The 142,384-nt window shown below is 56.2% G+C and overlaps 3 protein-coding genes and 1 long non-coding RNA gene across 7 annotated transcripts; all 4 read right to left on the bottom strand.

Annotated features, from left to right (window-relative positions):
- Positions 1-22,660: 22,660 nt before the first annotated feature.
- KBTBD11 (kelch repeat and BTB domain containing 11) lies at positions 22,661-26,583 on the bottom strand. Its single transcript, XM_040967078.1, has one exon. The coding sequence runs from the start codon at positions 26,581-26,583 to the stop codon at positions 24,709-24,711; it is 1,875 nt and encodes a 624-aa protein (XP_040823012.1). The 3' UTR covers positions 22,661-24,708.
- An 11,991-nt stretch (positions 26,584-38,574) lies between these two features.
- ARHGEF10 (Rho guanine nucleotide exchange factor 10) lies at positions 38,575-99,366 on the bottom strand. The gene is made up of 29 exons (XM_040966891.1): positions 99,165-99,366; positions 98,417-98,541; positions 95,069-95,200; positions 91,176-91,331; positions 89,985-90,272; positions 85,973-86,033; positions 84,453-84,529; positions 83,878-83,934; positions 81,984-82,147; positions 75,475-75,589; positions 73,705-73,811; positions 65,750-65,827; positions 65,435-65,614; positions 63,927-64,043; positions 63,103-63,195; positions 58,951-59,121; positions 57,457-57,602; positions 56,380-56,555; positions 51,490-51,605; positions 51,055-51,182; positions 50,812-50,912; positions 49,446-49,567; positions 48,786-48,872; positions 47,957-48,180; positions 47,691-47,848; positions 45,557-45,699; positions 41,379-41,553; positions 40,677-40,799; positions 38,575-39,480 (listed from the first exon to the last, which is right to left on the bottom strand). The coding sequence occupies exons 3-29, from the start codon at positions 95,103-95,105 to the stop codon at positions 38,960-38,962; spliced, it is 3,921 nt and encodes a 1,306-aa protein (XP_040822825.1). The 5' UTR covers positions 95,106-95,200; positions 98,417-98,541; positions 99,165-99,366; the 3' UTR covers positions 38,575-38,959.
- Positions 62,726-63,084, bottom strand: LOC121147136. The gene is made up of 3 exons (XR_005882341.1): positions 63,072-63,084; positions 62,974-63,004; positions 62,726-62,845 (listed from the first exon to the last, which is right to left on the bottom strand). It is a non-coding gene; the product is annotated as an uncharacterized LOC121147136 (long non-coding RNA).
- Positions 99,367-112,564: 13,198 nt separating the features above from the next.
- Positions 112,565-130,638, bottom strand: CLN8 (CLN8 transmembrane ER and ERGIC protein). 4 transcript variants are annotated; one of them, XM_040966836.1, is made up of 3 exons: positions 130,478-130,638; positions 124,034-124,671; positions 112,565-114,161 (listed from the first exon to the last, which is right to left on the bottom strand). In XM_040966836.1, the coding sequence occupies exons 2-3, from the start codon at positions 124,574-124,576 to the stop codon at positions 113,838-113,840; spliced, it is 867 nt and encodes a 288-aa protein (XP_040822770.1). In that variant the 5' UTR covers positions 124,577-124,671; positions 130,478-130,638; the 3' UTR covers positions 112,565-113,837. The 4 variants fall into 4 exon arrangements, with proteins under 4 accessions (XP_040822770.1, XP_040822767.1, XP_040822768.1 ...); XM_040966833.1 differs by lacking the exon at positions 130,478-130,638 and adding an exon at positions 130,315-130,388; XM_040966834.1 differs by lacking the exon at positions 130,478-130,638 and adding an exon at positions 125,648-125,728.
- Positions 130,639-142,384: the final 11,746 nt, after the last annotated feature.

The following is a 142,384-nucleotide window of genomic DNA, read 5'->3' as shown; positions in this document are numbered from 1 at the left end:
AGCACTCACAGTGCTTCCAGAGGGAGGTGGAAAGGCTGAGTCGGCCCCTGGGCTGGCCTGCATCTCAAGGACCAGGCCCCTGGTGCCCAGAACAGGCTCCACCCTGCACACAGCTTGAGTCCCCCAAAGTGGTCACTGCTGCATGTTGGCCCCAGTTCCAGGTCCACTCCCACTTGGTAGGAAATGGATTTGGCACGGAAGAAGACTCAGACAGGGCACCTTCCCTGCCACCCCTGGTGCCCCTTCTCCCTCCCCTGACTTGCACAAGCCTCTGAGAGCAGTGACCCTGCCCCTGGGGTCTCTGGCCACTACGCTTTCCAGAATGAGTGCAGTGGGCACCGAGTTGGTCCCTGCAAGGAGCTGAAAAGGTCACAGAACAACTGAGAGGCCCCGCATCCTGCGGCCAACCCTTGAGCGCAATGCCCCAGGAGCCGGTCTCATTCTCCCACCCCAGCTGCACACCCCTCCTCTCCTCTGCTGAGGGGTGACCTAGCAAACTGCTGCATGCCTGTTCCAGGCCATCCCATCCCTGACAACACAATGGGCCTGGTAGCCAGGGCACAGAGAGGGGGTTGGGTAGTCCTACATGGAGCTCTCTAAGCACGTGGGTGTAGACCCCTGGTGGCCCCCAGGTCTGCACTCGTGGCCTGGAAGCCTGTCCATAAGGGAGTTCAGGGACAGCTTATCCTAGCCCCGAGGCACGACCACTAACAGGTGCACTTGTCATCATCCTGACCCCAAAGCCACGAACGAATGCAGGACAAGATGCTCACCCACACGGGAAAGTAGAGGCCAGGAGGAGCAGGCGGAGGTCTGTCCACAGCAGGCGGGCAGTGGCTGAGGCTGAAGACGGCAGGACTGGCAACTCCTCCCTTTTAAGCCCCAAGAAGAAGCTATAAATAGACCCCGGGACGGCCTCTCCCCATCTGACACCTGCATCGTAAATCACCGCCTAGGGTGAGGAGGGAAGTGCTGTCATGTTCAACTGGGGGACCAAAGAGGAAAATGGGTGCATCTCTCCCAAGGAGCACCCTTTCCTGGGAGACAGGAAAGGGGAGCACCTAGGGGAGCAAGCAATGCCCCGTCTTCCTGCCCACTGCCACCTCTGCTCCTCTCAGCTTTCTTAGCCGCAGCTTCTCAGCACTTCCAGCCCTTCCGGCCATCCTGGCCTGGGCCCAGAGCCACACTGGAGGCCGGAAGGGCCTCTGTGCTGTTTGCATAGCAAGATGTCTCCCAGGACACTTGGGGCCAAGCCTACCAATACAGGGTGCCCCCCCCAGGACAGGCACAAGTGGGCTTTCCCACATTACACATGGCACAGCCAATGTCCCTGGACTTGTCCCAAGCAATGTGGACACAGCACGCAGGCGCCTGCCCTGCACTCTATAAATAAGACCCAACTTGCCGACAAGGCAGGCGGCCACCACCAGCCTCACAGATGGTCGCGGGGTGCCCAGCTCTGCACAGCGTGGAGCCAATTATAAATAACGCACACCCGGCATTGGCTGCAGCTGCCGAGAGCTGGCACCCAGCACTGGGCGGGGGTCTGGTGGGGATGCCCAGAACTTTGAATCCACTGAGGTCACCTCCCCAGCCCACCACCAAGGTGCTCATAGCCTTAGGACAGCTGGCCAAGCTCCCAGCCCTGTATTCTCTTATGTAGGATGTGTGCACACAGCAATAGAGATCTCACACACGTGCTGGGAAAATTAGAGACAAAGACAGGAGGGAAGTGCCTAGGAGCTGGGGAACTCCACACCTCAATGGCTGGCACCCAGGCTTAGCATGCGAATCCTCCACCTGCAGTGCCAGCATCTCATATGGGCCCCAGTTCAATTTCAGCCACTTCTACTTCCCATCCAGCCCCCTACTTATGGCCAGGAAAGTACTGGAGGATGGTCCAAGTACTTGGGCCCCTGCAACCCACATGGGAGACCTGAAGGAAGCTCCTGGATCCTGGCTTTGGATCAGTTCAGCTCAGCTCTTCTTGTTGGAGCATTTTGGGGAATAAACCAGCAGACAGAAGATCTCTCTGTCTCTTCTCTCTTTGAAACTCTGCCTTTCAAATAAAAATACACCTAAAAAAAAAAAAAACCCTTCACATCCGGCCAGGAGAACATTACAGAGGCCACATGCGAAGAGCTGTGAGCAGGCCATGCAGCACAAAAGACACAAGGCAAACACCACGCATCACCCCTGCCTGCTTCCCCTCCGTGCACCTGTGTCACCTCAGCACACAGACACAGGGCAAACACCACGCATCACCCCTGCCTGCTTCCCCTCCGTGCACCTGTGTCACCTCAGCACACAGACACAGGGCAAACACCATGCGTCACACGTCACCCTTGCCTGCTTCCCTCCATGCACCTGTGCCACCCCAACATGCACAGACACAGGGCAAACACCACGCATCACCCCTGCCTGCTTCCCCTCCGTGCACCTGTGTCACCTCAGCAGCAGCTGAGTGCTGAGGCATGACCTCACCTACTGCCTGCCCCACTGCACACAGCATGTTAGTTGGCTGCAGGAACCAATCCACAGCAGGCAGTTGTTCACACGGTCTTAGGGCCAGTGGGCCACATGTGGGATCGCCATGCTTGCTGCACTTGGGCTCACGTGCATGGTGCTCCACACAACCCCGTGACCCTAGCTCACCACATGTGCCAAACCACATCACATGAGGGCCAAGGTTTTCCTGGACCTTCCCAAGAGTCACACTCCCCAGACCCCACTCGCTCTCTCACTCCCTCTCCCATTCCTACTCTTATTCCCCAGGCCTCACTTCCAATCCCTCTCCCATTCCCACTCTCAATCTGGTGTGGGCTAAGGAGTTGATTAGCGCTCATTGGAATGGGCAGGAACAGGAACTGGGCTTGCAGCTAAAAACACCTAGACTAATTGGACTCATCTGTATCCAATATCCTGCTAAATGAGGATGGGGGCGTGGGAAGAGAATATAAGGAGAGGTGAAGGAGGGATAAACGGAGACTTTGCAGAGACTTCCACCATCACTGGCCTTTTGTTGGTGCTTCATCCCCAGACCCTCTCCCTGTTCATGTTACTGGCTCTGCTAGTCAGAGCAAACGGCACCTAACATGGGGCACGGCACGAGGGACAATCTGAGGGACCCCTGGACCTACGAAGGTAAGTTTAGAATTAAAAATTTTCCAGGGGCATAAGTGATTTCATCCCCAGATCCTCTCCCTGTCCTGGGGCACAAGGGACAATCTGAGGGACCCCAGATCCAGAGGTAAGCTTAGAATTCAATATTTTGCAGGGGCATAGGTAAAAAGTTATCATGGGGCAAGAACTTGCTGAAGTGCAGGTGACTAAGGGAATCAGAGATCTGCTCCGGTCACAAGGCACCGACACTAAGCTTAAGACCTGGCAGAAGTTTGTTGAAACTGTCTGCAAAATAGTCCCATTGTTTGCTCTCCTTGTAGCCACCTTTTTTCTCTGGCACTTAGTAAAAAGTGCTTTGTCATCCCCTCAAGCAGTGGTGCAACCCTTCCTTGAAAAATCATCTGTTAGAAGGTGGAGAGCCGCAAAGGAGGGTGAAAAAGGAACAGCAACCCCAAACCAAAGTCTGGAGAAACTGTGGTACTCTTCTGAGGAGGAGAAAAGGGAAGAGGATGGAAGCGAGTTTGTCGAGGATCTTCTACCTGGAGAGCATATGCCCACAGAGCATGTGCCGAGCAAAAATCTATTTTGAACAGGCACAGAGCCCTCTATGCTGCCTGTGCCATTGGTGCCATCAAATCTGGGCACAGCTGTGAACGATTTACAGGAGCAACTTTAGCGTCTCTCCCTTCAGCTGAGGCAGGAAAAGGGAAGATGCACTGCCGAGTTGCATTGGACCCCTGCTTTCAATTTCCCTTTCAGCTGTGGAACGTGTGGCATAGCAAGTGCAGGAGCAGGGAGACCCTGAGGCAGCTGCCCTGGATAGGCTCTTTGCCTTCCCAGTGGTTGAGGAAGGCAAGGGCAAGGGCAGAGAATCAGGCAGCACCTGGCACTGTCCTTTAATGACACAGAGTCTGAGGGATGCTGCTGCTGCATATGGCCCAATGGCCCCCTTCACCATTTCCATGATTGAAGCCTTGGCACCTACCAATTTGACCCCGGCCAACTGGAAACAGCTCTGTAGGGCCACGCTGGATGGGGGCGATTTTTTAATGTGGAAGTCCGAGTTCTACAAACTTTGCCTTGACACAGCTCAACGTAATACCCAGACAGGCCTTCCTGAGAGAAATCACAATATGTTGACAGGTGAGGGGAATTTTGCTGATGTACAGAATCAGCTTTATTATGACCCAGGGGTTTATGCTCAGACCACTGCTGCTGCAGTAAGGGCCTGGAAGTCTTTATCACCAAAGGGCTCACTATATGCACATCTCTTCAATTGTCCAAGGTCCGGACTAGCCCTACCAGGCATTTGTAGATTGTCTGCTGGCAGCTGCAGGTAGGGTATTCGGTGATGTAGATCAGGTCATGCCTTTTGTAAAGCAACTAGCATATGAAAATGCCAACAAATGGTGCCAGGAGGCAATTAGACCTTGGAAGCATAAGCCCCTTAATGAGTATCTTAAGCTTTGTAAAAACATCATGGAAGGACATATAATGGGTGCAGTCATTGCAGAGGCGTTGCATGGTGGCACCACTGTAGGGTCAGGGGCCCACCCGAAACAGGAATGTTTCAAATGCGGCCAGTTGAGGCATACCCGCCGGAACTGCCAGATCCAGGGTTGTGCCCAGGCCCCTGTTAAAATGGACAAGCAGCCCCCAGGAGTGTGCCCCCAATGCCAACGTGGGAAACATTGGACAAATGAATGCAAGTCCAAAATAGACCTTTCTGGTTGACCATTTGTGCTGGGAAACGGGAGCAGGGGCCAGCCCTGGGCCCCACGAGCACCAGTGTATTGGGTGGCGATTCAGTTTGTCCATCAGGGACAAAGGCCATTCATGAGCTTGTCTAAGGGAGCCCAGGCAGTGGGGGATGGGACCTCCACACCACCTCCTATATCGTATTGACACCTCAAATAGGAGTACAGGCTGTTCCCACAGGAATTTATGGGCCACTACTCCCTGACACTGTAGGGCTGCTGGGGTGAGGCAGCACGGCCTTGAAAGGAGTTCACATTACCCCAGGAGTGATTGATGCAGACTATATAGGGGAAATTAAAGTTTTAGCCAGTGTTCATGTGGGAGTTGTAGTTTTGCCCCAGGGGACACGAATAGCACAGTTAGTGCTGCTCCCCATGGTGAAGTCAGATAATGCTTGCAGGGCTGGACAGAGAAAAGCAGGGTTTGGTTCCACTGGTGATGCCTCTGTTTATTGGGTTGCTGATATGGCAGGCCGCCCTACTTTGGATTGAGTATAGAAGGAAAGAAATGTACTGGGCTCCTAGACACTGGCGCTGACACCACTCTTATTGCACAGAAGCACTGGCCCCCAGGTTGGCCTGTTCCACCCACCATGACCACCCTGCAAGGATTGGGAATGACCCAAAACCCCCTAGTTGGCTCCAGCCCACTGGCCTGGAGGGATAAGGAAGGAAATGGTGGCCATGTTACCTCCTATGTAGTGCCAGGCCTGCCAGTTAATCTATGGGGGAGGGATGTTTTGCAACAGATGGGGGCAGTATTAGTATCTGGTTAGGAATTAGCTATGCAGCAGATGGAGAGGCACGGCTACATTCCTGGAAAAGATATAGGGAGAAAGCTGCATGGAATTACACAAACAATCTCCATGGAACCTAAAAAGGACAGGAGGGGGCAAGAGCATTTTTCCTAGGGGCCATTGTGATGGCGGGTGAGGTTACTCCCCAGAGGATTACATGGAAAAGTTCTCAACCTGTTTGGATTGACCAATGGCCCCTTTCTGCAGAAAAAATAGCAGCCATTAAGGAAGTAGTTCAAGAACAGCTAGCTGCCGGACATACTGTCCCTTCCACGTCACCATGGAATACACCTATTTTTTGTGATTAAAAAGAAATCAGGGAAGTGGAGACTTTTACAGGATCTTAGAGCAGTGAATGCTACCATGGAGATAATGGAATCACAGCAGCCAGGATTACCACTGCCTTTTGACATTCCAAAAGTCTTTAACATTGTTGTGATTGATTTAAAGGATTTTTTTTCCATTCCCCTCCATCCAGTAGATTCCCTTCGTTTTGCTTTCAGTGTGCCCTCTGTTAATTTGTGAGAACCATCTGATCGGTATCAATGGAAATTTTTGCCCCAAGGAATGGCCAATAGTCCTACTATGTGTCAGATTTATGTGGCTGCCACCTTAAAACCGGCACGCACCAGCTTTCCCTCTGTGATGATTATTGATTATATGGATGATATTTTACTGGCAGCTCTATCTGCTCAAGTGTTGCAATCCTGTTTGGGTAAGTTACAGCACGAGTTAGAAAAGGCAGGATTAGCTATAGCCCCAGACAACTTGTTTCTCCATTTAACTATTTGGGATTTCAACTTTTTTAGAATTGTATTAAACCTCAAAAAATTTCCATAGCCACAGAAAAGTTGCAAACTCTTAATGATTTTCAAAAATTGTTAGGGGACATTAATTGGATGAGACCCAGTTTGAAACTTACTCATGAAGATTTGAAACCTTTGTTTGATATCTTAAAAGGCGACTCCTCTCCAGCCTCCCCTAGGGTGCTGACTGTGGAGGGACATCAGGCCCTACGCAAGGTTGAGATGGCCATTCAAGCCCATTTAACCAGGATTGATTACAACGTTCCGCTTTTATTTATTGTTATAGCATCCTCACGTACACCTATGGGGGTATTTTATCAGCAGGGGTCTATATTGTAGGAACGTTTGCATGTCTCTCCTGCTAAGACAATTGTGCCTTACTATTTGGCCATAGCAGAGTTAATACAGAAGGCCATTAAGAGCAGCCTAAGACATTTTGGGAAGGTCCCAGATACCATTATCATTCCATACACTCAGAAGCAGCTTTTGTGGTTGCAAAATATGGAAGAGATCTGGGCAATACTTTTGAACACTTTAAATGTTAATTTAAATGCCATTGCCAGAAGCATTAACTGTTTTCACTGATGGGTCGTCTAATGGTCGGATGGCTTTTGTAGTAGATGGCCAGGTTACCACCATCCCCACATCCTTTGTCTCTGCACAGGTTGTGGAATTGGTGGCAGTTCTTGCGGTCTTTCAAACATTTCCCATGCAGCCCTTTAATTTGTATTCTGATAGTGGGTATGTTGCCCATTCCCTTCCCGTGCTGGAGACTGCAGGTCAGATTTCTTCCGACTCTGCAGCAACATCTTTATTCACAAAAATTCAAGCCTGGGGCCCAGCGCGGTGGTGCAGTGGTTAAGGTCCTCGCCTTGCACGCCCTGGGATCCCATATGGGCGCCGGTTCTAATCCTGGTGGCCCCACTTCCCATCCAGCTCCCTGCCTGTGGTCCAGGAAGGCAGTCGAGGACGGCCCAAAGCCTTGGGACCCAGCACTTGCGTAGGAGACCGGGAAGAAGCTCCTGGCTTCAGATCGGTATAGCATCGGCCGTTGTGCTCACTTGGGGAGTGAATCATCGGACGGAAGATCTTCCTCTCTGTCTCTCCTCTCTGTATATCTGCCTTTCCAATAAAAATAAAAAATAAATCTTTAAAAAAAAATTCAAGCCTGTATTTGGGCCCACAAAGATAAATTCTTTGTCACTCATATTTGAGCCCGTACAGGTTTACCTGGGCCCTTGACATCAGGAAATGCAGCTGCAGATGCTGCTACGAAATTGGTGACCTAGGCCCTTGAGGAAGTGCAAAAGGCACATGCTAGGTTTCACTTAAATTCCAACACCCTTCGCTTGTGCCTTAGTTTGATCAAGGAACAAGCCAGAACTATAGTGAAGCAATGCTCAGTGTGCCCTCAGCTTTTGCCTGTTCCCCATTATGGTGTAAATCCCCAAGGATTAATGCCCAGTCATGTATGGGCATACATTCCAGAGTTTAGGATACTGAAGTATGTGCATGAAGTATGTCAATACTTGCTCTGGATTTATTCTAGCTACTCCTCAGGGAAACAGGCATGCTCTAGCCCATTGCTATGCATGTTTTTCCATATTGGGAACTCCCAATGTTATTAAACTGATAATGGCCCCTGCTATATCAGCAGTAAGTTTTGTAATTTTGCTGCCTCCCACTATATATAGCTAAGTACAGGCACTCCTTATAATCCTCTAGGACAAGGTAGTGTGGAACGCACCAACTGTACTATTAAGGATTATCTTATTAAAACAAAAAAGGGAGAATATAGCACTCCCCGAGATTATTTGAACCTTGTATTATTTATCTTAAATTTTCCAGCACTGGCTGCTGAAGGATGGTCTGCTACAGATCATCATTGGAATCCGTCTCAGAAGCAGAAGGGTTATGTGTTGTGGAAGGATCCCTTGACTGGTCAGTGGCAAGGCCCAGATCCCATCCTCATATGGGGGTGAGGATCCGTTTGTGTTTTCCCAGAAAACAAAAATGGCGCACGGTGGATTCCTGAGAGGCTTGTCCGGCAAGCTCCTGCTGCTGAGTTTTGTGAAAGCTCGGGTACTGGCTATGATGATGGCATTTGAGTTGGAAGATCGACGGAACAATCAAGTATATTAGGCCTTTATATATTATATATTAGTATATTGTTAAGCAGCCTCTTTTTTTCTTCCTCCTATGAGCACCAAGGTCCTGATATTTCCCACCTTTTCTAAGTGGCGGCTTTGTGGGGAATGGGCATGCTCTGGCATGCACCCCCTTTCCCTTACTCAGGGAGGCAGTTATTCCCATGGAAATTATTAGTGCAATCACTCCTCTGGATTTGAGGACTCGCTCACGTGGGTGAACCTGAGCTCCTTGAATTTTAATTCCGTGTCTGCCTGTGTTATCCCCCATTTTTCTCTTACATACAGAAAACGTCTCTGAAGTGAATTGCACCGAGGTCAGCTGCACCCTAACAGCGTGTTGGAATGGCAATGGTGATACCACTGTTGTCATGTGGCTGCCTGGAATCCTGCCTGTGCCTGTTGGGACTGATGGAGAGGCCTCTGTTGGCCTGATAAGGCATAAAAAGACTTTGGCATAACATCAACCATCATAGCCAGTGATGCCCTGGTGTCAGCAGCCACCACCACAGCAGCGGTGACCCTAGGACACCCTGCAACTACCGCAGAGACCGTGAACAAGCTTGCAGAACTGACCGCCTGAGCTATAGAACAACAGAACTGTGTAGATGAGCACATGCAGGTGGGATGCTTACATTGTAACAGCAGGTTGTTGGCAGAGGAGCAGCAGATGCTGTGGGATATGATCAGGGCCTCTTGTTCTCCATCATGTCTTTATGTATATAACACCTGTGCAAGTGCAAAATGTGTCCCAACCCCGGGAACAGCTGTCTGCTCATTGCTACCGAGACAAGGATGCGTCTAGCCATGGAACAGGGTTACCAGCCTCCCCCAAGTATGGTTTGTGCAGCTGCAGCAGGCAACGCATTGAATGGCAGCCAGTGACAGGCAAGATGGACCAGGCACTGACCAACCTAAGACAAGGGCTCCGTCATGCTACAAAGATTCCTGATGATGGGTAAGGCTAATAACCTGTGAGTCCACAACCTGAGACAGACACATTCAAGTCTGCTTTATAACAAAAAAGGGGGACCTGTTGTGGGCTAAGGAGTTGATTAGTGCTCGTTTGGCTGAGCAGGAACAGGAACTGGGCTTGCAGCTAAAAACACCTAGACTAATTGGACTCATCTGTATCCAATATCCTGCTAAATGAGGATGTAGAGGAACAGTATATAAGGAGAAGTGAAGGAGGGATAAACAGAGACTTTGCAGACTTCCACCATCACTGGTGTCCTGTGGGTGCTTCTTCCCCAGACCCTCCCCCTGTCCACGTTACTGGCTCTGCTGGTCAGAGCACCAATCCATTCCCACTCACTCCCCAGTCTACTCTCACACGCATCATCCACCACAGGGGCTGAGATCCTCATTAAGTGCTAAGGGAAGAGATTAAGATGCAGCCATTCAGACCACAGCGGTGAGGAGCAGGAAGAGTATCACTTCTGCTGGTAATTGCACCAAGGCCACAGCAGCCTTCCCTGCCTGGCCCCACAGGGCTTACCCCAGGACTGGATCAGCCTCCCCTGCTTGAGGCCCTACTACAGAAGCAGAACAGCACCCAGGAGCCTCACCTGGACCCAAACCACAGCCCGCCCTCCTGAGCACCAGTCACTTGGGAAAAACACCCAGCCCAGACAGCCTCCTGACACAGTCCACAGGGCCCACGCCAAGGACATAAACTTGACACACCCTCCTGCCACACCCTCCTCAGGACACACACCCGGGACACCTTTCTGACACACTGTCCAACAGTTTGGCGCAGGGTGAGTCTCCTGCCCTCCTTTGGGGCTGTGAGATATAGCATGGACTCAGCTTGGCTTCATATCTTGGATGTGTGTCACCTAGTCCCTGGCGACGAGGGTCCCGTGGGTTCCTGCCTCTCGCCCAGCATCAGGTCTGGGACCAAGCAGAAGGAGCCAGCAGCAGGGAGGATGGCACTTCTGGGAAGGGCGTGGCTGCTCCAGGCTCGTGAAGGTGAGGCTGCAGGACAGGCCAGCTCCCTGCCAGGCACGTGAAAGCACGTATCAGGGGCACAGGCTAGGCCGGAGCAGCCCCTGTAGGCCTTGGCCAGCTTGGAGCCAGCCCAGCCCAGAGGACTGCAAAGCACCTGCCTGTCAGGGAATGGGGCAGATCCCTGTCGCTCAGAGCCTGTGCGCTGCCTCTCAGCCAGGTCAGCCGTCCAGCAGGCCTGCGGGGCCATGGCCAAGAGGACTCAGTTTCCTCCCAGGGACCATCCTGGTTCCCTTGCACAGCCAGGAAAGGGATTCCTTCACTGCAGCAGGTGACTCCCCCCGCTCACCACACACCTGGCCTGCCCCAACAGCCCCATGGTGACCTACAAGGTCCGATGTATGACGTGAGAGGTGGGGGCTCCTGCCATTACACTCCACACCCACTTCCAGCTGAAGGTCATTCCCCTTTATCTGTGCCAGGAGCTTCACTCCTGCCCACCAGGCCAGCCAAGCCAAGTGCAGGAACACTGCTGTGTCCCTGACCCAAGCCCCCGGCTCCCCAACCCCATAGGCGCTGGGTCCCCTGCCCAGGCTCCCAGGAAGCCCACCCAGCCAGCACCTGCCTCGCCGTCCCTCTCCACCTCTGTGGCTCAGCTGATCCACTCTCCCACTCGGGTCTCCCAGGGTCCCCTTTTCTTTTTTTTAAAGATTTATTTTATTTTTTTAATGGAAAGGCGGATATACAGAAAGGAGAGACAGAGAGGAAGATCTTTCGTCCGATGATTCACTCCCCAAGTGAGCGCAACGGCCGATTCCGGGTCTCCCACACAGGTGCAGGGTCCCAAAGCTTTGGGCCGTTCTTGACTGCTTCCCCGGGACCACAGGCAGGGAGCTGGATGGGAAGTGGGGCCGCCGGGATTAGAACCGGTGCCCATATGGGATCCCAGGGCATGCAAGGTGAGGACCTTAACCACTGCACCACCGCGCCGGGCCCCAGGGTCCCCTTTTCCTTGAAGGAGTTGCCTTTCATCCCTCTCCGGCCGCCCCCACTGCCTCCTCCCCTCCACCCTTCTTTCAGCTTGCGTCACTCCCCAAAATATCTCCTTAGTCACGGTGACCTCCAAGTCTCGGAACCCTAGATGCTGCGTCAGCATTCTGTTACCTGAGCCTGCTCCCTCCTTGCCTGCCCAAACCACATGGCCTTGGGCTGTGGCCTCCCTGCTCATGCCCTCTGCCCTCACAGGCTCTATCCCTTCCCAGGGCCCCTGGCTTACACCACCTGCCACGTAGGCCATAGCTTCACTACCCCCAGCTGCAGAGGCAGACCAACCTGTAACCCAGGGCTGCCCCACCTGGACCCCCAACTGTCAGGACGAGCCCCCTCAGGGCCCCCAGATGCCTGCCTGGCCGCAGGATGGCACAGGCCATCCGCAACCCCACCTGGGTGCATGTTTTTCCTCTGTCACACCCCTCACATTTCCCCACCTCTCCACAGGGCTAGGCAGCTCTCCCACAACCTGCAGTGCTACCCCCACCCAACACCCACACCTGAACTGGTCACCCCTGGCTCTGCCTCCTATAGGTGTGACACAGCCTGGCCTGACCCCAAGCCCCTCAATCCTTCATACCCTCAGGCTCCACACCCGCATCTCATCCCCTCGCCCCCGACTCCATGGACTCCAGCTCCATCTTCAGCCACCGGCCTGGCCTCAGCCTGGGCCCCTTCCTGCCCCAGAGCCCCAGCCAGAGCCACCTTCGGGCCACTCCTCTCACCTTCAAGGTTCTGTTGACTGTGGGAGTTCTGGGACCCAGGGCAAAACCTGGGATGTGAGATATATTTGGCAAATGCTTGCCAAGGCAAGGCCCGGCCAGAACCATCAGCCAACACAGGCCGGAAATGCTCTGGCCGGAAAGCCACATCATCCCAAAGCTCCAGGCCTGAAGCTACAGGATGCATGAGCTCCACGGGCACCTCTGCCAGGGTGTCCTGTGTTCTATGAATCCAAGCACGTCCCCAGGCCAGTCCCAGACCTGAGCCGTGCGCTGTCCTGCCTGGAACGACAGCCAATATGCACGTCAGTGAGGGGCAGGCTCAGAGCCTGGCAGGGATGCCAATGGCAGGTTTGATATGGACTGACTGGAACCCCTCACGGGCCAGCACACCACAGGCCAGAGGCCGGAGCATGGAGGCCTGTTGTGCCTAGGTGAGGACTGAGTGGAGCCCCTCACAGGCCAGCATGCCACAGAAGGCCTGGCCTGTTCTCATTACACCAGAGGTTGAAGCAGGGAGGCCCCCACACAGGGAGAGAAAGGTGTCAGGCTTGGGCCACCTACAGTTTGGGCAGCCACAAATGTTCACGGCTCAAGAAAATCTGAGACCGCAATACGATCCTTAACGTGATATTCCTGGCAGAGCCGGAACTACAGACATGCCCTGGGACTGGGCTGCAGCGCCACGAAGAAGGCTGCCCTCCACACGGCCCAGCTCAGAGCATGTGGGGCCCTTCAGAGGCAGATCTCTACAGGGCCTCTGTCGGAACCGTGCTGGGCACACACTGTTATGTGCGATTACATGCACATCACGTACCGACACGCACACTGCATGGTTCCTGCAGCCGGGGTTTCCACCCGGTGGCTGCGTATGACCCTGCGTGCTTTTGATCTCACGTTTCCATGTTGCTCAGGAACCACCCTGGGACTGGCTACAGGGCCCTCTGCAGCATATCCCTTGTGACCTACTGCTGGCACCGTGCCCCCTTCTCAGCCGCTCTGGCCTTGGCTTCCTCATTTGCCTTGGCAGAGCTGGACCCCAGGTCTCCCAGGGGCAGGCAGCAGTTCAACTCTCAGCGAGTTTTGGAGAGGGAACAGCCCAGCAGGCATGGGCCGGGCGGGATGGGGGTGGCTCCACCGTGGAGCGGCTTAAAGGCTTAATGCTGACGGACGGTCAGTGCCTCCTGGCAGGTGTTTATGAGAGCAGCGCCTGTGAGAAGACAGTGGGCAGCGTCAGAGGACTCCCAGGGGACAACACGGCCTCTTGGCCCACGCAAAGCCCTGGCCCTCACCCCCCAACCCCCGCATCCCCGTTCTTCCTGGGTGGGCAGGACACCCAGCAAGGCAGACGACGCGGGGTCCAGAGGCTCACGACTGCAGGACGGAGCTCAGGCTTACAACTCTCACAGTGTGATTTCCGGACTTCCAGCAGGGACTGGTGCCCACACATAGGGAGTCCAAAGCCACATCAAGCCCATCACATGGCTCAGACCATGGCCAACTTGGGAGGCCAAGGAGGACAGCAGGCCTCTGGGCACTGTACTCCCATTTCAGGCCCGGCAGGACACAGCCAGGTCAAGGTCAGACACCTTACAAACTCCCAGTCGGCAGCAGTCACTGTGGGTCATGGCCCTTAACTTCCATTTCTAGCCCCTGGGTGCCATGAACAGCAGGAGATGGTGGGCAGAGAAAATCTGGGGGCAGAAATTCCAGGGCCACATTCAGCAGATGGCAGGAAGACTCAGCTGGCCATGAATAGCAGCCCAGCCAGACTTGAACCAGCACCCTGAAGGCAGCAATGGGCATCCACAGGACAGAGCCAGCACCAAGGGCAGCAGTGGGTACCACCCCAGGGGCCCCTGGGCTTGCTTGAGAGGGACCTCCAGAAGACAGCAGCCCTGCTGTGTTAAACATTCCCAGCGACAACCAAGAATCCTGGTGAGCTCTTGGGGAAAGGAAAGAGGTTAAGCCAAGGTCAAGACCTCCATGTGGCCTGGCGCAGAAGCCTAGTGGCTGAAGGCCTCACCTTGCATGTGCCAGGATCCCATATGGGTGCTGGTTGGTATCCTGGCTGCTCCACTTTCCTTCCAGCTCCCTGATTGTGGCCTGGGAAAGAAGTGGAGGATGGCCTAAAGCCTTGGGATTCTTCACCTGCATACGAGACCCGGAAGAGGCCTCCTGGCTCCTGGCTTCAGATCAGCTCAGCTCCAGCTGTTGTGGCCACTGGGGAGTGAACCAGCAGATGGACAATGTTTTTCTCTGTTTCCTTATTTCTGTAAATCTGACTTTCCAATAAAAAATAAATAAAATCTAAAAAAAAAAAGTTTTAGATATTTATTTTTATTGCACATAGAGAGGAGGAGAGACAGAGAAGATCTTCTGTCCGATGATTCTGTCCAAGGCTTTGGGCTGTCCTCAACTGCTTTCCCAGGCCACAAGCAGGGAGCTGGGTGGGAAGCGGGGCTGCCGGGATTAGAACTGATGCCCATATGGGATCCTGATGCGTTCAAGGCGAGGACTTTAGCTGCTAGGCCCTAAAATAAATATTTTTTTAGGGTCTACAGGGGTTGCTAGCCTGAACCTTGGGTCCCTGCTGGTTGAGGGTGAGGTCAGGACCTCCCAAGGAGGCTATGCCACCTGTCCCCCTCAGGGTAGCGGATGCTGTTGCCACCCCATATCACCTTCTGAGGCCTGGAAGCCCGCACAGGGCTGACAGGGAGCTGAACCTGCCACACCCTGGGTACATGGCTGGGTTCTGATTGGACCCCGGGACCTCCGTGACACTGTGTGTGGCACCGTGTGGGCTCCAAGGACTCCACGGGGACAGATACGATGCAGAGAGAGGCTGAGAGATGTCCCCAACTCCACACATTGGGGGGACCCCAGAGCTGTTCCACCAGGGCCACATGGACAGCCAGTGCCTGCTATGTGGGTGGGCCAGCTCCTTCCCTAGCCATGAGGTCGCAGACCACACACCAAGCAGACACTGGGGACACGTCCTTAACGTGAGAAGGATAAAGAAAAGCAAGGAGGAGTCAGGTTGTGCAGTGGGGCACAGAATCCGCTTGACCTCTGCAACAAGAGGGGACTCAGGCTGCCAGCTCGTCACGTGTGAACCGAGAGCAGTGTCAACTTGTCACTCAATCCCGTGCTGGTACTGAAATGTGTCACCCTGTGACTCAGGTCATCCTGTTTTTGAGCTCAGTTTTATATCTTACTGTTGTAACCTACAGGTTACAAAGAGCTAATCTGTAAGCTTTTAGAAACGACCAAGACCTAACACCCTGCCTGTCAGATGCATCCATCTGCACACACCGGAAGGGAAGCCGAGAGGTTTTCAAAATGCACACTTTCATTACAATCCTCAGCCCGCTATTAGCATAATGACATTCCCATGAAAAGTAGCAGAGCGTTAAAAATGATTTATTTGTGTATTTGAAACACAGAAAGAGAATTTTCTATCTGCTATTTGACTCCCCAGATGACTGCCATGCTGGGGCTGGGCTGAATGAAGCCAGCAGCCTGGGACTCCATGGGGTCTCCGCGGTGATGGCTGGGAGCCCAGGACTTGAACCACCTCCTGCTGCTTTCCCACGAGGTTCGCAGGGAGCTGGGTTAGAAGTGCAGCTAGGATTCACACCAGCATTCCAACACAGGACAACAGCATCGTAAATTGTGGCTTCACCCACTGGGCCACTGACAGCCCCAACAGGAAGTTCTTGGAGAAAAAAGGATCTGGATCCGAGTTCATGTTTCTGCAAATCTTCCCAACAACGGTCTTCAGAAAGAGAGGCTGGCCCATGCTTGGGCAGCCACTGATCCTGATTCTGCGTGAGGCTTGTGAGGCAACACCAGGCCCCCAGGAGGTGCAGCTGAACAAGGACAGCTGTCCCAGGCCACGCCCAAGTCCACCTGGGAATGACTCCTTGGCCGGTTGTCATGTGGAGTGTGAGCTCCCAGGACGCCTTAATCCTAAGCTGGGTGAAAGGCTACCTAGAGCTGACCTGCCTCACTGGCTATCTTGCCGCTCACGTTGTCAGAAAGCGCATGCCAGCGGACGGGACCCAGTCTGCTACATGCACATACAGTGCTCATCTCCTCTGTGTCACCTTCCCAGATCCCTGGAGCCAGTGTGAGACCCAGGGGGATACAAACCACCTGGAGAAGCACCTGCTCAGCCTCAGTACCCCAGAACCCAAGCCCCCCAATTTCCCCAGCGCCAAGCCCCTCCAACCCCCAGTCCTCCAAGCCTGGTCCCCCAACTAGCCCGGAGCTCCCCAGCCCCGAGTCCCCCAATCCCCCCAGTGCCGATCCCCTCCAGCCCCAATTTCCCCAGCCCAGGCCCCCTACTAGCCCAGAGCTCCCCAGCCCCAAGTCCCCTAATTCACCTCCCAGCGCTGATCCCCTCCAGCTCCAAGCCCCGAGTCCCCGGATCCCCCCCCCCCCAGCTCCAGTCCCCTCCAACCCGGAGCCCCCTCAGCCCCGATCCCCTCCAGCCCGATCTCCTCTAGCCCAGATGCCCTCCAGCCCGGAGCCCCAAGCCCCGATCTCCCCAGCCCCGAGTCCCCCAGCCCGGACCCCTCACTAGCGCAGAGCCCCCCCAGCCCCTCCCCTGCCCCAACCTGCAGGCAGTCACAGCAAGTGACGATTCCATCTGCGTCCACGAGAAGGCGCACAAGCCGCCGAGTTCCAGCATTCAACCTGGAGTTACTGTGTCCTTCAGGACTGAAATGCTTGGAATGTAGCTCAACAATCATTGCATTCCCCAGCAAGCATCCAGGTCCTAGGAGAAGCAGCCGGAGGCCGGGGGCTGGAGGGGAGGGGTGGCAGGGCTGCGTCCAGCACCCCAGCACAAGGGGTAGTCCACAGCTAAGGTTGCCTCTATCTACACTCCAGGAAAATGAGTAGAGGCCGCACTGACCGTGAGCTTGATCTGCACAGGTGTCTCCGTGTGTCCAGCCATCACCCTGGGCCCAGGAGTCACTGAATGTGCCACGTGGGCAGCCTAGACCTGTGGCTGGCGACAGCTCCCATGCTGGAAGTGACCCTCCAAAGCCCATCCCTGCACACACACACACTGAGGGACAGGTCCTCGGGTCCTCCTTGCCAGCCCAGGGAACCCAGACAAATGGAAAGGGGCATGGATGCTGCCAGAAGGGTGGGGAGTGCGCTCTCCCCCGTGGCAATGGACAGTGAGCCAGGCCTTGGCTGCAGGCCACACACCTTGGTATGGGTGACCTTGGCCAAACAGAAAGCAGGCATCCCCCTTCCTTCTGTGGCCATGCATGTCCCCATGCAGCCCCGTTCCTGAACAGAAACCCAAGACACTTTGGGACAACAATCCCACAAACAAGCCACACACACATACATAGGAAACCTGGAAGAAGCTCCAGGACCCTGGCTTCGGATTAGCTCAACTCCAGCCACTGTGGCCATTTGGGGAGTGAGCCAGGGGCTGGAGGACCTCTCTGTCTCTGCTCTCTGTAACTGCCTTTCAAATAAAAAATGAACAAATCTTTTTAAAAAAGAATAACCGGGTCGGGGCAGGCCAAGGGAGGAGCCGAGAGCTCTGTCTCCTTGTGGGTGGCACGGGCCCAGGGGCCAAGCACTGTCTGCTGCCAGCCATCTAGGGGCGGTCAGAGGCCATCAGCAGTATCTCAGCAGCTGCCCCATGGAAACGGTGAGGCCCCTCATGGCTTGTTCCCTCATACTCCTTGAGGACAAACAGAGGGAATGTCTGTGCTGCTCTCCTCTGAGGTTTGAAGTCCCTTTGCCGTCCACATCTGTCAAGCGGCCTGGGTTTCAGGGCACTGAGCACAGAGCTCCTGCGGCAACAGACGACCTACTTTGGGGGGCTGCTGTCCAGGAGTGACTCTCCTGCCTGGCCCCAGATGCCAGGCTGGCGTGCTCAGGCCACGTGGACAGCTGCCTGGATCTTTGTAGTGCTCAGCCCCTTGGGGTGCTAATCTTTATTTATCTTCTATTTATTTATTTATTTGGAGGACAGAGAAAGGAACAGTGAGAGACCCACCACCAGGCTCAGTGTCCAGACCTCTGCACAGCTTGGGCCTGCATCACGCCAGAACCCTCGGTCCAGGCTGCTGATGCTGGAGGCCCCAGTAGGTGTACTCAGGACAGCCCAGCAGTCCCGTGACACCGCACTACACCAGGAAACACAGCACATCTCGCTTCCTAGACTTACTCTGTTTGCTGCCTGGGTAACCTGGAGCTCACTGTCCCCGACACGCAATGCCGCGCAGTCACCAACAGGACCGACGTGGGTGTGCGTGTCCTCAGGCCCTTGCGCATCCCGCTGGCCCTACAGCTGCACGTCCTTGCACATCCTGCTCTGGCCCTATAGCAGCACAGGGGTTCACGGCCCCCATCCGAATGCAGCTGGAGACAGGAGCGAAGAGGCCAGAAAGAAGCCCCTGCCAATGCCCCCTGGTTAGCTGCACTGCGTTGTGGCCCTGGGGGCGCCTGTGAGTCCCCTCCACCAGCAGGTGGGTGGCTCCCCAACCCCCAGCAAGGGGCTGTCAGTGCAGGGGTCCAGGGTTAGAGTGAGTGGCAGTCAGGGCCCAACGGCGAGCCAGGCACTGGGCAGAGGCTGCAGAGTCAGGAAATTATGGAGTGCACTCACTCTTTGCTTCCACTACTCCTCTTGACCCGGCTCCTTGGCCCTGCCCTTCGACGCAGGAAACACGCATGCTGACACCCCAACTTTCTGGGCTGGGGGACAGCTGTGTGGCCGTGTAGGTGGGCCGAAGACTTCTTGTTCCAGCTTTCAGAAAACAAACTGACCACATGGGCCGGGCTCCTGGGAGGAGCTACCTCTTGTTCTGGCTCATCCCAGGTTCTCTGTCCCCGGCAGCCCCCTTGCCTGTCCTGCCCTGGCAGCCATGCATGTCCACCTGCCGGTGGGCATGGCTGAGGCGTCTGCTCCTCCCATCACTCCTCTCAGTGATGAGGAGGCAGGTGGGCGGCTGCCCCTGCTCATAGCCTCCAGTGACCATCCTGCCCCCAAGCGGATGGAGGGCCCAGGGCAGGTGAAGCCTGAGGCCTTGGCCTCCCCATGGCAATGGCAGAGCAGCAGGACCCGCCAGCCTCACAGTGCAGGCTTCTGCCCTCACTCTTCCCCCTCAGCACCACCCCACCCCTCACCCTCCACTGTCTCACCCCAAGCCGTATGCCCCACCACTCCCCGGCACCCTGTGTGCAGGGTCCTGGTTGACTATGAGTCCTTCAGGAACCCAGGCCCAGCCCAGCTCTGTCCCAGCTCCTGGCCTTCTCAAAGCCAGGGTGCCATCTTCAGGAGTGAGGGGTGGGCTTAAACCTGGGGCCCTCACGGCCAGGCCCAATCCCCACCCCAGTTCCCATCGCCTTCCCATCTTGCCCTGAGAGCCAGTGTGGGGGCTGTGGGACACTGTGCCTAGGGACAGAAGGCTTTTGTGCAGCCACATTCGTCCTGCCCCTTCCTCTCCCTCCAGGACAGAGGAGGCCGTGTTCTGGGTCGGGAGTGGGGTCCCGCATGACAGGCGTGCCATGGGGAAGGCGACCAAGGCAGCCACAACCAGTCCCCACCAGTGGCTGCTAGCAGCTCCGTGAGTGGCCTGCACCTGCTGTCCTACTAGCCACTTTCATCAGGGCTGCTTCCGGCCAGCCGTGGCTGTCTTTCCTGTTCCATCGGGGGTAGCAATTGGGGGGGGCAATTGAACCCCCTAAGCAGCTGTGCAGTGGGAAGCAGCATCCGCCCCCAGGCTTGGCTCCTGCTCACCATGTTGCTGGTGGGCATGTGGAGAGGAAGGGGAGATGGGCTCCACACGCAGGAAAGTCTTCCCAGGACTGCCTACCACCCACCAGGTCACCCAGCACCACCCGCGGGCTTGAAGCCCTCTGTGGCTCACACCTGAGCTGAACCCCACTGCACCGCTGGGTGCCTGATCACAGGCCCATCTCCTGCACAGCAGGTGACCCCAACCCGGCACCACCAAGACACTGCATGCTGGTGGGACTCAGCTCATGGACCAGTACTGACTGCTCATAAGCTTTGTGCATTAGAACATGTGTAGGTCTGGAGTTCCTTATGTAAAACACACAATTTCCCTCTATGAGAAATTCATCAATGAATTATTAGTTAATACATCACAAAGCACTACTAATAAATCATGTTTTTAATTGTAGACCTTTAACGATGGACTTTAAAAATTGGAAAAAATTAATGGATTTTCCATTGAACTCCAGGACTATGAGAAATTAAACAATCCCATCTTCCCCCCAAAATACTAGAATCTGCAAGTACCTCCCTGTGTCAGCAGAAAGCACCACAGAAAAGTCAGGGCAAGCTACGGAGGCCCTAGGAAGGGACAGGCCAGCCAGCCTTCCAGGGTGTAAGTCCAACGGGTGGCAAGGAAAAGTCCCACCAAGGCCAGGGCAACTGAGGCTGGGTTTGGGGCAAGTGGGAGCCAGCTCATGGAGATGTTCCCAAGGTCTTCCCATTGTGTGTTAAGTCCAAGACCCCTCAGCCTGTGTGACGGCGCTGATCAGCACGCTGTCCCCAACATGAAGCCTCCTTGAGGCTCAACCAGCCTGTGCTGTCTCCTGAAGACAGACAAGGGAGGAATGTGCACCTGTCAGGCTATAGAGGGGTTGGCTGGGCCACCAGCACCAAGCACACCCACCAGGCACAGCCACCCTCACCACAGCAGGGGCGGCCACACCCACCCACCAGGGACCTCTGATCCACACCAAAGCCTTGCCCCTGGTGCCCTGAGCAGGTAAGTAGATGGAGGGGGCCTGGACATGTGAGTGCTAGAGAGACGACGATCAATACATTTGTAGATGGGTGATAGATGATCCAGGACGATGATGAAGATAGATAGGTCAATTGATAGCTGCTTGCAGGGGTAGGCAGGTACGCAGATGACTGAATGACAGATCCCATGGTGGGTGCACACCCATGACTCCAAGTGGGATCCCGTGATGGGTGCATACTCAGGACTCCATGTGGGATCCCGTGATGGGTGCACACCTGGGACTGTACGTGGGATCCCGTGATGGGTGCACACTTGGGGCTGTACGTGGGATTCCATGACAGGTGCACACTCGGGGCTCTGTGGGATCCTCCTCACTGGCTCCAACAAGTCACCACAGGTGGGTTCTCAGGCTGGGGCACAAGGCGGCAGCCCTCAGCAGAGCCCCTCAGCCATGGTGGGTGACACCTGCTGGTGTCTGTGGTGGACAGTGGTAGACTGAGCCAGGCCTAGAGCTCAGGGGTACAGACACCACCAGGGACAACCCCACCAGTGGCCACAGCATGGGGGATCCTCTACTGACTGACGGCCCTGGAGGCCAAGGGGCAGTCACGTGCGAGGCCAGGTACCCCACACCTCCTCATGGGGCTTCTACCATCTGCCCTGAAATGGTGGCATCTCCACCTCACACAGGGGAAGCTGGGCACAAAGTCCTGTTATTCCCTGCCTGCTCTCTCACACACTCTCTGCAGCCCGGCCCCTGGGGTCTCCAGGGCCAGTGTCTGGGTTCAGTCGTTGCACATCAGGTGGGTGAACCCCAGGCCGAGAAGGAGACACAAGAGCCATGCCTCCTCTCTGCCCACAGTCACCTGGACCAGGCTACTGGTGCTCCTGCATGGGGGCTGGGCCTGCAGCCCATGTGCGCCTTGCCCAGGGAAACCGCAGGTCTGCTGGTCTCTCGGGGTCAGGAGACGTCATGCACAGCTGCAGCTCCGAGCCATGGCCACCAGTCCCAGCCCTACACCCAACATTTCCTCCTAAGCGCCGATCCCCAACCCCTGCCAGGGAGCTCGGAAGAAGCACCTGAGCTGTGGGGTCTCCCAGGTACAGATGAGGAGGCCAGTCCCCTCCAAGACCCTGCCCCTCGTCCCAGGGTGCCCCACTCCCTCCATACCCTGTGTGCTCCCAGACAATTGCCCCTGCCGGCAGCAGGGCTGATCCCCTAACTCTCCTGGCCAGAAAGGCAGGCCCTCCTGCCTCAAGAGTGCACAGTCCGCCTTGGGGTCCCTGCTGCCCACTGAGTCTGCCAGGGGCAGGTGTCTCCCCCCAACTCTCAAACTCCACTCTCCTGGCTCTGTGGCAGAGGGGGCCCTGAGATGACTCTTGTTCTCCAGGACCCCACCGCAACGAGAGTTCCCCCGCCTTGGGCCAAGGCACAGGGACCTCTGTTTGAGGTCTGTGGCCCTGAAGTGATCACCCTTCAAGGTAAGAGGGCCAGAGCAGCAAGGAGCAGCCGGTGTTCCACAGCCCATCAAACCCTGAAAACCTGCACCACTCGCACCTGCCAAGCCTCATTCTGGGTGCCTGGCCACTGCACCAGCACACACCCAGCCTGGACATCCTTGGGAGCATGACCTCCCCAGGGAGCTGGGCAGCAGAGGGCCACTCTGCTGCTCCCTTTGCAGCCCTAGGGACCTGGCCCAGACAGCAGCCCCAGCCCTCCCAGCTCCAGCCCAGGGAGAGAACAGCTAGGCACAGGTACCAGGAGCAGGCGCATTCCACACCATTTATTTCATTGCAGCGTGAAGGGACACACTAGGGGGTTCTACAGCAGATCTGCCTGGGCTTTTATAGGTCAAGTACGGACACACACACGGCCGTTGGGTGAGGTCACAGCTGCCCCGTCCCCACCTGCCACAGGGCTGACTCGGTGTAAGCAAGTGGCAGTATCCGGAGTCTCACCAAGCCAGGGAGGAGCTCTGGCCCCAACTTCCAGCTCACATGGCATGGAGGAGGTGCCCTACGCCTCACCCAGCATTCACACTGAGTGGAGGAGGCACCTGCCAGACCACCGCCCCACAAGGTGTTCACCTGGCATGGCGGAGGCACCCGCCAGACCACCGCCTGCACAATACTGGAACATGGTTCAGCCGGCCAGCACCTGGCCCTGAGAAAGCATGAGTGACTCTGAGCTGAAACGTGCTGCCAGTTTGCAGTTTATGCCTTCATCTTTGCCAGAATACTACATGGAGGAAAACAGAAAAGGAAAAAAAAATGTATACATATATCCTTACATTTAGTCCCAAATCAGAGCCCAGCAGGTAAGAGCGCATCTATAAGAACAGAAAAGCATGGGTGAGTGCCCCTGTGGGGGAGGGACTCAAGGCCCCCACACTGTGTTACAGAAGTGCTCACCACCCAAGACAGCAGCCTTGGCCAGCATCACAGTGAGCACAACAGCCAAAAGAAGCTGCACTTCCTAGGGACCCAACAAAACCGACACAGGTAAGGGCTTAACAAAGAGCCAAGGAATGTCTGAAGATAAATGACAAAGGAACCCACAGACCCAGAGTAGGGAAGCGCTGGCGGTTCCTGTGAGATGTCCCAAAGCTGCCAGTGGTTTCCAAGATGGAGAACAGCCAGTGGGATGGGCCGGGCCCCCTGGGTCCCAGCCTGGAACGTAGGTTTCCGCACGCACCTGCTTTCCCGGGGACAGGTCAGCTCTAGACAGCAGACTCTACACAAATGTCCCAGGCCACTCGGCCTGACCTCTGGGGCCACAGCCTGGCACCAGCCATTCTCCTGAGCCATGTTGGGGTGGACCCTGTTTGCCTGAGGGGTGCAGGGCAGGTGCTCCACACCCCCAAAAATCACACACAGGGTTCCTAATGGGGGAGGGGGTGTGCTCCAGCAGCCCAATAGGCAGTGAGGGCTCAGAAGGATCTGCAGCTGAGCTCCTGCCTACCCTGTCCCACGGTGGGCTTGGACACCCCACCTGGCGGAAGATCCCATGAGCCCCCTGAGTCCTCACGTTTAGAGTTCACAGTCAAGGAGGCTGACATTCGCCCAGGCTGCAGGGGGGTCCCGCTTGGCATGCATGGGGCAGACTTTGGGTGGAGAGGACCAGCGAGCGGCACTGGGCACACAGCACACCAGGCCAGGCAGCCAAGGATGCCCTTCAGCAACGGATCTGTTCCTTCACCAAACCACAGCTTCAGTTATCTGCCCTAAGTTTAAGCTAAAAAAATAAAACTTTTTTTTTTTAAAGCAACTTGTCCTGGGTTCTAGCCACAGCCACAGCTGGCACGGGGTCTCCTGGCAGAGCATTACCAACCCAACTGTGTGGAATCCCCATCTGCCCACAGCCCAGTCCCAGTACTGCCGGGCACTGCCGGGGACCCATCGTCGCCTCCAGACCACTCTTCCGGGAGTGTCGCCTACGGCACAGCTGCCCTAGCCTGGCGGCGGCAAAATGAAGCCAAAGAAATGCAGAGTGGGAAGGCGACGTTTGGTACAGCACGGTTCGCGGCCCCCAGGGTCCGAGGGGGCCACCTGCCAGGTACCTCCCACCCCACCCCCAGAGGCGTTCGTCGACCGCGAGCACGGCCGCTACGCCGCGCCCTGCTCGGGCTGTTCGGGCAGATTGAGGACGAACGGGAAGAGCACGCCGCGGGCTTCAGGAAGGGCCCCCAAGGGCTCGGGCTCGAAGCTGCCGCCCTCACCCGCGTCTGCGTCGCCCGGCGGGGGCACGAAGCGCCAGGTGCCGGCGCGGCTCACGCAGTAGATGGCCCCATCCAGCGCGGCACAGCGGAAGGGCTGCAGGCCGCAGGCGGCCGAGGCGCCCGGGGGCCGCAGCTGCGAGGCGCACGAGCTCCACTGCTTGGCCAGGCAGTGGTAGCGCGAGACGCTGACGCCGCCACCGGCGGCCGGGCCCGCCGCCGGCTGCGCGTCGCCGCGGGGCCCGCTCAGGTCGAAGCGGTAGAGGAAGCCGCCCAGGGCCACCATGTCGGCCGAGCGCTCGCGGCTGCTGCTGCACGGGCACTCCTGCCACTCGTCACGCCGGGGGTCGTACTTGAGCAGACGGTAGAAGAGCGAGCCCCCGGAGACGTAAATCTCGCCGTTGCAGGTGGCCGCCTCGTGGGCCACGGCGAAGGCGCCCCGGGGCAGCGGCGCCACGGGGCTCCAGCGGTCGGCGCGCGGGTCGTAGCGTTCCACACTGAGCAGACACTCGCCGCCCACGGCGTACAGGTGCCCGTCCAGGGCCAGCAGCTGCAGCTGCGAGCGCGCCTGGCACAGCGGCCGCACGGCGCTCCAGCGGTCGGTGGCCGGGTTGTAGCAGAAGACCTGGTCGGAGGGGCGCGCGCGGCCGTCGGGGCCCGCGGGCAACACGCCGCCGGCCACGAAGAGGTAGTTGTAGAGCACGCAGAGGCCGCAGCCGCGCGCCGCCGCGCCGTCGGGCAGCCGCGTGAGCTCGCGCCAGCCGCCCTCGGCCCGGTAGCAGTAGACGGCCGCCTCGGCGCGCGCGGCCCCCGCCTCCCCCGACGGGCTCTGCGGCCGGCTGCCCGCGCGCTCCCCCGCCGGCGGCCCGAGCGCGGCGGCCGACAGGCGCGCGCGGCCCGAGCGCAGGCGGCGGCGCAGCAGCAGGTCGCGCTCGGCGCCCGACAGGCGCCCGAAGACGGCGGGCTCGCGCAGCACCTCCAGGTAGTGGTCGCTCATGAAGCGGTAGGCCGCGTCGCGCAGCTCGGCCAGCCGCTGCCGCTTGGCCGCGCCCAGCACCTCCAGGCAGTTGGCCAGGCTCAGCTGCGGCGCCACGGCGTCGGTGGCGCGCTGCGCGGCCCCGGGCAGCTGCAGGCGGCGCGCGCCGGCCACCACCTCGGCCGCGTTGTCGGGCCGCACGCCGGCCATGCGGCCGCTGTACGCGTCGGCCAGCAGCAGGCGCAGCGCCGCGAAGCTCACGCCCTGCACCCGCAGCACGTCCCGCGAGGCGCGCGCGCGGAAGTAGTCGCTGCGCGCCGCCAGCACCGCCTTGTGCGCGCGCAGCCGGCGGCCGCAGACCTCGAGGACCAGGTCGGGCTCGCCGTGCGCGGCCCAGGCCCCCGGGGGCACGGGCACCGGCTCGGCGGGCTCCTCCGGGGACGTGCGCTCCTCCTGCGGGGACGCGGGCTCCTCCTCCGGGGACGCGGGCTCGTCCGGGCCGCCGCCGACCTCCCGCTGCGTCTCCACCACCCGCCGGCCGCTGCGGCACGGGGGCGGGGAGGCCGCGTCCCCGGAAGGGGACGGGGAGGCGTCCGCGGAGCTGAAGCACAGGGACGCGCCGAGGCTGCAGGGAGCCTGTGGCGCCGCCGGGGCCGCTGCGCCGTCCTCCCCGCCGGCCGCGTCGGGCGCGTGCAGGCCGCCTTCCCCGGGGGTCCCTGCGGGGCCGCGCGCCGAGTGCCCGCGGTCGTCCCCCGGATAGAGTACGCAGGCGGCCCCCGAGTGCGCCATGGGAGCCCGGCCTGGCGCACCCGAGGCGCCGACGCCGGCAGCTCCGTTCAAGGTCTTCGCGCGGCCCTCGCCCTTCTGGCACGGAGCGGGGCGGATCCGACTCGCCCTGAACTCGTGAGCCGCCGCGGCTTCTGCGAAGGTTGTCCCCCGCACACACACACCTGGGCGAGGTGAGTCCGTGGGTCCCCACTGGGGCCTGGCGCGCCCCTGCCCAGGGGCCAGGATCTCCACAGCGAGGTCTGTAGGACACAGCTACCCCACAAGGTTTTGCAGCCCTTTACTGTTAGATGGCAAGGTCCTGAGGGCCGGCCCAGACTCACGGCCGTGCCGGTCACCGCCCTGGCGCCTTCTGCAGTCTGATATGTCACCAGGGATGTTTTTCCATTCTCGGTCCTGTTTGGAGCAGAGAGAGACAGAGGAGGGTCTGTGAGTATGGGGTGGGGGCGTGGTTTCCGGTTGACAGAGTTTTGCCTAGCCCCCCCCTCTCCGGGACATCCCAAATATGGAAGGCATTTCATTTAGAAAGGGGGACCCTCCCCACACACCCGCCCTGAATGCACTGGGGGGCTGCCAACTCTGGAGGGCTTCCTGCCCGTCTTCCCAGGGACCTCAGGGTCATAGAACACAAACGGTTGTGGCTCCCAAATCCACGCATGTGCCAGGCTCCCCTTGCAACAGGTGGACCTCCCCGCCCTGCTGTAAGGGGGTCCACAGGTGCCACTGGCCAAGGCTTTCAAGGACTGCAGCCCCCCTAGTAGAGCAGTGTAGCCAGAGGACACCTGACCCTGGGACCGTGGCTGCTCTCCTGAGCTGGGTCCACTTGACCATGATGGACAGGGGCCGTTCCCCTGGTTTGTGGCTCAGGCAGTGACTGCTCTGGATGTGGGATCTGCCCCTGCACTAATGTCCCACGGTGATTTCCTGGCCTGCTCCCTGCATGTAGGTGCGGGGTGGGAGTGCGGACATGGGAACTGCTGGCAGGAAGCATGGGTGTGACCTGGCAGCGCCCGTGTGTATTCAGCTGTGCTGTGCCTGGGCTGCTCTGCCGGAGACGGGGACGTGGGAACACGCGGGTGGGCTGCCAGAGAGGATGCAGGCCCACGTGGGACATGGGGACAAGCGTGTGGACCTGTGTAGGCAGACTGCTGTGGCCTGCAGAAGAGACGGAGGCCCAGGCCCACGAGGGACAAACAGGCGAGCTAGTGAAGATGGGCTCTCCCCGGCTGGATCATCAGTCACATGTAGCCTTACGCCAGTGGCCAAGGGGATTCTGCACTGTGGGGCAGCCCAGGGACTGTGCCTCCTGGCATGTACATGGTGCGTGCCTTCCCCAGTGACCCACAGCAGGCACTCAGAACCAGGTGAGGGGGCCGGCCCATGGGCGTCTGATGCTGAGTCAGCAGCTCGGCTGTGGCCATGGGTATCACACTTCTCGGGGCTATCTGGAGGGGCTTTCCTCCCCCTTGTGGAAGCTCTGGGGTTGGAAAGCCCCGGAGAAACCCAGGGCCCTGTGCAAGTACCTGCCCTATCCCCATCACCAGGAAATACGTGCAGGGCCCCTCCACTGGGGTGGGAAGGGGCCTCCCCACAGACAGGGCAGCATGGGGCATGCTGGCGAGGCCATGCCCAGCTGTCCCTCCCGATTGGACGTGTTCCAAGAACCAGCTTTCATGAAACAATGCAGGTACGTTTTCCCTCAGCGGGCATACAGATTCCTTCTGAGGGAAGGTGGGGAGTCTCTACTGATTTTTGACTTTTGTGTATGACCTCTGTAGTCCTGGCAGGTGATGGCACAGCATGTTAAGCCTTTGTTTATGACACTGGCAACCTACATTCCAGCTTTTCAGTATCCAGCTCCTGCCAGTGTGCCCAGGAAAAGCATGCCAGGTGGGGGTTGTGAGCTCCCAGCCTGGCCCTGGCCATCATGTGGAGGGGCAACTCCTGTGTCCCCTTCTCCGTCACTGTCTTCAATGTAAATAAAGATCACCTGTGATCTCCCATATTGACTGTCACATGGGCATTGGTTTATTGTGGACTTCTGTTGGCAGCATGCCTTCCTTCACATCCCCGCTCAGCATGTGAAAGCATGTGCAGACCCTCGATGGACTCCTGTGTGCTGTCTGAAAGAACACCCTTCTCAGGTCCTCGCACCCCTGCCAGTCCTGGGCCATGCCCCACAGGACCACAGGCTCCCAGAAATGTGCTGGGCCCACATCATTCCAGGACAGCGGGATTCACAGAGCTGGCAGCCCAGGAATCCATGGAAAACAGCCACACGAGAGCCATACAGGTCTGTGGACAAGGACACGTCGATTCCCTCATTCTTGGGTGTGCACATCAGCGCTGTTTCTCAGAGCCCAGGCTGGGTGGCTCCTGGCTCCAGCTGTGTGGGGAATGAACCACTGTATGAAAGTTCTCCCTCTGTCACTCTGCCTTTTCAGAGAACTGGAGCAGGTGTCACAGAGGCGGTCCTGTTTGCTGATGGGCCCAACATGCTCAGAAGAGGGAGGACAAAGGACCCCCCTGAGCCTCCTCCATGCAGTGTGGGCCAGAGAGGGACAGCCACCTCCTCCCTCAGGCGCCATCCCAGCAGAAGCCCCGATGTGGTGTCAGTGCCCACGATGGGGTAACACTCAGGAAAGGGCAGATACTGTAAGAGGAATGAACACGAGTGTGGTTCAGGCAGGGAGGACACAGATGGTATCCAGCCTCTAGCAGCATGGTGACAATGACAGGCAAGGGCCTCAATGGGTGTCAGAGTTCAGGTCATCTCTGGCTTGGGGAGTACAGTCAGGACCTACGGTTGCTCAAATGACCACATTGAGCTTCAATCGTTCTTGAAGTCATTGGTTTTTTTTTTTTAAAGTGGGGGAGCCCAGCACTGTAGCCTAGCAGCTAAAATTCTCACCTTGCACGTGTTGGGATCCCATATGGGTACCAATTTTAGTCCCGGCAGCCCCGCTTCCCATCCAGCTCCCTGCTTGTGGCCTGGGAAAGCAGCTGACAATGGCCCAAAGCCTTGGGACCTTCACCCGTATAGGAGACCCAGAAGGGGCTACTGGCCTCTGGCTTCGGATTAGCATAGCTCTGGCCGTTACGGCCACTTGGGGAGTGAACCATTGGAGAGATCTTTCTCGCTGTGTATCTGACTTTTCAATAAAAATAATAAATCTTTAAAAAAAAAACTTGAAATAGTTTACATGGTGCATCTTTGTTTTTAAAAAGCATGTAATTGGAAGGCAGAGTTAAAGAGCTCTCCCATGTGCTGTTCACTCCCCAGATGGCTGCAGAGGCTGAAGCTGGGCCAGGAGCCTCCTTGGGTCTCCCCCATGGGTGCAGGGACCCAAGGGACTGGACCATCCTCCGCTGCTTTGCCAGGCCATGGATTGGAAGTCGAGCAGCCGTGACTAGAACTGGCATCCACACGGAATGCTGGCACTGCAAATGGCAGCTTTACCTGCTAACGCCTGGCCCAGTTCCTACCTGGGAAGCCCTCCCAGATGTGGAGAAAGAGCCCTGGGCACCACCCTGTTTACCCCGCAGCACAGGCCCCATGCCCCCCAGTCACTGTCATAGCCTGAGTGCTTCATGGGCAGGACACCCAGCCCGGGGTCCACCTCTCACTTGGCCCCAGACAAGGCCCCAGCTGGCTTCCAGCACACAGGCACAGGGGTGTCCCCACAATGAAGGCGCCGGCTTGTCGAGGCGCTGCCTCTAGGTCCCTGGGGAAGAACGTGTGAGCCTGTCAGGGGAGGGGAAGGTCCCTGAGCTGCCACACATCATGGGCCGCGGAGACAACACTGCAGCCCCATGTGCAGAGGCCGACACGAGCTGGCCTGGAAGACTGCTCAGCAGCCCAGCCGACTGCTCCCCTCAGCCCAAGCACTTGGGCCTTCCCAGACAGGGAGCTGGACTGGACGATGAGCAGCCAGGATTTGACCAGTGCCCATATGGCATGCCAGTGCTGTAGACGGAGGCCTAGCCTTCTATACTGCACTGGCCCCTTAATCTAATAACTGCTTGTTTTAATTTTATTTGAAAGGTGGGGGAAGTATGGAGGGAGGTATTCCATCCACCAGTTTGCTCCCCAAATGCCCACCACTCCCAGAGCTGGGCCTAGAATACACCAGGAGTGAGGAGCTGCATCCAGGCCCTGCTGCTCCACAGGGTGGCCAGCAGCAGGGAGGCCGGCTGGGAGCATAGGACAGGCTGGACCCCAGACACCCTAACTGGGGGACATTCCCTGCTGCGCCCACACCCGCCACGGCCAACCTCATGACCCCTCCTCCCGTGAGGTGGAGCACCCACCAGTGCCCAGCAACCAGGATCTGAGCTCCATCCTTCAGGGTGGCACAGCGTCCACCTGCCACACTCCCTTCCCGTCCTCAGCACTGGCCCATGGTCTGGATGCTCACTTGATGATCTGGGTACCAGGCATCTAAGGCCATTGTCCTGGCAGAACTTCGGGACCCATGGGATATGGAGAGATCCTGAGCAGCAGACACGAGCTGACAGGGTTCATGGAAAGCAGACCCACACAGACCCGGAGGCCACTGGCCAGCGACCCTCCTCCCCCACAGGAGACCCACACAGACCCGGAGGCCACTGGCCAGCGACCCTCCTCCCCCACAGGAGACCCACACAGACCCGGAGGCCACTGGCCAGCGACCCCCCTCCCCCACAGGAGACCCACACAGACCGGGAGGCCACTGGCCAGCGGCTCCCTTCCCCGACAGAAGTGAGACCCACACAGACCGGGAGGCCACTGGCCAGCGACCCCCCTCCCCCACAGGAGACCCACACAGACTGGGAGGCCACTGGCCAGCGGCTCCCCCTCCCTCTGCAGTCTGTTCACAGCAGGGAACAAAATGGCCAGCCCTGAACCCCAGGGAGGCACGTGTCCTTCCTGTTATGCTTTCTGACCTGTGACAGCCTCAGACGCTGCATCCCATGTGGACACACCACTCCCCTGTTCAGCCCAATTCTAGAGCCAGCGAAACTCTAGGCCTGTGGCTGTTGACCATGCTCGACAGCAAGCCACAATGCATGGTTGTTAACATCCTCAGCTGCCCGTTGCATCAGAGAGGAAGGCTTGGGCAAGATGCCCCAAGCTAGCCTGCTGCAGTCGCCACACCTGCTCGCTGGCACAGACATTGGTCACACCATAGAGCTCCAGCTGCTGCAAGCATTTCCAGGTAGACAGATGGCTGTGCCACCTCATCTAACAGCAGCTGTGCACAACTACACTTGGTTTTGGGTGTGTAGAGGCTGTGCTGGGTGGGGCCTGCTCAAAGCCCAGGAAAGGGCCAGCAGACACAGCAGGAAGTATCCAGCTCCTGCGACTGGGCGACATGCACACCGCTCAGTGACCTGCCCCTGAGCTGTCCTGAAGCAGGTGCACAAGCCAGTCACTAGCAAGATGGTCCCAGTACTCCTGCCCACAGGAGCAGAATCTACCCATGATGCTGCCAGGCTAAATGTGAGGGCAGCTCAGCCCATGCAAACCCCTCGGGAAGGCCAAATGTGCCCCTCAGATGCACACTGCAGCTCAGCCCATGCAAACTCCTTGGGTTTACAGACGGGGACACTTCAGGGCCAACTGTGCCCTCTCAGACACACAATGCAAGTCAGCCCTGTGCACACCCAGGGCACAGCCCAGCCCCGCCATACAGAGCTCATGGGGACCAAAGATCTGCTCTCATCAATGCCCCAGGGAAGCCCCAGCCCAGAAGCCATGGCTCACACAAGCACCCATCCTCCCACTGGCCCCTTGCAGGCCCCAGGTCTGCACACCCTGGACTGTGGTGCCCCTTGCCACTGTCACTGACCCAAGCCTGCACATCTCAGGAAGACGCCCAAGCCCAGAAGTCAGGGCTCGCACAAACATGCATGCTCCCGTCAGCCTCCTGCAGGCCCCAGGTCTGCACACCCTGGGCTGCGGTGCCCCTTGCTGCTCTCTCTGGCCCAAGCCCATATCCCTGGGGAAACAGACCCTGGGTCTTGGGGCAGAGGCCCTGTCTGTGCCCTACTGGAGATGGCACAACTGGATAAGGATTAGTACCCCAAGAGGCCCCCACCCCGTGGGCTGCTACAGCAGCCAGAGCAATGCTGTGGAGGGTGGGTGGGGGCATGGGGTTGGTCACTGGGACGACTTCCAAGGACAACCCCAAAGTTGTGACCACTAGGGACCCCAGTGGGTACCCAAGCGAGTCAGAAGGTGCCAACACAGTTGAGGCCGAGCAAAGTGAGGGCTGGGGCTGCAAGACTTAACCCAATCTGCCTGTGCCCATGGCAAGCTCCCTGTCAACCCATCTTATGGTGGAATCAGTCAGCACACTGACAGTGTCAAGCCCTCAGCACGGAGCTCTGGCAACACACAGACCAAGCCGCACACCACCCTGGGCCTTGCCCACCCTGCCCTGCCTGCATGTACTGTTCTTTCCGCCCACCTGGGGGTGCTGTTGCCTGCTCCCCTGGGAGCTTCTGGCACTGCCACTGCATTTGGGGTGCCATGGTCCAGTGTGCAGCAGGCCCTGCCCTCTGCCCCCATAGTGATATCCTGGACCCTGGCCACTGGGGCCACTGGAGATGCCTGTGCCAGGCCCTTCAGTCTCAGGGTGCACAGGCCACGCCTTCCCAGGCTCTGCCTGTAACCACCACACCATTCCTGGTGGCAACTGCTGAGCTGCCGGGAGCTGTTGACAAAGAGGAATTCCTCTGAGTTGTAAATTTCTTATAGGAGCTGCTATTGGCTATTTTGCACATACATGCCCTGTGCCAACTCTAGTTTCAGCTTAATCATACTTTCTAGAGAAAAGCCAAAATCGCAGCCTGTTCAGAGATGCGAACCCCTGACCTTTACCAGGGGAACCAGGAAGCAGGCGTCCACTCCCTGCACAGACGCTCCCACCACCGGGGGCTGCAGGCTCAGGCTCCTAAGACGTTCCAGATTGCACAGAGTCCTGATTACCCAGCAATTTACTGTTGGCATGTACTGAGCCACTCAGGGCTGAAACTCGATCCCAGACGCCGGTTGGCCTGCGGGTGGAGGGACCTTTGTTCCCAGTGCGGGGGGGCACTCATAGGAGCCCCCTCATACCCAATCCTCCGGCATTTGGGGTACGCTCAGCACGGCCATGCCCACACTGGCTACTCTCCCAACCTCAGCGGGGCCAGGGCAAGGAGGGACACTGCCCGCGGCTTCTTCAGCCTGTGCCCAGAGCCACCTGAGGCCCCTCTTCCCGTGCGCCCGCTCCCCAAGGCCAACAGCGCGGCCTTGGCGCTCGAAGCCCAGGACTAGATGCTGACCAGTCTCTCCTTTGGGACCCAGGAGGGGCTGCCAAGTGGGAAGCAGGGGCGGCTCAGACGCACGGGGACGCCGGCGAGATCTCCGCTGGTCGCTGGAGTCCCCGCCATGAACGTAGCCCCAGGTTGCACAGTGGGGCAGCGGGGGCTCCAGGCGCATCTGGCGTATCTGGCAGCCCAGGCGACAGCAAAGCGCGAAGGGGCAGCAGCCGGGGCGCCGCCTCCAACCCTCACTCCCCTCCGGGGGCTCCAAGTCCGCGTGCAGCCCCGAGCCCTCTTCCTGCGACAACGCGTGTGCGGCGAGGCCTCCGCCTGCCTCCCTCCCGCCTCCGAGTCCGGGACAGCTCGGTCGGGGCCCTGGGGGTCGCGGCCACAGCCGCCCATTTTCATTGTCCCGGGGCTCGGCGGCCCGGCCAGGCCGGCTGGGGCCTGTGGGAGCCTCCGCACGTCCCTCCCGCGCGCCGAGCAGCGGACTCTCCTCCGCCGCTACCCTGCCCCGGGAGCCCGCCCCTACCTCGCCACTCTGCGCCGAGCCCGCCACCCCGGCGCCCACCCGAGCCCGCGACGCGCGACCCGGCCGGTGGTCCCCCGCGCATGCGCCAGGGCCTCTTCCCGCGCACCTGTGCGAGCGCGGGCCTCCTGCGGGGAGCACCTGTGCGAGCGCCTCCGGCCCCCCGGGGTGCTGCCCGCGCAGCTGGGAGCGCTGGGGGCTCCCGCGGCTCCGCCCGGCCCAGCTGCGAGGCCGCCGGATGGACGGGCTAGCGGATTGGGCACTCACCGCGTCCGCCGAGGCCGAGCGCTCCAAGGGGCGCGCGTTGGAGCCCCGGTTGGGGCGCGGCGCGGGGGTGGCTCCGGCCGGGCGCGCGCGTGCACTCGCCGCGTCCCCCCGGGCCAAGCGCGCCGCCGGCAGGAATCGGCCGAGCGGCCACGGTGGCCGCGCACCCCGCCCTCCCGCCCGCTGCGGCGCCGCCGTGTTAACCCTTTCGGGTGCGGAGGAGGCTCCGGGCGCCCCGCCTGCGTGCTGGGGCTGCGCACAGGTGCCCGCTGGGCTCTGGGCCCGGGGCCGCGGCAGTTCCCGCTCCTGGCGGGTTCCCGTGCCCTCCTGGTTCTGAGGTGAAGTGTGGAACGGTGGGATGGATGCCCTGTGTTCCTGTCTTTTTAGAAGCGAAGCGTTGTTGACGCATCTCAGGGTCCCTGAGAGATCCCCAAGACAAAAAGCTCAGAACCCAAGAACGCAAAAGGCGCGCTACCTCCCCAGTCCCTCTGTCCGGTTTCTGAAAGCAAGATTTCAGTCCCCGCAGTGCTCACGGCTCAGGGGTGCCCTGACAACCTCCCAGGCCGGCCCAGAGGCCCCAGGCCAGGACAGCCACGCCGGAGGGATGCAGCACCCAGGACGCCTGCTTCTTCCTGCCAGGTCAAGGCTAATGAAGACCAGGTCCTGGCATCCAAGACAGCTGGAAGGCATACATCTGCAGGAGCTGACCGCTGGTCAGAGGTCAGACCCCCGGGGAAGGTCCTTCGGTGCCCAGCCCTGAGGCTCACCCAGGTGTCCAGGAGAGCCCTGAGGTGGTACTCTGTTGGGGTAGAGGCACCGTCAATCAACTATAGCGTGTTAAGATATTCCCAGCATGCCTCACTGATATTCAGTGTATTCCAAGAGCCAGCATGGGAGGGGGACATGTTTGGAGTCTCATGGTCTCCTGTACCTTCTGGAGCTGGGCAGCCCTGGCTCACCCTCCCCTCAACACACACACACCCCTGTGGACTTATTGGAGGCCTCAGCAGTCACCACTGGTCTTGTACCAGCTGCCTTCTGGAGGAGGGCAACCTTCCTGGCTGCCCCCCTCACACACACACCCCTGCAACAGTGGTGGCTGGTTCACCTGCCCAAAAGAGCGGCTGTAGGTGGGACCTCCATGAGCCTTCAGACTCAAGATGTTTCCTTTTAAAACAAGGGCGCAGTCCCTCACCATGCAGTTGGTTACCAGTTTGCTTCCTTTTAAGATTTATGTATTTACAGAAAAGCTGAAGCTACAAAGAGAGACCAAGAAAGAACTCTTCCACCCTCTGCTTCACTCCTCAGGTGGCTGCAGCAGCTGGGGTGGGTCTGGTGCTGTCACCATCCAGAAACCAGCAAGTGCAGCTGACCTGGGCCCAGCTCAGAGGCCTGGGCTGCATGTGGAAGCCGCTTGGGGAAGTGGGTATGGCCAGTGCTGTGGAGTGAGCATCACTTGTCAGTTGGGGCCGAACACTGCTCCCTTGAGCCCTGCCATGTCCTCACTGTGCCAGGGAGGCTACCGTCCTGCCACATCCTCGCTGTGCCACAGGGTTTGGAGAGGACACCAACATGCAGCTGTTCGTGGGTCACGACTCACACTTGTCACAGCCAACAGTGTCCTTGCAGCTTGGGGTGCTGGCCAGGTAGGTTCGTCCTTGCTGGTTTGCACAGCACCGGGAACCTTGAAGTGTGGATGACCAGCATTTCGGTCACTTGTCATGCACCATATTGCCCCCTCGCAGTCAGGTGCAGTGCCTGGTGAGGGCACAAGATGCCCGCAGCAGGTGCAGAGTCCCTGCAGACCCCATGCCCCAGCCGCTGTGTTCTACTGACCACTAGCAAAGTAGCTGATTTGTCTTAGTCACCTTCCAGAGCTCCCGAGTTTTGGTTCTGGCTCCCTGGGCCCCCAGAACTGTGCTAAAACGGACCCTACGTCCCCATAGGCAGCCCGTGCCTGGGCCCTCACCTGCCCATGTCCTAATCCATCTGTGTCCACCATCCATGCAGGAAGCAGCTCCCAGGCTCAAGTGGAAATTTCCAGCAGTCTCATGTGGCTCCAAGCACTCTCCAGAAACCATCAATGGAGGTGCCTGAGAGTGGACAAGCCCTGTGACCCGCAGCCTCAACCGTGGGCTTAGACGCCAATACACAACCACGTGTCTGCCAGCCACACTCCTGCCCTCTGCTAGTCTGCACTATGCCCTGGCTGGGCGCCACAGAAGGCAGCGCTGCTGCCATGGCCACCCAGTGCTCTGCTGAGGCTCCCCCGTCCCCAATTATCCCTGTAATGTCAACACTGATCAACCCCCTTCAGAAGCCTGTTTCACTGTCTGTAACTTCAGACTCCTGCCAGCAGAGGCTGCAGCCCTGGGCCAACCCAGAAAGCAGGTAGTGGAGCCAGGAAGCAGCTGCCAGCAGCCTGAGTCACCCTGGCAAGCCCTGCCCATGCCCAGCTGCAGATGAGCTCCATGTGCCCTTCTGCAGCAGGAGACCCCAGACAGGGGCTGTGTGGGTCTCAGCAAAGAGGTGCTTAGGAACCTAGGAGCAGCAAAGGAGAGACAAGCAAACACACAGTGCACACACATGTACTGTCACACAAATGCATCCACATGCACAGTGCGCACACACGGAATTCTTAGCTGGGCACTGGTGCAGGCACCATGGAGCCCTGAGAGCCAGCTTTGAGGGGTTAGTGCTTCCCAAGAGCCATGTGGTGTGGAAGCTACAGCGGCCCTCAGCAGCCTCCACTCAGACTGGGCCATAGTGCCTTGCAGGAGTTGCAGCTGGCATGGACACTGTCTACATGTGAGTGTACACGTTTGAATGTATTATATATGTAATCATGTGTGCTGTATGAGTGCACTTCTTAGTATAAGTGTGGACATGTAAGTCTGTATGTGTATTGGTAAGCATGTATTAATATGCATATGTATTGTATATACTTGAATGCATTGTGTAAGCACATGTGTGCGAGAGTACTGTATGTGTATTTGTGCAGGTGTATGCTTGCGTGCGTAATTGCAATGCAAGTTTATGTATATGTGTAAACGTGTAAGCACATGAGTGTACTGCGAGTTCGTTGCATGAATGCTTGTGTAAGTGTACATGTGTGAGTACACATTAGTGTGAGTACATGTGTTTATGTCTGAATGCTTGGTAAGATCTCTGTGTGAGTACAGGTATGAATATGTATGTGTGCACATGTATGAGTGTGAATATGTATGAGTACATAATGAGTACACATTAGTACATGTACATTAGTACATGTGTGTCTGAGTGCATGTGAGTACATGCTAGTACACGTGTATAAGTGTGAGTACACAAGTGTGTTTGAATGCTTTATAAGGTATGTGAATGTCAGTATGAGCATATGTGTGTACAGGTGTGTGTGTGTGTGAGTAACGGTCCAGGAGGGCTGGGACCACGGGGCGGTGACACTGCTGGGAGTGGGGCAGGTGGGAAGGCCTCTCCCCACCAAGACACCATCACTCTTCTGCTCGAACAGGAAGAAGGCAGCTTGCTCTCTGCACCTTAAATAAGAATTTTGTTCTTCTGTGGCAGAGCCTAGGAGGCCATTTTGTCTACCTGGTCGAGAGGCGGGAGACAGGGTCAGGAGATGGAGGGAGGGGAAGGCAGGCAGTGGTCCAGCCAGGACGCAAGACTGGCACAGGCACCTCCACGGGCAGGCAGAGCTGGCAGAGGAGTTATCAGCGCTCAGCACCAGAGCCTCTTCCACACGTGGAGATGATTCTTGGCAGGTGCCAGAGCCCGCCAGGCCGAAGCATGCGCGGTCCCAGCATGGCCACCAGGAGGAACAAACCCTGGGCACACTCGCCAGATGGTGTTTTGGTTTGGATCAGATGCTTCCTGAGAGACTATGAGTAAGCCACAGGCTGAGACATGAACTGTTAATTCCTTAGTAGAGAAATGCAGTTTAGAAACTCAACTGGTTAACATGTACAGCATATGCCTTCATCCCTCTAGAAGACGGAGATCACGGCCAATGGGGTACCAACCGCTGCTGTCCATGGCAAGGGCTCGGTTCCACAGCTAAGACTCCAAAATATCAATAACAGGAGCGACCCTGACTCCACTTCAGCAACCATATCTGAGGGCGAGGTCAGGTGATGCAACAATGGCTTGGAGGGCAGAGGTCTCCCCTTTTCCTGTGACCCTGCCTCCACCCAGGACTCCCCTGTGGGGCAGGAGGGACAGAACCCACAGGGAAACATCTGCAAGTCTGCACGCGGTGCCCCCATGTGTGCTCACAGCATGCCAGCATTGGCCACCCCACTACACTCCTACCAGGGGAATCTGCCAGACCATGACTGAGGACACAGGCTCCTCCTGTGGAACTGGCCTGGCCTTCCGGTGTACCCGCCGGTGGCCCTGGCCCCCACACACCACCAGCACCGAGCCAGCCCTGGCCCTCCGGGGCACTCGTGCCCGGCTGCTCCTCAAGGAGATGCCAGGGTGCAAGAGGTCATAGGCTAGGCTGTCCTCTGGCCTGGGTTCCAGGGAGCTGGAGCCGAGGGACAGGCTGAGCGAGCCAGACGACGAGGATGCACCACTCCTGTGGGTAAGGGACCCTGCCGACTCCCCTAGCCACATGGCCGCCGCCCCAGGCTTGTCCTGGTCTGTCCCAGGCACGGCTTCCTCGCTGGCAGGTGTGTCCCTTGGGTCATCTTCCTGTGGCTCTTGGTCCAGAGGTGGGCTTTCCCTTGTTCTGTCCTTGTCATTCCTGTGTGATGTTGTGGCCATGACAATGAACTTGACAGGCCCACTATGAGCATGGTAAGACACCATTCCTCGTCCTGGGTGGGGGGGTTGGGGGGAAACAGAAGGATGTGACCGTCAGGTGGGCAGCAAGAAACAGCCCCTGGGAGTTACGCCATGCCCAGAAGGAGCAACTCAAACCCCAGAACCACCACTGGGGTCAGAGTCTCCTTGGAGCCGTGGCTGTCTGGATGCTCTCACAGTGTGATAGAGCTGGCCTACCTACATGCGGCTGCAGCCAAACCAGACTAGATGGGAAATCCTGCACCCAGGACTCGCCAGGGTGGGGAGGCTCTCACACACACGTGCCCAGGGTCACAGGTACCCAAGTGCCCCGCCCTCTTGCAACTACACCCCTGCCTGTGCTCCTGGAGGGAGCAGAGCTGGCTTCAGAGATGCTGAGGTAAGAGAGCTGGGGACAGGCATGCGTGTGTCACAGGAAGCATGTGCTATGCTCCCAGGCATACAACACAGCAGGGACACACAGGGGCATGGGATAGACACACAGGGACACGGCAGCCCTCATTTGCTGATCCCATCAGAAAGCCTGTAATGGCCAGGTCTGTGTACCGGGAACTTCACTGGTGTCTCTCAGGTGAGTGGCAGGGATCCAGTGGCCTGAGCCACCATGCTACTCCCAGGGTGCCTGGCTCCATGCCTTTCTTCCCTGCTGCCTGACATCTTCCTGTCAGGGCCGCCCAGCCCTTTCCCCAGGTGTGGCCTGTGTGCTCTGCAAACGACCTGGAGCTGTATGGGGTCCTGAGTATCAGCCTTGAGCCCTGTCCTGGACATCCCACCTCAGGGAAGCTGGGTGGTGACAGGCACAAGGAGGCTGGACTGCTACAACATGCTGACTCAGCCAACAAGGCCCAAAGGCTCGGGCGGGCAGGTGTCCCGGCTGCTTCACTTCTGATCCAGCTGCCCGCTAACTGGGAGTGCAGTGGAGGGTGGGCCAAGTCCCTAGTCCCCTGCCACTCCCATGGGAGCCTGAGACGGAGCTCCTAGCTCCTAGCTCCAATCTGGCGCTCTGACCAACACAACTGTGCGGGGAGTGAAGCAACAGATGGAAGATATCTCTCTCCAACTCTGCCTTAAATAAATACATATTTTAAAAAATATGTAATGGTGACATGAAAACAAGTTCCCGGATAAGATTCTCCCATGACCAATAAGAACAGTAGGTAAGGGTCCACGTAACCAGGTCAAGCTGTTCACAGGTGCAGAAGCCACTCACCAGTCACTTTGGGGATCCCCTGCAGCCGGGGCACAGGCAAGGCCACGACGATGCCCAGACTGGTGCCCACCATCAGCAGGCCATGGCAGACAAGCAGGCTGGTCACTGATAGCCGCTGGTGTCCTGCATGAGGGACAGAGAAACAGGCCTGAGCCCCTCCTCTGGGGCTGGGGAGCTGCGGCTGACAGGAGAAGCCCGTCTATGGTGCTGGTATCTCAGCAGTAGGACTGCCCTGGGCACAGAGCCTCCCTCACCAGACTGCCCTGGGTAGTGGGCCTCCCTCTCCCACAGGAGCACACAAGGATTTCAGGAGCAGATCCAACTGGGCTCCTAGACCGGTAACAGAGCAGATGCTGTCGCTGTCCTCAGCACTGCTCCAGCTGGCCCTTGGAGGCAGGCCAGCCCCTTGTACCCTCCTGTGTCAACCACACACCTCTGTACGAAGTGCAGCCACACACACATGTGCACATATTGATCACAGACCCGCACACACACACCCATGTGCACATATGAAACACACACTTGCACACACACTAGGAACATGACATGCATGTATGCTGAGGCGGCCCGTGCCCTCAGTTACAACCCCATACACACCTGCACATGCCAGTCACACGTCCATGCAGCAGCCACATGCCGCTCTGTGGAGTCTTCCCCCACCCTTCATGACGTGTAGCCCTAGCAGAGACCCTCCCCCCACACCTGGCAGCATGTGGTGCACAGGGGCCGCAATGTTCACGTCTTGCAGGTGCTCCAGGGTCTCTGTGTGGAAAAGGCGGAGTGTGGAGCCTGTGGTGAAGGCGATCCAGAGGCCTACACCGGCCACAGCCATGTGGGAGATGACCATGCTCTCTTCCTGGTGGGCCTCCAGCTGACCCTGCGGGCAGGGTGAGAAGATCAGGTGCCTCTCACCAGAGGACAGCACCCACCACCCCCGACTCCCTGGATATTCAGCTGCTGTTTCCACCAGTCCTGGATGGGGCAGGACTTGAAGACCACAGGTGGCCCCAGTAGGTCCTACATGGTTCTCGGAATTGGAATATCATCAGCTGGGACAGCTCACAGGACAGGGCCATATTAAGACATTCTGAGGCCAAGGGCAAGGCTGCTGGCTACCGTCCACCCTAGACAGGAGACACACGATGGCAGCTGTGGGGGCCCTTCCCAGAGAGGCCGGCCTCTCCCAGGCAGATCCATGGTGTTCCCGAGTCCACAGGCTCCCAGCTATGACTGCCCTGGGACCTGCAGCCTGAGAGCACTCCAACCTGGGAGCCTGGAAGATTCTTGCAGTTCTGATCTGTTCGGAAACCCTTGCCCCTTCATGCCCTCTCATGCCTGCAGCTCTCAGTGTCTACTGCCTCCAAAACTGGGTGGCCTCCACACTGTCCTCCTGCTGAGATGGAGCCTACAGGGAGTGACCAGAGACTTCTGGTTGGGTGGCCTCCATGTGGGTCCCATCCCAGGATGCTTGCTGGTTGATTCACAATCACCTTTCATTCCTGCGCCCTCAGCGCCTGACAGCTCACAGGCCACTTCCCATTTGTGGACCTGCCCATCCCGGACATGTCTTATGAACAACAATGTAAAACAGGTGCCCCGTGCGCTGGCTTCCCTGGTGACACGTGTCGCTACAGGGCTCACTGTGCTGCAGCTTGAGCGAGTGCAGCTTTAGGCCTCCCTGCAGTTGAACAATAACCTCCCATGGCACACACAGAGCACATGTGTACGTGACTGTGTGCATGTATGTGTATATGTGACTTACATGAATGTGTACATGAACATGTGTGTGAATGCATGTACATGAGCATGCACATTAATACACTTGCACGGATACTCGGTGCTTCCGAGCGAGTCCTTGTGGTCAGCAAAGAGAGGCCATGAGGCCCCCTGTGTCTTATTTTCTGAGAACCCAAAAGCTGTTCTCAATCAGCTCTGCATTTTATACTCCTACCTGTGGTACACAAAGCTCGGCTGCTTCCCACACGCCCTCACGCTTGCTAATACTTCTGAGAAGTCACTGTGGCTGTACCAGCGTGCACAAGGCAACACCACAGCCAAGGTCACGTACTGTGTTCCCAGGTATGTGGAATCACCATGTGTTTGCCTGTGACGGGTTCCTGTGTGTGCAATCACCGTGTGTTTATGTGTGACGTGATTCCTGTGCAGTGTTTTCAGGTGATGTGGTCCCATGTGTTTTCATGTGACATGTTCCCGTGTGTGCAATCACAATGTGTGTGACATGTTCCTAAGGGCAGACCCGAAGATTCCCACCATCCTCCACAGAACTGTGAGAATCAACTGATGAGCAAGGTCATGGGACGTGAGATTTACAGAAATCTACTGATGTCTGCACACATATGAACTCAAGACACCATATGCACAGAGCCATCAACAGTATCAAATTGCCCACCTCCAACAGTATCAAAGTGCCCAGAAAAGACCCAGCAGGGGAGGCTGCCGGACATCTGCCCCAGGAGGCAGTGTGAAGCACAGTGCTGGATACACTCGCTCACCAGGGTCAGTGTCCTGGAGAGCCAAGTACAGCAGGGCTAAAGCTCAGGTTGGTGATCAATGGCACAGAATGCAGTGCCCAGACAGAGCCACATGTCCGCCCACCAGGGGTCAGCTGGTATTTAACGAGGAGCCAGAATGACTCAACCAACAACATAGTCACATCCACATGCAGGGCTGGCTCTGCTTGCAAGCCCACACTAAATCTTGCCCAACATGTACACCAAACCCACGAACATGTTAAATTAATTACTAGCAAGCCACACTGGGGTCTAGGCTATACCTTCCTGGCTTCATGGCCATCTAAACCTGCAACCCTGCTCTCACACCCTCTCCCATGAGCCAGGCCCTCCACAGACACCCCTGCTCTCACACCCTCTCCCATGAGTCAGGCCCTCCACAGACACCCCTGCTCTCACACCCCCTCCCATGAGTCAGTCCCTCCTGATCTGAAGTCCTGCTTCTTCACCTGCCTCGGAGAACCAGACCCTCCACACCTGCACCCCTGCTCCAACAGACCTCACTCACATCCCCACAGCAGCCCAGAGGTGAAGGACAACCAGGGTGCTACTGCTGGTTATGGGTTGCTTGGAGTCTGAACCCCAACATTTGGTCCGGGGGCAGGTTACTCTGTGGTACCTAGCACTGGCTCAGCCTGTGTGTCCTGCCTGAGTGCTACCCTCCCTGGCAGCGGAGGATCCCACACAGCCACTGTGGCAGAGTGGTCTTGATTTGCAATGAGATGGCAGATCCTCCTCTGATCATACTGAGTCGTTCAGTACCAACACAGGCACAGACGGGGCACTTGGAGCTGGGTCCATGAGCATCTGCATCACAGCAATTCCCTGGATGCCAGCAGTTAATAGCTTGGCTCCTACACAGGCCTCACTTGGGAACATTTTGTTGTTCACAGCAGCTACACGGGCTGCTCCTCCAGCTTTTCCTGCGTGAGTTTTGACAGAACAGATACGCTATTTTTGGAGAAATGTCCCTCTTAGTGGAAAACATGAAGCAAACAGCACCTGACTGAATGGTACTCTTGATCGGCTAGCCTCCCACATGGGCACACCAGTTAGAGCCCCACCTGCTAATATGTCTGCTAATGTAACTGCCCACATGCTTGACCCTGCACCCACATGGGAGACCCAGCATGGTGACTTGAACCTGGCTTAGCCTTGGCTGATACAGCCACTTGGGAAGTGAAGCAGCAAATGCAAGCACTGTTATTGTAACTTTTCCCAATAAATATGTACATACTTTGAAAAGAAAAGCCCCTGGTGTGATGGGGGAAAACACTGCATCCTCTGTCCGTTTGCAGGGACATGTTCCTGACAGTCCATATCCCCCTTGCCTCTAACTACCTCCTCTCCCTCCCCCACCTGCGCTGGCCCCTCGATTGCATGTCACAGTCATGTTCTGTGAGCCTGCACAGCTTTCCTGTGGATGGAATGTCCCCTAGGGACTCCCAGAAACAGGATCTGGGCTCTTTGCGGTGACAGCTGACCAGGACACTGTCCATATAGTTGAGTCAGGTCAGGGACCCCAGGGGGCTGTCGCTAGGGTGTCAATGGGGATGGGAAGGCAGGGTGGGGCCTGAAGACTCCCGGGGTCAGAAGCCTGCTGAGACACAGAATGGAGCACAGAGGGAATGTGACATGTGTCCAAATCCAGACAACCCTGGATGCTGGGTACAGTGGACACCTAAGGCTAGGGACATCCTCTGGGAATATGCTGACGTGGAGCTAGGACCCCTGGGGCATTGCTGCACCTCTGTTCAGCTTTGCTGTGAGCCAAACAGTTCGTGATATTCTTTACCAAAACACCAAATGGCTCATTCATAAAAACATCAGTTCACTAACAAAAGATGCCAGACTGCCCTGAGGAGGCTAGTGACCAGTGAAGACAAGGGGTGCCGTGGTGTTTTATGTGAATGTGTGTGCCATGTGTTGGGACTGAATGTTTTCTGTGTGCTAATGTAGGCATATCATGCTGGGTCACAATGGGTACTATGCTATGTCTATGCATGTTTTGTGTATGAGTGTGTCATGTGTGTTATTTATGTTATAGCACTCCTATTACATGTGTATCATGGTAAATGCAAGTGCCAATGTGTGCACACACATGTGTGGCCATGTCCCAGCACATGAGAAAGTGAAGTCAGTAGTGGCCGCTCAGAGCCAGGTCCCTCAGGCCACCACAAAGGAGTCACCCCAGGACTCGGCTGGTTCTGCCTGGCTAACCATGATTCCCTGACCAATCTCCTGACTGCCAGCCAGGGAACTGTGAGTTGGTCCCACACCAGCTCGTCAGAGGTTCTGCAGGTTCCTGCACTAGGGGTGGATGGGCCGCTCGTTTTTGCCAAGACTCACCTCTACAGCATGCGTGTCCAGGCCGATGATGAAGACCTGACCCCCAGATGCTGCCCACACTGTGTCTTCCACCACCAGCAGGCTCCTAACCGGCAGGACACCCAGCCTGACCACGTGCCGAGGGTCGCAGTCCCAGGAGCCATCTTAAAAGAGAGACATTGCATTTCCTCCCAGTTTGGGTCAAGCTGGACCACAGGCAAAGGAGATGGGAGATGGACCGTCCAACATGCAGGTGGCCACAGCTCCTCTGCCACGCAAGGCTCCTGCTCCGGTCTGGGAAGGTTGGTGGGGGTAGTCAGAGAGGCAGGCTGATGTGGGGACATCTGCTGTACCAGGCACACCCTCCTCATCCCAAACCCCAGCTGCCTCCTCTGTAAAGTGAGGTCAGGGCTGTGGCAGCTCAGGGTGTATGTCAAGAACTGAATGCAGGAGGATGCTCCAGCTAGCTCAGGGTTTGGGGCCAGTACATAGCAGCTGGCCCATGGGTATGGGAGGCAGACCCTGATGGACGATGGCACCACATGGTACCCAGCATAACCCATGCCCCAAGACCCCATCCCAGTGTGGAAATGTTTCTGGCATGCAGAAAACAACGAGGAGAAATCAAGGCTGAGGCAACAGGACAGCTCGTTCATGACTGACTGTCTGCATCCAACGGGTGACAGCACTTTTGGCTGCGGTCAGTGCCGTGGCACAGTCGGCTAAGCCTCTGCCTCCTCTTCCTCAATAAAGCCTGAAATGTTTACACACCCACGCAAATACACTATCCACACATGCACAAATAACACACCCAGAGCATGCACACAGGGCACACATACAGCATGCATGGACACACAGATGGACACACTGGCACACACACACCCTCACGCTTACATGTGCACACTGGCATGTGAGCCTTCCCACTTGGCGCTGGCAGCCCTTCTGACCACCAGTCCCATCTCCGCCTCTGACAGGAACTCCTAGGTACACAGTGAAGGCAGTCGCACGCTCCTGACGTGGCCTGGACCATGAGGCCACAGGGTCCCAGGGCTTGGGTCAAATGTCCATGGTCTGCCCAGTGCCTCCCAACCCAGCCTGCTGACCACAGCTCCACTGTAACAGGAGCCGAGGGGCTGGGACTGTGTGACCCACTTCAGGTGCCATCCTATGGGCCAGGGCTGGTGTCCAGCGGCCAAGCTCTGTCTCCTGGGCACTAGAACCACTGCTTGCTGGCGCCTTGCAGGTCAGGGGTTAGCTTCGCCCGGCTCCTGGGTGACCAAGGTGACGGCCCCACCCTGGGCTAGCTGCCAGCTCCAGGCAAGGCTAGCTGCCAGCTCCAGGCAAGGCTGGCAGTGACCTGGCTGGGAATGGGCACAAGCAAGAGAGGAAGCTCAGCCTGGGACACAGTGGGGGGAGGGGGTCTGAGGGGCTGCAGAGTCCTCCCACATCAGGCGCCTCAGCTTCTGGACAAATCCATCACTTTCCTGAGAAAGCCAGGGACAAGGGAGCTAAGCAGAAACGGCTGAGTCCCCCCATTTGTCAGGGCCACATGGATCTGTAAGATTCATGATGACAGTGTCCTGGGACAGCCCAGCATGTCAGCACCCCTTAGGGGATTCCCCAAATGGATGGACAAACATACTCAGGGAGGGGTCCAGAGAACAGTCCAGCAATGCCACACCACCAGGGTCCAGGGCTGGGAGGGGACCAGGAACACCCAGGGCAGCAAGCCTACCTTACAGCCATGACCATTCCCCATGAGCTCAGGAGCCAGGGACACATGGTAATGACAATTACTGTGGTTGCTGGGGCCACACCAGGAAAACTGTAGCAGGGCAAAGAGGGGGCCCCTCCCCTGGGATGGGGGAGCCTAGCAGGACAATAACACAGGGACAGGCAGCCACACTGGTGGCCACCAGATTCCCTGTCCACAGAGGAAAGCCAAAGGGTGGAGTGTGCAAGCAGGGATGGGGAGGGAGGGGAATGGGGGTGCCCCCTGAGGGTATGAGGATCCCCATGGGCAGGTGATTACTGGGGTGTGGGGATCCTGTGAAGAGCTACTTTGGGAAGCAGTCCATCCACCAGGCCTCTGGCAAGGGACCGCAGATGCCAGAGGATGGGAGCCCCAGGGTCCCATGGCCAGGCCCGCCCTCACCTATGGCCTTGGCGTAGCTGGCGACAGTGCCGTTGACCAGCCCAGCATACAGCCCCCGGGGCGAGCAGGCCAAGCTCATGACCGTGGACTTGTCAGGCGTGAAGAAGTGCTGCAGCCTCACCTTCTTGGAGCCCTGGCTGCTCTTGTAGACAGAGATGCTTTGGGGGAGACATGGTTGGTCAGCACAGGTGGTCCCCAGGGGCGCGCACCCCTGCCCAGGGAGCTACAGCGGCCAGTAGCTCTGCAGGCAAGATGAACGGCCCTACCTTCCCTCCTCAGTGCCCAGGCAGACAGTGGGGATGTTGGAGGTCGTGGCAGCTGCGGGCTCAGGATCCAGGGCCGTGCAAGGCTGTGGCCGCCCGCCCTGCACTGGCACATATACCATGCACAGGATGCGGGATTCCACGTTGAAACACTCGATTACTTTGGGGACAGAGTTCTGCAGAGAAACGATGGCCACCTGGCCCATCTGGTGGGTACAGCTTCCAATCTGCATAGGGAATAGAGGGACGTAGACAGGGAGAAGCAGACGGAGAGGTGGGTGCACCTGGGGCCACAGTGGGCACACATCTCCCACAGCCTCCTCTTCCAGGTAGTTAACCCATGACGCAACAACTAGAACCTCATCCTAATCTTCACAAAGTTTCATGAAGTCACTTTAAACACACAGGTCAGTCCCACGTGAGCTGAAGCGTGGAACACCGTTTCTAACACATCCCCACAGGGCCAAGAGGCTGAGTCTTCCAAAGCAGAGGCTCGGTGGGAATACGCCATGGGGTGGGCCACACAGGACTTCCTGTGGGACAACCTCGCTCAGACCTCTGGGTTTGCACACTAAGAAACCAGAGGTGTCAGTCGGGGGGATCTGTGGGACACCTCCCCTCAAAACAGGAAAATGCTAATGTTCCTGCCTGAGTTTGGCTGGCCATTGGCTGCATCTGGACTGAATTTGGCCACAAAAGTTTCTAGGAAAATGAAAACATTCTGGTTCCTCCGCATCCTGCCCCTTCTCCAAGGCCCTCCTCTGCTTAGGGCCCTCTCCCCACACCACCACTCTGCCCTGTGTGCAGGGGACAGATGGAAGGGGTAGCTTACCCACAGGAACCCGCCGGTGGCTGAGCCGGGGTCCGGCTGACTCTCATCGCCAAAGTCCGGCTCAGGGTTGTAGGCAGCACATTCGATCTGAGGCAAGGGAAGAGTGGATGCCTGCGTGAGCTGGATAAGGGGCTTGCAGGGCCCCCTGGTGTGTTCACAGAGGCCCTGCAAGGGACCTGAGTATCCGTCCCAGAGTGGACACCCCTCAGGGGTCCCCAAGGAGTGCAGCTGCATCCATGTGAGGTGAGGGATGTGTCACACAGGAATGTCCAGCACCATGGATGGGAGATCAGCTTGCACACAGTTTGTCCCCTGCTCCCTGGTCCCTCCAGTCTGTGCCATTAGAGCTAATTGGCTTCTAAAAGGAGCAGTTCCGAGAGCTGCTGGGCCACCCAGTGCTTAGTGTCAGCAAAGCCACACAGCAGCAAGACCCGCTTCTTGCAAACAACACAAAGTCACTGTCTGAGTCTGTAGGTGGACACTGGGCCTGGTGGCCATGCAGGCCACACCATGCCAGCAGCCCGGGAACGGCCAGGAGATGGGAGTCCAAGACGGGGGCTGGGCAAGGTATAAGGGCTCACACATGAAGTTCCCCCAGGAGGTTCCTGGGTGGGGTGTGCAGCTGGAGGAGGAGGAGGGACTCCCTGGATCCAACCTCACCTTGAACTCGGGCTGCTTAGCCACCATCACAGGCGTGTGCCCTACCAGGAGTGGGTGTGTCTCCCGCCTGATGTGGTTGCTGTCGTCCTCCACGCAGAACCAGCCCATGCGATTCTCCTCCTCTGTGGGGCATCAGAGAGGGAGGCCGTGAGGGCCACAGCGGTCCCCTGAGGGACCCGCAACGGAGTCAGGCAGCTCTCACAGAGCTGAGAGGCCACGTGTAGGCACAGCATGACACTGTGAGGCTCAACAAGGCACAAGTGCGGGAGGAAACACACTACAGCCAAAGCATATGTGTTCACCTCTGCTGTCAAGAGCCTGTGGCCACCTGGCCTGCCCATCCCCTCAAGGCCTCTGCAGTCTGTGGAATCACAGGGAACCAGCAGGCACTGATCCCCTGGGATACAGGAGGTGCCTCTCCAGGGCTGCAGCATGACCCCAGGCGCCTCCACCTTGTTACTACAGGCAGCTGACAGGGGCTTTACATACAGATGCACATATATTCTCATGACACAACACACAATGCCCACACACACAGTCCATGCATGAACTCACGTAGGTATGGCCACATGTGGACACACACAAAACTCATGCTTATGTGCACACGTGTACATGCATGTTCCCACACATAGATACCCAAACACCGAGCACATACATGTACATGATCCGTGTGTTCATCATAGATGCACATATGTGCTCGACACACATGTGGATGCCTACACACATACATACCTGCACACACAGATGCATATTCGCACTCGCCAACCACACAATGACTGAACATAGACACCCACATGCAGATATGTGCACTCATCCAACACACACATGCACACCCACACATGCATACTTTCATACTTGCCTACCACACACATATAGATTCACACTTGCCCAAAATACACATATACACATCCATATCCACTCACATGTACACATACATACACATTCACACTCGCCCACCACACATACACACCCACACATCCATGCACATGTGTGGCAGCCCAGTGTGCAGTGCAGGTACTTGTCACAGGGGGCACTGAGGAGTGGCTGCCCCCTAGACAGACCCACCCCGCGCTCAGCACCTCGACTGCCTGTTCCAGCCCAGACTCACAGGCACACTTGCATGTGCCACACACCAACTGCATGACTGTATGATGGTGAATTCCACAGCTTTGCTCCTACAGCCCCTAACTCATCTCAAAACTCTTTGTCCCCTTGATGAAAACCAGGCTCTTCAGGTTGGGGTGGGGCCAGAGAGTTGCTTCCAGCCAGGTCCACTTCCTGACCTGACCCCATCCTCTGAGGGGTGCATCTCGTGCCGCTGGGGCCATGGCCAGGGCAGACCCGTGTGTAGCCTGGTGCGGCTTACCCAGGGCCAGCTTGGCCATGTGCAGGCTGTGGAGCCAGGATTCCTTGATGGCAGGCGTGAAGGTGCTGAACACAGCTGTGAAGAAGGTAGGCCTTCCTGACCTGCCAGAAGACACAGCTCTCACAGAACTGCACAAGGTGGGATTGAAGCCCCTACTCTGCAGCCTGGAGCAGCCCCTGTGAGGCGCATATGGCCACCCAGACCAGGGAATGTCGGCATGGGCTTTGGCTAGCTGCCACGCACTTGTCCTGCTTGCCCGGGAGCTGCAGCTGGATCCGGCAGCGGTCAGCAGCCCGGATCTCCTCTTCTTTCTTCAGGATGAGTCTCTGCAGGCCCGAGCTCCAGTCGTGGGCCACCGCCTGGTTCAAGTTCTGCGGAGGAGATGCGTTTGCAGCCCTGAGGAGTGGGTGGCACCCAGCATGGGGAATGTTCAGGAAGAAGGGAGGACGCCCACATGTGCCAACGGGGCCAGACCCCAGTCCCCGGGCCAGGCCTTGCTGTACAGCCCTCCTGGGGTGCCTGAAACATGAAGCATTGCCAAACAGAGGGAGGGTCTGTGCCCCACCAGGGGACGGACCCTGTACCCTTCCCCAGGTAAGCAGGACTCAGAGACACAGCTCCACACTGGGCATGTGCCAGAGGGCAGACAGGGCCCCCATACAGGTACCCGCTGCTCACCTGGTAGTTCCCTCTGAGGCTTCCAACCAGCTGGGAGATCTGGCCAACCACATTGAGGTCATGCAGCAAGTTCTGCAGGTCCTGATAGAGCTGCCCTGGGCCCACATACACCTTGTCTGTGAATGGAAAGGCAGGTCGGCCTGACACCACAGGACTTAGGCACTATGAATGTCATACTGCATGCAGTAAGCACCCAGGATTCCAAGCTGTCAACTACAAGTGAGCTTCCCAGGGGAGTCAATATGTGCAACTCCTGCCTGTGTGACATGTGAGGGGCACCTCTCTGGCGTCCCAGCCCTACCTGTGTGTAGTGGGGGCACCTCTCTGGTATCCCTGCCCTGCCTGTGTGTAGCAGGGGGTACCTCTCTGGCGTCCCAGCCCTGGCCTGCGGGGGGTGGCACCTCTCTGGCGTCCCAGCCCCCTATGCCTTCTGTGACTGTGGCAGGATGCACCCCTCTGGCGACCCAACTCTCCTGCCCTGTGTGACTGTGGTGGGGGGTACCTGCTGTCTGGTGTCCCTCCCCTTCCTTGTGTGACTGTGGTGGAGGGCGCCCTTCTCTGGCATCCCACCCCTCCTGCCCAGCGGGGCTCCACAGCCTGGGTCACATGAACACATGCCAGCGCCATGCCTGTGCCAGGTGTCAGTCTGCAGATAACACACGAGTCCCAGGCACCCTCCTGCAGGCCACACACGAACACACCAGTCCCAGGACGCCTGTGCCTAGCTACCCCACCAAGCTTCCACACAGAACAGCAGAGCAGGCAGAACCGTACAGCACGACTTGAAGTCCAGGCAGCATGGGTTTATCTTTGCTTCTCAGGATTGGGAACCCATCAGGCACCTGTGAGCCACAACCAGAACGGCCCGGGCCATCGCCTACGGCAGCAGGACTGTGTGTCCTGAGTGTGAGCGTGGCAGCCGCTGGGCCTACACACAACTGCCTGCTCTTCTTGCTCACCCTTTCTCACGGATGCTGCCTGTTTCCATGGAGATCCCTGCCCCTCAGCTCAATGGGGTTTTATGTGGCAAACAAGGAAGCGGCTGTATGTCCACCTCAATAGCCACAACAGTGACAAAGGCGCTTGGCGAGGGCAACACACAGGCCGTCCAGTAGTCCTCGACAACCTCACAGCAAAAACTGCCAGTCTGGGAGGGGACCGTGGGAAACCAGGCAGGGGCCAGGCCTTGGCAGCTCCTGGCGGCAGAGCAGGTGGAACAGACTGTGAGGAATCCTGCTGAGCAACCCCGGCACAGTCACAGCAGGAGCCCCCTGCTATGGTTCCCCCACCTCCAGAGAACCAACAGGGTGACACAGGGCCCACCTAAGTCCCCAAATCAAACACCTGCATGAGGTGAGACACTGCACCAGATGAGTTACCCACACCAGGGAGACACCAGGGACAGGAGGCCAGAGCCGAGCTCCGGTCAGGGAGGGGCAGAAGGTCAGGGGCCCTCTTCCTTTTCTCTAGCTGGACTTTCTGAAGACGTCACTCTTGGAAACAGGTGCTGTAGCACTCGGCACAGTCCCAGAGCCCTCTTGCCCTGCATATGTAGACAATGCACCTGCCCAAGCTGACACCAGCATCCACACGTCCCACTCCTGAGAGCCCACATGAGGTGGGGTCCCACAGTTGCTGCACCTGTGTGCCCAGCTTATGCCAACTCCAGGTGGGACATGAGGGAGAGATGTGACCCCCAGCATGCAACCCTAAAGGTCAGGGCAGTCTTGCTCTATAATTAGCCAATGCTGTCCCGGTACTGCCTCTGGACATACAGGCTAGCACACTGTGGCCCTTTCCCTGGAATGGCAGCACTGTCCTGTGACAGGTGGCTGTGACTGAAATTTCCCCAAGGGCACAATAGCTGCCCAGTGGCTACTGCCTCTCAATCAAGTGGTCACAGTTCAGGGCCTGCAACAAACCCGAACACTGAGTTGGCTGAGGGTCCTCTGTGGTCCAGGAACTTGTGTTCTAGAAAGTTCCAGCTGGACAAAATGGATACAAAGTCCCTGACAAACATGGTTGGTGCCCAGGAGCAGCAGGCCTACACCTGCGAGGCACAATCACTCACAGGACTTGGGGTCAGTAACAGGCCACACAGATTGCCCCGGCTCTGCCAAGTTTATCCCCATATCAAGGAGGGGCCCATTCACAAGCACACAGACACTGTGGGCGAAATGCCCGTCCACAGAGGCACCCTCCCCTCCTGCCTGTCATCCCATGGCAGCCACCACCGTGCCCTGCCTCAACAAAGGCCGAGCTCGGGGCTTCCAGCTGTCCCCTCTGATCTGCTCTGATCTGCCTCTCGCCCCATCGACAAATAAGTGGAATAAGTGCAGACACACAGGATGACCAGAGCTGCCCCTCACCATCAACCCCCAAAAGACAACAGTCACAGATGCTCTGTCCGTGGGCTTTTCGTGGCTTTACCACCTGCACACGCTCCAGGCCCTTTCCTGGCCACCAGCAAGGCCACTGGGAGGAATGAGCAGGCACAGCTCTTCTCTAATCTGGCACTACCAACCCAGCAATGCAGTGTGTAGACAGGAAGGTGACTGGCATTTCAGGTCCTCGCCAGTAGGGTGAGACGGGCTATGCCTCCTCTAGCCTGATGCTCCTTCATGTCTAGGCTGGCTGCCGTGTTTTGGGTCCCTCAAGCTTCCCCACCTGTGCACTGTGGCCTTTGTGGCAAAGTCCACCCACCCACACATAAGGAGCAAGAATGCCCACATGTCCAGCTGGGAGCAGCCCAGGCCACAGGCACTGGTGTGAGAACCAACACTGTCCCTGACTGGCTGCCCTCAATGCTGCATGGCTGCTGCCCCAGGGCTGTCGTCCACACCTCCTCCTGGCCACTGCAGAGTGACCACATGGCCCAGCCCTGAGCATGGGTCCTCAGGGCTGATGCTGTCCCACCAGGGGCAGTTGTCACCTCTGAAGGCACAACCCCAGCTCTCTGCCTTCCCCTCAGAAGGGCTGGGCAGGTACACCTTGGACATCCATGCCTGTGGTCAGGTCAGGTGACCCAACCGGCTGATGTCTCATGAGGTAACAGTCTCACTTCTGGGAAATCCTGAGACCAGGTCCTTAGGAAACACAGGAAACAGGTGTCTACTGGCCCCTCCTGGGGGCACTCCTGAGAGTCACTTCCTGTCTCGTGGGAACTCGAGGGCTGCTGTTTCCTGCCCAGCAGTGCCTGGCCTGTCAGCAGGAGCTGGGGTCACTGATCTCAGGCTGCAGCCTCCCTAGACAGGATGGGGCAGCTGGGGCCCCTGGCAGAGCTGCTGCCTGGACTAGGGCCATGGGGGGCTCAGTCTCCCCACCAGCAGCCCTTCCTGAAAAGCTGTTTTGCAGAATAACTTCACACATTCTAGAAGCTTCCACTAACCCCTGGGCCCCTGAACCCGGCTCTGCCCTGAGAGAGGTCACGATGCCCCATTCCTGGCCAACCAGCGACCCCAGCACGAGCTGCAGTGTTTTTCCAGGGCTGTGGTGTTCCTGTGCCAGCTGCCAGGCTGCCCTGAGCACAGGCAAGGGTTGCTAGGCACGGCCGCCCACACGGTGCCTCCCGCATGGAACAGCACAGCAGCATCTCCAGCCCTGCACATGAAGCGGTTGTGCACACATGGGAAGGTCACGTGCGAGCATCAGCCAAAAACAGTTTATAACTAGGCTTCTCAGAATAGCCTCTGGATGAGAGACAAGGGGGCCGGAGACTGCTTGGCAGGGCTCGGGAAATGCCTGGGGGTGCAGGGAGAAGAGGGGACCCACCTGCGTCAAGGGCAAGGGCCCTGGGAAATGCAGCGGCACTGCAGCCGGGCACTGGTGAGATGGACGGAGCGGGTCTCAACACCAAGGACTCCGAGTGGGTATCACCCAGAGCCCCAGACAGGGGTACCCAAGAGCTGCCTGGTCCCCCAGGTGCCCACAGCACCACACCCATGGTCAATAAGAAGACTGGGATCAGAAGAGCAAAGCTTAAAAGAACAATTTCTCCATCATGGAATGACCAACTCCCTGCCCCTCCCTGGACCTGTCCCCAGGGAAGGGCTACGGCTGGGGACTCTGCTGACAGCTCACCCATGGAGAGCCTGCACAGGCTCAAGGGCAGCCATCTCTCACGGGGTGAGGAAGAACCAACAGCCTTACCATATGTCCAGGATGAGGAGGCCCTGAGGCATGGCCACAGTGATGGCCAGGGAGGCACCAGACGGGAGGAGCCATTCAGGCTCCCTCTGTCATTTGTTAAACAAAGTACTCAGAGGAGAGCAGCCAAAATGCACACCGTGTGTGGCCTGTCCTGTGCTCATTGCTGACCCGCCCACACACCTGTCCCCTCCCCACGGCCACTCTGTCCTGTGCTCATTGCTGACCCGCTCACACACCTGTCCCCTCCCCACGGCCACTCTGTCCTGTGTTCACTGCTGACCTGCCCACACACCTGTCCCCTCCCCTCGGCCACCCTGTCTTGTGCTCATTGCTGACCCTCCCACACAACCTGTCCCCTCCCCATAGCTGCCTTGTGATCCTAGGAGGGGGCATACCTGTCAGTGTGTGTGAAGCTTGGTTCGATCACCTGGGCAGTGGACAGACTGCCTATTTGTCGACCCCGGGGACAATGAGGAACAAGGCCTGGACCTCCTGCTACTGCCATGCTCAGGCAGGTACCCCTGGGAGCAGCCCACAGGGCGTGAACCAGGGAACAGAAGACATGTCTCCCTCCCTCTTTCTTCCCTCTGGTACTCTGTTGTCAAGTAAAAAATAAACTTAGAAAACTAAAACATCCCAGAGCCACCACACTGTGCTCTGGGGCCATCATCAAGGGCCCGACAAGACTGTGGCCTATGGGGTCCAAGCTGCCAAGAGCGCATGGCTGTTGGAGTGACTTACGTGGTTTCACGTTGGCGACCACGGCCAGGCTCTCGGGTGGGTGTGCCATGGAGAGCCTGCCCGCTTCTCCAGGGCCTGGGCTGCTGCCATACTCCACCACCTGCACGTGCCCGAGAGGGACACTCCACTTGAGCAGGTACCGCTGGCCGGCCACCACGCTGCCCTCATGGGAGGCACTGCAACAAGAGGGCGTCTCTCAGACGGAATGTCACATGGCTGGGCACTGGATACCAGGAGCCACCAAGAGCTCCTCGAATGTGGAACTGGCACAGGCTGGCCCACCCATGCACAGTCTCCACTGACTCGATCCTATGAACTCATCACTGTGTCCTGGCACGGGGTTTCTTCTCTCTCTCTCATTCTCTTCTTGTCTTTCACTCTGTAACTCATTAAAATAAGTGTATTTTAAAAGTTCCTGGGAGGGCCCAGAGCAATAGCATAGCAGTTAAAGTCCTCGCCTTGAACATGCCCGGGATCCCATATGGGCACTGGTTCTAATCCCGGTGGCCCCGCTTCCCATCCTGCTCCCTGCCTGTGGCCTGGGAAAGCAGTCAAGGACAGCCCAAAGCTTTGAGACCCTGCACCCATGTGGGAGACCCCAAAGAGCTCCTGGTTCCTGGCTTCAGATCGGCTCAGCTCCAGCATGTGGACTACTCCCCTGCCTGCAGTACCAGCACCCCATGTGGGGCCAGTTCGTGTCCCAGCTGCTCCACTTCCCACCCAGCTCCCTGCTTGTAGCCTGAGAAAGCAGCGGAGGATGGCCCAAAGCCTAGGAACCCTGCACCCGCGTGGGAGACCTGGAAAAAGCTTCAGGCTCCCAGTTTTGTATCAGCTCAGCTCCAGCCATCACAGCCATTTGGGGAGTGAACCAGCAGATTAAAGATCTTTCTTTCCTTCTCTCCGTAAATCTGACTTTTGAAAAATAAATCTTTAAACATAATGTTTGTCAAGAAGCAGCTAAGGAGAGCAATGTGGACAGGAAACTACGGAGTGACTGTTGCAAGCCACAGACCCTGCAGCTGTGCGCAGGAACACGCTCAGGTCCCCAAGCACCAGACGGCCCCGGCATGCCCTCACCGGGAGCTGACCGTGGCACACATCAGCACGTCATTCAGCATGAAGAGCCGGCGCTCCTTGGTCTTCAGGATCTCGCCTCTGTCATTGTAGACAGTTTCTATCATGTCGTCTGATCGCAGGAGGTGGCGGTTCCCACTGCTGAGGAGCTGCAGAGCCAGGAAGGACATGGTCAGTGAGGCCTGGCGCATCCCAAGGAAACGGCTTCAGCAACAAGTCAGACTGCATCGACGAGTCACAGCATCTCACATGCAAGAACCCGAGTACTGCTGTCACCTCTCATGGCTTCAGAACACAGCTTGGGTCTAACCCGCGGCACAGGCCAGCACAGTGGCAGTGCAGATGCAGCTGCCACATGTGAGGTCAGCACCGCACACAGACACCGGGTCATGAGCCAGCTCCCTGCTCATGGCCTGGGAAAAGCAGAAGAGGACAGTCTAGGTGCTCGATTCCAGCTCCAGGCTTCTACCTGACCCAAACCAGATCTCTTTCTCCCTCCCTGTCAGAGGAATCAGTCAGTCGCTACACCGTTTACAACCTCACACCAGCTGTGAACAGCTGCAGGTACAGCAATCACTTTGCGACTGATGTTTCCCAAGGAAATGTGGGAAACACCTGAGCACCCTGGGGTGCGCTGGAACTCCACAGCACGGACACCCCTCAGGGGCCTCCAGTAGGAGGCTGGGAGTCCTGCCCACAGAGGTCTGCCCTGTACCTGTGCCAGGGCTGCCAGCCTAGTTTTCTGTTCACAGCAGCCGCCAGGCCCTGAGCATGCCATGCCATGTCTGGCTGTCATCCCACGCCCAGAACCTCCTCCTCAGCCCCATAGCCTTGATTCAAACCCTTGAGAGCCACAAGGACACATGGCCCTAGTGTAGAGTAGTGCCAGGCATCTCACTGATAGCTCCCTCAGGCCTAGGACATCCTCACTACATCGTCCACAGCAGGAGGGAGAACCTACTGCTTGGTGTGACTGTCAGAGTCCTCAACCATCCCCTGACCCTGGCCAGTGGCAGGTGGGAAAGAGCCACAGCCAATATTTGCTGTGACTTATTTCTCACAGCTCCTATGCACGAACGTTCCACATGGGCCTTGGCTGGGTCTGCTTTAAGTCCACTTACTCCCACATCCGGCTACAGGAAGACAGCTCTGTGGCCTGAAGCTGAGGTCCAGCCTCACTCACAAAGTGCTCTGCCACTTAGCCCAGTGCTGGAGAATGCAGACAGCATGTCTGCAGATGCTTCCGGCTTTCCTCACCACCATGACTGGAAGAAAAGCTGAGCTGTGAGGGCGGCTGCTCTTGTCCTCGGGGAGGTCCTAAGCTATGTGGGGCCCGAGAGTGTTTCTGACCCCCTTCCAGAGTCTGCAATCACCCTCAGCCTCTGTCTGCACTGCCCACCACCTCCCACCAGGAACTTTGCATCCAGAAGCCCCCCAAATGTCCCAATGGGCTTGTGAGAGGGGTGTCAGTGTAAAGTTGTGGGTGCCAGGCTGGACCTTGTTCAGGTATCGCTCATTGATGGCTTTGGCCATCTGCTTCATCTCACAGCGCTGGTCAGCATCTCGTTTCCTCTCGTTCAGCTTCTCGGCCAGGGTCTCCAGCTCTGTCAGTGCCATCTGTAAGGGCAGCCGGTCGGGGTGGCCCTTGGCTGTGTTCTTCAGCATGTCCTGTCGGCAGCAGGGCGAGGGAGGTGGTCAGCAATCCATGCTGCCCCCAAAGGTCAGGGTCACGGCCATGACCAGTATCACAGCCACAACTAGGGTCAGGGGTCAGGGTCACAGCCACGGCTTGGGTCAGGGTCATGGCCACAGCCAGGGTCACGGCCATGGCTAGAGTCAGGGTCAGGGTTAGGGTCACAGCACAGCTAGGGTCGGCGTCACAGCCATGGCTATGGTCAGGGGCATGGTACGGCTATGGTCGGCGTCACAGCCACAGCTAGGGTTGGTGTCATGGCCATGGCTAGGATCAGAGTCACGGCCACAGCTAGGGTCAGTCAGGGTCATAGCCACAGTCAGGGTCACAGCCACGGCCGCAGCCCTGGCTATGCCCACAAATGCTGCAGGGTGCATTGCACTCTAACACACCTCAAGGAAAGCAGCTACATTTGCGCCCTTGATGCCTTCTGACCTACTATCACGCAGGACAAACTGAGGCCAGCTGAGAGGCACACATGGACTTGAGGCACCCTAGTTTTCACTGAGCATGAAATGCGATGAACGAAAGTACACAGACTTTCAATTCAACAAGGAGGATGCAAAGTGGGTTTGACTTTTCCAGTCTGGACGAATGACACGCTGTTCCACACATGTATTCCAGATGAAACAAATTATAGGAAGACAGTCTGTGGGCTAGCACAGTGGGCTAAGCCAGCACCTGTGGGACTGTCACCTTTTCCAGGTACTCCCTGACATCCCACCCCTTACAGGCACTCCCCACAACACTGTCACCCCATATAGGTACTCCCTGTGACAGTCACCCCTTCCAGGCATTCCCTATGACACTGTCACTCCATATAGGTACTCTCTGTGACACTGTCACTCCTTACAAGCACCTCCCAGGACACCGTCACCCCTTATAGCCACCCCCTGTGACACCTCACCTCTTATAGGCACTCCCTGTGACACTGTCAGCCCTTACAGGCACTTCCTGTGACACTGTCAGCCCTTACAGGCACTCCCTGTGACATCATCACCCCATATAGGTACTTCCTGTGACACCTCATCCCTTATAGGCACTCCCCATGACACTGTCATCCCTTTCAGGCACTCCCTGTGACACCGTCACCCCATACAGGCATCCCTGTAACACTGTCACCCCATATAGGTACTCCCTATAACACCGTCACCCCTTACAAGTACTCTCCGTGACACTGTCAGCCCATACAGGCACCAGCTTGTATCCTGGAAGCCCCACTTCTGAACGTGCTAAAGAACTGAGACAGCAACAGAGGATGGCCCCAAGTCCTTGGGCCCCTGCATGCTGGGGGAGGCCTGGAAGAAGCCCCTGGTCCTGTTTCTGGCCTGCCCCAAACCCCGCTATACATACAGCCTTCTGGAGAGTGAACCAGTGCAGAGAGGATCTCCCTCTCCTTCACTGTAACTCTGCCTCCCACATAAATAAAATAAAGTTGCTTTGAAAAAACTATCGAGATACATTTTTTTAAATCCTAGGACTAATCCCAGCACCAACAGCAGACACTGGCATTGCCACAATAGCACAGATAAGAGCAGAACCATGGGGGCACAGACAGGGCAGGGAACAGGACAGGGCAAGGCAGGGCATGGCTCGTGGGAAAAACAAAATCTCCCCCTTGTGGGAGCTATCAGGATGTTTCCTAAGTACAACCAGGATAGCAGAGCCTAAGCCAGCCTCAGAGCAGTTACGGAGCAGACTGGGAGGCAGAAAGGCACTGGGGAGGGAGTCTGGGGGCCCAGCCCATGGGGCACTGCAGTGGGCACAGCAGGTGCAGGGAGGGTGCGAGCTCAGCACCACGGGAGGGGGTCCAGTGGCCCAGCCCACGGGACACTGCAGTGGGCACGGTGGGTATAGGAGGGTGTCAGCTCAGCACCACGGGAGCGGGTCCAGTGGCCCAGCCCACAGGGCACTACAGTGGGCACAGTGGGTGTAGGGAGGGTGTGAGCTCAGCACCACGGGAGGGGGTCCAGTGGCCCAGCCCATGGGGCACCACAAGGGGCAAGGAAGGAGCGCAGCACTACGAATCCACCCCCTATCCCACACCCCAAACCCCATGGAGAGCAAGTCCTGGCACCACCATGACATCACTCCAGACCCTATCTGCCTCTGGCTGTGTTTCTTCCCCCTATGAGGCCCCTCTTACTCCCCTCAAACCACCCCGAGTCCACAGGCCATGGGTTCACCAGCCACTGGGAGAACAACAAACAGGCTGGCTGGGGCCAACGATTTGTTTCCAACCAAGCCCCGCAAAGACCCCACACACCCAATGGGGGATGTTTCGGGGAGTCAGGCAGGCCTGCGGAGGGGAATATTCTGGGCACAGTCCAGGAGGGGAGCTATGTGCTTCACAGTGCAGGTGCCTCCCGAGACTGTGGAAGCGCCACCTGGGTCTGAGATCCCCGGGGAGGGTGCTGTGGTGACGGACAAGAAGGCACAGCTAGGGACACTCACTGCCCATATGTGCCTGGCTTCTGGTTTCTCTCTGTCAGCCTCCAGTGGCCGCAGATGATGGCCCAAGCATCAGCCCCACCGCCACCCTGGAGGGAGGTCAGGAAGATGTTCTGGCTTCAGCCTGGCCAGCCCTGGCTGCCATGGGCATCTGGGGAGTGAGCCAGTGGACAGGAGCTCTCAGTCACTCATTCTAACTCTGTTGCTCGCCCCTAAAGGAGATGATGACTTTTCAAATAAAAATCAATTTCTCGGTCATTTAAGTACTTATGTCATTTTTTTAAAGTAGAGAAACAAGAAGGAATTCATTTCTGACACCTTGAGGTCTATCTTGCACGCATGCTGGGTGGGGGTCTCTTCTGTATCCGACCCAGCCTGAGGAGCTGCAGCACCCAGCCACCGTCAGAGCCCCCACAGGGATGGCCAGTGAGGTATGCACAAGCCCAGGCTCAGAAGCACTGCTCACACCCTCACACAGATCTACCTAGGCCACGGGAGAAGAAACAAGGAGGCAAGGGGGCAACCACCTGGAAGACACCCCGCAAGCCATCAGCCCGTGAGGCTACTCTGGCGTATCTGCTCTTCTCACAAACTGGGGCTCCACTCTTGCAAACTTTGGCTGTTTCCCAGACTAAGCCAGCTACAAACAATCAGACAAAAGCTTCAACAAGGAGGGCCAGGCGCACTGCACTTCATCCATTCCATCCCAAAGCCTCACTCGACCCCCATCCAACAAGTGTTATCTCTGGACATGGAGAGGGTGCGGGGAGGTCTGCAGAGAGGGTGCATTGCACTGAGGGAGGGAGCAACCTCCCACCTGGCCATGCACACCTGCTGCAGCTGGTGTCCCTAACGCCAGCAGTGAGGCAGTGCCCCATGGAACACACAGCAACCCTCACTCCACTTGGCTGTAGCGCAGGCACAGGTGCCCAGGTGCCTGGAATCCAAGTGACAGCTGGCCCACAGGGGACCCAGCCAAACACCCAGGACAGCCTCCAAGTGGGGCCCATGCCCTCATAAGGACAGGGGTCCATCCCTGCCTCCTCCACAAAGTGAGGCCTCCTCAGGGTTCCTGCCAGCCCCTCTTGGGCCCCCAAGACCATGAAAGAAGATGAGGACTACAGCCAGAAAAATACTTTGCTAACAAACTTGAGGACACAGGACAGCCAGTTGTAGAGCCAGAATGCAGTCGCTCACTTGGAACCCACAAGAAGATGGCTGCCTGGAAGAGGGCAGCAGCCTGCTCACCTGCAGCAGGAGGAGGGCAGTGACCTGCTCACCTGCAGCAGGAGGGCAGCGGCCTGCTCACCTGCAGCAGGAGGAGGGCAGCAACCTGCTCACCTGCAGCAGGAGGAGGGCGGCAGCCTCCTGCTCACCTGTTCAGGAAGAAGGCAGTGACCTGCTCACCTGCAGCAGGAGGAGGGCGGCCTCCTGCTCACCTGCAGCAGGAGGAGGGCAGCGGCCTCCTGCTCACCTGTTCAGGAAGAAGGCAGTGACCTGCTCACCTGCAGCAGGAGGATGAACTGTGGGAACCTCTGGATGGGTTTCATCATCAAGCTATAGAGCGTGACGCGGTCGGGACCCGACTCCTGGCTCTGCTGTAGGTACAGCAAGCGGTTACACGGCGACCTCAAGACCTCAGCCCCCACAGAGCCACCCCAGACCCTCCCTGGTTGGCTTCCTCAAAATTCACTACTAAATCTTTCCCACCTACTTAGGAGAGGCAAGCTCATGCCAGCTGTCCCTGCTGCCCTGTGGCAGCTCCCACCCCCTCCCAGGGGTTCACTGCTGCCCTGTGGCAGCTCCCATGCCCTCCCAGTGGTTCACTGCTGCCCTGTGGCAGCTCCCACGCCCTCCCAGGGGTTCGGCTCTGGCTCTGTATGCACAGCTCCCTGGGCCATGTCTGCCCCCAGGAGAGTCCGCTGCAGCAACGGAAGGGTCACCCCAACCCTGCAAAGTCCTGGGGCATCTCCAGCCACCTTCGGGAGAGAGAGTGGCAGAGCTTGGCAGCCAGCTCCTCAGATGCCTGCCACATCATCCTCCTCTGAAACTGGGGGCTGAAGCCTGAGCCAGCAGACTCAGCCAGTTCCCCACAATGCTCTCAGCAGAAAAGCAACCTTACTTTGGTCCTGGGGAGGACACTGGCCCAGGGAATACACTGTCCAGGAAGGGCACCGGCCCAGGGAGGACAACACCTGGGGAGGACACCACCCAGGGAGGATGCCACCCAGGGAGTACACCAAGGAGGATCCAGCTGGGGAGGACACCAGTCCATACAGGGCATCAGCACAATGAGGACAGACACCCAGGAAGGACTCAGAGCACTCACCTTCAAGAACTCGAGGAAGGCGGGCTTGGTGGCACATGTCTTCTTCAGAATGGCAACTGCAGTGCTGAAGTTGTTCACATACTCACTGTAGGCGTCCAGCACCATGGACTTGGAAAACTAGGGCGTGGGAGGGGCAAGAGAAACAGCATAGTGGTTGGCATCCCTGTGTCAGAGTGTGGAGGATCTGAAACCTGTACTAACAGCGCATGCAGCTCCCTGCTGGTGGCCTGGGAAAACAGCAGAGGGTGGCCCAAATGCTTGGGTCTCCCTGCACACACATGGGAGACCAAAAGAGGCTCCCAGCTCCTGGATTTGACCTGGCCTGGCCCAGCCAGTCTGCTGTAGCCATTTGGGGAGTGAAGCAGCGCATTTAAAATCTGTCTTTCCTCTGACTTGCAAATCAATAAATACATCTTAAAAAAAAAAAAACTTGCTATATGTGGAAATCTGGGTTTTGTTCACCAAAAGGAGAAGACAACACATTTAGCCGAACACCTGCACAGCCTGCTGGGGTTCAACGGTCATGGCCTATTGGGGTTCAGCAGTCAGGGACATCTGCACAGCTGCTGGGGTTCAGCAGCTGGGGACAAGCTTGCTTTGTGGGATCATGCTGTGGTCACTATTCCCTGGATATGACCCTGGAGCAGGAGAGAGACTCACCCTGCCCCTCTGGGTGTGTGGGCGTTGTCTTCTTAAAAACATGGAGGTTTGGAGAGCAGGAAACACCTGCCCTTGAAGTCAGCTTTCAGAGAGAGAACGCTTCCCATGGCCCCTCTCTGGGACAGCTCGGCTGCCTGAGGCCACGGCTGAGACACGGTCACAGGCAGGCTAACAAGGCCTGTTGCACTCTAGAAAACACTGTCCGAGGCTAACATTTACAGCAGAAGGATAAGGCTGAGACTGAACTGCAACAGCAAAATCAATGTGCAGGCCGTGTCTCCTCTGTAAGCGGAAGGCACTGTGCAGGCATTCAGCAGTCACTCTGCCGCCTGCCCTGTCCACAGCAGCCTGTGAGATCTAAAACCACACATCAAGAGAGTCGGAGCACACGGCTTCCAGGCAGGTTACTGTGGCTTCCGCCTACATGCACTATGGTCCTAGAGAAAGATCTAGATCCAAGAGGAATCTTCTAGAGCTCTTCCTGCTTGGCACTGAGACTCCTGCCCCCAGATGGTGAGACCGGCTCAGGGAGACAGGACCCAGAGAGAGGCCTTGGACGTGGTCATGGTGAGCGTTCTCATAGCAGTGAGAAGTCTATGTTGCAGGCACAGGGGACACAGTGACACACCGCAGCTGGAGGAAGTGATAGCTTTCAATCCACCAGCTGCCTCTCTCCCCCCAGCCTGTGTTAAGCTTCCACCAGGTCCAGGGACACCCGTGGCACAGCCTCAGGAGAAAACGCCTTCCTGCGGGCCCACCGGTGTTTAGGGCAGCAGTAGACATAAGTGACATGTAGGCCGAGAAGGTGGAAGAGGCCTGCAGGTGCCAGGCAGTGCCTGTTCCATTACCGAGGCCACAAAGACGTCACCAATCATCTCCACGGCGTCCCACTCGGACACACGGCTAGCCAGCGCGATCTGGAACATGGAGTGGCACTGCAGGATCTCCTTGACACGGTGGAACACTGTCCTCAGCTTCCGGTCACTCAGCAGCCGTGGCTCCATCTCGGACAGCGGCCTCTCATACTGCTGCCATGAAGACAAGCACGCCCCGCCCATGAAAGTCACACCTGGGTGCAGAGCAGACCCCAGGGCTCCCAACATCCAGCTCCAAGCTTTGGGGACACTGTGAGTGTGCGTGTGGCCACACAAACATTTATGTACCTCCAATATCCTCTTCAGAGCATCCACGTAGTTCTTCTCACTGTCCACCACTGAACCCAGGATGTACCTTCTCACCACCTGGTTGCACACATGAGAAGATCATAGGAGAAAAAAACGTGTGGATATATTTTACTTCTATGTGGAGGCTTGCTGACAGAGTTCTTATTTTCTTAAAAAAAAAAAAAAGGCAACTTTGAAAGGCCTTGAGGACACCAGGAATGGCGTGTTGATTAAATAGTGTGACAGGAGCAAAGTATAGCTTCCTGATTAAAATATAAATTATAAGCACTGCTTATAAAATATATAAATTATAAGCAAATTCATCCACTCATGCAATAACACACTGTATTGGTAAATTCATCCACTGTAAATTACACATCAAACACACTGAAGTGTTTAACATTCCAGAGGCCAGCACCATGGCACAGGGTTAAGTCACCACTGGGGAGCAGGCACCCCACACTGCAGAGCCAGTTCAAGTCCCGTTGCCCGGTGATGGAAGCAGATGATGCTCCCAGGTCAATGAGCTGCGGGTCTGGGCCAGCCCGGGCTGCTGTGGGCATTTTGGGGAGCGAACTGACATCTGAAAGACCATCTCTCTCTGTCCCTGTGTCTCTCTCACTCTGCTTTTCAAGTAAATAAATCTTTTTTAAAAAAATTCCAGTCTTGATCAGAAAAGGCTACTTACTAGTGACAATTACCAAGACTGCTACTCCAAAGGCCCTGGAAGCATGCAGCCTGCCCGCTGGCTTGGAGGCGAGCAGAGAGCCCTGCACCCCAGCCAGGTGCACGAGGACAATGGCATCGCACACACCGAGGCTGCTCTCACCTGCACCATGCACTAAGACGCAGTGTTTCCATCACATTAGGCATGTGCCAGCAAGTGACTTCTCCAACAGATGGAGAAAACAGCATCATATTCCAACAGAGTTGCTTTGGACCAGCATGTGGCCATTCACATGCAAACAGGCATACACACATACCCATTTACCATACCTCATGTACCACACACCAACACACACATCCCACTACAGATACCACGTGCCATATGTATCCACAGATCTACGAACACATATTACAGACCACACCACATATACACACATGTAGATCACACACGTAAATGAACAGTAACAGCATACCAGCACAAGCACACATCCATATGCATTACACACGTATCACGCACACATTACACAGCATGTGGACACATGCATACAATCCATACATGAAGACACACGTGTGTGCATGTGTGTACCCTCACACGTTCAAGAGTGTCCCCAGACTTGGGGAGGGAATACTCAGATGGAAGAATTTCCTCTCTGTCTCTACTCCTCTCTATCTGACTTTGCAATAAAAGTTAATAAATCTTGGAGAATCAAGATGTCAGAATAGGGTAAGGACACGTTTAAACAGACAGAAATATTAGCCTGAGTGAAGCAAAGAGGGCACATTCCAGGAAATAGGAGAGGACAGAACAACAGCAGAGGGGTACCTGGAGACTGACAGACACAGGAAAGCAGCAAAAACAATGGAGTGGTATTGCAGTGACCAATACCCCAGCGGCATTCAGCAAGCCATGACCTGAACTGCAGTGCAGCCAGAACTCTACCAGCAACCAGGTAGGAAGGGATTTTCACCAGGGGAGCTAAGGAGATGAACCCAGACAAAGAATTGCCCGTCCTGCTGGTCTGTTTACTTTGACCAGGACCAGAGACAGAGCAGCAGACACCAGGTGGGCAGGGCAGGAACAGGGTGGACTTCCAACCCAGTCTGCCACCTAGAGCCATATCGGACGCCCTTTCGTTTAAGGAGGCAAGGGCTAGCGGGGCAGGAATGCGCATACACTAAACTTGGAGTGACCTCATTTCTGGCTCATTGAACTGCAACATGTAGCATGCTACAGGTTTTACCCAAGACAGGTCTGAGTAGCCCTCAGACCTGAGGGCCAGCAGATCGAGAACTCTAGTAGTGGCGCATCAGGCACCATTTCTTACAGTGTGGCAAGCACTGCAGGGGACAGTGAGCTGCACATGTGCTGAGCTTGGGGCAAACTCACCAAAATCGTTGCATTGCACTGGTCCCACAGAAAAGTAATACTGACTACGGCATCGTACAGGTCAAAATAGGTCCATGTGGCCCTCAGACCTAATACCCAGCAGGTTCTGGCAAGATTAACACCACCAACAACCTAGCTATGTAAGACACCTGGTGTTTTCCTAATCCTGGGAAAACAAGCAGAAGCAGGGAAAAGGCTGTACAGACAACGGTGCAGCCTCAGCACGATGTCACAGGAAGTGGAGACTTGTGACCCAGGAGCTGGGGCTACAGAGACCATGGTGGAAATCTAATATAAGAACCCAGACCTGGAACTCTCTGGAGGGAGCGGCACAATTGACTACAAACAAAGAGCTGTGTACCAATTGCAATAAGTAAAATCGAACTGTAAGCCTGTGGGTGACACGGCTTAAAAGAACCTGCCCCAAGGAGAAGACTCTGCTAACCAGAAATGCAATGACCAAGAGCAAAAGAAGAGACAGAGACACAGTGACTGTTACTGAAGACTCCCAGCAAAGGAGCAAAATGCTTTGCCAACCCCAGGGTTAACTGAGGAAGACATCAAGAAAAAGGGGGATATAGAATCCAAAACACTTGTTATAAAACTTCTTGTCAATAATGACAAGCATGTAAAGCAGGCATTCAAGGAATTTAAGAAATATATCACACTGGAAATGAATCAAATGAAAGCTGATATATCAAAAATGAAGAATACAGTGGAGAAAATTAAAAGTACAGTGGAGAGTCTCCAAAATAGAATGAAGGAGGCAAAAGAAAGAATTTCAAAATTAGAAGATATTTCCTGTCACCAGGGGGAAACAAACAAAAAGCTGGAAGCAGACCTGGATCAGAAAAAAAAAAAATTCAAGAATTTAAAGACACTATTAAAAGGCCAAACGTAAGAGTTATGGGAATACCAGCAGGTGCAGAAAAAGAAGCTGGATTTACAAATGTATTTAATGAAATAATAAGGGAAAATTTCCCTAATCTACAGAAAGAATTGGGAAACAACATTCAGGAGGGGCACAGAACTCCCAGCAGGCTTGACCAAAAGCGATCTTCACCACCACACATGATAATCAAGCTCTCTTCAATCTAACATAAGGAAAAGAGCCTTAAACATGCACGTGAAAAAAAGTCAACTGACATATAAAGGAATGCCAATTAAACTCACAGGAGATCTCTCACAGGAAACTCTACAGGCAAGAAGAGAATGGAGTGACATATTCCAGATTCTAAAAGCAAAAAATCGTCGGCCCAGGGTAATGTGCCCAGCAAAAATTTACTTTGTCTTTGAAAATGAAATAAAATTCTTCCACAGTAAAGAAAAGTTAAAGAACTTGCCTCTTCCAAACCTGCTTTACAAAGGATACTTCAAGATGTTCTCTCGACAGAGAAGAGGAGCAGCGCCCACCAAAACCAAAGGCAAGTGTGAAGAACATCCCAGTAAAATACCAACAGAAGACTAAATCAATGAACAATCCATTGCTAAAATGACAGGACCAAATTAGCACCCATTCATATTAACCCTGAATGTGTATAGTTTAAACATCAATCAAACATTATAGGTTAGTAGACTGGATTTAAAAACAATTTGTTGCCCACAGGAGACACATTTCACCAACAAAGATCAGCAGAAACTGTATCTCATGGATTTGGATTTTTTTTGTTAGTTTCATCTCTTCAAAACACTTTCTTCTGGTTAAATTCTTCAACGATTCACAGATATTACAATAGCATCATTTTCTTCAAGAAGGCTCTTTTCATTTCTTGAGCGACACATTAATCATTCAGTAGCATGTTATTTAACTCCATGGTGTTGTTAATTTCCTGTTTTCTTCCTGCTGTTTATTTTGTTTTGTGGCTTTTCATTTAATGGGATGTATAGTAACCGTGTAATGGAGACTAACATATCCAGATTTTAGGATACAATGCAGTATGCATCTCTACTTCCAGACAAAGATGGACTCCCAATGAAACTGTTCACTATCTCTTGACAATAGGATGCTGGACTCTCTCTCTGCATTACCCGCAATGATGGACATATGACTGTATGAAAAACTATACTATTGTAATAATATAGGGGAACTCAACTGGGGATGAGGCAGAGAATTTGAGGAGGGGAAAAGGGAAATCCCAGGGCCTATGGAACTGTATCATAAGATGATAATAATAAAAAAAAGTAAAAAAAAAAGTGTTCCCAGGTCCCTCCTGCCTCAGAGGTCTTGTGAAGAGACCTCTGCGCCACCCAGTGGACAAAGAGGGCATTTCCACAGATGAGTTTCCTCTCAGTAGAGTTCAGGGCAAGCAAGATTAGTAACATTAGTTACTGCAAGGGAGCCATCCCTCCGTTTACAGAAAGAGCCATTTCTTCAATTCATAAAAATTAGACAAGAACCAACCCTTCTAAGACACCTGAGTAAGACGGCAGTGTACTAGAAAACAAGTGTGCGTGTGGTGAGCTCCTCCCACAGCCCAGACTGAGTGCTGGACGAGCTGGACATGCTGGACGTGCTGGCCTGGAGTAGTCCTGACCTGGATCCGCGTGACTCCCCACATCATCACAATTACACCACCTTCTCCATCACAATTCAGACTCCTAGACACGGCCCCAGGTTCCCAGAACAACCCTTGGGGAATAGTCCTAAAATGGGGGATTGACATGATGGCATAGCATGCTAATCCTCTCCTGCAGTGTTGGCATCCCCTATGGGTGCTGGTTCTAATCCTAGCTGTTCCAATTTCGATCCAACTCCCTAGTAACCTGGGAAGGCAGTGGAGAATAGCCAAAGTCCTTGGACCCCTGCACCCATGTGAGAAACCTGGAAGAAACTCCTGGCTCCCAATTTTGGACCAGCCCAGCTTGGGCCACTGCAAGCCATTTGGGGAATGAAGTGTGGATGGAAGGTCTCTCTCTTTAACCCTTTCACGTAAAAAATAAACCTTTGAAATTTCAGATCCTGAGATGGAACAGACAAAGCAGGTTACAGAGCAGATCAAAGGGCCTGGCCTTGGGCCCGGCGCGGTGGCGCAAGTGGTTAAAGGTCCTCGCCTTGCACGCCCGGGATCCCATATGGGCGCCGGTTCTAATCCCGGCAGCCCCGTTTCCCTTCCAGCTCCCTGCTTGTGGCCCGGGAAAGCAGTCAAGGACGGCCCAAAGCTTTGGGACCCTGTACCCGCACGGGAGACCCGGAAGAGGCTCCTGGCTTCGGATGCATAGTATCGACCCGTTGTGCTCACTTGGGGAGTGAATCATCGGACGGAAGATCTTCCTCTCTGTCTCTCCTCTCTGTATATCCGCCTTTTCAATAAAAAAATAATAAAAAATAAATCTTTAAAATAAAAAAAAAGGGCCTGGCCTTGGCACAGCCTATCAATCTCCCCATTGTCACAGCACTGCATATGACCTCAGCATCTTTAGGCAGTTTAACTGGTCATGGCAAACAGGATGGCCAGCCCAGTCATCACAGGAGGGTGTGCAGGTCCAAGCGGTGTGGACACCAGTTGGGAAATGCCACTCCAAATAGTGTCCCAGGTCTAGGCCAACACGGAGAACACAGCACAGTAAACAGGAAGACCCGGCCGTTTCCCCTCTGTGAGACACGGAAAGGCAGCTCACAGGCAGCTGCTTCATTAGGCTTCCTTATTTCTGTTTCACTGAAAAAAAAAATAAAGAGATCCAACACCCACTCCGAGCTGTGAAGAGAACAATGCTGCCAACAGGAAAAAAGGAATTGATGTGAATCACAGCTGTGAGCAAGAAAGCCACATGGAAAAATACAGAACCCAGAACATGGATAATTCAGGGTGCTCAAGCCCAGCCGTGTGGATACGCAGTCCACACAGCTCTTCAGTCAGAGCCTTTCATGCGGCTGCTTCCTGTACCACCGCTACCACCGGCACGCTCAGCATCTCAGGACAGAGCAGTTCACATCCCAGGGAACAAACGTGAGCATAGAGGATACTAAGAGATGAGCCTCCTCCAAATGGCCCACCATGTGACCACACTCAGGGACCTGGGAGAGGAGCTGGATGTCCATTGTAGAAAACCGCTTGCATTTCATGAAGAGCAGGACCAATACCAGACTCACCCAAAACAAGTGATCACAGTGGCCAGGCACTCAACTCATTGTCTCCTCACAAACCTACAACCCTACTGCTGTCACATGCACACACTCCACCCACCGTCTCCTCACACCCACACTCCCACCCACTCTGTCCTCACACACCCACACTCCCACCCACACTCTCACACATACATGCACTCTCACCCACTCTCTCTCTTCACAGACCCTTACTCAGTTTCTTCACCGACCCCAACTTTACTTCCTCTCTCCTCATTTACACACACTTTCTGCCCACTGGTCTACATTCAGGCCCAAGCTTGGCCACTCTTTGCCATTAAGTCATGTGTTTCTCCATCCATGTCCACTTCCATCTTGAGGGCCCAGGCCCAGCCCAGAGCTGCCTCCTGCCTTCCTCACAGCATTTCCTCTTTGCCATTTCCATGGCTTCACCATCGTGGTATTTGTCCCAGTCCTGCATGCAAGTCTCTTTCTCAGCTTTTATCCTAATCTACAGCGCACTAAAGCGTCCACAGTGGCCATACAGGGCTCAGTGAGCTATCTGTGCTCTGGGCCTGTAGGAATACACAGGAGTGGTCAAATTGCTTTCATAACACATGTGGCTGTAATGAGGTGGTGAGCCAGAGCCAAATGTGAAGAGAAAGTGGTGCACCCTGCTCCTGAGAATCTGTTGCAGGTCAACCTGGCTAAACACACACCGGCTTGGGGATGCGGGCTGATACAGACTGAGATCAGAATCAGACTGCTGCCAGCACAGCTGTGGGACATGATTCTGGTTACTAACCTGCCCCGACCCTTGGCTTGTGTGTGATGGATGCACAGTGACTGTGAGGGATTTGTGCAATTCGGGACTGAGCTGTGGCCCTGCAGACTGCACTGGCCAGTGGCAGTCATGACATGTCCCCCAAGCTGTCTACCACTCATCAGGCCTGATGCTCCACTGCTTCTGCCTTTTTTTCTCATCAGCATCCACTGCCCTGCTCCTCTCTTCAACCCAAACCACTCGCCACATACCTGCTGTGGCCTACCAGTTATTCCGTCTCCTAGGAAGCCTTGCCAATCATTGTCCCAACTGTGAACCCACTAAGCATTCCAGGAACCTTTTCTCTTACCTGTGTTCCTATGGCTTTACATCACTAATGTATATATCATCTACTAATCAACTACCAATCTATGCATTTGCCCACCTGTCATCTTCCCGGCGCTCCACCCCTCTGAATCTCCATGACTTATACACATCTACCCTCATGGAAAGAACTCAAGCCCCACCCAGAAATACCACCACCTACACTCAGTCGTACATCTTTGCTCTTGGCATTTTCTCTTCCTTTTACCCAAAGATAAGCTGATGGGAAACACTGACCTCACCCCTTTGCTGCCTGTCAGCAGATTTTAAGAAAGGCTTTGTATTCAGGAAATTTCATTGCTTACATGAACCCTACCATTTTACCATGAACCCTGGGCACCCGCCAACACACATCACTCTGCACACACCCCACCACATGCCTTCTGGAAGCATTCCGGGATACAAATCCATGTAGAAAGCTCTCACAAAGGAGGGGGCTCACTTGTTTCTCACAATTACACTCAGAGGTGATACTCAGTGGCCAGCAGGGACGTGAGCCACCACCACCAAGTCAAGGCTGCCCACTGCCAGATGAGGCAGACAGTGGAGCCTGATCAGGGTAGGAGGGGTATGAGGCTGCAGATAGCAAGCACAGAGTAGGTTGACATGCACGTGCTTGACAGAGCAGCCTGCTGCCCTGGTCACACACCCAAGCCTAGCCCTGGCCTGGGGCGCACTTCCCACACCCCTACCTGTTGCGGAGAGAGACCTTCGGGCATGGGCAGTAGCACAGCCTCGGGGTGCTTGCAGTCCACGTCTATGAACAGGTTCTGCTCTTCCTCCAGGCCAGACCTATGATCTTAGAGAAGCAGATGAGCGTGAGCCTCACACAGACACAACACCTGCCTGACACTCAGCTAGTTGGCTGGCACTCAAGGGCTCCATGCAGTGCAGGCTGCTAGTCCATGAGCATTTAGCAAACCAAGGGCTCAGTCAATATCGAAACTGCACCTCCACAGTCAGAGCTGCCAGTTGATGCTGCATGGCTAGGTGGCCTGAATGTGTCCAGTTCCCTGATTAGAAGACACACAACCACCAAGGTCGGCTGAGAACATGCCGGGCTGGCTGGGATTCTGTGTTTCTGGGTCTCCAACAGAAGCTGCAAAACACAGCTTCCCACAAATCAGAAAGTTCAACAAAAACTAAGCCCCGTTTTCAGAAGTCAGACTCAGCATACACACCAAAAACCACACAAAATGGGCAGAAACCTGAAAAGCACAGGGGCTGCTGGCAAATAAACTCCTGAGGTTTTCCAATAAAGGGTGCAGGGCCCAATGCACAGGAACTTGCCTGAGCGACTTCCAAAGCCCCCAGCCCTTGCACCCGCTGGAGAGCTCAGGGTATCTTCGCAAACTCTGCAGGGGATTCTTGGACGGAAGTAGCGAAGAGGGGGAAGCACTGATTCTCTACCCTGAAAGAATGTGGAAGGGTCCCAGGAGTCACTCACTAACCAGCTCCCCCGACCCACAGAAAACCCTCGCCCCTGGGCCAGATGCATGTTCGCCTTCTCGGGGTCTGATCAGACATTCTAGGCCTCTCCCCATCTATGTCCTGAAGTCCTGTAGCCCTCCGAGCTAGCTATGGACTGTGTGGGGCCCCACAAGCGGGCATTTCTGACCAGCTCCCTGCATCATCCAGTTGTTGGAAAGTCGAGCTGCCACTGGCCAATAGGGCCCACTCCACACAGCACAGAATAGGGTCTCACTTTCCAGAAAGACCTTGCCCAGGGGCCATCTCTGAGAAGCCAGCCCTCAATGGGCAATCCACGTACGGCTGGTACCCGTTCGGACACAGATGTCACTGCACAGCTTACTAGAAGGCAGGGGAGGCCCACAGAGGAGCAGGAGACATCCAGACAAGCTCTGCCATCTTGCCACAGGTTCTAAGGGCAGCTCTGGTTTGGGTTGGGGGTGCAGCCTCACAGCTGTCACCCCTAGGTGCTCCTGCCTGACCCCTATGAAACACCTGACCCTTCCACTCCTCCCAAGGGACCATGCTCTAAGACCTGGGCTAGAGGTGCCCCTGGAAAATGGCGTGGGTTGTGCAGACACAATGCATGGCCCACTCACAGTACAATTGTTCAGAACCCATACAGGCTGGGGTCCTGGACGCGAGCGAGGAAGGGGCTCAGGGATGTCCGTATCACTGCTGCGGGCAGGCGACGGGAGAAAGGGCTGCGCCACAGCTCACTGGGTCTTCAGCTGCTGCTTATTGTATGCCGGGCCATGGGGTCCTGTTTCTTGGTCATGCCAACCACCCGGGAGCTGCCCAGAACCCCAGGCCAAATAGAGAATACCCACTTGGAGGGGAAGTCCCAGCCCATTGGGCTGAGTGTAACCCTTGGAATGCACAGATGCACCCCACTGGGGCTACGCTCCACGCTCCATGCCATCCCTTCAGCCACATGTCCAGGCCATGGTCTCAGCCTGGACCTTACTACACGTGGGCTCCTGGCCACAGACCTTGGGAGATGAGCGATTTGGTCCTGATGAATGAGCGACCCCTCCTGACGGCGGCTTTGGTCTTCTCGAGGCCGTCTTTTGTCCCTTCCCTTGCCGCTTTCATGAGCTTCTGCATCTGCAACCGAGAGGGGGACTGCATGGGCTGGGGACACGTGGGGGACTGGCCGCTGCTGTCACTGTAATGAATGCTGTCAAGTAGCCCAGGCCTTAAGGGCACCTGTGAGTTGGTCTGGAGGGGCAGGGGAGAGATTGGGGGCTACATGCTGTTTGGCTTTTGTTTACTCAAGAGGGAGAAGAAACAAACTCTTGTAATGAAGCCCTTCCTTGCTGTGGTGACCACATTTAGAAGCAGCTCTTTATTTCTGTTGTAATCATGGACAAACGCGGGGGCTCAGGAGCACACTGCCTGCCAAAAACAAGACAGCAGAATAACTCACCTCTGTCCCTCAAGGTCTCACCTCCACCCAGGGACACTCTGGTGGTAGGGAGGATGGCCTGCACCAGGGGCTGTGGCTGCCCTTGGCGGGTTCCTCTGTGCTCACTGGGGGAGCACATCCAGGGTTGGGCAGGCCTTGGCGGGTTCCTCTGAGCTCACTGGGGGAGCACACCCAGAGCTGGGCAGGCCTTGGCGGGCCCCTCTGAGCTCACTGGGGGAGCATACCTGGCAGTGGCTGTCCTTGGCAGCCCCTCTGTGCTCACTGGGGGAACACACCCAGCTGGGCTGCCCTTGGCGGGCCCCTCTTTACTCACTGGGGGAGCACACCCAGCACTGGGCAGGCCTTGGCAGGTTCCTCTGAGCTCACTGGGGAGCATACCCAGGACTGGGCAGGCTTTGGCGGGTCACTCTGTGGTCCCTGTGCTATCAGAAGGGACACCTGCTTTGGGCCAGTGCTCTCCAACCACACTTTCCTCTTTCCAGAGTTCTAGTTCAAGACCTGTACTGAGGCTGGCAGAGCTGTACCATAGCGAATTGAGCAACCTCCCATGGTGCTGGCCTCCCATATGGGCACTGGTTCTAGTCCTGGCTGTTACACTCCCAATGCAGCTTCCTGCTAATACGCACGAGCAAGCAGCAAAAGATGGTCCAAGTGCTTGGGTCCCTGCAGCCACATAGGAGCCCTGGAGAAAGATCCTGGCTCCTGGCTCCTGGCTCCAGCTTGGTCCAACCCTGCTGCAGTGACTATTTGGGAAATGAACCAGTGGCTAGGTGATCTCTCTGTCTCCCTCTCTGACTTTCAAATAAATAGATACATCTCCTAAAAACCACATAAACCTGACCTGCAAGTGCCCCCAGCCCTACTGCTGGTTTTCTGAAACCAGACTGCACAGGCCCTGGGTACCCAATGAGTCATCTCTCCAGGAGATGAAGGGTGGCCCCTCACATCATCTGCTGGGGAGGGGAAGGGAGGCTCTGATTTGTACCCGGCTGCCTTTCGTCCCTTGCTACGGCCCCAATCAGGGGATACGCTGCTCCCAGTGACATCCCTGTGTCCCCATGTCTTGAGGAGACCCAGGTAACTGACGTCACACCCATGTGCAGGCCCAGTGGAACCCCACCCCCACATGGGAACCCCCCACGCTTGTCTGTTGGTGTGTCCCGGGCAGGATCTCTCCTTGTCCCCTCTGTGCTTGCCCCTGCAGGAGCCTCCAGGCCACCTGGCTCATGCTCCTGACCCCCAGGGCCTTGATCATTTCCTGCCTAACACTGTCCTCTGGGCCCACTCTTTCTCAACCTGGACCTGAGTTGCTGACCATGGCGTACAGGCCGACATTCCAGGGAGGTCGTGGGCAGAGAGGAGGGGCCCACCTGCTGGCCCACGGGAGCCATGCCCACCACCAGCCCTTCTCCCCAGTGGAGCTCGGCAGTCTCCATGCTCACCATTCACAGGTACACCTGCTTCCTCTCAGGTCCCTCACTGCCTCAAGGCTCAAGCACCAACTACCATGGGGTGGGAGTACTCTGCCAGTTCCAGGCTCCAGAGTTGCTGCCCATGGACCCATCTAGGAGCTAGGGTGCCCACCTGCAGGAGCGGCTCCTGCACAGCAGGACGACGCCCAGGGCTGCGGCCACCTCCAGAGATGTTTCCAGAAGGATGACTGGTCTCTGGGAGGTACCCGTCAGCACATCTGACACATTACAAAGTGTAAACCAGAAGAAAAAAACATCAGTATGAGGGGAAATCACTTGAAGTGCCCTTTTCAGACGATCGGGCGCGTTCAGGGTGGGATGGCCATAGACGAAGTGCCTTCTCAAACCTCTGCCATTTGGATCCAGCTGTCCTAAACTTTCTGGTCCTGGAGACCCTTCCTTCACTTCACAATCGCAGAGGGCCCCGATGAGCTGTGCTTTCTCTGGGTTTTATCCTCTCTTACTGTATCAAAAACCAACATGGAGATTTTTGACTGTTTTTATTAATATTTATCTATAAAGGAAGACATCCCTCACAGTACCTCGGCTTTTACAGGCAAGTTAAACAGGTTCACTACAATTTCCATAACTCAGACAGGGCTCTGCTGTGCACTCAATCTCCTTTAGCCACAGTCGGGCCCTGCTTCCATCTGCTGGGACCCATGTGGGGTGGAAGTTCTGGAAACTTCCACATGACACAACAGGAATACTCTTGAGCACCAACTGTGGTCTCCAGAGCAGGACCTGGTGCTTCTGGCAGAAGTGGGGACGGGGTTCACCTGGACAGGCATTGCCTGCCTAGCTGGCCCAAAACTGCCTTGTGCTCCCACTCCACCGCAGGCCCTCGGGTCTCTCACCTTGTCCTCACCGTGCCCCCCCAAGTTCGCTGGACTGTGAGAGTGCATGAACTGAGAGACACAAGCGGCTCACAAGGGCACACTCTGAGAGCCATGGGCTGAGGTGGACCCGCACATGAGGCTGCACGGAGGGGCCCAGAGACACACACGACAGGAGAGGCACCAACGACAGTGCTGTGGCCAGCTGGCAGCAGCATCACACCCCACGGACGATGCGCAGGGCAGCCAGGGACAAACACACAGCTGTGTCGGAACATTCTGAGGAGATGCCCTACTCAAGCTGAACCAAGGTGGCTTGTAGAGACAGCCGTGGCAAGCGTTAACAGGTGCCGTGCTCGCTGACAAAGTGCCTAAAGGTCCAGCCAGCCAGAGTGTCTGGGAATCTCATAAATCCTCGGGATCCCAACTAGCCGTGGGGAATGGAGTTTCCAAACTATTCCCTGCCTGTCACACACACCACATCTGCTCCATGGCTGTCACACACACCACAACTGCTCCCTACCTGTCACACACACCACACCTGCTCCATGGCTGTCACACACACCACACCTGCTGCCTGCCTGTCACACACACCACACCTGCTCCATGGCTGTCACACACACCACACCTGCTCCCTGGCTGTCACACACACCACACCTGCTCCATGGCTGTCACACACACCACACCTGCTCCCTGCCTGTCACACACACCACACCTGCTCCCTGCCTGTCACACATACCACACCTGCTTCCTCTGATTGTCACACACACCACACCTGCTTCCTCTGACTGTCACACACACCACACCTGCTCCCTGCCTGTCACACACACCACACCTGCTCCCTGCCTGTCACGCACACCACACCTGCTCCCTGCCTGTCACACACCACACCTGCTTCCTCTGACTGTCACACACACCACACCTGCTCCCTGCCTGTCACACACACCACACCTGCTCCCTGCCTGTCACACACACCACACCTGCTCCATGGCTGTCACACACACCACACCTGCTCCATGGCTGTCACACACACCACACCTGCTCCATGGCTGTCACACACACCACACCTGCTCCATGGCTGTCACACACACCACACCTGCTCCATGGCTGTCACACACACCACACCTGCTTCCTCTGACTGTCACACACACCACACCTGCTCCCTGCCTGTCACACACACCACACCTGCTCCCTGCCTGTCACACACACCACACCTGCTCCATGGCTGTCACACACACCACACCTGCTCCCTGCCTGTCACACACACCACACCTGCTCCCTGCCTGTCACACACCACACCTGCTTCCTCTGACTGTCACACACACCACACCTGCTTCCTCTGACTGTCACACACACCACACCTGCTCCATGGCTGTCACACACACCACACCTGCTTCCTCTGACTGTCACACACACCACACCTGCTTCCTCTGACTGTCACACACACCACACCTGCTCCATGGCTGTCACACACACCACACCTGCTTCCTCTGACTGTCACACACACCACACCTGCTTCCTCTGACTGTCACACACACCACACCTGCTTCCATGGCTGTCACACACACCACACCTGCTCCCTGCCTGTCACACACACCACACCTGCTCCCTGCCTGTCACACACACCACACCTGCTCCCTGCCTGTCACACACACCACACCTGCTCCCTGCCTGTCACACACACCACACCTGCTCCATGGCTGTCACACACACCACACCTGCTCCCTGCCTGTCACACACACTACACCTGCTCCCTGCCTGTCACACACACCACACCTGCTCCCTGCCTGTCACACACACCACACCTGCTCCCTGCCTGTCACACATACCACACCTGCTTCCTCTGACTGTCACACACACCACACCTGCTTCCTCTGACTGTCACACACACCACACCTGCTCCATGGCTGTCACACACACCACACCTGCTCCATGGCTGTCACACACACCACACCTGCTTCCTCTGACTGTCACACACACCACACCTGCTCCCTGCCTGTCACACACACCACACCTGCTCCATGGCTGTCACACACACCACACCTGCTCCCTGCCTGTCACACACACCACACCTGCTTCCTCTGACTGTCACACACACCACACCTGCTCCCTGCCTGTCACACACACCACACCTGCTCCATGGCTGTCACACACACCACACCTGCTCCCTGCCTGTCACACACACCACACCTGCTTCCTCTGACTGTCACACACACCACACCTGCTCCCTGCCTGTCACACACACCACACCTGCTCCATGGCTGTCACACACACCACACCTGCTCCCTGCCTGTCACACATACCACACCTGCTTCCTCTGACTGTCACACACACCACACCTGCTTCCTCTGTCACACACACCACACCTGCTCCCTGCCTGTCACACACACCACACCTGCTCCATGGCTGTCACACACACCACACCTGCTTCCTCTGACTGTCACACACCACACCTGCTCCCTGCCTGTCACACACCACACCTGCTTCCTCTGACTGTCACACACACCACACCTGCTTCCTCTGACTGTCACACACACCACACCTGCTCCCTGCCTGTCACACACACCACACCTGCTCCATGGCTGTCACACACACCACACCTGCTCCATAGCTGCCACACACACCACACCTGCTCCCTGCCTGTCACACACACCACACCTGCTCCCTGCCTGTCACACACACCACACCTGCTCCCTGCCTGTCACACACACCACACCTGCTTCCTTTGACTGTCACACACACCACACCTGCTACCTGCTTGTCACACACACCACACCTGCTCCCTGCCTGTCACACACACCACACCTGCTCCCTGCCTGTCACACACACCACACCTGCTTCCTCTGACTGTCACACACACCACACCTGCTCCCTGCCTGTCACACACACCACACCTGCTCCATGGCTGTCACACACACCACACCTGCTTCCTTTGACTGTCACACACACCACACCTGCTCCATGGCTGTCACACACACCACACCTGCTCCCTGCCTGTCACACACACCACACCTGCTCCCTGCCTGTCACACACACCACACCTGCTCCCTGCCTGTCACACACACCACACCTGCTTCCTCTGACTGTCACACACACCACACCTGCTTCCTTTGACTGTCACACACACCACACCTGCTTCCTGGCTGTCTCACACACCACACCTGCTCATTGACTGTGATGGACACCACACTTTATCCCTGGCTGTGATGGACACTACCACGCCCACCCTAGTCACTGCAGAAAGTTCATGAGAGACCCTATACAGCAAATCCCTTTGCACATGTCCACCTGTCCTCAGACCCAAGAGGACCCCCCAGCCAAAACCACCAACACAGCCCATCACATGAAAAACTGGTACCCTCTCAGTAAGCCCATTCCTGCCATCCGCCAGTCCTGCTAGGAAGTTCCTCCCAGAGGCTCCTCTCAGGAGTTTTCCACACAGAAGGAATTTCAGAGACTAGCCAGGCCGGGCAGCTCAGAAGCTGAGTGCTTTACCCTCACTCCCTATCGGTCTCTTTGTTGCTTTCTCAAAACATTGGCAACTGTGACCTTGCTTAAGGCCTTGTAGGTACTTCAGTCCATAAATGGTTAACTAGCCTCTCCTTCCAAGAGTGTTGTCTAGGAAATCAGAGACAATTGTCCTGTGCCAACATCCCATGCCTCCCCCACTACACAGCCACATGTAAAGGCACACGTGTTGTATAGCCACACAGACATGTCAGTGCGAGAACGCCCTGGCCCCTGCCTGTGGACCCGACACACACCTGCTTTTTGTGGCTGCTACGCAGAAAGGACCGTGGAATCCCATTCTTACACTCGGAGTCACTCTGCTCTTCGTAACTCTCAAATTCACTTGAGCTCCACCCATACTCCAGAGAGCTGTTCCCACCTTCATCTCCATTCTCTACGTCGTCATAAATCATCTCGTCTGGATGCGTACATGTGAAAGGGAAATTCACATTAACATGCAGAAATCATCAGGCCTGCTTGCTGCATCACCATATAGCAGAGCTGGAACAATGGGTGGCATCAGTGCACACACACCGTGGGCCCATCTGTACTCTGAGGACCACTAGGGGTAAGAACCACTCACTCACAAGTAGGTGGTGGGTAACAGTACACTTTGCATGAAGGAGTCACTCTGTACTTGAGAGTACAGAATGCAACAGGTAAACTGATAGATGGATAACTGACAGGTGATGGATGGACAGACAGGATGAACAATGGATGGGTATACAGATGTTGGGTGGAGGCTTGGCTGGATTGGTCCACGATGCAGAAATCTCTTCTTCCCCTTCCCCTTATCCTCCTCCCTCTGCTCCTCAACCACCTTTCCCTCCTCATCCTCCTAACCCTCCTCCTTCCCTGCCTCCTTACTCAGGAGGAAGATCTACAAGACCAATCGCAGTCACTGCAGTGGGGACCTGCCCCCAGGTCTGCCCCCAGTCACTGCATGCAGACCTGCCCTTGGGCTGGCCTGAATCTGCCCCCAGTCACTGGACCTGACCTTGGGCAGGCCCGGGAATCTGCCCCCAGGCCTGCCCCAGGAGCTCCTGGGCTGGATGCCTTTCTAATAAGTACAATGTTTTTAAACTTGACACTTTCCTATTACCCTGTTACCATGGTTACACTGGCTGTGTTGGATTAGGGTCAGTGCCCTATTTCTTCTCCCTCTGGCAAGCACTAAATGCTCCCACAAGAGGACAGGCACAGCTCCGCCCTCCTGCTAAGTGGGTCCAAGTTATGCTCACACCAAGTGCCCATACCTTGGGATTTATTTTATTACACGATTTGCCAAGCTCTCTTAATCTGTGTTTTCCAGCTTTTGTCACACTGAGGTTAGCTCTGCTAGTTTGGAACTGAACATATTTCCAGCTTGAACAGCTGCATGTGAAATAAACACGTGAACTGTCACCATAAGGAAGCAACGCATGCTTCCCCACGCATCTTTGTCCCATGCTCTCTCCCACGTGCACCCCCACACAGCACCCCTGCTCTGCCCCACACAGCTACCCCCATGCATTACCCCTGCTCTGCCCCATACACCTCCCTCATGCCCCACGATGCTCAGGGTAAACATCCAGCCTCATGATTCAGGGACAGACACCTCACTCTCTTATCACTGTATCTATTCTCACAGCCTCAAGCGGGACTCGCCCACTGCCCATCCCTCTGCTACGGCACCCTCGTGGGCTCTAGTCTGCACACTGTTTGGGGGTGTAAGTCCGGACAGCGGCTGGGATGTCCGGGCCTGCCAGGGCCACCCACATGCCTTGAGTGGACAGCTCTGAGCTGGGTCTCTGTTCTCTCCATTAGGATGTTCCTGTTCTTTGCAGAACTGGACGGGTCTGCAGTTGGAGCTAGTGGTGCCTGGGATTGTACAATCTAAGAATCTGTCTTTGCTACTAGAACATTCCTGGCAGCTCAGTCACTGAACACTACCTTTTCCTGGTTCCCTTTGTGTGTCCACTGATACCACACATTAGGTAACCTGGTATAGCTGGGCTTGTTGCTGTTATTTTTTACATCGGTACTTCGCAGTGTCGGAATGAACTGCACCATCCTCCTGCATCCCACTAAACTGACACCGAGCCCAACATAGCCCAGCATGCGACATCCCAAAACGTCCATCCCCATCCTGGCCCAGCAGGACCAAACCTGGCTCAGAGTCCGAATTCTCCTGCGGAACGTCATCATACACAGCTTCTTCTGGGTCTGGAATGAAAGCAGGGACATTTCAGAAGTGGCCAGCCACGAGCCCCACACACCTGCAGGCTGTGGCACCCATCATGCCTCCTCTTGCCCTCTGTTGCATCTGGAAAGTGACAAAACTCTAAAGGTTTTGTCTTGTTGGTCACATGACATGGTCCCAAGCAGAGGAAGCCAGGTTTGATCCCCCCACCATAATTAAAAACAAGGCATGCCACTCCAGACCCAAAGTGGGGTGTACCTGGCCCTACCCAACCCTCACTCAGGTCTCACTGTGTCTGTCCCGCCGAGGCCGGCATGTCCTGCAGGGCAGCTGGCAGTGACTGACAAGAGCACCCATGCTGAGCGCCAGGACCAGCAGGCCACAGAGAGCCAGACACGTCCACGCACACCACTATCTTAAGACAGCAAGTCCAGCTTCATTTACCACCTGAGCCCAAGAGGAGGACGCACGTACAGTCCCTCATAGCTAGCCAAGGACTTCCCAGCTGGCCAAGGGCAAGGTCTGGGTCAACAGTACTTACTCTCCATCCACGCCATGTTGGCGGGGTCTGCCGCCCAGCGAGCCAGGGCACTGTCTTCCTTCCTGGCCTGGTCGTCACTTGGAGAGAACAGACAAGGCATTAGACTGAGACACACTCTGACAGACGGACGACAGAGCTGTCAGCACACCCAAAATATGTACTGTGTGCAAGTATGACTGCACATGTGTTTGTTCATGGAACGTGTTGCATGTCCATGTGTGCACACATGTGTGGATGTGGGCTGTGCCCTTGTGTATAAATATGTGTACTGTGTGAGTGCATATGTGCATTGCAAACACATGTGTGAACATGTGAGTGCATGTGTGCAGTCTATCGTGTGTGTACACTACGGAATCTTCATAAATCCATGGAATATATTACACATGGATTTCTAGTCATTGACTGAAATACACTTCATCAATTCATTTCCACAACTCATGAAGCACCCCAGGCTGCCCAGATCCTGAGACAGGTGGGCAATTCATTTAGGGGCCATCAAGGGGGCATTTCACCACAACGACATGTGCCCTGCTTCCTGGTGGGACTGCCCCAAGTATCTTCACACTGCACTGACTGCAACGGAAATGAGAGGCAGAGAAATGGGGCACACGGCCTGCCCTGGGATCAGTGGGGTTCCCACTGAGGACTGGCCACGGCCTGCCCTGGGATCAGGGGGGTTCCCACTGAGGATGGGCCACAGCCTGTTTTGAGTTCATGCAAGACACTCTTGAACATGAGGAAACCTGCAGGAGCCAGGATGGCATCTGAACAATCCCTGGAGCTTTATGCTTTTTCATAATTTCAATAGTCATTTGAGTTTGTCTCACTATTCTTTCCCTTCAGAAATATTCATAATTTTTAAAAAGGTTTTTATCTGTTAATCTATTTAAAAACCAGAGACAGAGAGAATCTTGATCACCCGCTGGTTCACTCCTCAAATGGCTGCAACAGCTGGGGCTGAGCTGATCTGGAGCCAGAAGCTTCTTCCAGATCTCCCACATGGGTGCAGGGGCCCAAGGACCTGGACCATCCTTCGCCGCTTTCTCAGGCAAAAGCAGACAGCTGGCTTTTGCCCAGCCCAGAACTGGCCGTCATAGCCATGTAGGAAGTGAAGCAGTAGATGGGAAACAGGGCTCAGTCTCTGTCTGTCTCTCTGATAAATGACTAAACATGTGAATAAATAAATAATCTTTATCAGAAACAAACCAGGGAGAAAGCTCCCATATCCACAAAACCAACACAGGCAAGGAGCACCTCGGGCAAGATTGCCACACCTTAACCCAGAGCAAAGCCAGGGTTACCCTCCCACAGTCCCCTCTCGGCAGCCCCCACTCACTCTGCTTCCCCCAGTGCTGCGCGCGTGCACACACACACACACACACACACACACACGATACCTGGTGACCAGGCAGGCCTGGGCACCCAGGAGAAGTCAGAAATGGGGACAGGGCAGTGTGCACCCCAGCAGGCTGAGAAGGGGCTGGCAGCAGCAGCGTGGACGAGGGACTCGGTGCAGGTACCTGTGTGGAAGGTCCTCGGAGATGAGACATTTGAAGGGGTGATCGGAGGACTCTGGAGTTTCTGCAGGAAAGGAGACAACACAGAATGTGGTGTTGCTTCAGCCTCAGCAGGACCACGTGGTTGGTGTCACCATGTGTCCAGTGACAACATGCTCTGGTCACTGATGGACGGGCACAAAAGGCACACTCGCAGAACCGGGCAGCAAGATGAAAACGAGCATATGGCTCCCGAGCCAGCCAACCAGTGGCACAACACAATTCCAGTCCCTGGATGTGCCAGGAACTCACAGCACTGACTGGTCTGGGGGTGTCCCTCACTGGCCAATGCCAAAGAGTTTCAAGGGACAAAGAATTCAGCCGGTGTGGGTCTCAGGACGGGGCGTCTCATTCCCAGATCCTGGATGCCAGCTACCGCATGCATGTGGTGAACTGTCCCCGGGCCTGCCTGGGCTCCGGGGGCTGCTCCCTTCAGGGTGAGTACGCCAAAGGGGGAAGTCTCTGTGACTGGGCAGGTTCGGGGCCCACCTGCCGTCCTCATTGAGCAGTGGATGGGATTGGGGAGAGGCACGACCTTGGACCTGGGGGTTTAAACTTCCAGCAGTCTGTTGGCTGCTGGTAGGTCTCAGGATAGGGCGTCTCATGCCCGGAGCCCAGATGCCAGCCACCACGTGCACATGGTGAGCTATCCCCGGGCCTGCCTGGGCTCAGGGGGCTGCTCCCTTCGGGGACCGAGTATGTGCTGGACTGCAACACCCATTGGTTCCAGTGGAAGCTGGGGCTGAAAACAGAACCAACCCAACAATTGCAACCACCAGCTGATCGGGGCGATGGACTGTGCCGGGCCCTGTACTTGCCAGTACATACAAGAATCTGGTCCAAGAACACCTCAGACAAAGTTTCTTTGGGGATCTTTCCAATCGAAATGCCAGACTCAGCACTCTAACCAAGAAAAGACAGGAGACAGTACAAGTCAATCAACCACCTTAGCTATATGTTGGCAGCGAAATACTGGGCAAACGAAGACTCTATGATACTATGTCAATCAGTGGATTCTTCAAAGACCTCATCGTGCTTGGAGTGGCAAGACTGGCAGTGATTCATAACTGGTGAACTATCAAAACCACTTGGGCAAGAACCTCAGAACATGCTCTACATCCAGGAGCTGGGGTGGGTGAGAAACTGAGTGGGGCTTCTCCCTCAATATCCCCCTTTAAACATGAAGGAAACAATATGGAAATAATAGTCTTACCCACTTTCCTATAGCCCTTGAACCTTTTTACCCAAATTAACTATGTAAAGATTGTCAAAATCATAATTTAAAAAAAAAAGAAAATTAAAAAAAAAAAAAGAATTCAGCTGGTGACAGGTGACAACAAGCACTTGTGCACATTCAGGCATGCACTCATGTACACATATGCACATGTGAATTCAGGTACACACTCACACACCCTCACATGTACACACACTTTTACATGCATGTGCACACCAGAGACATATGGATTTAGACACACATACTTGTACACACAGGTACATGCACACACTCACATTCAGAGTAAATCTCCCATTCCAGATTGGCCTCGGCTTAGTTCTTGTCAGGCTCTATAACCAGCTCACCAGCACAGAGCGGAGCTCGTGTCAGAGGTCACACTGAATCCTGGCTCTTTCTTAGCCAGGCACACAGCCCCTGCCCCACAGTGGGTTCTGCCCGACCAGTGCCAAATGCACATGCTATGCCAGGGGGCAGGTCCTGAACCCCCAACTCCACAGTGGGGTCGGCCCCGACCAGCAGCACAGTGCCAAGTGCATATGCTATGGCAGTGGACACGTCCTGACCCCCCAGCTCCACAGCACAGTGCACATGCTATGCCAGGGGGCAGGTCCTGATGTCCCAGCTCAACAGTGCAATCAGCCTTGACCAGCAGCACAGTGCACATGCTATGCCAGGGGGTAGGTCCTGAGCCCCCCCAGCTCCACAGTGAGGTCAGTCTTGACCACAGCACAGTGCACATGCTATGGCAGTGAACAGGTCCTGAGCCTCCCAGCTCCACAGCGGGATCAGCCCCAACCAGCAGCATAATGCACATGCTATGGCAGGTCCTTAGCCAGTCCCACCAGCATGCCCATAAGCCATGCTGGCTTGTGCAGGCTCTCCCCAGGACACAGCTGCTTCCAAGAAATGGGGAGCCCTAGAATGTACCCCTGGGTTCCAAGGGGCACAGGCAGTGTCCTGTGGTACATTGCCCTGCTAAGAGAAGTCAGGGTTGGGGGTGGCCTCATGGGCAGGACCCAAGATGAGGAGTAAATGGGATGGGTCCAGGGCCAGAGGAGCAGGGATAAACAGTGGGTTCTAAACCAAGGCCCACCCCTTAGCCCTATCACTGTGGAGAGGGAGAAGGTGAATTTGCCTGTTTTCAGAGGAGACAGTACAATCTGAAACTGCCACTGCAGTTTGAAGTTCACACCTGGTCTGCCTCCACAGGGATCCAGAGTGGAGTTGTGGTTGGCAGGGGCAGGGCATGTCAGAGGAGGGATGGCTGATGGACGCAGACAGGTCACCAGGTCTCCGGGGATGCCACACTGCAGAAGGCCGAGGGGGGTATTGTGGGAACTGAGCCAAGATCACACTGCAGCCTAGCCCTGCCCACTCTTGGGCCTCCAGCACTGGCACTGCTATGCCAAGGCCCCTGTGCAAGCTGTCTGGCCTGGGTGCTCGGCTGTAGTGACAGGAAACTTCTTCCCTGAGGCAAGACTGGGGTGGATAATGGCTCTTGTTGCAATGGTGCCAGCCCTGCTCTAGGGAAACCTTGCCAGGCGTGCCTCAAGTACATTCTGTAAGCAATGTCCCATTACCAGCCATTTCAGGATGCAAACAGATCACATGGAGGTGAGCACAGCATCCAGCTCTCACTCTCTAGGGGCTGCACGTCTCACGGTCTTCACTCCTCCCAGTGACAACAGCAAATGGCAGGATGGCTGCTGGTGCCCACAGCAAGAAGCCCAGGAACACTGCACAGCGTGGAGCTCAGCACCTTGGCTGGGCCAGCTGGGCACCTGGCAGGAGGGGACAGCCCCATCCCCTTGTTCAGCCACAGCACTGGCCCTGCACAGGCTGGCTGGGGGTCTCCATCAGGGTCTTCCAGGACTAACATGGCCCCCAGCCCAGGACTAACAACAGAGGCCTGGCAGTGTCAGCCCGGCCACACTCATACCTGTGCCCAGCTGAGAACCACTGAGATGCTGGCTCTCTGCGGTTCCTGTTCCCACCACCCTCCCCACCTTGCCCTCTGCACCCGGCCCGGGCACCGCTAGATGCCCATGGCCCCTCGGATGCATACACTGTCCCAGCTGAGCAGACCCCTAATGGCCCTCAGAGGACAGAGAGCAGGAAGCGGAGGACAGGGGATAGAGGGAGAGAACCTAGGGTGGGAAGGCGGAGGACAGGGGGCAGGAGGATGGGGGCAGAGGGTGGAGGATGGGGACAGAGGGCAGAAGACAGGGGCAGAGGGCAGGGGGTAGGGCCAGAGGGTGGAGGGCAGGGGAGGGGGCAAAGGACAGAGAGAAGGGGGCAGGGAATGGGGGCAAAAGTGGAGGACGGGGGCAGAGAGTAAAGGGCAGAAGGCAGGGGACAGGGGCAAAGGGTGGAGGGCAGAGGGTAGAGGATGGGGCAGACGGCAGGGGACGGGGTGGGGGTCAGAGGGTGGAGGGCGGGGGAGGGGGGCAAAGGACAGATAAAAAGGGGCAGGGGAAGGAGGCAGAAGGTGAGGACAGAGGGCAAGGAGTAGAGGACAGGGGGCCGAGGGTAGAGGGCAGAAGGCAGAGAGCAGGGGGCAGGGGATGAGGGACAGAGGACAGAGAGAAGGGGGCAGAGGACAGGGGACAGGGGGCAGAGGGTAAGGACAGATGGCAGGGGGCAGAGGGTGGAAGACAGGGTCCAGGGGCAGAGAGAAGGGGCAAGGTAGGGAACAAAGGACGGAGGGTGGAGAACAGGTGCAGAGGGTGGGAACGACCTCACCTTCCTCCTCCATGGACGTGGCCCGGATAATGACTGGGCTGGAGTAGGCAGGCAGCAAGAGGGGCAGGCTGGAGGGCACGGCATAACCACAGGGCACGGGCACTGAGTATCCACTGGGCAGGTGTGAGCCAAAGCTGTCCTCTTCAACACGAGAGTCCGGGGCCAGGGGTGGGTCGTCCTGGAGTGGCGTAATGTCAATGACCGAGTATGGGTTCACTTTCATCGGGGCTACAGGCTTCACTGGTTCTGCCACCATGTCAGTCGCCTTCTCAGCCCCCTTCTCATGCCCTGGGACACAAAGGAGACACATCATCAAGTGTGAGGTCTGGGGCACAGCTGGACAAGCCCCACGCCCACCAGCCAGGCCCAGTTGTACACCGTTTAGGATACAGAGGGAACACCCAGACAGTCCCAGCTGTGCATTGTCTCAAGGTAGAGTGGGATTCCTGCCAGACCCAGCCAGACCCAGCAAAGGCACTCCCAACCAGGTTCAGCCATCCATCATCGGGAATACAGCAGGACCCCCAGCCAGCACAGCCAGGCAAGCCGTACACCATCAGGGTGCAGTGGGACTCCCAGCCAGGCAAGCTGTACACAGTCCTGGGGTGCAGCAGGACCCTCCACCCAGACCCAGCCATGTACCATCTGGGGTGTAGAAGAACCCCCACCCAGGCAAGCCGTGCACTGTCCTGGGATGCATTAGGACCCCCTACCCAGTCCCAGCCAAGTATTGTCTGGGTCACTGCTGTCTAGATGCGGGTAGGAAGGGAGATAGGTCGCCTGGGCACAGCCACAGGCTCTCTGCAAAGGTGGGTAAAGGGGGCTAGCACACCCACAGGCTCTCTGGGAGCTGGGGTGGTGATGTGGATTTCTGGCAGGCCCAGTGGGACACGCGAGCTGGGTCAGATGAGATGGAGGGGCTGTCAGGCTGTTTGGAACATTGATCTGAACCCCCTAACCAGCCTCTGCACATGGCTCCTGGGCAGACCTCTGGCATTTTGGGTCACATGGCTGGTGATTCCCACACTCTCATGAAGGTGGAGCGACAGGACTAGGGCCCAGCCAGCCTAGGGAGATAATCACAGGAACATCCGGGAGAGATGACAACATGGTGAGTGGCAGCACAACACGATCCCCCCCCCCCACGATCCAGGACCCCACGATCGAGCCAGGGCCAGGGCCAGGACTCACCACAGGAACTGGCATCCTCTGTACTCCCAGCTTCCTCAAGGGCAGAAAGACTTCCTCCCCGGTCAGCCTCTGGGACTTCATCTCCACTGTCAAAGTCGAACTGCTCTCCCTCCTCCTCCTCCTCATTGTTGTTGGTGTCATACTTCACATCACCTTCTGGAAGAACAGTAGCATCAGTCACACTCAGAGCTGAACACGAAACAAGGACACGTGGAGAGGGGACACAGAGAGAGGGACATACAGAGAAAGGGATATAAGGGACATAGACGGGGGAAATACAGCGAGAGGGACAGAAAAGGACATGAAGAGAGTCTTGACGACGCTCTCTGGGGCATCCCTCTCTTTTTCCCTCTCGCCCCCCCTCGCTCTGTCTCTCGTTTCATTTTTTTCTTTCCCGCTCTCTCTCCCCCCCCTGCTGCTCTTTCTCTTTCCTTTCCCTTTGTTTCGTTCCCCGCTCGCGCGCCCCCCCGCGCGCGGCGCGCTGTCGGGGTGTCGGCCCTCGCTCTCGGCGCTCTGGTTCATTTGTTCTGTCCCCTCGCTCTCCCCCCCTCCTGCTCTGTCTCTCTTTCATTTTTTCTCTTTCCCTCTCTCTCTTCCCCCGCGTGCCCAGGCGTCCTTGGCGCGCCTTGGGCCCTCGCTAGCTCTCGCCACCCCCCTTCGCGCGGTCCGCTCTCGCGGTCCCCACTCTCGCGTCCTTCTTGGTGTCCCGCGCGCGCGCGGTCCCGTCGCGCCAGGTCCTCGGCTGCCCCCTCTCGCTTCGCCGGTCCGCGCGCGGGGTCTCTGGCCAGAGTTGTCTCTCTCTCTTTTCCCTCTCTCCTTCTTGTTGGCCCTCGCGCTCGCTTTCCCGATCGCTGTCTCGCACGTTCCAGCTACCGGCACCCGCGCGCCCCCGCCAGCCGGCCCTCTCCCCCTTCCGCTCTGCCGCTCTCTCCCTTCCGCTCTTGCTCCGCTCGTTTCGCTATCCCCTCTTTGGGCTCTCTCTTTCCCGCGCGCGCTCGGCACGCGACTCGCCGTGCCCCTTCCCCCTCTTTGCCCCCTCTCTCTAGCTGCCCCCCCCCTTCCCCTACCCATCCCCCTTCCCCCTTCGCTGAGGACCAGAGAAGGCTCCCAGCAGACTCTGCACCATGTGGCCATCAGGATGCTTCCGGCAGCCCTGCCCCTGGCACAATTCAAAGCTCTCTTTCCAATTTCCTTTTCACAGGTCCTGTCATTCACCATAGGAATAGAAAACACAGTAAAGAGAACAACACCGTTCATGTTTTTTAATGCAGACAACATGGATGATAAATCAGCAAGGGAAGACCATGCCTCAGCGGGGGTCACCTAGGTGCAACTCAACATGACCCCCATCTCGCTGAGGGTTGTACAAGAGAAGGTGCACATATAGACTCAGAGTACCTTGGTGTCTTGGGCACAGTCAAGGTCAGGCGTCCCCTCCCAGCCCTATCACCTTCCTGGCCTCTCGGGCTCCAATCCAGATGGGTTCATTCCAGGATGTTGTGGGGGCTCAGTGACACCACCCCCACATGGAGGGGCTTCTGCAGCCTCCAAACGCTTCCCTGAAGCCCCCCACCCACCGTGAGGACCAGTGACGTGAAAGGCACCAGGCTTTCCTCTTGAGAGCAGTCTTGCAGGGGTCCCAAGGGTAGAGGGATGTGTCAGGGGAGGCTTGGGACAGACTGGGGGCCTGGCAGGAGGGGCGAGACAGACAGGCAGGAGGCCAGGGCATGGACCAGGGCCTGGCTCAGGGAGGGACAAGGTAAACAGAGCAGAGGCCCAGGGACAGAGGGAAGGAGCAGGGCCTGGCCTGAGGGGCAAGGTGGACAGACGAGCAGAGCACCTGGAAGGGAGTGCCCAGGGTGTACCCTCACAGCAGATACAGCCTATTCAGTCCACAGGGGAATGTCAAGGGCCTCTTAAAGGAAAGGGCCTAATCTGACCTCCACTTAGCAGCACACTCCAGGACTGCCCAGACAGGAAGTATGTTCCTAAATTACAGCAGAAAGAAGCAGGAGAGAGCTCTCCAGCAGGGATGGGGGAGGTGGGGGTCCAGCCCACTGACAACACCCCTCCACCCACCAAAATCCCTGCTACCCACCCAAATCTACCCAGCAGTGAGCTTCCAGAAGTTGTTTTCAGAAACCTCTGACAAGACTTCTGGGTTCTGTGAGGCTCCAATGCAGCCCAGGGACCAAGGCTTGCTTCTTCAGGAAGGAATACATGGACAGGTCGGAAGCACAGTCACTTGGAGGCATGCCAGGAGACACAGAGGTGTCCTAGCATTGACAGAAAGCAAGCAGGGTAGCCATCCTGGCTCCCAGGTATGAGGAAATGAGTTCCACAGCAGCAGAGGAAGGAGGCTGCACTGGACAGGCCTCAGCAGGTATTCTCTGCACGAGTGGGTACTAAGTAGGGTGCAGGTCTCTAACCCTTCAGCAAAAAAGAACTCCATTCCCCTAAATTAATGTGAAAAGTCAAAGGCAAAGAGGAATGAAAATATGCAAAGGGCTCCAAAACATTCCCTTCGCAATAGAAGCTCCCCATTTCAGACATGACCTAAATACCAGAGTATCACTTGCACACTGAATCTGTTGCAACAGCAAATAACACTGAAATATGGCACACCCAAGACCAGTGAAGACAAACACTACTGTCTGCTAGTATGAGAACAGTGCACATACTATTTCTACTAGTGTCTGCTAGTGTATCTTAGAACAGCTCAGCAACAGCCGGATCAACAGGGTGAGACACTTCCAGTCTCCTGGTTAAGGCATCCCACCTTCTGACACTGGCCATTGTTTCCAGAGCTTAGCTGGTCTGAAACGAAACATGCTCCAGATCTCTTGGGTACCCAAGACTAAGCACTTGAGCCATCCTCTGCTGCTTTCAGGGAAAGAAGTGAGAAGTGGAGCACTCGGGACAAAAACCAGAGCCCATGTATAACGACAGTGCTGCAAAGGATCTGCTACACTACCGTGCTGGCCCTAGCAACAGCTTTCCAAGGCAGTCCTTGTGTGACTCACACACAGAGACAGCCAATGCAAGCACAGAGATGCAGCTAAACAGGGCCCAGCAGCTATTTCATTTTGTTTCACTCCAAATTTTATTTACTTGAAAAGCAGAGACAGAAAGAGATGGAGAAAGAAAACTCTGATATACAGAAACAGACTCATCCATTCCTCAAATGCCACAATAGCCAGAGTTGGGCCAGGAGCCTAGAACTCAGTCAGGACTCTGCGTCAGTGCCAGGAGCTGACCACGAACACTGTCCCCCGCTGCATCCCAGAGCTGGCATTGACAGGAAGCTGGATGCAAAGCCGGGGCTGTCAGGCCACAGAAGTAGACCAGCTGGCAGGCCCCTGAGGCATCACTGAAGCTACCAGGCTTAAGCTGGGCAGTGTCTGCCATGGTCATCACAGTCTGCTATACCCAGGTCCATGCTCACCTCTGCTCGGCCAGAAAACAGCCACTTGCCTGATGGAGGCAGCAGCCTCCAGCCCAAAGGGCCAGGCAGCCAGACTCCCTGGAGACCTCTGCCATGATGTCAGCAACGGACCCTGGGCTGAGGCAGAGAAATGAAGTGTAGAAGATGCTGCCCAACCTGTGGGGTGCTAAAGACAGGCCTGTGAAGGGGTTGGCTCAGGGGGGTTTGTGGCCTGCAATGCAGGAAGGCCACCACCCCCTAGCAACCTCCCTTCCATTGGGTTTTGGCAGATCCAGCAAAGGCAAGCCTGAAGGGAATTCCGGGTGCCAGCAGATAGGGCTGGGGTGTCCCAGGCAGCACAGCAGGCAAGGGACCCACTGGGATGCCAGAGCATCTACCACCTAGGACACACCCCTGCAGTCCCTGGCACACAGTCACTGGTAGACCCGGACCCAACGCCCCACGATACCTGTGGGGCTGGGGGGTGGAGCCTCTTGCTGGTCCATGCTGCAGTGACATGAGCCCCTGCCAGGAGCACGGGTGGCGTCATCAGGTTCCGGGGTCAGTCATGCCTTGCCTGTGTGGTCTCAGACGAGAAGAACTGGGGAGGAAAGGCCGCATCATTTGTCACCCGTCACCCGTGGCCTGGTCCCAGTACCCCCCGACACACTCACCCATCCGCTTCCCTCAAAGGGACAGAACAAGGCAAGGGCTTCACCCTGAATAGGCGCCAGGAGGCCACTCCACCACTCACTCAGTCCCAGGCCCCTTCGTGCCAGCCCATACTTGGGGTATCCCCTCATCCCTCTCTTACCAGCCCTCAGGAGGGGTTCCCTGGGCTCAGCCAGCTGCTGCCTTCCAATCCCCACAGCTACCCCTCTCTCCCGTCCTGCGCCCTGGCCTTCCTGTGCCATCTGAGAGGCTGCATCCGAGCCAGAGCAAGGCCAGCAAGCCCCAGAAGGGCTGCCTCTGTATCACCTGCAGGTGCCTGGCAGCAGCTCCTGACCCACCTGGCTAATGCCCTGTAACGTCTGTCCTGTTCTCCTCCTTCAATATCGCCTCCTCTACCTCCCTCATGCGCTCTGGGACAAGAATAGACAGGGAGACTGGGACCAGGCCCAGCACACTCTTTCACCAGAGCAGACGACACACCCAGAGAAGCAGGTGGCACTCTCAGAACTAAACGAGCCAGGCACACATGCCGGGACAGAGAGGGCACACCCCACACAGCTGCTCGAGGACTGGGTGCCAGCCATGTGCAATGACCCTGCCCGGGCACGTTGTAGCAGCCTCACCTGGTCACACACCATCACCATCCCAGTTCCAACTGGGGATGCTATAGCCCCACTGTGCCATGACATTCCACCAGGCAGGGCCCAGGGCCAGCAACTGTATCCATTTTAGTGGGGCACAGTCAATGGTGCTGCATGCAATGCCTGGTACAGTTCACCCCATCACCACCAGTGCTGGCTGCCAACACCATGTGCAGCGAGTGCTACAGTCACCAGTGCTTGACTCACAGTCAGCCTTGGCCTCCAGCTATGCACTGCACCTGTCATTCACACCATTGGGTTCTCCAATGCAGAGACAGATGGGCAATCTGATCAGCAGCAGGCTCCAGGCCAGCACTCCAACAGCAGCGTAGGGATGTCCCATACCTGAGCCACTTCCCAACCCAGACACCTCCATCCTCCAGGCTGGTGCTCCTGACACCCACACCCCTGCAGCCTTGGGGGATGCCACAGCATTCCACTGCCCTGAACCCAGGGACACATCCCAGCGAGGACATCCCTGCTCCAACTCCTGGGGTCCCCAGGGGCGGGGGCCAGGGCCAGAAGGCTGGGAGCTGAGTGTATCTCAGACAAGCTGCGGGCCATTGCCCAGGGCTCCACACATACAACATCAGATAATGACAGCCGCCTGCCGGCCTGGATTCTGTTAGTGCTGTCATCTTCCAATTTAAGCACTTTAATGAAAGATCTCATTGTCCACACTGATTGTGGCTTCAGACAAAGACATGACACATCCAGAGGAGGAGGAGCTGGGGACAGACGGCCCCTGGCTGCCGTGGATGGGGCAAGGCCGGGCTGCGGCCACACTGCCTATGCTGCTGAGCCCTTCCTCCAGCAGGACCAAGAAACACACCTACCTTGCCCCCATTGCCCCCATCCACAGCCAGGCTGGCTCTGCAGGAGAATTAGGGTCAGGTATCCAGCCAAGGCCTCACATGGGTACCTTGGGAAGTTTCCCCAGGTGCCTCCATCAGGCAGGTACCTCACAGCCACTCCAGGAAGTCACTTGGGGGGCTGAGGCCCGGGTTGGAGTTCCCATAGCACATCATCGCCAGAGTGCAGGTGTGCACACTGTCTGGGCTGACACTGACGCAGGACAGCCTTACTCTTGGGCTCACTCCCTGCTGCCCCAGGGCAGGCTTCTCATTCTCCCTTGCTGATGGCTCAGCTCTGTGATGTTCATGGGCCTAGGACACCCCAGGCCGTGCTAAGGCCTCAGCACACAGGGATCCACCTGCAGCCGCCTCTGCTGCCCCGGCCAGGCCTCTGCTCCCACTCGTGCTTGCAAGCTACCTCCCCTGCCAGCCACTCAAGCTTGCTACCTCTAACTGCAGTTTGCTTGGTTCTGGTTGTCCACAACTGGCACAGAGACCCAGGAGGACACAGATGGAGACACCCTCAGCCTTGCCCCTCATGAAGGCTGTGTCTCCCACAAACACGCCCCAAGAATCAGAACAAGGGGCTCAATGTCCCATCCCAGGCTGCAGGACCATAGAGGTGAATGCGGCCTCCCCATGGGACAAAACTCAGAGGTACACCTGACACGCCTCAGCTTCCAAAACCACCTGTAACAGGAGGATGAGGACGCAGAGTGAAGCGGCAGGGGGCAGCTGACGAGGCAGCCTCAGCCCAGCAGCCTCAGTCTCCACGCCACACACAGGGCCCCACCACTGGCCAGGGCTGGCAGACACTGAGGCCACGCCTCTCTCAGGTCAGGCGCATAGCCAGCCAGTGACCCCAGGCCCATAGGACACTGTGCAGGACATCGGGCACAACACAAGACACCAGAGGCAGAGCCACATTATGTACTCAAGACCTGCCAGGAGTCGACCTTCGTTTGATCTTCATAGGACAACAGCCTTGAGAAACCTTCCCAACATACATGTCGCTGCCCAGGGGCAAAGGGCTGTCTCCCACTCCCATGAGCACTCCTGCCCCTCCCACTAGTCCTGGGCCAGCTCTTCAGAGTGACATTCTATCCCCCACATGCCCAGGCCCAGCCAAGAAAAGGCACAAAAGGGATACATTTGTGACATAATCAAGGAAGACACAGGGTGATGAAAGGTAACAGGCTTGACAGGAGCCAAGCAGCCAGAGCCAGGGCTGGATCCTAGGAAGGACGGGGCTGATATAGGATTGGGACAGGCGTCCCAAGGGCGTCACTCCACAGGACAGCACAGGGAGGTGCTATGAGGCTGCAGCTGCCCCACTGCAGGTCCTAAGAGGACATGACCAAGCTGGGGATGGCCGACACAGCCCTCCCCTTGGTGTGTCTGCAGGCCCGAGCCCGTGAGCACCCTGGAAATCCATTCAAGCGTCATGCAGTGCGGACACCACAAACTACTCCAGTGGTCACAGCCTGTGAGGGTTCCACCCCACCAGAAGGCCCCCCAGAAGACACCCAGTCCGCACCTTGCTGTGGCCACCCCCAAGCAGACCAGGTGTCTACCATGCTCTCTGACCCAGGGCCACAGGTCCCAGGGGCATCCCCTGCTGCACCCAAAAGAAGCTAACCCACTGCCCACCTGGAAACTTGACTCAGGGGCTCCCTGGAGATCCAGCCACAGCCTTCGTACCTGAGGCTGGGAAGCAGACAGCCACAGCCAAAGTCAACTCAGAGCGGCCCCCAGATGTAAATCCTGCTGGTTCCCTGCAGGAGAAACCGTGCTGACAGCCCGCCACTCCAATCCTTCCCCAGATTCGGTTCCCAGATCCTTCCCCAGGTTCGGTTATCAGCAGGCTAAAGGCCACAGCAGGGGTCCCAGGCGGCAGGAAGTCCCAGAGGCTGCTAGCAGACTGACACATGGAACGAATGCCCAGCATGCTGGAAATAGGTTGGAAGGTGCCAGCCAATGTGGCACAGCATCCTGCCAGGGGCACCCAGTGCAGAGAGAGCAAAGAGGGACTGAAGTATCTTGAGTGCGGTGTGTGAGGGAGAGAATCGCACAGGGTTCAGGCGTGAGGTCTGCCTGTCAAACCACTCAGAATCCCAGCCACAGACAAAGCCCAGCCAAGACTTCATGAGAAGTGCTCTGTGACAGCCAATGGACTCCAAGGAGGTATGTGATGGGACAGCAGCAGTGACATCACGCCTCCCCGCCCTAACATCACACCACTCCCATACTCCCAGTGATATCATTCACCTCTCCATGGGCTCAATGACATCACACCTCTTATGCCCTCAGTGATGTCGTGGCCCCCACATGACATCACTCCAAGTTCTAGCTCTGAGGGAAAACTCACCCCCAAGCTGTAACTCTGAGGTGAACTCACCCCAAGCCATAGCTCTTGGTAAAACTCAGGCACCAGCCACGGCACACCTGGGCCACTCCACCCTTCTCTCAGCCAGAGTCACCTGATGTGTCTCCAAACAGCCCACCTGACCCAACTTCGCCTCATTGCAGTAGATCCTGGAGTGTGGGGAATATGGCCCCATTAGGACAGTGGGAAGTTGTCATAGCCCACACCTCCCCACCATACCAGTCCCCTGTTGTGGCATCTGTCCTCTCACACTTCTCCAACACACACACACACACACACACACACACACACACACACACCAAGGTATCTGTCCCATGGACCCCTGGTGCAGTCAGTCACGCCAACCTCCCGCCCAGCGCTGCCTGTCTTCCTGTGACTGACGTGCAGTCCAGACCCTGGCGTATTGGCAGCCTCTTGACACACTGGACACTGCTGTTAAGCACATTCACCCGAACCAGACCTGGAATGGATGGTCTGAATGCTCCCTAAAAGTGCCTATTGTCAACCAGCTCCACCTGGGCCTCTCCTTTCTTTGCAATCACAGGGATCCTTCTAGAAAGGGGCTCCTGGACTCGGGTCAGCACTGCCACCACCCAGCCCCCTAACAGGGAGACCTTCCCCAGCCTTTCCTCTCACAGGGAGAAGGTTTGGCCCAGTGTTGTCCTCTGTCTGTTAAAGGACCTCAGAGTTATGGGACTCAGCACCGGGGAGGGTACCTGGCACCCCTGGCTGACCCAGAGGCCACTGGCCGGTTCCCCACAGCCCAGTCACTGCTCCTCACATGGCCCCTTAATGTGCTCCCATCTGAAAACAGAGATGACCTTTCTTGGGGCATGCAAAGTCAGTTCAGAAAACACAAGAAAGCTAAGTGGCCCTAAATCTGCTTTGATGGGGACAGTCTTGAGGAAGCATTCTTTGGGGCCAGGGTAGTAAGCAGCAGTGACTTACAGCAAGGAGCCGCACAGCCTGCCTGTGCAGACCCCTGGCCAGCTCAGCTGATCCAGGCCTTCCCTTCCTGCAGCTGGGAGGCTCCACCCCAGCTTCAGACACAGCGGCCCGGGCCTGCACTCTACTTGCGGAAGGCATATGGCTCCTCCTAAGAAACTTGCAGCCGTTTCCGCCCTTGGCATCCCATCCTGTGACATCACTCAGGGCTAGGCAAGTCCAAACGTGGCTCTAGCCCAGCAGATCCCCAAGGCTTAATGGCGCACTTCTCCACTCAGACCCCGGGTTTGGGACCCTCCATGGCAGCTGGGTCTCCTGGGACTGGACGCAAGCTATCATGACTTCTCATGGGAAACAGTCCCACCAGCAGAGCCCGTATGAGTAACATGCAGCCCCTACCTCAGCTGGCTTCTTGAAGTGGGTAGGCTGACCCAGGACAGCGGCCAGCGCCATGGCGTGGGCTACCTCCCACCCACCTACTGAGTGGAGTGCTGGGAAGCAGAGCATCAGTTCACTGCTCCTCACATGGCCCAACTCACTTTCCAAGCACCGTACTAGGAGAGGGAGGGGCAGGTGGTCAGCCAAGTGGGGAGTCCAGCGGTGTCCTGGACAGCAAACAGGCTGGCTTGGCCCATATGAGGTGATGGTCCCCAGCTTGTCAGTCTCCCCACACCTGCTGGATCCCAGAGCCCACCAGGCTCATCCCTCCCACATTACCAACAGAATTCCTTCCACCCTGGCTCAGTGCTCTCCACAGACACTGCAATCAGCAGAAACTTGGCACTGGCTGGCACATCTTCCCCAGGTCGAGGCCTCGGGAGGTGTCCCCAGCCTGGCCTTGGCACACTGGATCTCAGCTACACACAGCTTATCAGTGCAGGGAAGTGTCGGCCCCTCCCTAAAGTGCCCCAAGCAAGAGGTCCAGCCTGTGTGGGTACTGACCTGGCCAACACAAACCATGCAGGCCACCAGCAGCCAAGGAAAGCAGAACCCTGTGGGACCTTGATGGGCACTCCCATGATGGGCACATGGGAGCAAATGCAGATTCTCAGACTGAGCTGGAGGAAGCCATGGGCAACAACTCAAAGTGGGGGCCAGTGGCTGAGCTGGAGGAGGCCATGGGGAGATGTCTCGGAGTGGGGGCCGGTGGCTGAGTCCCCGCCTGGGCACAAAAGCTGCCTCTTCTTCCCCAGGACCTCCTCACCCCAAGGCCCATACCTGCCTGTCACACCCACACCATGGGAGTTTCCTCATGGATGCTAACTCTGTCCAGTTCCCAAGGCAGTGCCCCCAGCCCCATGTCCTCATGCTTTCCCACAATCACCATGGGAGAGCCAGGCTTTGGGGGGATGGCATCAGCCCCTCATCAGGGTGCAGTTCTGAGGAGCTTCGCCCCACCTGCCTCTCTAAGGGCACGCCATGCACCTCCATTTCACGCAGGCACAGGGAGACGCACCACATGATCAGCGACTGCCATGACCAGAAAGTAAGACAGTCGCAGCTGCAGTATGATTCTGCTCTAACCTGTGTGTTTCCAGTGGAAGCTGGTGCCCCAGGAGGGGCTGACTCCTGCCCTTGGCAAGCCCACGGTTCCCTAGATAGCAGATGGAGCTGCGGGGAACTGCATCCCTCACCTGCCTCTAGATTGGCCTGCAACCGCTCTGAGAGGCTGTCCCCAGCAAGGAGAGCTGCAGCACTTGGACCCCGAAGCTTCAACCAGCAGCCGCCTGGGTCTTCCCTAATGGGAAGAAGTTCCCGTGAGAATCTCCATGGGATGGCCCTGAAATCACAGTGTCAGAGCTGGGTACCCAAGGAGGCTTTCAAAAAGCAGGGAGTGTCAACTAGAGCAATTAGCACGTTGAATCCCGACACTACAGGTGTTCCACAACCACAGAGAAACAGTTACCGCCAGGCAGGGAGGACTCCACCCACCGGGCATTTCGAGGAAAACCTAGACCACCCAGGCCAACGACAGAAGACTAGTTTCATGGCTCAAGCAAAGACTCAAAGAGCACCCCCCCCCCAATCCCCCGATGGACAGATAGCCTGCGGCTTCTCCGAGGAGGCAGATGTCGGCAACACTCAGAGTCCCACATGGGACCTGGGGGGGGTGGGAGGACAGCAAACACCTGCTGAGCTCAGCGGATGCTGGGGGCTGGGGGCAGACTCGTGGGATGTAGCAAGCATCTTCAACCACTGATGCCCCACTCAACACCCGAGTTACCATCCCTCCTGTGAGCTCCCGGGTCCCAGGCCCTGCTCGCGGCCCCTCCAGCACATTCCTTCCCTCTCCGCCTGCAGCCCGGAGCAGCACACCAGGCGGGGACGCTGCTGGAGGAGGGGGGCTGCTCCCACACCATCTGCGCCCTGAGGGGACACCCCGCCCAGAAGCAGGATGCACCCTGAGGGCCTGGGCTGTGCCCCCCAACCGGTGGAGGTGGGGCGCTCCTTGCACCGGGCGACCCTGAAGTTGGGGGCTGCATGCCCGAGATGGGGCCAGTGGAGCTACTTTTAAAGGACACTAGGAACCCGTGAGCGGACCCTCGCCCGCCCGCCGGCCGGGGCTCGCCCGCACTCACCGAGGGCCGGAGGTGCCACCGTGGGCCGCAGTCCGTCCCGCGCCCCCAGCCGTCCCCGACAGCGATGCGCTCCGGCCCCTCCCGTCCCGGGCGGCCGGGTCCACCCGCAGCGCTGGGATTGGCGGGCCCGGGCCATTCCGGGCTCCCATTGGCCGCCGCGGCTGCCTTTTCCCGGCCGCGCCCCGCCCCCGCGCCCGCGCATTCCTGCGAGGCCACGTGGCCACCCGCTCCCCCCTCCGGCCGCACCCCTCCCGAGCTGCGCACGCGTGGGAGGAGCAGGGCCGTCAGCCTCGCGCGCGTCCAGCCGGCTGCTCCGGGCGCGCCCCATGGGCAAGGGGCCCGAGCGGAGCAGCCTCCGGGCGCTCACCTGTCCTGGGGAGTGCGGGACAGGGAGGGAGACGCCCCTCCGCGGCGGCAAGTGCGCTCTGTGCCCACCTCGGCCCCTCCTGGACACGTTGCAGTCCGGCCACTTCTCCCCTGCCTGAGGCGCGTTGGGGGAACTTTGTCTTTAGGGTGCTCCAGCTCCTGAGGACCAGGGAAAAGGAGGGGCACCACAGGAGGCAGCCGGTGAGGGCCCCAGTGCTTGCCCTGTCCCCGTGGAAGAGGCAGGATGAGATTCTGGATGTGAGGATCACAGGGGAGCTCCAGGGCTGCCCCGTGCAGGAAGCAGTGGGCTGGCTGACCGGGTGTTGGGGATTGGGAAAAGCTGTCCCCTCCCAGCCCCAGGTCCCAGGCCCGGGCTCCCAGACTTCCTTCCTCTGAGTTCTCCTTCACACACTGGGTTGCGGCCCACGGCGGTGCCTGCTTCAGCCGCACTGCAGTTTTCACTCTAGGGGACTGGAGACAGAACAGGTCAGGCACAGAGCAGCCAGCGTTTTCTCGCCAAGGTTGGCAGACCAGGGCTGGTAGATGGGACCACAGGGCCTGGAGGACAAGACTGTGGTGGACTTGTGTGGGTGCAGGTCTAAGTTCCAGCTGCCTGGTTTCCAATCCAGTTCCTTGAAGGTTGCCTGCGAAAGCAGCAGATGACTGCTGGAGGGTTTGGGTCCCTACACCTGCCTGGGAGACCCACAAGGCCCACCCCAACCCTGCCCATCATGGCGGAGTTTCCTTCACATTGGAATTGCAGCTCCGGTGATGAGGACAGCGACAAGTCACAGAGAGTTCACGGCCAGGAGGCTCCACCACAGCGTACGCAACTGACCAGAGGCCACAAAGAGCAGGACTTGGTGCTTGCACTGTGACTTCGGAAAAATCCAAGCTACAACCACCAGAGACTTTTCAGCTCCAATGCGGGAGAAACCAGAACCAGAGCCCTGAAGAGTCAGCATGGGGAGGCGCAGGGGGGACCTGCTGCTGCTCGGCACTGCTGGGACCCCACACACACAAGCACACATGTACACAATCACACACATGCACACAGAGAGAGATGGCATGTCCTTGCAGATGGGTCAAAGCAATGACAACCTCCAAAGACTCTCATGAGAATCACTGGGAAGAGCCCACATTCCACCCACAAGTGAGCTGGCACACAGCAAGTGGCCTGGCCTCAGGCAGGACATGGCTCAGGGACGGCAGGAAGACACCAGACAGCAGGCCCAGCTTGGGACATCAGAGTGAAGAGAGAAACAGCGGGCCAACCAGCACACAGCGATGACCACCAGAGAGAGAGGAGCCCACCCTCCATCTACCAGCTTGCTCCCCTGATGGCGGGTTCCTCATGTGGGTGGCTGGCCCCCAAAACTGGCCCTCACCATAGCTCCCAGGGACTGCACTGGCAGGAACTGAAGTCAGGAGTCACACCCAGCCCTCTCATCACAGACATGAGCCCTGGGAGCAAGCGGCATGTGAACTGAGCAAACCTGCAGCTGGGGGGGCTTTTAGAGGAGGATTAGCCAGAAGAGGAGGTGAAGGAATTCTGAGAGGTGATAGAATTGTGGGCAGTGTAGACATGGATGTGTTCCAGTGACCAGAGGCTTAACAGACCGGCTGCTGGTAGGGAGGGGGCAGGTGGTGGGGCCCCCTGCTCTTGGTCCTGCCTCATGGGACCACAAGGGTACCCCCAAAGCTGCAGTCTCCCCACCCCCCACCTCCTGGCCTTGTGACGCTGAGCCAGCAAGAAAACAGGCCCAGTTGTTGGAGACACAAAAGGCCGCTGTGTCCCTTGGGAACAATGCTGCTTTCTCGCCCGGGACAGCTGCTTATCAGCAAGCACCCTCACCCCGGCTGCCTAGGCTGGCCTTCACCCAGGAAAGGACTGGTGTGGGAGCTGAGCTCTGTGCTGAGGCAGCTCATACGAGGTCCTATGGACTCACCTCCATACCCACCCAGCACTCAGCTTCAGAGGCACCTGAGGGTCATTCTGCATGTGGCAGAGACCCTGCCTGCTGGCCCTTCTCCAGTCCCGGGACAAGTGGTGACACCTCATACCTCATTCATGACAGCACTTGTTTGGGAAGGGGAGGGTGTTCTCAGGGGCCAGCCACTGCCAGCTGCCAGATCCCCCTGTGACATGGGCCCTGCCCTTCTCCTTCAGACAAAATCACAGTTGTCCTGCAGCAAGAGAAGGGACTGTGGGCCAGCCAGACCAGGGACAGCAGCAGCCACACAGTGGACAGCACAGGGCAGACAGCAGGGACCCACGATGTTCCAGAGCCCCAAGGCAGAGCACATGACACAAGTCAGCGCATGACAGGGAAGGAGGTGATGAGGGACGAGGGTTCCACTACAGGGTGCTCAGCACAGTGAGGGACCAGGGGAGACCAGGTGTACAGGGCCCTGAGAGAGTGATGTCACTGCTGCCCACCTACAGCCCAGATGCCAGAAAGGCCCTACCCCACATCCCAGAGGCCCAGGGACAGATGTCCACCCAGCATCAGGATCTCCACACAAGGCAGGGACGATGAGAACACAGCCCACAGAAGGCACCCTAAGGCTTCAACTCCAGCCTCCTCGTAATGCCCAATAATGAAGAAGATGGAGGCCCGGTACCCTCAAATCCCAGTGTCATCCCTGCCTGGCATCCCTCACATCCCCACATGCCCTCTGCCCAGTGTTCCTCTTTTCCCCTGCCCCATGTACCCCCTGCCCAGCATCCCTCAAGTCTCTTTGTCCCATGTATCCTCTGCCCAGCGTCCCTCACATCACCTGTCCCATGTTGCCACTGCCCAGCATCCCTCATGTCCTCTGTACCCCATGCCCAGCAGCATTCACATCCCTGTCCCATGTTGCCTCAGGCCAGCGTTCTTCATGTCCCCTGTCCCCTCTGCCCAGCATCCCTCAAGTTCCCTGCACCCCCGCCCAGTGTCCCTCATGCCCCGTCACCCAGTGTCTCTGACGTTCCATGTCCCATGTCCCCCCATGCACAGTGTCCATCATTCCCCTGTCCCATGTACCCCCTGCCCAGCGTCCCTCACGTCCCCTGTCCCATGTTGCCACTGCCCAGCATCCCTCACATCCCCATGTACCCCCATCCAGTGTCCTTCATGTCCCTGTCCCATGTCCCCTGTACCCCCTGCCCAGCGTCCCTCACGTCCCCTGTCCCATGTTGCCACTGCCTAGCATCCCTCATGTCCCCTGTACCCCATGCCCAGCAGCTCTCACATCCCCATGTACCCCCTGCCCAGCATCCCTCACGTCCCCTGTCCCATTTCCCCTTCCCAGTGTCCCCCCCAGTCACCTGACTACTGCCCCGCCACAGGGGGCCTGCTGTGCTGAGCCTTGATCTCCCCCCACCCCTTCCTGACCTCCCTCATCTGCTCTGGGGACACTTGAGTCTGTTCCTGTTCCATTCTCTTTCCCATCCCCTGAAATGGGTCCATCCTGTTCATTGGTAAGAGGAATTTGTCCATGGTGTTCAACCTCCCACAGCCCCAGCCACTGGTTGTGGACTGGTGGACAACCTGTGGTGCAGTCGTGGGAGTGGGAACAACATAGTATATTCTCCTATCTGGAATGCAGCCTGCACCCCCATGTGCTCAGCCCACAAGGCAGCCACTCCTCTATGGAAACACATGCCCCCAAGTGTCCACGCAGCCGTGTCCATCCCGGCCCCAGCAGACATTTCCTTCAGAAGGTAAGTGAACACACAGCCTGGCAGCAGGTTCCTGGACCAAGGGACCAAGTCTTAGTTCCACCAGGACACTGGTCAGCTGTGTCATGGATGGTATTGATAATCTTGAAGCCCCACACAGGGAGGATCAGGCCCACAGGAGCCCTGGGAGCTGGCCAGCTGGGCAGTTACATGTGGATATTAGTGATCTTAAAGTCCTTCCCACATAAGGTGGGCTCGGGTCTGGATGCTGGTCAGCTGGCCAGCCACATATGGGCAGCAAGAATCTCAAAGCCCCATGCATGGGGGCTCAGACCCACAGGAGCCCAGGACTGTGGTCAGCTGATCAGTTATATATGGGTAGTAATGATCTCAAAGTCCCACACACAGCTTCCAGGGGATCATGTGTGCGTGCCAAACTTCTCACAGGCACCCTGGACAGTGGCCTGTGTCCAGCCCTGTGTGACACTGGAGCCCACGTCCTAGGAGCTTCCCACAGGTGCAGGTGCCGCGAGCAGAGACTAGGACCCAGGCTTCCTGTCACACCCAGGACGTGGCACATCAGTCAGCACCTGTGTTCTTACATTTGTGGTGTTATCCTTAGAACAAAGCCCCCAGCCCCTCCTAATTCCATAACCAGGGTCCCTGCTGGGCTGGTACTCCAAGACTTCCAACTCACGTCGACAATGCTGTTGCTTTAGCTCCTGGGCCTGCCTCCTTGCCAAATGAAGTTTAGATAAGCCTGCTGTACTGCAGAACAGCTTTAGTCAGCTGGTTATGGGGGTCTGAGGGGAGACTGGTTCCATCTCTAACTCTTGTCAGTCCGTTATTACTGTGACCTCCTGTGGTCCTCACCTAGAACATGTCACGCAGGTTGCACAGCCTGGGCATGTAAGTTCTCAGAGTCCGGCCATGGTGGTGTGGGCCAAGCCACCATCTATACCGGCATCCCATAAGGACACCAGCTTGGGGCCCGGCTCCTCCCTTGCTCCCACATATTTTTTAACTATCCAGACCAATGGATAGTTTCTGCTGTGTTCATTTGTGATCTGTTTGGCTGCTGAAGTAATATACTCAGTCCTGGAGCAACTGACCTTGGTGACCCCACCCCTCACATGTGCTGCGGTGAGGGTCACAGCTTGGACGATCCACAAAGCCTTGTTCATAATTGACACCAGCGTTGACAGACCAAGGTGGATATTCAATTCAGGCCTTCCTGGACCATAGATTGGTTGTCCAGCAAAGGTTCAGGAGCAGGGATTGTGGTCCCTCATGCCCATATCACTGAAGAACACTAGCTCTAGGTGAGTGAGCCAAGTGGGAGCTTCAGTGCCTGAGAGTGACACCTCCCTGGAGGTGGCAGATCCTGCTCTCGCTGTCCTACTCCTTCTACCTTGCTCCCTGTAATGGGGTGCTGCCATTGATGGCACACACTGGCTTGTCAGGTTAATGGGCAGCAGACAGGGCCCTGAAACAGAGTTTCTGCACCCCGCCCTTCCTACTTCCCCTCTTGCCATTCAAGTTAATTGAAGGCGTAAAAAGTGCACCCTGCTTGTCTTCCACACCATTCACAGCTGACAGTGCAGAAATTACCCCATAGGCTCCTCGCACCCGGCCCCTCCTGCCTCCTGTTGTGCTACCTTAGGTTAGGTAACTAGCTTTGGGCTCTGGTAACTCCATGCCTGCCTGAAACTTTGTACTGCATGGCTCTCAATCTGATCAGAGGATGAGAACTTAAAGACCCCTGTCTTTGTCAGCTTGGTGCAGTGGCTCCTGGAGTGTAGCAGGAGCTGCTGTCACCAAGCTTGGGAAATAGACTCCTCCCAACATCCTACACTTGGGTCCAGTGTGATCTCTATTGCACCCTGCAACAATCCCCCGGCTCTGCTTCCCCTGTCCTGCTTCCCCCAGCCCTGCTCCTCCTGCCCTGCTCCCCCTTCCCTGCTTGTGCTCCCCCAGGCCCTGCTTTCCCTGTCCTAATCCTCCTCCCTGCTTCCCCAGGCTCTACCTCTACCCTTGCCAGATGCCAACCAGAAGGCTACCCATCCAAACCTGTGCATCCTTCCTGAGAAGGACCCCCTGGTCATCCGTCACCGACATGAGCTCACTAGACATGATCATAGTCACATCCTACCTGCTTGGACCCCAGATCCCATGACTGCGCTCCCCCAGTGTTGCCAGGCTCTGCCATGCACCATGTGGGACCAGCTATATGCCGTGGCTGGGTGGTTCCTGCAACGAGCCACCACCAGCCATGTTCCTCTCATGCTCCCTGGGGGCTGTTGAGACTGCAGCTCCAAGCACCTGGAAAAATCCCGGCCATCATCCCTCTGAGTCTTGGCCCCATTTGTCCATTTCCTCTGGAAGTTGGATGGGAAACCCTGGGCCCCTGACTCTGCACTTGCATTCCCTCCTGTGTATTCTGTGCCACAGACTCACATTGGTCCCCAAGGATGCCCGTGAAACACCAGCCTTCCAGGCTGACTTCCTGGAGCCGGGTCCAGCCTGCTGGCCACCTCCCATATGCTCTGTCAACAATGACCCAACGCCAGGAGTCAGACTTAGTGTCATCTGTGCCTGTGTTTCTCCCATGATCCCATGCTCAAGGTTGCATGTCCAATGTCTGTTCTCCAGGGACCGATGGCAGGCTGCCCAGCTCCATCTTATAGCTGGGTTCTCCCCACGTGGCTTTGTGATGGCGTGCTAACCTCCTTACTGGGGTTTACCCATGGGAACTTTGAAGGCTGGGTGAGAGGCTCAGCATCTGCAGGACATCCAGGGCTGACTTCTGCTAGGCACCCGAGGACCACAAAAGCACGGACTATGGCTTGTCTATGCACCTACCGGGGAGGCTCCAGTCACACAGTGCTTGTGTGGGCTCACCTCAGGATGATCTCGCACACGGGCCCAGCATTGGCTTCCTTCATGCTGCCCCCCTGAGCATCCTGGCCTCAACAGAAATCACCACCCCCAGCTCCCCACACTGTCTCCACCATCCGTGACCCACAGCCCCAGACCTGCAGGGTCCGGTTCAACACCTTTTTCTGTGGTGGGACTGTGGCCTCCATGGGGCGCACTGGGATCGAGTGGCCAACATGACTACACATGGTGTGTATTTGGTAGGAAGTGGGGTGGGGCTAGGTGATGTGGGTCACTCAGGGTGAAGAGGGCGGGTTCCTGGCACAGAGGCCCCACATAGCTGCCCTCTAATTGCCCTTCCTGCCTACTCCACCTGCAAGGCCCACTGGACTTGTAGCTCCCCGAGAGGTGCAGGGTCCAGGGCTGCTCACCAGGAGTGGTAAGTGCCTTTGCGTGACACAAGGTGCTGGCTGTGCCCTCTTCCTGCTGCCTCCAGCATGCTGGGTCACCATCAGCACAAGACCCTGCTGCTCAGGGGTCACAGGTGAGACATATGGAGGTGCTGAAAGCACAAACTCCCCAGAGTTCAGAGCAACGCTGAGCCTGGTGAGAAAAGAGAATGTGTGGGCAAGAACGGTGGTGTGAGCTTGTGGGTAGGGAAGCTGTGGGCTCAGTGTCTTCTCTGAAATCCTGGCAGGTTTTCCAGAGGGATGGGTGTGGTCCCTTTCTCTCCTCCAAGCTAGGGCTCTTCAAGGCTGAGGGGAAGGGGGCCAGGGGCTGGGTGGCCCTGCAGCCACTCCCACCTGGGTTGAGTCATGGAAAAATGAAAATGGAGATTGCAGTTTTCCCTATCACAGGATTTCAGATGAACCAGCCAGTGTTACCTATTATTAAATCAGTGACATACACCATACTAATGAGGGAAATGAGTACTAATTCTCCAAAAAGATAAATATCAAGTAAAGAGCTTCCAATGAAAGAAAAACAGAAATATATGAGGAAAAATAAACTGAAAGCATTACCATCTGTAGTCCATTCCCATGGCGCAGACATATAACACCACACATAGCAAGTGTGACACTGGCCAAACTCTGACACACAGAGCAGGTGGGACACAGAACACACACTGACATACACAGCAGGGGTGACACAGAACACACTATGACACTGACACACACAGTAGGTGGGACACAGAACACACACTGACATACACAGCAGGGGTGACACAGGACACACTATAACACACAGCAGGGGTGACACAGGACACACTATGACACAGCAGGGGTGACACAGGACACACTATGACACACACAACAGTTGTGACACAGGACACACTGACACACACAGCAGGGGTGACACAGAACACACTGAGACACACAACAGTTGTGACACAGGACACACTATGACACACAGCAGGGGTGACACAGGACACACTATAACACACACAGTAGGTGGGACACAGAACACACTATGACACACACAGCAGGGGTGACACAGAACACACTATGACACACACAGCAGGGGTGACACAGGACACACTATGACACAGCAGGGGTGACACAGGACACACTATGACACACACAACAGTTGTGACACAGGACACACTGACACACAGCAGGGGTGACACAGAACACACTGAGACACACAACAGTTGTGACACAGGACACACTATGACACACAGCAGGGGTGACACAGAACACACTATGACACTGACACACACAGTAGGTGGGACACAGAACACACTATGACACACACAGCAGGGGTGACACAGAACACACTATGACACACACAGCAGGGGTGACACAGGACACACTATGACACAGCAGGGGTGACACAGGACACACTATGACACAGCAGGGGTGACACAGGACACACCATGACACACAGCAGGGGTGACACAGGACACACTGACACACAGCAGGGGTGACACAGAACACACTGAGACACACAACAGTTGTGACACAGGACACACTATGACACACAGCAGGGGTGACACAGGACACACTATAACACACACAGTAGGTGGGACACAGGACACACTATGACACACAGCAGGGGTGACACAGGACACACCATGACACAGCAGGGGTGACACAGGACACACTATGACACACACAACAGTTGTGACACAGGACACACCATGACACACAGCAGGGGTGACACAGGACACACTGAGACACACAGCAGGGGTGACACAGGACACATTATGACACACAGCAGGGGTGACATAGGACACACTGACACACACAGCAGGGGTGACACAGGACACACAACAGTTGTGACACAGGACACACCATGACACACAGAGCAGGTGGGACACAGGACACACTGACATACACAGAGCAGATGTGATGTGTGACAGGGTCCTGCCTCAAGACACCTAGGAACACACCTAGCTCCCTTCCCTCACACCCTCACTCCCAGGTGCTTGTCAACTGTTACAGGCCACAGAGTCATGTTATAGTAAAGCTGGGGAGTTGAGTCCCACTGTGGACACCTGTGGTTAGTGGAGGTTCAAGGCCTTCTCTGAACTTCTGGGATTTTCTGAAAGCTTACAGCTGACACTAATTGTAGCTCTGCATGGAGGATGCTCTGCCGAGTACACACAGTGGGCCAGGCCCAGCAGGTACAGGTGTAGGTACAGGTGTGCCTGCCAGATACACTAGTGCTCAAGCTGACCTGAGTGTGCAGAGTGCAGCCTGGTCAGCAGCCCACAATGCCCCCCACCCTGTCCTCACACCCAACACCTCAGACAGTAGCCGAGGCAAGGGCAGGAACCTGTAGCAGGGCAGTGCCTGGCTCAGCACAGGGACAATGCATTAATCTACATGGGGAGGGTGAAGGGTGAGTGCTGGAGAGGCCAAAGTCCCAGGGAAAACAGATAGGCATCAAGCTGAACTGTTCCCCACCTCTGTCAAAGCTGACACATGCAGAGGCATTTCCCCGCTCTGGGCATCTGAGGGACCACACACTCACAGTGGCAGGACAGCACATACGTTTATTAGGGAAGGAACCAAGGGTCCCATGGAACACAGCAGGTGTTTTTTAAAACTTGTCCCTGGCTAGAGCACACAGATGACCACGGATAGACAAATGGACCAGAGTACAGAGCCGCCCATGGGAGCGGTGGGACTTGGGTCACCTCCTTGGTGGGGACAAAATGAGACATGAAACACACAGCTTGATCTGAATGGGCACTGGTCGAGCTGCACCTGACACGAAGGAAGCTTGTATGTCTGCTTGCACACATGCACAAACACATTTACACACATGTGCAGACATACATATATACACAGCTACATACACACAAATGTGGGGGACTACTGTATGCATGAGGAGCAGTGCTGGGTTGGGGTGCAGACTCTTCCTGGGCATAACACACCACTGTCTACTCAACAACTGCACTTTGTCAGCTGAAAAGTGCAAAACAAACAAATAAATAAACTGCGTTTCAAAAAGGTTTCCTGATTGAAAAAAAAAGACTTCATGTCAACCATAGCAAACCTATTTTAAGGGGTGTTCCACAGGACACCCACTTTCCTATCAGGCCAGGGGGCTCTGCTCCCTAGGACACCCACCTCCCTGTCAGGGCAGGGGGCTCTGCTCTCACAGGACACCTTCCCACTTCCTTCTCAGGCCAGGGGGCTCTGCTCCCATAGGACACCTCCTCCCATCTCCCTGTCAGATCAGAGTGCTCTGCACCCACAAGACACCCACCTCCTTGTCAGCCCAGGGGACGCAGCTCCCACAGGACCACACCACCCTATGTCAGGGTTCCCCTGGAGGGCAGTTACCCCAAGATGTCTTTATACTGGTTGCCACCAGATGGCACTGTTCTACCAGTGGTTTTAAACTTCCACACATTGGAAATTTTAGTAGGGTAACAAATTGGGTTATTTTCTTAGGTCCATTTCTTCCAAACAAAAAGGATATAATGCCTCAAAACACAAGACATGCACATGAGACAAGCCCTCTGTGACATGTCTCACATAAAGACGGCCATGTGCGTCCTTCTTCAGCAACCAGGACACCATAGGCTTCCGTCCTTAATGCCAAACATCTCCAACCTGGGCAGCTCAGGCGGCAGCCAGCAGTCGGCCCTAAGCTCTGAGACATCCTTGCAGCTATTTGACAACTGATAGAAACAAGCAGCAGGTTAGTGTTCACTTAGAGCAAGATGGGCAATATCTGCCACCTGGTGCAGCCAGTCCTTATGGGCAGTGCCCAATGCCAGGGGCTTTCCCAGGGCAGCTACAGCCTCTTCTTCTGCAGCACCTGTCCATTGGTTCCCTCGGGCCAGCTGCCCTTGGCTGCGGGCTGTGCAAAGTTCCAATCCACCGGATTGAGAAGCTGCTGCGTCTTCTTGTGGGTCCAGTAAGGATTGAGAACGAATGTGAGCAGGGCTAGCCCCACCAGGAAGAGGGCGAAGTGGGGCAGGTAGAGGCTGGCGATGAGGCCATCCCAGTGCCAGAAGCACACCCACCACATATGATAGGTGAGCACCATGCGGCAATGGAACATATGGATCATCAGCCACTGGTTGAGCTTCCAGAAGAGGCAGTCAGACCAGCCAGCCTGCGGACACAAAGAGCATGCATGAGCACAGCCTACCTGGCACCAAGACAATGCCTGCTCCTCACCTCCCCAACACAAGGTTCTCCTCACAGCCCCTTCCCCTCTCCTCACCTACCAACATGGGGTTTTCCTCATAGCCTCTGCCCCTCCCCTCCCCTATCAACACAGGTTCTCCTCACGGCCCCTGCACCCTCACCTCCCCAACACATGTTCTTATAGCCCTGTCCCTCACCTCCCCAACACAGGCTCTCCTCACAGTCCCTGCCCCTCCCCTCACCTATCAACACAGGTTCTCCTCACGGCCCCTGCACCCCTCACCTCCCCAACATGGGATTCTCCTCACAGATCCTGCTCTCTCAACAGGTGGCACAAATCCTGCTGGCCACTGACTGTCCCTCCTATTCTTTCTGATTTCTGCTCCTTAAAGCAAAATTGGATCCTGGTGTTCAGTACCTTCTTTCCTGGCCCTGCATATGTCAGGGAAATAGCTCTATACTCAGCAGGACTTGGAGACACAGCCACCAAGCCCCCTGTCGGAAAGCTGCGAGAAGTCTCTCTCAGAAGATTTAGGGTGAGCAGCACGTCCTGGTGTGTTTGGCCCTCCACACCCATCACACCCATGGGCCTTGAATACACACCATACCCCTTTGCACCAGCAGTGGCTCCAAAGTCACAGTGGTTGCTGAACAGGGAACCTGAGGTGTCAGACCATAGGCTGTGAGGCCAGGAGCCTGAACTGGGCAGGGGAGGGGGCACCAGGTTGGCCAAGGGCTCCAGACCAAGGACCTTCAAGGCCTCTGATGGGAAGCCTGAGCTGCAGGTACCCAAGCTGGGAATGATGTCCCACACTTGCAGAGGGAAAATGTGCAGTAAAGGGCAGGGGGTTCTGGAGCCCAGCAGGGCCATGAAGTGAGGAGGGTAAGGGTGGGAGCTGGGCTGGTCACTAACCACCTGGACCGGTCACTAACCACCTGGACCTGAAGAAAGGGCTGATCATGTTAGAGGTGCAACCACTGCACCACCTTCTGGGAGCTGCTAAGTCGATACCACTTGTCATTAGGAAAATGCAAATCAAAGCCACTGGAATTCCCATCACACTAGAAGACTGAGTGCTGGCCAGGACGTTGGGACAGGAAGGCTGCACCTCACAGTGAGGAGGCATGTCACCTGAAGCTCCAACAGCGACATAACTACTGCATGGGGTCCAGCAATCCCAGCCTGGGAATGAAGCCACAGGACATGGGAGCCATCCATCTATGTGAGGCACACTTGTGCATACAGATTCAGGGTAGCACAATTCATGAGAAACATAAGAGCCAGAGTACTCAACCAAGGGCTCACGGCTAACTTGACATGCACAGCCACCAGAGTCCTCAGCCATGCGTGCATACATTGACACACGCACAGCTGACCTCACGAATACACATGCATACATCCTCCAGAGTTTACCACTAGCCATAAAAGGACAAAGCCGAGACATGTCATGTGTGCTGCAGGGCGCTGGCTTTAGTGAAACATGCCAAGCCCAGAAGGGAATATCCCCAGCATCTCAGTGATGTGTGGCGTTTGAAACTTGGACTCCTCAGAGGCTGAGTGGAAGGGTGGCCATCAGCGGCTGAGCAAGGCAGACTGAGGGGCAAGAGCACAGCTGCCCAGGGGTGAGAGCTGAGGGGTGTTCCTGCACAGGGTGGGAGTGCACATTATGGCCACGTGCTGTATGTTCTCTCAGCAGACAGAGCAGAGGAAGAGGACAGGCACTGAACGTTTTCAAGACAGAGAAACATTAACTGAGGAGAGAAGTGTAGCCTGACTGGATGTTATGTGTGTACACATCACACAGTGGCTCAGAGAGCAGGAACTCTTCATGTCTCAGTCTAAAAAGGTTAAGTCTGCTTTCACAATGATCTAAAATACATATACACTGCTGTAGCCAGAAAACAAAACAACAAAGACCCAATGGATTACCTTAAAAAAGGCACAGGAATGATGCTGAACTGTGGCATTGTGGGTAAAACCACTACCCGCAGGGCTGGCATTCCATATAGGTGCCAGTTCATGCCCCAGCTGCTCCACTTCCAATCTACCTCCCTGGTTATAGCCTGGAAAAGCAGCAGAGGATGGCCCAAGTCTTTGGGATCCAGTACCCAGCTCTAGTAGTTGTAGCCATTTAGTGACTGAACCAGTAGATGGAAGATCTCTGTCTCCTCTAACTTTACCTTTAAATAACAAATAGATCTGAAAAAAAAAAATGGGCCCGGCGCGGTGGCGCAGTGGTTAAGGTCCTCGCCTTGCACGCCCGGGATCCCATATGGGCACAGGTTCTATCCCGGCAGCCCCGCTTCCCTTCCAGCTCCCTGCCTGTGGCCCGGGAAAGCAGTCGAGGATGGCCCAAGGCTTTGGGACCCTGCACCCGCGTGGGAGACCCGGAAGAGGCTCCTGGCTTCGGATCAGCATAGTATCAGCCGTTGTGCTCACTTGGGGAGTGAATCATCGGACGGAAGATCTTCCTCTCTGTCTCTCCTCTCTGTATATCCGCCTTTCCAATAAAAATAATAATAATAATAAATCTTTTTAAAAAATGTCACATTTAGTAAAAAAAAATACATAGGAGGGGCTGGTGCTGTGACTCAGCTGGCCAATCTGCCACCTGTAGTATCAGGTCCATGCACAGGTCCTACCTGCCCCACTTCCAATCCTGCTCCCTGCCTACGGCCTGGAAAGCAGCGGAGGATGGCTGGTATGCTGGGCCCCTGTACCCACGTGGCAGACTTGGAGGAAGCCTCTGGCTCCAGCCTGGCCCACCACTTGACTGTTTTTACCATCTTAGGGGTAAAACCAGTAGGTGTAGATCTTTCTCTTTCAAATAAATAAAGTTTTAAAACAAACAAAAATAAACCTAGCACCTCCTAGTCCGAGGGAACTGGGCAAACGCTCCCAGGCCAGAGGACTCAGAGGTCATTGGCAGGAATGAGTGAGGGGAAGTTAAACCCCAAGTCACTTCTGTTGAGAAACCACATGGCCAGGTTGCCTGGCCTGGAGGCCCTTGTGGGTCTCCAGCAATGGGCCACACAGGGAACTGGTTCTCAGTTCACACTCTGCTGGGGCATCCCAGGCATCCCATTAGCTTCCAAGTGGCCTAATCTGAGTCACAGATGCTAAGGTTATGGCCAACTGCCACCCTTGGGTCCAAAGGTGGTGGGCTAGCCTAGGCAAAGGGGCTATACCCCACTGTCACAGCTCCTCAGCTTCAGCAGGGCAGCACTAGCGCATGCTACTCTGGCTGCTTCTTTAAAACAAAACAAAATAAATGTTTTACTGGCAGTCACAGAGAGAAAGGCCAAGACAGACCTTCCATTTCACTAAAACATGAAACACAGCACTCAGAAGTGAAAGTACGGAGTACATGCAAAGCCTGACACCACCATGAGATACAGGAATGAAAATGCACAGAAGCTGCGAGCAGCTATCATGAGTCACCAGGGAGTCAATGGTGTGATCTGACCAAGACAGCTCAGGCCTTGTGGGGAGCCAAGTTGATCGACACCCACAAGAAAATCAATGTAGAACTTACAGGAAAATAACTAACACATTAGTTTTGAGAGCATATCATAAATACACCAGAAAAAAGCACAAGGAAATAAATTTTGGACTTTTTAAGTGGGAAGTAGCTTTCTCAACATATTGAAAATCATGAGTCTCAGGGCCAGTGTTGTAATATAGTGTGTCAGGCCACCACCTGTGGCACCGGTATCCCATATGGGTGCTGATCTGTGTCGCAGCTGCTCCACTTCTGCTCCAGCTCCCTGTTCATGAGCCTGGGGAAGCAACAGAGGATGGCCCAAGTGACATCCATGTGGGGGATCTGGAAATGTTCCCAGCTCCTGGTTTCAGCCTGGCCCAGCCTTGGTTGTTGCAGCCATTTGAGGGGCAAACTAGCAATTTTGCATCCACCCTCAGTACCCCCTCCCTTCCTCCTTCTCTCCCTCTCTATAACTTGGCCTTTCACACAAATCCAAAATAAAATCTTTTTTAAAATCTCATGAATATCACAAGTAAAACTTGACATTGCTAAATGGTGACAAAAGCTGAAGAATGAATGGAAAATACTTTAGTCTTCAGAGTCAGCAAAAGCCAACCCTGCTGAACAGCACGGCCAAGTCAAGGACAGGCAAAGTGGCCAGAGAAGAAACACTCACTGGCTGCCCTGAGGGAAGAAAAACAAAGCAGCCAGCAGAGGCTGGCAGGGCTCGGGAGCACACAGCTGGACGGACACTCACACACAGTCCACGTCCACACACACCCCGAGTTCCATTCATGGTGGCCATGTGCCTCCCACACACAGGGTCCACACACACACCAGGAACTCCCATCATGGTGGCCATGTGCCCCCCACACAGTCCACACACACACCAGGAACTCCCATCATTGTGGTCATGTGCCCCCCATACAGTCCATACACACACCAGGAACTCCCATCATGGTGGTCATGCACCCAGAAACACAGTCAGCACACACACAGGGACCCCTTCATGATTGCCATGTGCCCTGGGACATGGTCAGGACAGCGTCAGCACAATAGGGACAGCTCATGTTCCCCAACAGCCATTGTCCCAACAGCAGGAGAGTAGGACACCTCCTCCCACATGGGGCTCTCCTGAGCGAGGCTGCGCTGCTGCAGTTCCAGGGACACCAAAGTTGCCATGACTCACAGTGTGCACAGGGGCAAATTCACCCTAGGGGCCAGCATTTCCCCTGGGGAGGAAGCAGGAGCTGGGCAGTTGCACCTCTCAGCAAGACTATGCTAGCTACACTTTCCACAGGAAAACACGCTCCAGGGTTCACTGAACACTATTGCATGAGAATACTAAATAGTGCTTGACACACCAGAATGATTAGAACCTTCTACAACTTCTACCAAAGTCAGCCTCTGACTTCAGGCACAGCTGCAGCAACCAGAGCCTACTGCAAAGGTGACAGTCCTTAGCTCCATGTGTCACAAAGTAGACCCACTCTTGGGACAATTTACACCTGTCACCAGCTGTTCTGAGCAAGGTGACAGCTCTGGGAGGGAGCAGGATGGCCAGGGCCTGCCTGAGGTAAGGCAGCTGCGTGTGGGAGGGGTTGGCCCAAACCAGGTCACCAGGCCCAGTCCACACTGTAGGCTTTGTGCCCCAGGCTCTGGCTAACATCTGCATCAAAGAAGACGCAGGAAACATCTGAGAGGGTTCCAAGAGTGTTGAGTCAGTGTGATATGCACAACAGCTGGCACTGTGCCAACATATACACACTACAGGACATGAGGACATGGACTCACATCACCCAGAAGAACATAGGGACACAGGAACAAGGCTCCACCTCACCATGAGAAACACAGGGACACAGCCAATTGCACCTGAGCTGTCCGCACAGGCATCTGCAGTCAGATCCGAGTTCTGGGGCTGTACCCCTCCACTGTACTCCTGGCTTGTCACCACCACCTCCACACTGACTGATTCGCAGCAGTGACCTCAGGTTCAGCCTCACTCTACCTCCTCAATCACACCTCAAAAAACTCACAAAATGTGAATGGGGAAGGTGGCACTGTGGGTAAGGCTGCCATGTGCAACACAAGACCTGGCTGCTCCACTTCCAATCCAGTCACTGCTCACGCCCTGGGAAAGCTGCAGAGGTTCCCCAGTTGCCTGGGCTCCTGAATCCAACGTGACCTGGATGAAGCTTGAGGGGCCTGGCTGTGGATGCTTGCTGCAGCAATATGGGGACTGAATCAGTAGACGGAATCTCTTCCCCAATCTCCCTCTCTTCCTGTCACTTTGCCATTTCAAATAACAAATAAATCATTAAAAGAATTCTCAAAATGTTTGCTCACTAAAAGTGGTTTTTCAAGTCACCATGATAGCATAGTGGTTAAAGTCCTCGTCTTACATGCCCGGGATCCCATATGGGCACAGGTTCTAATTCCGGCGGCCCCACTTCCCATCCAGCTCCCCGCTTGTGGCCTGAAAAAGCAGTCAAGGACAGCCCAAAGCTTTGGGACCCTGCACCTGCATGGGAGACCTGAAAGAGCTCCTGGCTCCTGGCTTCGGATTGGCTCAGCTCCAGCCATTGTGGCCGCATGGGGAGTGAACCATCGGACAGAAGATCTTCCTCTCTGCCTCCTCCTCCTGTCTGTATATCTGCCTTTCCAATAAAAAAATAAATAAATCTTTAAAAAAAGTGTTGTTTTTTACATTATTGACAGTCACTCCAGAACCATGAACTGCTGTTCGTGAACTACCTCATATATCAAACACTCAACATTGTGAAAAGTGACAATCACAAGTCAGCGTCACCTGAGGGGTGACAGGCGGGGCTCTGGGACCAGAGTCCCTGCACAAACCTCCACGATGCTCAACTTGTTCACAGACATGGAATGAGAATTACAGCTACTTAGTGCAAAACAAAATCTGAAATTTACATATATGAGGGCATCTGACTGCTGGCCTGTACTGCTTGCTTCTCACCTGACCTACAGGATACATTTATGAGGCTTCTGCACAAGATGAGGTGCTGTGATGTGCAAAATATACAAACACACAATGGGTGTGTGACACATGTTTGTGGGAAGTACTGTGTGCAGGTTATGTGCAGCATCACTATGTGTGGCACCTCTGCGTGAGGTACTGTGAGTGAGAGTGCAGAAGACATGCAGTGTCACTTTGTGTGACACATATCTGTGTGACGTACTGTGAGTGTGTGTAGGTTATATGCAGTGTCACTATATTACACACATGTGTCAGGACTGTACACACATGTGTAGGTTATATGCAAATATTCAGTGTGTCAGAGAAGAGACTTTACTGTCCATGTCCTGTGGCATGCTACAGCTAAACTTCACAAGACACCAACGAACCAAGGACTAAGCCTCAATCTGTCTGATCTACACACCCACAAGTCAGTGGCAGCACCTCTCTTTAATTTGTAAGCTATAGCTCTGATCAAACCTGACCTCTGTGCAGGACTCTTAGGCAGAATTCACCAGGTTTATTTATGCCACTTGCTGGGTCCTGTGCTTGCCAATGTAGCACTTAGCACAAACCCCACCCTAGGCAGACTCACTGACCTCCAGCTGCAGTCATCACAGACAACTGACCACTGCATGGTCTCCATCAGTTGAGCAGCAAGCGCAGGGTAACACTTGCACCACCCTGCACCCTGTCGCGTGGGGACATCTCCAGAGCTCAGCACATGCAAAGATAGGCCCGTGGCCATAGAGAATTTTTGGTGGCCCGAACAGAGTGAAAAGAGAGGAACACCACACACCCCGCCGCCTCACTGAGCACAGGGAGAATGCTACATAGACTCCCTGAGAAGTGCAGCCGACATGACTGACCTCTTCCCTCTGCTCTGAAGAATGTACAAGAAAAACCAAGAGTCTCAGTTCACTACAACCTCTGTGCTAGAGCCCAGCAACAGCCCCAGGAGGGCGTCAGGTATTGTCAATCTCACTGCACACAAGCAACTGCACTGTCAGGAGTGCTGCAACTGACCAGGCCCAGGGTGCCAGAGCTTGAGTGCTTCCTGGAGCCAAAGGGCTGAGACAGCCTAAAGTGCCCGCAGCACGGCCTGTCCACCTTAGGCCAGCTCCAAAGTGGCAATTGTCCTGAACCCAGCGCTGGGATCCCTTGAGCTTCCAGTAGCCTGTGCATTCTGACACGCCAGGGCACCAGCCTGGCAGTGCTCCCAAACCACTTGTTTCTCCTGAGTGCCTGGCAAGGAGCCACACCACTTGTGGCCATTTCTCTAGGCAGAGCTAGCCTGAATCACTCCAGTCCCCACTCCTCACCCAGGACCACCTCCAAGGTCATCCCGTGCCCAGAGCCTGACAGCCCTGTGCTGGGCTGGAACTTCCCAGCTCACCTCACTCGCCCACCATGACTCAGCTTGCCCTACCTACCCCTCCCAGGCCAAGCAGAGACCGGCTGGGCCTGGACACTGCATACACTCCTGACCGATCACACCCATTCTGGAGCCAGACCCAGATGGCCCTGTGGGATGCCAGCAAGGATTCACTGAACCCAAGGTTCCTGTATGGTGTATGACACCAGCCACTATTGCTGCATAGGGCATGGGAAGTATGCACAGAGCGTGTAACATGTGCACAGAGCATGTGACACGTGCAGAGCATTGACATGCACACAGAGGGTATAACATGTGCACAGAGTGTGTGTCCTGTGCACAGAGCATTGACATGAGCAGAATGTGTGATACGAGCAGAGCACGTGACATGCACAGAGCATGTGTGTACACAGGGCATGTGGCATGTGCACAGAGTGTGTGACGTGCACAGAGGGTGTATGGCGTGTACACAGGGCTGTGATGTGTGCACAGTGTATGACATGTGCACAGAACATGTTAGCATGTGCACAGAGAGTGTGACATCCACACTGCTCCTGACACCCTGCCACCATGGACCTGAAGGCCCTGCAGGCAGGACATTCTATGCTGTCCCTCTCAAAGCTTCCCATAGTGTTCCGTATACATGAGCTTGAACCCCCTTATGAGACTGGTTGAACATCAGCCACTGTTTTCTAAGTTTCACATAAAACCTGTGAATGATGTAACATGTGATAAATGATCACAAGAATCTATGCTTAGAAATAACTTCTAAGGGCCTGGCGGTGTGGCCTAGCGGCTAAAGTCCTCGCCTTGAACGTGCCGGGATCCCATGTGGGCACTGGTTCTAATCCCGGCAGTTCCGCTTCCCATCCAGCTCCCTGCTTGTGGCCTGGGAAAGCAATCAAGGACAGTCCAAAGCTTTGGGACCCTGTACCCACGTGGGAGACCCGGAAGAAGTTCCTGGTTCCCGGCTTCGGATCGGCACAGCACCGGCCATTGCAGTCACTTGGGGAGTGAATCATCGGATGAAAGATCTTCCTCTCTATCTCCTCCTCTGTATATCTGACTTTGTAAAAAATAAATAAATCTTAAAAAAAAAAAAAGAAAAAAGAAATAACTTCTAAAAAACTTAGAATGAAGAACACTCTGAGATCAAAATGAGAATTGAGATTATGAAAGGTGACCACTTGTTAAAAAAAAAAAAAACCTTTAAAAATGAAAAGCAGCAAGATCCAGGCAAACTGAATGTTTCCAACACTACATGACCACAAGGAGACCTGCTTTAGGCAAAACAACAAAGCAGAGTGGGAGCTGTGGTGCAAGTGGTGAAGCGATAGCTTGGGACACCCACACGTCGTATCTGAATGCCAGGCACCCAGCTCCACTGCCACCTTCCCATCCAGCCATCCAGCTCCCTGCTGAGTGCCTGGGGGATGGTGGATGGCAGTTCTGTGCCCAGGCCTCAACCCCATGGGACACCTAGCTCTGGGCTCTGGGCTTCAGCCTGGCCCTGCCCCAGCTGCTAGAGTGAACCAGCAAATGAAATAGCTTTTTCAAAACAGTTTGAAAACAAAAGGGGAGGTGGGGAAAGCAGAGAGAAAAAATAAGCATTAGGATGAACAATCGCTGGGCACTGAACTATAAAATCTACTGAGTTTGCGTTTGAGGAACAGGAAGCCCTGCCAGGTTAAAACTGAGCAAACCCGTCACTGAGCATAGATGTGGCAACTGGGCCAACACTGTCTCTGCTAGAGGCTGCCCTAGCCTGGGACTCAGCTGACACTGTGCCCAGCAAAGGCCCCCCTGGCTTGGAATGCGGCTGATACTGTCCCCAGCTAAGACTGGGACGCAGATGAAACTGCACTTCCTCTTACCAGCAGATAACTCCCTGGCCTGGGATGTGACCGAAATTGTACCCCACAAAGGCCTCCCCGGCCTGGGACATGGCTGACACTGCACCCCACCCTCCCTAGTAGAGACCACCCTGGATCACTCACCTTCAGCAGCATCCAGGAAGTACAAGTGAAAGGGGTGCTCATCTCCAGGAGCAGGGTAGTCATGGCCAGGTAGTGGCCAGCTCCCAGGTTAGTCACCAAACCCAGGAAGCCCAGGAAGGCAAAGAGGTGGTGGATGACCAGGAACACGTCGAGGCTGCGGAAGAATAAACCGGACAGGTGCACAGCGACGTTCTCAAAGAAGAAGAACCCAGTGGCGGTGGTAATGTGAAACCAGCACCAGTTCTGCTGCCCAAGTGCCTTGTCCTGCTGCAGCACTGGGTCCCCCAGCAGGGCCCAAAGGCCCGCGGCTGTGCTCTGGACACCAAAGACGGCACGCGTAGCCGCCAGGTCCCAGAAGACCTTCTCTCTGGCCACCAGAGAGCGGTAGGTGGTGTTCAGGGACGAGGAGAGCTGGTGGCAGACCACAAAGACACCCAGGTAGAAGACAAAGCCGGCACCCACCAATGTCAAGCGAATTGTCCAGGAGGCATAGTCCAGGTCAAAGACACTCTCTGAGGGGCCCTCAGCATTGGCCGGCATCATCACACTCCAAGGCACGGTCGTGGCCCCACACTGTCCTGTTGGAGAAGCTGAGTCCGTGCAGCTGAGTCCAGGGTTGTCATGTATCTATCACTAGTCTGTGGAGAGAGCAAGCAAGGTCACTGATGGCTAAGCAGAACCAGGACACACCACAGCTCCAGAACATGAAAACATCACAACAGCATGTGGTAAGCAACTAGGGCAGCCTATGGCTCCTCCTCTACAGCTCATCCACTGCTCCATCCCAGCTTTCATCCCAGCTCCAGCATCCTGCTGAATGTCCCCCCAGAGAGCCTCAGGTGATGGCCTGTGTACCAGGGTTCCTGTACTGCAATGGGAGGGACAGATTCCTGCCCCAGGGTTAGTCAAGCCCCAGGAAAGGGGAACAGTGTCACCCAAGCCCCCCCAACCTCCAGCTGCAGGATAGCCAGAGGGCACTGACATTGGTGCTCCCAGCACTCCTTCCCATGCTGCGTTTGCACAGAGAGGGACAAGTGAGACTTTGGATCAGCAGTTAACTGGCAAGCTGTGTGCAACCACCCTCAGCACCCACATGGGACTCGGCCAAACAACACCCACACATACAGCCTGTGTGCCTGGCTGCCTGCATATGGCACACACCATGACAGCTCAGGGTTGGTCTCTCCTGGTCCCATGCTCTTGCCAGGCTGAGGCTCTTGTCAAGTAAAAGCCACACCTGCTGTAGACAAGGAAATCCTGACAGCCTTTCTAGTTCTCAAAACCAAGGTGACAACTATCATGTCAAACATGAAAACAATGCCCTGAGCTGTCATCAGGTATGACAGCTTAGCCTAAGGCCACGGGCCAGGCCATGTGCATCCAGTTCCTAAGAGTGCTTTCTGGTCCCAGTGGCTGCTCCCAGCTGTGGAGTGCGTGGAGCCATGGTAGCCCCACTTGGAGCCCATCAGGCAAAGGAAGCCACAATCCTGCTCTGTAGCAACATGAAACCCAAGCTTCCCTCTTGTGTGGCACTTGTACATTTCTGCTATTCCATTAGCCAGTTTCCTAGTCTACCTTGAGATTGATCAAACCCAGAAAATACACAAGACATACCTCACCATTTCAACCATGACTTACTCAATCCTTCTACGGTGGTTTTCCTTTTTTGTTTTGTTTTGGGTTTTTGTTTTTATTGGAAAGGCGGATATACAGAGAGGAGAGACAGAGAGGAAGATCTTCCGTCCGATGATTCACTCCCCAAGTGAGCGCAACGGCTGATGCTATGCCGATCCGAAGCCAGGAGCCTCTTCCGGGTCTCCCACGCGGGTGCAGGGTCCCAAAGCCTTGGGCCATCCTCGACTGCTTTCCTGGGCCACAGGCAGGGAGCTGGATGGGAAGCGGGGCTGCCGGGATAGAACCTGTGCCCATATGGGATCCCGGGCGTTCAAGGCGAGGACCTTAACCACTGCGCCACCGCGCCTGGCCCTGTTTTGTTTTTTAATGATTTATTTATTTGTACTGGAAAGGCAGATATACAGAAAGGAGGAGAGACAGTGAGGAAGACCTTCCATCCAATGATTCACTCCTCAAATGGCCACAAGGGCTGGAACTAAGTTGATCCAAACAAAGCCAAGAGCCAGGAACTTCTTCCAGGTCTCCCACACAGGTGCAGGGTCCCAAAGCTTTGGACCGTCCTTGACTGCTTTTCCAGGCCACAAGCAGGGAGCTGGATGGGAAGCGGAGCTGCCGGGATTAGAACCGGCGCCCAAATGGGATCCCGGTACGTTCAAGGCGAGGACTTTAACCGCAACACCAGGCCCAATTTTACTTGTTTAGTGCTAGTTAACCCTACAAGAAGGTCCTGAGAATCCATATGCTCGGTCCCCAACTCGAGTCTACCGAGTCACCTGTCTTCCCAGGTAGCAGCCCACTATCTCTGCCATCTCATTCCACACTACGAGGTCCAATTCTCTGCTGGACACCATGTCCTCCTCGTCCCAGGCAGGGTGGGTGACCTCAGATGCCCTCACCTGCTGTGACACCTGACCTCCTCCAGGCACTGAGCAGGCCAAAGGCACAGGCCTCACCTGCTCGCTAACCTCCTCGTCCCACAGCAGCAGGCCTCTTCGGACCACCAGACGTGTCAGAAAGTTCTATGACCTGCCCAAGTGTCCAAAGTTGCCTAAGTCTGGACTTGGCTGTGTTTGCAGCATCTTAAGTTCTCACACTGAGAGGACCGTATGAGCTACCTGCTCTGGCCCCTCACCTACACAGCAGGACCACCGGGCACCGCCAGGGACAAGGACTTCGGTCCTGGCCCCTCTTGTTTGTGGAAGGCAGTCCCCATCACACCAGGGCTCCTGGCTGGCTGAGGTGTGAGATGATAAGTGTAGCACCAAGCACTGAAGGCTGGGCTGGCAGCTCACCCACAGAACTTCAACAGCAATCGGCTACTCAGCTGCTTAAGCCACCACAGCCACACACCTTGAAGGGCACGCTCACTCGGGCACCAGCTCTGGACTCAGGACGAAGGACACGCACACACAATGGACTCAACTCAGACCATGATTACACAATCAAAGGTAAAACTGCAGCAGCACCTGAGCACAGCTGAAAGTTGAGGCACAGACTGTGTCCAGTCCCGTGGAAGCTGCCCTGTGCAAGGGCACGCATGCACACGCATGGCAGCATGCCAGGCCAGGCTACAGTTTACTTACACACACACAAGTGCACTCCAAGGCTAACCTGCACCTGCACTGTGTTTAACATGGTGTGAGGGACTAGTAAGAGCTCTCATTTCTGGCACCCAGCCTGTGGCAGGCACCTGTTACCCCTGGCACTTCACAGGACACGTGCCCTTCACATTGCTACAGAGCTGGGGAGCAAGCACATTCCCTCCACCCTTGCCGCGTCCCAGCCTGCAGACAGCCTGCCGTTGCACAACCACAGCTGCCCCTAATGCTTCCTCGTGTGCTTCCCCACAAGTCAGTCATGAGCTCGGGTCCCAGTTCCCGTTTTGCCACTGACCACATCCACAGGCTCCTGGCCAGGCCATCCATCCCCAAAATCCTTGAGCAGGGACTGGGATCCACCCTGCAGTGGGTATGGGGACACGAGCTGCTCAGGGGGAGCTCTGGCCAACTAGTGGGTCAGAAACTAAGTCGAGGGAGCTTAGCAGCTTCTCCTCCTGGTCTCCCCACTTAGAAATTAAGAGAACAAGTTCTCTTCTTTCCCACACCAGACCCTGATGTGTGTGGGAACAAGCAGCACCTACTGCCCAGTTCCTCTGACCCCACCCAGGCCTCTAGGTCCTTCCTGGAGATGGTATCACGGACAGAGGTAACTGCAGGTAAGTCAGACGAAAGGTAGGTAGCCTCCTGTACTCCCAGCACAGCTGCCAATCACAGCCAGCCCCACAATCAATCAGCAGCTCCACCTGCTGGGACTCCCTCCACTGTCCCCCAGTCACAGTGTCTCACGTTGCTGTGTACACACGGCCTGCCTACGCAAGTAGGTACTGTTTTACTCCATCCACTGGGGGCCTCCCAGACCTCTGACTACAATCAGCACCCCCTAGCCAAGGTGGGGTGGGGGATTCACTCCTCAACTGCCTGAGCCCAACAGTGGAGGATGAAGACCAACCAGGCACTAGTCCGCCAACCCGGGGTCTATGAAGCCCTGCTGACCCTGCAGGGGTTATGCTGTCCCAGCACAGCAGGCAAGCATTCCCAGAGGCCATGCACACTGGGCGTGGGAACACCTCCAGTTCTCTGACCACATCCCTCTCAGTCTTACAGGGTGTCCCCATCATCCCACACCCCACAGACTTCTGCAAGAAGTCACAGTTCCTGCCCAAGGCAAAACCAGAAACCCAGTGGCACAGCCTGACCACACCCTTTCAGCCTCCACAGCTTTACCTGTCCACCCTAGCACTGCAGGCTCTGGGACCAGGACAGCAAGACTCCAAGCGCTGCTGACCTGGCCTGGCCTGGCCCAGCCCAGTGCAGTCCAGCCCGGTCTGGCTCGGCCCAGCCCAGCTCACCCAGGCTCAGTGCAGCCCACTCTGGAGCAGCCCCAGCCAGGCCAGGGCCTGAGTAAGCAGCAGTGGTATCCCCCACCTGGGCACTAGGCAGTGCCCACGTGACTACATGAATATGAACTCATAGGCGAGAAGGGAAGTCCAGTATAGCAATGTGATAGGACTGGGCTTCCTGCGCAGTCAGCATCCTTCACCCAGCCATGAGGCCCAACATGTCTGTGACAGGTTAACCCTACAGCCACAGATAAGGTTCACAAACTTCCTCTCCTCCCAGAAGAAAAAGAAAATTTCCCAAAGGTGTGGGCCTGGCCACCTCGGGTCCTTCTTCTCACTACCCTCAGGGACTGGCATTGTTCAATAGGACTCATGGGGCCACGTCTGCCCTGTCCACGCCTGTACAAATGTTCCCGTTCAGCGAACCAAACTCAGGCATCACCAGCAAGTGGGAAAACACAGAAGGGAAGCCCAGCGACCCCACATGGCTCCCATGGATCAGCCATTCTCTACATGAAGCCTGTGGGCTATCCTGCGGGGCCACCCGGGCCCCTGGCCGAAACAGGTGCAGTGAGCACCTCTAAGACTGCCTGGGCAATGTGCCCTCCAGGCTCCTCTAGGTGAGGGTCCTAGCCAGGAAAGCGTTGAGGGAGACCCTACCCCCTGGCCTTCTCCCTGCAATCTTCCAAGGTTTGATGCGAAAAACTATTACCTGCAAACAGGATAAACAAGAAACAGATCCCTCCAGCTTTTACCAGCTGAATTCAAACAGCCCAGTTGCTCAGGACAGGGGCCGTCGGGGCCTGTCTGCTCCTGTAGGGACACCCAACTCTATCAGCCACAGCCAGAGCAGCAGGTGATCACTGGAGCCAACCCAACTCAGCAGTCATCCCCACACTGCAGTTGACCTTGACCCAGTGCCTTGTCCCTCCCCCAGCTGATCTGACCTAGCACCCTGTTTCCCTCTCCAGCTGACCTGACAGCACTCTGTCCCTCCCCCAGCTGAACTTACCCAGTACCCTGTTCCCCCCTCCAGATGACCTGACAGCACCCAGTCCCCCTCCCCCAGCTGACCTGGCCCAGCACCCTGTCCCTCTCCCCCTTGACTCCAGCTGTCCAGACAGCACCCTATCTGCCCTCCCCAAGCTGACCCAGTTGACAGCGGAAGCCACACCTGCGTTGGCATCCAGGAAGGCCCTCTCTGCCTCACCTGCACACTGTGGTGTGACTTGACTTGCCCAGCAAGTCCCCAGGGAGCTAGGTGCTGGACCACAAGGCAGCCTCATTAGGGTCAAGCTCACTAGGGCCTCCCCCTCCCACCCTTGCATGAGGGCCAAGTCGGGCTGGAGGTCTGCACCCTTTCCATTTCCCTGGGCTCCCCTGGCCCCCTTCAGGGTCTCAGGTTCCTCACCAGGGCTCACCTCCCAGTCCCTTCACCTGGTCCCGCGCCTCCTCCCCGTCTCTGTCCCCTCACCTGGGCCCGCGCCCCCTTCCTGGGCCTGAGCCCCCCACCCCGGCCCCTCACGGGGGTCCGCGCCTCACCCCCAACCCCCCGGCTCCGGCCCTTCACTCGGCCCGCGCCTCCTTCCCATCCCCGTCCCCGTCCCCTCCCCGGGGCCCGCGCCTCCTTCCCATCCCCGTCCCCTCACCTGAGCCCTCACTCGAGCCCGCGCCTCCTTCCCATCCCCGTCCCCTCACCTGAGCCCTCACTCGCGCCCGCGCCCCCTTCCCGTCCCCGGCCCCTCACCTGGGCCCGCGCCCCCTTCCCACAGGACGCAGCGTCACGGGTGGCTGAGTCGCGCACATACCTCGCCGGCGCAAACACGGCCCGCGCACGCGCACGGGGGCGGTGCTGCGGCCGCCCCTGCCGGATGAGACCAAGACGGGTACGAGGGGAGATCGGAACGTACCACGGGTTGGGACGGGGGTGGAGGAAGTCGCTGGGCGGCGCAGGACAGGGCGGAAGCTGCCGCGGACACCAGGGCCTGGCCGTGAGGTGACCACGATGCCCTGTACCTCAGGGAACACTGCCCGGATCCCCGCAGACCTGCGGCCGGCGTCCCCTGCCGCAGCGGCGGGAGCTGAGGGAGAAGCGACGTCCGCGCTGTGCACTGCCCCCTACAGCCTCGCCCCGGGCCCTTCCAGCACCCCGGGGTGGCCGGTCCTGGTCACGCGCCTCAGGCAGCCTTGCCGGGCGCTTCCTTCCGCAGAGGCGGCGCCCGCCGGGAAACGCCTCTTGGGGATGCTTGGTCCGAGCTGCTGAGACGGCCACTGCGTCGGGGCCTTCTGGAAGGGGCGGCTGAGCGCTGGTCGCCACCTCCCCTCCGGCCCAGGACCGCGGAGAGTGGAGGCCGGGGCTGCAGTGGCCGCCTGTGTCTGCGTGTGGGTCGCTTGGGTGGCCAGGCCGCGGAGAAGCAGGAGACGCCCAGTTCATGGACAACAATGTGGCTGTGGAGTGGCCTCAGCCGGCCTGCCGTACAACGTGCCCGCTGGACGCCCCCGGAGGCTGTCCAGGTGCAGCTGGCAGCCCAGACATGCTGCTTTGTGTTTCCTTGGTCGTGGTCACTCAGGGCTGCTGGCTGGGTGGCATGAGATAGAGAAATGCCCTGGGCCCCGTTGTCTCCAGTGTTTCCCCCAGCACTGGGCAGTGAAGGCACGAGTAGAGTGTGCCGGGGGCCAGCAGTGGCCAGCGGTGGCCAGTGCCTTCTTGCACCCGAGGACAGTACAGCTTCAGTATTTCGGGGTGCATCTTAGAGCTGAGAGCTAAGAGGGCTTTTGAGCGCTGCTGCTCTAAGTCATGGTGCAGGATTAGTGCCCACTACGGGTGTGGAAGCCATCACCCATTCCACCCATCCTGGTCTCTTACTGTTCACCTGCCCACTTGCTCCACACCACTCACCTCCTGCTTTCTGCTCTAACATTTGGCATGTTTTACTGCTATTGGGCATCTCTGCCAAGTGGCACAAGACTCTTCTGATCCTGTTAGTAACATATGCTCATTGCCTGCTGGCATCTGGTGTGGGCACCAGTTTGACTACCAGCTGCTGCACTTCTGCTTGAGCTCCTTGCTGATGTGCCTGGGAAGGCAGCAGAAGATGGCCCAAGCCCGTCACGAGTAGGGGAGACCAAGATGGGGTTCTTGGTTCCTGGCTTCCACCTGGCCCAGCCCAGCCCTTGTGGCCATTTGGGTAGTGACCCAGTGGATGAAACATTCTCTCTAACTTTACCTTTCAAATACATTAAATACATCTTCTCAAAAAGAGGGAGCTATCATTGGAAAGAGAAAAGGAATCTCTTGATTTCTAACCCCCTGGAAATGCTCCTGACCGGGGCAGCCCTGAGCTCCCCAGCTATCACTGGACACAGGGCAGAGATAGAAGGTTTGCTGGCCACAGCTCAGCTCCAGCTCTTGACACAACTGGCTGTCAGCTGCTTAGCACACACAGCAGCCTTTCCTGACTTGACTCTGCTGAGTCCCTCCCGCTGTGAGACCAGGCCTGGGGTCAGCCTTCACAAGAATACTGCAAGGTCAGCCAAATGAAGACTACTGCCCTAGACACCTGGTCACAGCCACCTGACCTTCCAGTCTTCTCACCTGACCTATCAGCAGGAGCCCTCTGTGTCAGTGTGGAGTCATTTCCACCCACACCCTGCCCTGCCTTGTTGTTAACCGCCCTGGCGGTGTCTCCCTTCCTATGGAGGCTCCATTTCCTGTTATAAAGTTAGCCCCAACTCGTTTATCAAGCACTGTTGGGCAGTGTCTCAATAACTGTGTCCAAATTAAATCTTAGAAGGAAGTGTCTTGCCACACACATTCCTGCTCTGACTAGCCGTTGTTGCCTTATTTTTCTGAATGGCAGCTGGGATCCAGGGGTATAGTTGGGGGCCCTGAGTGTCAGTCCCTGCTTCTCCCCTGCCCCAGGCTGCTGATGCTGGCTGCATGATCTAGAATGGATTCCGGCTTCCTCAACTGCAGCTGCCCAAGGACTGGACAGGCACTCAAAGTCTCTTGTCAGGTGAGAGATCAGGTAGGCTCACAGTAGCTGCACTGTGGGAGCTGTTCCTGTGAGCCTGCCTCATTGTGGGAATACCCTTGCTATGGGGACACACTTGCTATGGAGACACCCTCACCGTGGGGATGTCCCTGCTGTGGGATGCTTCTTATCACTGCAGATGAGAGTACCAAGCTCTGGCCCAAAGCCTGCAAGCACAGGTCAGCCGCACAGCAATGCCCTCCTAGCCCGAGATGTTATTTAGGCCAAGGGGAGACCCCATCCAGCAAGGGGAAGTCCTAAAGCCACACGGAAAGGGACCACAGTCTGCCATCCAGTTCCTCCCAGCATGATGCCTCGGTGATGGATGAAACACTTGGTGCAGATGCAGAGAAATGTGCCTTCCCTGACTCATCTGCCCCCACTGCTGTTCAAGGGGCAGATTTACAGACTCAAAACCACCCTCCTACCACCCGATAAAAGGTGATACACCACAAGCCCACAGGCCCACTGTTGGCAAGATACAGTGCAGGCAGCACCTGGCCAAATGGTCAACACTTACCTAGAAGTTCTCTTCCCAAACTCTCTCCCAAGCAGCTGCCCTGAGTGCAGATGCACGGACAAGGGTCAGCTAATCAGCGGTCAGTAGCTGAGGTTCTGGCCTGCTGCTTCTCTCTCTCCTTTAATCAAGCACACATCTCAGGACGGCACAGGGTTGTCGCAAGAGAGCCTCTCACCCATCCACTGTTAAGACAGCCAGCAGCAGCAATTCAAATTCCAAGGATGCCGCAGTGTTCATGAGTCAGTGGACGTCAACAGAGGGTGTCATACTGTGTGTGTCCAGGGATGAGGTCCTCCCATGTGGGGCCAGGCTGTCCCTGTGCGACTCACATGCTGCCCCACATGGCAGTGTCCACCCCTGAGCAAAGCTGGCAGAGCCAGAGTTTCCTGTGTCACTTTGGGTGAGCAGACCACCTGGTGATGTACAAGTGAGACACATAGGTCAGCTCCCTGCCTCCTTGGGTAAGACAACAGAGGGTAGACAGCTATCAGACACATGAGTCAGCACCCTGCCTCCCCAGGAGGGACAACAGGAAATGGACATGTGTCAGACACATGGGTCAGTACCTGCCTCCTCAGGTGGTAGGACAGCTGATGGACAGGTGTCAGACACACGATAAGCACCCTGCCGCCTCAGGTGGGACGACAGGAGATGGACAGGCATCAGACACACAGGTCAGCGTCCTGCTCCTCCGGGAGGAATGCGGATGTCTGGACAGAAGTCCTTCATCTTTAATCAAAAGCCACATGTCTCCAGCCCCAGTGTAACTGAGGTTTCTTTTATTCAGCTCTTTGCATGTGTTAGTCTTCCCCTGTCAGTAAATAGGCATCAGGAAAACCCATTAGCTGCTGACTTCCCAGCACGCAGCAGAATTCCTGTCAATCCACAATGTACTTGAAGAAAATAGAGTGGTTTGTGCTCAAGTTTGAAAACATCAAGAAAAGCTGTTAACCTCGGGGGTAATCACTGCTTCACAGAAAATAATACTGTCCACATCAACAAGGCTCTGGCATGCAAGTGCTTCTGAAACACCATTTTACTTCATTGTGTGCCCAGGAAATATCGATCAAATGAGAAAATCTCACACATGAAACCGTCACTTAACTTCAGGACACACCAGGAAGAGAGAATGTTCTGCGACAGAATTTGTTCCCCTCAAGAAACCTGCTCCCGGCTCCACTCAAGCTATTCATGTTAGACTCCTACTTTCCGGAATGTTCTGTCTGTGAACACTTTGTGTTGCTTGGACTCCCGTGGGACCTTGCTGTCCACCACCCCTCAGGGCTAACAAGGCCCTGAGGACAGCAGGTACAGATTGGAGGTCTGTAACAACTGCCCATAGCCCTGGTGGTGGCCTGCCTGTCCCACCGGGAGCCCCCTACCTCTTTTGCAGAGCTAGGCACTGACCAGAGGTGGCCAAGCACCCTGGAACCTGCAGCAAGAACTCCACTCAGTGCTGCAGACTGGGTCAGTCACTATTCACCTTCCTGTTCCTTCTTCCTTTGGGGGGAAGTGAAGGCCCTGCCAAGGCTGCCTGACTCCAGTTGTCCCGTGAGGCCCCATTCCCCCATAAGGCCCTGGGCACATGCTGCCCAGCCTGCTGCTTTTGGAGCAGCTGTGGCTTCCTCCCTTTCAGAGTCCTCTTGCTGCAGTTCATACAGATGTTTTCGGAAGAACCAATCCTTGTTTCCTCTGTTAACAACCTACAAGCAAGCCAAGGCCGAGAATCATGCCGGCTGAATGCAGTGTCCGACCACAGCCTCTGTGCACATGCAACTCAGTGTGGCAGGGCGCAAAGGCACCGCAGTTCTGGGATCAGACACCTGCTCAGGCAGCTAACCAAGAATCAGCAAGGAAAGCAGCGGTGCAGCCTTCCCCAGGCATCACTGTGGGGGAGACCCCACTCCATAAAGGACTTCCCTGGTCCCCAGCTGACAGTTCTCTTGGCTGATGTCTCCACAGACCACCCAGGTGTCCTGCCCCTAGGAATTCCTAGCATACACCCCAAGCAGGCTTCAGTCCCAGTCATTGCTAAAGTAGGTAGCCCCAGGGTGGCCCCAGAGCTAGGATGGTGGCCCAAGCACAAGGAGCAGCAGGGGCCTCAGAGGCTGGGTGGAGGACAAGGGTGTGGCCAGCGGGAGGGGACACACAGACAATCCCCTGGGTGAAGGGGTCATACAGCACAAACCCTGAGATAAGGCCAGGAGGGCAGCTGGGTGTGGGTGATAGGCAGGATGTGGGAGGCATCTTTCCTGAGCAGCCCTTTTTAAGGTTCATTTATCTGATAGAAAATGAAGAGAGAACTCTGGGTTCCTCTGCCTGCCGCAGAAGAAAGGGCTTGAAAGTGGCTCTGGCTGGCCCTGATGCACGGGACTGGACTCCCCGTCTATAGGGCAGTCCCTTCTGGGATTGGGTACGCCAGCAGCAGAGGCTAGGGCTGTGGAGAGCAGACCTGGGCAGCCAGGGGATTCAGGTACCAGGACCAAGGCCTAGCAGAGCCATGGGCGGGATGGGGGAGACCCCGCCCAACTGCAGTAGGCTTCACCTTCTGCAGCCCCATGAGGTGACTGGGAGCCAGGGCTACACCCCACCACCTATTTATGGCGAAGGCTTCAGCGTAACACTTTGGGGGCTGTGGTTCCACAGGTGAATTTAGGGGGCGTGGGCCTACAAATACAAAGTAGAGGGGTAAATATTCTAAGTGGGACGCTACTGCGGTTGCACTCCAGGACTGCTACGTTGACCAGGGTTCACCCCTTTGGGTGTCTGTGTCCCCCCCGCCCGCCTGAGCCAGGTCGCTGTGCTGTGTGACCTTCCCGCCCACGCAGAGCCACGCCCACACGGAGAACCTGCCCACAAGACTACGCTCACACGCAGCCTCCCCCCGCCCCCGGCACAAGCCACGCCCACACAGTGCCACACCAGCACGCGGCCACGCCCACACAGAAACTCTACCCACACGACCACGCCCACACGCAGCCACGCCCGCACGTGGCCACGCCCACTCCGGGCTTTCCGTCCAGAAGCCGCGCGTCAGGATGGCTGAGGTACCGGAGCTCTTTCACCCCGCAGAAGGCACGGGAGGACGGCCGGGCGCCGCGGCCTCTTTGGTCTGTGGCGGCGGGACTGTCAGGGAGCTCAGGCTCCGTCCTGTGGAGGAACCTGCCGCCCCTGCCGGCCCACGGCCCCTGGACAACGGCGTCACGGCCCGCCGAAGGCCGCAGTTCAGGTGCCGGCCATGTCAGGTTCCTCCACAGGCCGTGTTACGGTGACAAGAAGGCGCCTTGTCTTGGTTTGGGAACACTTATGAAGACAGAGGAAGGGAGAGGGAGAGAGACCTCCCATCCCATCGCTGCTTCACTCTCCACACGCCCTGTGGCAGCGGGCCTCTGGGCCGAGGAGCAGGGGTGCACGGAGACCCTGGGCCAGATGAGAAATCTGCCGTGTGTGTGTAAGTGTGAATCTGAAAGTGTGTTTTTGTAAATATGTGTGACAGGGTGTCTGTGAGTGTATGGTTGAGACAGTGCAAGTGTGAAAAAGAATGTTATGCATGTGTATGTCAGAATGTGTGTGACAATGAGTATGTGTGAATGTGAACACGAAAAACCAAGTATCTGTGAGTGTGAGAGTGTGTGTGAGACTGTGAGTATATGAGTGTGTGTGAAAGACTTGAGTATGAAAGTAGTTGAGAACGAGTGTTATGTGAGAGTCTGGGCATGTGTGTGTCAGTGTGACAGAGCAGGCGCTGTGGACCTGCCCTGTTGCAGACAGCCTTGCTTTATCCTTGTGAGCATTAAAAACTTCCACGAGAAGATGCATTTGATTAGCCAAACAGTATTCTGGCCCAACCACATGGCTTCTTTCTTTAAAAAAAAAAAAAAAAAAAAGAAAGTTTTGTTTTTATTTGAAAGGCAGAGTTACAGAAAGAAGAGACAGAGAGATCTTCCATTTGCTGATTCACTCCCCAAGTGACCGCCTGATCAGAATTGAATTGATCTGAAGCCAGGAGCCAGGAGCTTCTTGGGCACAGGGTCCCATGGACTTGGACCATCCTCCACTTTCTTTGCAGGCCACAAGCAGAGCATTGAATCAGAAGTAGAGCAGCTGGGACAGGAACTAGCACCCATATAGCATGCTGATGCAGCAGGTGGAGGCTTAGCCAGCCATGCTATGGCATTGGCCTGATTCATTTCTGAATGCAGACCTCTGACAGGCCGTTGTGGGGGCCGTGGACTGCAGGGAGGAGCTGGCCAGACACACCTGCTGTATATGAGAGCCCCTGGGAGACTGCCAGCCATCCTGTCTCGGTTCCCTTTACGTTCACCTGGGGACAAAGGTTCTTCCTGCCCCTGAGACAGGACTTGGCATTTACAGTTTTCTCAGCTCATTAGCCAAGAGCCCTTGTCTTGCGACCCTTGTCAGCCAAGAGCCCATGCCCTGGAACCCCTGTCAACCAGGAGCCTATCTCCTGGGACTACTGTCAGCAGCCGATGCCCTGGGACCCCTTTCAGGAGCCCACCCCCTGGGATCCCTGTCAGCCAGGAGCCTACCCCCTGGGACCCCTGTAAGCCTGGAGCCCACACCCTGCAGCCCCTGTCAGCCTGGAGCCCACCTCCTGGGACTCCTGTCAGCCAGGAGCCCACCCCCTGGGGCCCCTGTCAGCTAGGAGCCCACACCCTGGGACTCTCACTGGAGCTATGATCATGACCAGAGTTGTGCTGAGCTTTTGCTCAGTTCCTTGAACTCCGCTTGTGGAAGCTGGGTTTTCACTGGTTCCCTGGTGACACACCAGGGGTCCCTGCTGAACAAGGAGGGCTTGGCGAGTGTGTGCTGTTGTGAGCAGATTTTGGGGGATTTATGGTATGAGGGTGATAGAAAGCTACTGAGGATGTGACCAATTGCTTAACTGGAGCCATCAAAAAATGGCTGAAAAGGAGATAAGGGAACTCTGCAAGGGAGTGGGGACTTTCCTCCTCATGCTGAATCACCACTGGTAGATTCCAGGTGGTAAGCAGGTGCCAATCAAATCCTGGTCGCCAGGAGTCCACAGGCAGCTCAGCTGCTTCTAGGCCAGGAAGCTCCTGGCCATGGCCTCCACGACATCACACCCAGACTTCTCACCCAGGTTCTCCATGACAATTTTGATGAGAGATGTGGATCATTACAGGCACAGGCAGAAAACCCATAGGTGTGGAGAATGTATGGCTGACCTGGAACTGGGGCAGAGCTGGGTTGGGAGAGAGAGGCATGGCTCATGTGTGTGGCTGGGGATACAACCAGAAGGGAGTCATGAGACCATCTGAACCCAGCCTTGTGGAGCAAGCATTCAAGGTTACCATTAAGTTGTAAATACTGAATGTGAAGTCATTTGAGGGCCAGAGAACTTCCAGCAAGATGGAGGAGTGTCCTGACAGGCAGTGGTACCTGTGGTTATGTCCACGCACCCACCAAGGTGAACTGTAGGCAGGCCTACCCCTGTGGGAGCCCAGAGGAACCCTAGGCTTACCCTGGCATTGGTGCCCAGCTGCTGCGGAGCCAGGAAACCAGGAGGGGTCTTCACCAGCAAGGAAAGGGGGCAGGGTCTGGACCCTCTCCCAGGTGCCTGTATCTGCAGTCATACCCATTCACCAGCTCCCCCCACGTCTGTGTCTGTGTGGGGACACCTGGCTGTGCTGGGGCGGCCAGGAGCTCAGAGACACCATGTCAGGTCTGGCTCTGCGGAGCCAGCACTTGATCCATCCTCCTGCCTGAAGTCTGGGTTGGTTTCCGAGGTACTGACCACACAGCTCTGAGTCTCAGGATCCATCCTACCCCGGCCATGGCCAGAGACCTTCCTCAGGCCCAGCTTCTGGCTCTGGAATGCCTGGGCCCATGGCAGCAGAACCAGGCCTCTGCTGTGTGTGTGCATGCATGTGTCTTCCTCTCCATGTCTGTGTCTAAGACTCACCTTCTCATGACATGACCCAGACCCAGACCCAATCTGATGCCTCATTTTCTACCTGACACACCCCTGTGAACCTCAGATCCACACAGGGTCTTTGTCACGGAGGAGAGGGATAGGACTCCCAGATCCCATAGTGACAGTCACCCATCATATCCCCATGGTGACTATCACCCACCAGCTCCCTTCCTCTGCAGCCTGATGCAAGTTCCCAGAATCGCCGCTAGGTGATGCTGACAGCAAAGTGCCGGCCTGTAGGTGTCCAGCTTGGCAGCAGTGGCCAAAAGCTTGGTCAATCCTGTGATATGTGCTGTGCACAGCCTTAAAACTCCTATGCTTCCCAGCAGGCACACTCCCACGGAGGTTCCCACCCCCAGTGTCCACACCGTAGGTCACGGGAGCAGCTCCGACGCCAGCTGCCTGGGATGACTCATGGGTCATAAGGCCTGCTGGGAGGAGCCAGGAGCTGCGAGCCAGGCTGTGCCGCTGTATGGTAACAGCGCTGTCTGGGTCATATAGCGCCGAGCAGGATGCACGTGGACGCTGGGCGCGCAGACAGCAGCCATCTCTTTTATTATTCTGGCCCTTGACAACTCGGGGAATACTGGGGTCTTGGTGCTGTACCCCGCCCCTCTTCCTGTGTTTGCTGGCCTCAGCATCTTCCTGCTGCTGTGCACCGGGTATGAGTAGGGCAGTGGGTGGAGGCAGTGACTCAGTGGGGCCGTCTTGCCCACTTACCTCTTGATCAGGCCGTATTATGGGCTCCCCTGGGGCCCGAGCTTCTGGCCAGCTCAACTGGCGTGTAATCCTCTGCTGCCTGCCCAGGCCATTAGCAGGGAGCTGGAAGGGACATGGAGCAGCCCCAGATGCCAGCAGCACGGCCTGCCTGATTTCCCGTGGGCAGAAGCAGTCATTCTGGCTCCAGACTTTGCCAGGCTGGGCCTGTGGCAACTGACCTGAAGTCATGTTCCCTCGACAAATAGCAGCTGCACAGCTGAGGTGGCTGCTGCTAGCCCTGGTGCGAGACTAGTGACAGGCACAGGTGACTATCCCACCCCGGGCAGGACAAGGAGGTGAACCCTGTGGTGGGCATCAGATGTAGAAAGAATGCTACCCTCTTCCTTGGTGCTTGCCCTGGAACAGTTTCCTGTGTGTGGGCCCTGGTACAGCAGCAGGGTCCTGGGCAGTGCAAGGCAGAGGGCACCTACCCCCTTCCCCTGCTCCAAACCGTGGCTGCAATCCTAGCGGCTGGAGCTTCCAATGGGTTTCCTGCACCCTACCGGCTCCCCTTGCCCTCCTGGCCACCCACCTGTTCCATGGCTCAGTGAGTCTAATTCTTCTGTTTTACCACCAAGTGTCACCTGATCTCTTCATCCACAAGACACTCTGGGCCCACCAGCCACATCTAGCGTGGAAACTGTCTGTCCCCAGCTCAGGCCAAGGTGGGCATAGACAGATGGACAGACCCCAGGCGTGTCTCTCCTTGGCTTTTGAGTGACTTCCTTAGTTGCCCATGGGAAAGAGCCCAGAACAGGTGAGTTGGATACCTGGGCCTGCCTCACAGCTCCTGCAGCTGCTCTGGCTCGGGGGCGGGAGGGGGGGGGTGGATTCCAGCACAGCCTCTGCTTCTAGCAATGCCCATGTGCCCACCACAGGGTGTCCTCTTTGTCCTTGGTCTGTCCCCGCCCCCCCCCCCCCCAGCTACCAGGAGGGGCTGAGCTCTAGTTCCCATGGGGGGGGGGCAGTTAGGAAGGGTGCACCCACAGCCAGGCCTCTCGCATGCCCCCCTTGTGGTCCCTGGGCACGGCCAACTCTGTACTGCTCTGTGAGTTAGCTCTCGCTCAAGTCAGACTTGGGCTGGGCTGCCCCATGCTCAAGCTCATCTTCCAGGGTGCCCAAATGGCCATTTATGGTTCATCATTCTTGCATGAAAAAAAAAAACACGGCATATTTATCATGTTTTGAAACATGCAATTAAAGAAGGTTCCCTAGGAGTACATTTTATGATGATGTTTAATATTTTATGAGAATATTTATTCTTCTTGGAGTCTTGTCATTATTTAAAAACTTGTTCACTAACTTTACTGTGGAAGAATTTTATTTCATTTTCAAAGACGAAAGAAAGCTTTGCTGGATATGTTATCCTGGAACAACATTTTTTTTCCTTTTAGAATCTGAAATATGTCACTCCATTCTCTTCTTGCCTGTAGAGTTTCCTGTGAGAGATCTCCCGTGAGTTTAACTGGCATTCCTTTATATGTCAGTTGATTTTTTTCATGTGCACATTTAAGGCTGTTTTCCTTATGTTCAATTGAAGAGAGCTTGATTATCATGTGTGGTGGTGAAGATCGCTTTTGGTCAAACCTGTTGGGAGTTCTGTGCCTCTCCTGAATGTTGTTTCCCAATTCTTTCTCTAGATTAGGGAAATTTTCCTTTATTATTTCATTAAATATATGTATGTATATATATATACACATATATGTATGTTAACTACTTTGTTTCTTTTTTTAATTAATTACATTGCTTATGTGACACAGTTTCATAGGCTCTGGGATTCCCCCAACCCCTCCCCGTACCCTCCCCCAATGGTGGATTCCTCCACGTTGTTGCAGTACTACAATTCAAATTCAGTGACGTTTCTTTCATTGCAAGCATATACCAAGCATAGAGTCCAGCATCTTATTGTCCAGATAAATTCAACGGTTTCTTGGGGAGACCATCTCTGGTCTGAAGGCAGAGCTGGCAGGATATCCTCCTGATCAATTAAAAGCCACAACATAACATCAAGAGTTTACAACATCATGGAGTTAATTGACATGGTATTGAGTGACCAATATATTAGGAAATGCAAGTTCTTAACCATGTCCTGTGACTACTTCATTGACATTTCAATTTTAGTTTATATACAACTGGCTTCTATCCACCTTAAAATGGCTATAGGGTACTATTCAGCTGTCTTATGTCTATTTTCATTTTAGTATTTAGCAGTTTAGTGTTGAGGTATAATTTTGCTGAACTTGGCAGATTTTAGGATAGTCTAAACTGGCTTATAACTCCAACAAGGCATATGTCAACAGTTTAGGTGCAGAACAGTTTTAGGAGAGGTGTGCAGAGAAATCTTCAATACCTTAGTGAGGAGTAACTAATCTTTGTGTCCTACCTAGTAAGGTATGTATGAGTCCACGCTGACCATTTCCTGTCTGGTTCTAAGCTTTCCTTGTTGTTCTCTGTCGATCTGTTTCTCTTCTTGCACCTTCTGGGGCTCCCATAACTCTTATATTTGGCCTCTTAATAGTGTCTTTCAATTCTTGAATGCTTTTTT

This window comes from Ochotona curzoniae, unplaced genomic scaffold (genome assembly GCF_017591425.1).
Source record: "Ochotona curzoniae isolate NIBS_2020 unplaced genomic scaffold, NIBS_Ocur_1.0 scaffold_4506, whole genome shotgun sequence".
NCBI classification, from domain to species: Eukaryota; Metazoa; Chordata; class Mammalia; order Lagomorpha; family Ochotonidae; genus Ochotona; species Ochotona curzoniae.
Note: the sequence above shows the minus strand (reverse complement) of the source record. Positions and strands in the feature narration are given on the sequence as shown.

What these genes read in the sequence shown, in the direction of transcription:
- KBTBD11 (XM_040967078.1), bottom strand. Translation starts at nt 26,583, where the DNA reads ATGGCGCACTCGGGGGCCGCCTGCGTACTCTATCCGGGGGACGACCGC.
- CLN8 (XM_040966836.1), bottom strand. Translation starts at nt 124,576, where the DNA reads ATGATGCCGGCCAATGCTGAGGGCCCCTCAGAGAGTGTCTTTGACCTG. An exon ending in CTTCCTGGATGCTGCTGAAG is followed by an intron (nt 114,162 to 124,033) that starts GTGAGTGATCCA and finishes TTGTGTCCGCAG; the next exon opens with GCTGGCTGGTCTGACTGCCT.
- ARHGEF10 (XM_040966891.1), bottom strand. Translation starts at nt 95,105, where the DNA reads ATGGACCAGCAAGAGGCTCCACCCCCCAGCCCCACAG. An exon ending in GTAGCAGCCACAAAAAGCAG is followed by an intron (nt 75,590 to 81,983) that starts GTGTGTGTCGGG and finishes TCTCGGTTGCAG; the next exon opens with ATGCAGAAGCTCATGAAAGC. An exon ending in GTGACGTCTTTGTGGCCTCG is followed by an intron (nt 64,044 to 65,434) that starts GTAATGGAACAG and finishes CCCACGCCCTAG; the next exon opens with TTTTCCAAGTCCATGGTGCT.